Source organism: Heterodontus francisci, chromosome 22 (assembly GCF_036365525.1).
Source record: "Heterodontus francisci isolate sHetFra1 chromosome 22, sHetFra1.hap1, whole genome shotgun sequence".
NCBI lineage: Eukaryota > Metazoa > Chordata > Chondrichthyes > Heterodontiformes > Heterodontidae > Heterodontus > Heterodontus francisci.
In genome coordinates this window covers 63,654,922-63,799,100 of record NC_090392.1, presented here as the reverse complement: position 1 = coordinate 63,799,100, position 144,179 = coordinate 63,654,922, and positions in this window count along the sequence as shown.

Here is a 144,179-nt window from a genome sequence, read left to right as displayed (position 1 = left end):
TGACTTGGATCTGAAGCGAGCTCCAAAAGGGGAAAGGTGAAAGGACAATATCCTAACTCCTTGCCTTGTACAATCCCCATACATTGACTTTTCTAACATAACTTTCATGCTTTTTAGGCAATCAATGAATGCACAATTAAGCCTTATACGTGTCGAAATTTGTGTGATTGTTAATTTGTAAGCAAAAATGAAAACAAATTACAGAGAAATAATAGTCTTATAACTCACAACAATATTTGCTCAGTATGAATAACAGTGATGCTTAATGTCCAAACAGCCTTTTCTTTATCTGCTTAATGTTTGGAAATTTAATTGTTTTGCAATTATTAGCAACATTAACATCCAGAATAAAGACAAACAATTTTCATGTTAAGAGCAAATACAAAAAGTACAGCAAGCATTTGAGAGTTGTGGGTGTTTATACCTGGGAATGATTATCTGCAGTGACTGCTCAGTGGTGAGGTGTCTGATCTATAGACTTAACATGTTAATCCAAAAGGCCTCCTGCACCAATCGCATTCATAGCAACCCATTTAATCCGGTGATGTGCCAAAATCTACATTTCTTTTCCACCAGAAAACATCTATAGAAATAAATTTCCGTCAGTTTTATAAATTATATTCTAATGGCATGTTGCTGTGGCACTCAACAAGCAACCCAGAGATTATGAGTTTGAATCCCAACATAACAAGCTATGAAATTGAACTTGGAAAATTGTAGTAATTCATAACATTGAAAGCTGCCAGGTTGTCATAACACAAATTGGTTCACTAATGTCCTTCTAGGAAGGGAACCTGGTCTGGCCTACCCGTGACTCCGGTCTCAGACAATGTGGTTCTGTCTTAATGGCCTCTGAACATCTAGAGATGCACAATAAATACTATCTTGCTAATGTTGTCCATATCCTTGTGCTATTGCTATTGGTCTGATGAGAGATCACACTTCGCTGAAGAGTTTACTTTCTGACATCTGTTTTTCCTCTGCCCAGTTTGGCACAATGCAGAACTCCAAGACAAGCTTTTCATCAGTAGATTCAATTACTTCCATCTTACCCAACAGGACCTATTCCATTGTCCCAAACTCCTAAAAGTGTCTGTTCCCTTAGAGCTAGTCTTCTTAATCCCAAATGAAACATATAAAGACATTTTCCGCCCTGTAGCTCATGGTCATCCCCAAGTCAAAGGACTTCACAGGAAGCTTAAGGAATGCCTCACAGCTAGACAAAAGTCAGATTTCAGAGCCAAGGGCAATTTGGTGTCAAGTCCTGGCAGCAACTTCATGCACTAAAATGTAAGAAGAACAATTCAAACTCCTACACCAAAGATACCATATGCCACAAAAGTGCCATCCCTCCCTCAATGGCTAATGTTGGAAAGCTGCAGACTAATGGACAGACTGATACACACCTTCTGCTCCTGTTCCTAAATTCAACCATTCAGAACACCACAAAGGCTGAGAGCAACCTTCTCATCCCACCACATTCACTCTTTTGGCTGCCCAAGGACTTAAATGATGCACAAGCAGAACTTTCACTACCAGCAGAGAGAAAATATAGCCTACTGATAAAACATCTGGATTGGATATTTATGGAACATATGTAGGGAAGAATTTGCTGTCCAAATAACAGTGAAGCTAATGCCACTCGCCTTTATTTATGCCTAATGGCACAGCAAATTCAGGTGAAGGGCAGATTTGCAGTTAAGCACATAAATCCAAAAGTTGCTGTCCAAGTTGTGATGCTCCACCATTTGCGTCACAAAAATGTCGTCTGCCTCACCATAGAAATGTATCGAATGGTGTAAAGTTGTTGTATTTTTGTGGAAGATACAAAATTAAATTCACCACAGAAAGTTATGTCTTCTCATTTCAAGTCTAAGTAGCCTTTTAATGACATAATAAATATTAATTGCTGCCAATTAACCTCTCTGGCACAGAAGATAACTATTACAAGCATGGAGTCTCATTCCCTCAGGGATTAATTGTTGATGGAGATTTTAAAAATGTCACATTTTAAATGGAATTTTTAAAAACTTTTCCTTTCTGTCTCCTTTTCCTCTCTCTCTTAATTCAATCTTTCTTTCCCTCTCTTTAATTCTCTTTCTGTACCTGATTTGACATTGATCGCACCCATGCTAATTTAGTCTTCCTTCTTGTGCTCTGTGTCAGACAATCTTTCAATCTGATTGGTTAAGGAGAGACAGAAGGTGAGGTTTTAACTCACTCAAAACCCATCCACTTGTATAGAGTGAAAATCAGGCCCAGAGTTGCTTGTCCTGTTCACTTAGGTTCCAGATGCCCTGTTTCCATCACTGCAGCATTATCAGCTCACACTTTCAGCAACCTGCCATGGGAAAAATCTTTCTTAATAATAGTATACTTCAGTTATTTCTTGATAATTTTTCTTCATTTTTTTCTGCTGGCACTTAGAATCTCTCAAATTTGTGCCAATTGTTCTATTATTTTCACCAATGGGTTTCCCAGTGAGATTCCCATATCTGATATGTTTGGAAGAAGAAGACAAGAATAAACTGAGGAATGCCAGGCAGGTCAGGACACACGAGAGATATCTTCGCCTACATCTGCAAATAGAAGTGATCATTCCTCAGCTGATTAGGTCAGATGGAGGCTGCTCGTCTCCAAGGAACACACTGAGCCGGCCTTATGGTATTATAAGTTTTGAATGCCTGACTCACTGTTATGTTGAATGCTTTCTCAGAAACACCCCTTGTCTGTCACTTCCCTTTAAATGTTGCCAGTTTTCACTCCCAGCACTGATGTGCTCCCTGTACCTATACAAATCTACCTCTGAACTTAAGCTAATAAACTGACCTCGGAAAATTGGGTGGGAATAGCTCACTCTCATCTAGGCAATTGTATTCTGCAGATAACACATTTTAAAAAGGAATCAAATAAGTGTGCCGCATAAACTAGTGTAAAATAAAGAGCTTCTAAATCAATTATAAATGTAATTTTCTTCTGCAATTCAATCTTTCAAATGTATGACTTTTGTAAAGGAGTCTGACATGTGCACCAGGATTTTGCTTCGATCAGAATTTCTATAACTTGCCTGAAATTGGACTGTGGATGAGGCTTATGTAGTGCATTGAGCAAGAACAAATATTAATTAGAGGAAATGATATGCTCAGATCAGGAATTTTGTCGAATGGAAGTGAATTGTAATTAGTTTTGTACATTGCAATTCTGTGAAGGGATATCAGGGATATTACTTCAATCGGTAGTATATTAACCTGCTATCTCAAACATGAGATGAATTGCCAATGAAGTCTTTGAAGGGTTAATAGTAATGTGTTGTCACAACAGAGTTAACCAACCTAATATATGAAACTATCATATTAATATGAACATTTAAAATGTTATGAGAAAATCGAGACATTTAAATCAATTTAGCCACGTTAAATTAAATTCTGCGGAGCTGTCAGCTAGCCATGTTAATTTCAACAGAAATATGCAATGTATGTGGCATATGTCAATATGCCTGATCTTTAACCCCGGTACCAGCGGGTGGTTGGATCGGCAAATGTTAGGAAGTATAAAATTCTCAAAACCTTCTAATCTGAGTTCATTATTTATTACATTTTTAATACAGGACTGGGACATAATATATCACAACATTAATTCAAACTATAATCTGTCAGTAGCTGTTTCCCTCCAGGAATTGTGTCTGAATATTTGGTTCTATTACTTACATGAATAACTAAATACAACACTTCTGAAGTTGAACATGATTATAATATTAGTTTTAAGGTTTGGGTGGATTTAATAGAATGGTAAAACTTTTTTTTGAACTAGGAATTACTCCAGTTCTGTAACTCTGCTCAGTGCACCTTTTCTGTCTTTCATTAATGTCTAATGGTAATGTTTACTGTTGGAATTATTAACAGCTAATTAGCTCCATAATCATTAATCTTGTAAGGTGCAGAATGACTAAAAAGCCCTGGTAACAATTCCATTTCTAAGCTCCAGTATTAAATTATTGGTTGCATTTGGTTCAATTTGAAATTAGGCTTGTGACAACTTGAAAATAATTAAAGATAATGAAAATGTATTGTTGTAACTGGACAATAGAAAGCTGAGGCATAGAAAATAGCAACAGGGATCCAGAGAAATATAATGATACGCAGTTTCAAAGGTCTGCAATGCATTTTTAGAGACAATATTCAGGGTTTGGTACTTATCAAAGAGGTAAGCAGCTGCTGCTGAACCTCACAGAAACTGGTGATGCCAACATTCAATGTTGAGGTCACGATGATGGTACCCATATATGACCCATTTTATGGAGAGTTGGCTTATGAGGAGTTCTTGATACCTGCTCTCCATCCAGGGAAGGCACCAGCCAGCCTGTATCACTTGTCTAATGATCAACAGATGAATATCCTTTCTTGGGAGAAATAAGTTGGGTCTCTTTGGGATTGAGGTGATTTCTAGGTGATACAGTCAATATACTCAGAGGGCTGTAAACCTTTGGAATTGCCTACCCCAGAGGGTTGCGGATGGTTCATCACTGAGTATATTTAAGGCTGAGATAGACAAATCTTTGGTCTCTCAGGAAATCAAGGGATATGGGGAAAGTGGAGTTGAGGCAGAATTTCAGCTATGATTGTACTGAATGGCAGAGCAAGCTCAAAGGGCCCTACGGTCTACTCCTGAATCAGGGAATTGTAGACCAGTTAACGTCACATCAAGAGCAAGGAAAGTGCACTGTATGGGGTACATCAGTTTTCAAACATATTCATCCATAAGAATGGTATATTCTAATAGCACAGAGTCCATAAGAAGTGATCGATCTGTTTTTACTAAGTAATGTATGGATCATACCTCACTAATGATGCACTGCCACTGGGATCGGGACCTGGGAGCCAAGCCGGAGCCGTGGGGAAAGCCCGCGTGGAAACAGCACGGAGCCGCCAAGAGAGCGGGAGCCGCCGCCGGGACCACGCGGCGACTCCTCATTGTGGGGGGGACGATGGTGGGAGCTGGTGAGGTGTTTTGTTGCCTGCACCCGCTCCCCCCACCTCCCTCGCACCCCCTTCCCGGCTCACCCCTCGCACCATCTTCCCCTCGCACCCCCTTCCCCTGCACCCCTCTCCCCTACCCCCTGCTGCCCCCTTCCCGGCTCCCCCTCGCGCCATCTTCCCCTCGTGCCCCCTTCCCCTGAACCCCTCTCCCCTACCCCCTGCTGCCCCCTTCCCAGCTCCCCCCTCGCACCATCTTCCCCTCGCACCCCCTTCCCCTGCACCCCTCTCCCCTACCCCCTCGCACCATCTTCCCCTCGCGCCCCCTTCCCTTGCACCCCTCTCCCCTATCCCCTGCAGCCCCCCTTCCCAGCTCCCCCTCGCACCCCCTTCCCTCCACCCCTTCCCACCGCACCCCTCCTCCTCGCACCCCCTCCCCCCCGCACCCCCTTCCCCCCACCTCCTCCCAGCGGCATCCACCTACCCCTGTGTAGGGGCCCTAACAACCCCACTGCCTTGTGGGCATCTCGGGAGAGACCAAGGCTAAGGGAGTAAACCCTAACAGAAAATCCGAAGGCGGTCATGTGTCACCTTTGGTATGTTTCCGGCAGTTCCTGCAGCCTTACCGGTGCCAAACATTGTGCTCTGCACTCCTTTGGACCCCACCAGGAAGGCCGAGAGGGGGGTTTTGACGCTTGGGCAACTCACAACCTCCATACATCCGCGCAGGCATGTGCCATGGAGAGGTCACTCCATAGTCGCCTCACAGCGACCAAATCAACATGGAAGGCAGCAGTTACGGGTTCCAAGTCCAGCTCAATTGGCGTAGCGATTGGGCGCCACGGGTTGCCTTTGTCGGTGGGAGAGGTAATCGCATCTCACTGGACAGCTACCACACGCCTCAAACCGGGCAGCCCCCCCTTCAGTAAGGTTCTGTCCCACCACAGACCACCTGCTTCAATGGGTGCTTGGAGCTCAGGGTCATTGCCCGACAAGTGGACTGCAACACCGCACCAAACGGCACGACTAAAAAAGGAAAGAAGATACCAGCCCTTCGTTTTGCAAGCTTAAACGTCAGAACTATGTGTCCTGGCCTGTCGGAAGACCTTACACAAATTAACGATTCTCGGAAGACCGCCATAATTAACAACGAGCTCAATAGACTCAATATAGACATTGCAGCACTTCAGGAGACATGCCTCCCTGTGAGCGGATCTCTAAGAGAGCAAGACTACGCCTTCTTCTGGCAGGGTAGGGATCCTGAAGAACCAAGACAACATGGAGTGGGCTTCGCCATCAGAAACTCTTTGCTCAGCATGATAGAGCCACCCTCAAATGGCTCGGAACGCATACTGTCCATCCGACTGTTCACCGCCTCTGGTCTAGTACACCTACTCAGCATCTATGCTCCAACACTCTGCTCCCCACCTGAAGCTAAAGACCAGTTCTACGAGGAACTCCATAAGATCATTAGTAGCATCCCCAATACTGAACACCTGTTCCTGCTGGGGGACTTTAACGCCAGGGTTGGGGCCGACCATGACTCATGGCCCTCCTGCCTTGGGCGCTATGGCACTGGTAGGATGAATGAGAATGGTCAGAGACTGCTTGAGTTATGTACCTATCATAATCTCTGCATCACCAACTCATTCTTTCACACTAAATCCTGTCACCAGGTTTCTTGGAGGCACCCAAGATCACGCCGTTGGCACCAGCTGGACCTCATCGTCACAAAGCGAGCCTCTCTAAACAGCATTCAAATCACACGCAGCTTCCGCAGTGCGGACTGCGACACCGACCACTCCCTGGTGTGCAGCAAGGTTAGCCTCAAACCAAAGAAACTGCATCACTCCAAGCAGAAGGGCCACCCGCGCATCAACACCAGCAGAATTTCTCATCCACAGCTGTTATGTAAGTTTCTAAATTCACTTGAAAATGCCCTTCAAAACACTCCCACAGGGGATCCAGAGACCAAGTGGGCCCACATCAGAGATGCCACCTACGACGACTCAGCAATGACCATCTATGGCAAACGTGTGAAGCGGAATGCAGACTGGTTTCAATCTCACATTGAAGAGCTGGAACCTGTCATAGCCGCTAAGCGCATCGCACTGCTGAACTACAAGAAAGCCCCCAGTGAGTTAACATCCGTGGCACTTAAAGCAGCCAGAAGCACTGCACAAAGAACAGCCAGGCGCTGCGCAAATAACTACTGGCAACACCTATGCAGTCATATTCAGCTTGCCTCAGACATCGGAAATATCAGAGGAATGTATGATGGCATTAAGAGGGTTTTGGGCCAACCATCATGAGGATTGCCCCCCTCAAATCTAAATCAGGGGACACAATCACTGACTAACGCAAGCAAATGGACCACTGGGTGGAGCACTACTTAGAACTGTACTCCAGGGAAAATGTTGTCACTGAGACCACCCTCAATGCAGCCCAGTCTCTGCCAGTCATGGATGAGCTGGACGTACAGCCAACAAAATAGGAACTCAGTGATGCCATTGATTCTCTAGCCAGCGGAAAAGCCACTGGGAAGGACGGCATTACCCCTGAAATCATCAAGAGTGCCAAGCCTGCTATACTTTCAGTACTGTACGAACTGCTTTGCCTGTGCTGGGACGAGGGAGCAGTACCACAGGACATGCGTGATGCCGATATCATCACCCTCTATAAGAACAAGGGTGACTGCGGTGACTGCAACAACTACTGTGGAATCTCCCTGCTCAGCATAGTGGGGAAAGTCTTCGCTTGAGTCGCTTTAAACAGGCTCCAGAAGCTGGCTGAGCGTGTCTACCCTGAGGCACAGTGTGGCTTTCGAGCAGAGAGATCCACCATTGACATGCTGTTCTCCCTTCGACAGCTACAAGAGAAATGCCGTGAACAACAGATGCCCCTCTACGTTGCTTTCATTGATCTCACCAAAGCCTTTGACCTCGTCAGCAGATGTGGTCTCTTCAGACTACTAGAAAAGATTGGATGCCCACCAAAGCTGCTAAGTATCATCACCTCATTCCATGACAATATGAAAGGCACAATTCAGCATAGCGGCACCCCATCAGACCCCTTTCCTATCCTGAGTGGCGTGAAACAGGGCTGTGTTCTCGCACCTACACTGTTTGGGATCTTCTTCTCCCTGCTGCTCTCACATGCGTTCAAGTCTTCAGAAGAAGACTTCCTCCACACAAGATCAGGTGTCAGGTTTTCAACCTTGCCCGTCTAAGAGCGAAGACCAAAGTACGGTAAGTCCTCATCAGGGAACTCCTCTTTGCTGCTGATGCTGCATTAACATCTCACACTGAAGAGTGTCTGCAGAGACTCATGGACAGGTTTGCGGCTGCCTGCACCACATTTGGCCTCAAAACCATCAGCCTCAAGAAAACGATCATCATGGGACAGGACGTCACAAATGCTCCATCCATAAATATCAGCGACCACACTCTGGAAGTGGTTCAAGAGTTCACCTACCGAGGCTCAACTATCACCAGTATCCTGTCTCTCGATGCAGAAATCAATAAGCGCATGGGAAAGGCTTCCACTGCCATGTCCAGACTGGCCAAGAGAGTGTGGGAAAATGGCGCACTGACACAGAATACAAAAGCCCAAGTGTATCCAGCCTGTGTACCTTGCTCTACGGCAGCGAGGCCTGGACAACGTACGTCAGCCAAGAGCGACGTCTCAATTCATTCCATCTTTGCTGCCTCCGGAGAATCCTTGGCATCAGGTGCCAGGACCGCATCTCCAACACTGAAGTCCTCGAGGCGGCCAGCATTCCCAGCATATACACCCTACTAAGCCAGCGGCGCCTGAGATGGCTTGGCCATGTGAGCCGCATGGAAGATGGCAGGATCCCCAAGGACACATTGTACAGCGAGCTCGTCACTGGTATCAGACCCACCGGCCTTCCTTGTCTCTGCTTTAAAGACGTCTGCAAATGCGACATGAAGTCCTGTGACATTGATCACAAGTCGTGGGAGTCAGTTGCCAGCGATCGCTAGAACATGCGGCCAACCATAAAGGCGGGACTAAAGTGTGGTGAGTCGAAGAGACTTAGCAGTTGGCAGGAAAAAAGTCAGAAGCGCAAGGAGAGAGCCAACTGCGTAACAGCCCTGTCAACCAATTTTATCTGCAGCACCTGTGGAAGAGTCTGTCTCTCTGGAATTGGCCTTTATAGCCACTCCAGGCGCTGCTTCACAAACCACTGACCACCTCCAGGCGCTTACCCATTGTCTCTCGAGTCAAGGAGGCCAAAGAAAGAAAGAGAAAGAAAGAATACCTCACCAATCTACCAGAATTATTTGAGATATTAACTATATGAATGGGAAAAGATATTTATGGTAATTTCTTCATAAGTATGTTTGAAACCGATAAAGAAGATTAAAATTTGTCACAAATTAGAAAACTAGATTGAAAACTGGTTTAACCACAGAAAGCAGATGATAATAAATGAAAATATTCTTTTTTGCATATCTGATTGGTTCAATAAGGCAGCCCTTGTGCCTCTTAGTCAGAAGGTGATCGTTTAAATCTGCACTCCAGAAGTTCAGCACACACACAATTTAGCTGACACACAAGTAGAGCATTGAGAAAGTACAATATTGTCACAGGTATTGTCTTCTAGATGAGGTGGTAATAAATGACACTCGATCTGCCTTTTCAGTTGGAAGTAAAAGATCTTTGGCATTTTTTTCTAGAGGAAGGAGGACCCCAGTTGCCCCTGTTAACATTTATTCCTCAGTCAACACCACCAAAAGCTAATCATTTACCTCATTTGGTGTTTGTGGGACCTTGCTATGTATAAAACTGCTCCTACGTGATATAATAATATGATATAATAATGAGTACACGTCAAAATAATTCCTAGCTGTAAAGTGTTTAGGGGCATCCTGAAGATGTGAAAGGATCTATATGAATACAAGAGCTTTCTTTGGAGTGACTAGTGGAATTCTGAAGCCTTTTAGATGTCTCATCGACAGGTTTGCGTCTGCCTGCAATGAATTTGGCCTAACCATCAGCCTCAAGAAAACGAACATCATGGGGCAGGATGTCAGAAATGCTCCATCCATCAATATTGGCGACCACGCTCTGGAAGTGGTTCAAGAGTTCACCTACCTAGGCTCAACTATCACCAGTAACCTGTCTCTAGATGCAGAAATCAACAAGCGCATGGGTAAGGCTTCCACTGCTATGTCCAGACTGGCCAAGAGAGTGTGGGAAAATGGCGCACTGACACGGAACACAAAAGTCCTAGTGTATCAGGCCTGTGTCCTCAGTACCTTGCTCTACGGCAGCGAGGCCTGGACAACGTATGCCAGCCAAGAGCGACGTCTCAATTCATTCCATCTTCGCTGCCTTCGGAGAATACTTGGCATCAGGTGGCAGGACTATATCTCCAACACAGAAGTCCTTGAAGCGGCCAACACCCCCAGCTTATACACACTACTGAGTCAGCGGCGCTTGAGATGGCTTGGCCATGTGAGCCGCATGGAAGATGGCAGGATCCCCAAAGACACATTGTACAGCGAGCTCGCCACTGGTATCAGACCCACCGGCCGTCCATGTCTCCGTTATAAAGACGTCTGCAAACGCGACATGAAATCGTGTGACATTGATCACAAGTCGTGGGAGTCAGTTGCCAGCATTCGCCAGAGCTGGCGGGCAGCCATAAAGACAGGGCTAAATTGTGGCGAGTCGAAGAGACTTAGTAGTTGGCAGGAAAAAAGACAGAGGCGCAAGGGGAGAGCCAACTGTGCAACAGCCCCAACAAACAAATTTCTCTGCAGCACCTGTGGAAGAGCCTGTCACTCCAGAATTGGCCTTTATAGCCACTCCAGGCGCTGCTTCACAAACCACTGACCACCTCCAGGCGCGTATTCATTGTCTCTCGAGATAAGGAGGCCCAAAAGAAAGATGTTGATACCATGCAATGGATGGTATTTATTGTGATATAAAATGTGTTTATAACATCAAACGGTGCAACTGAATGAGCAATCTAACCAGTAGATGTGCTCTACTTAGAGGGCTTGTGCTCCACTCCACTGGCCTGTATTTCCTGGCACCAGGACTCGATTCTAATGGTGGAGCTAGGTTTTCCAGAGTCAGGATAAAAGGAGAAAGAAAGAGAAAGCAGTGTCTAGTGCCAGTAACTTGCATTGTGGATGAGGAATGGGAGTCAAGTATTTTGATCCATTATCTGAACATTTCTCCAAAGGCTAAAATACAGAGTGCAGGGCACTCAAGCTTACCTGGTCAAAAGCTTTTTTCTACATCCAAGATTGGTGTTTAAATCCTATTACAATGCTGAAGAGTTGTCTGGGGTTATTGTCCTTGAATGAACCTGATTTGGTCATATCAAGGCGGCCTGAAAACACTTTGAAGCCAGGATTTTGGTCGCATTTTGCTACCCAAAGAGGACATTGGCATTGAGATTATTGCCCTTTTTGAGTGACCCTTGAACTAGCTTCTGAAAAGGCAAAACCTAGATCAACCCCTGCGGGGAATTGATGCTGTCTCAGCCCAAGTACAAGGGCCTCATTGATGGCATTGACTCAGAGAGCTCCTTTTATGCAGCTTCCAACTGCGTTTTTACTGGGGTGGTCATTCGCCCAAATAGGGCCATTCTCCTTTGGTGAATCTCCTACTTGAGGACTTCAAACCCATCAGCATCAAAGGAACAGTTTTGCTCAATTTATCTTTGGTGCCATTCCGAACTGCTAGTCAGCTTTTCTACCAGCACTACAACCTCCCTTTACTGGCCATTTGCAGCCTGCATTTGGATCCCCCAACCCCAGTCAAATTTGCTATAGGCCATGCTCCCTGGGCATTGTGGGATGTGTCAGGATTCTATTCAAATTAAGATGAGGAAGTAGATTTAAAACATTTTGTCAGGCCAGCTTGCTGCCTATTTATCATCTAAGAATTAGTGACTTTGATATTCAATATTCAAAATATAAGTGACTGAGGAGGAATAGGTTCGGCAGGCATATCCTATCTGATATGAGAGGTGTTAAGAGGGGCTTACAACCTCAATCTGTAATTTTTGCTGTCTTGCAGGTGATATAAAGGTCACAGCATTTATTAACTCCCATGTTACAGACACCTTCCAGGCACTTTCTAAGGGTTGAAAATAGATCAGTCAGTGTATACAATTGGTCAAAGTTGCCATGCTTTAGAAGGCGCATTGTTACATAGAGTGAGTCATCAAAGTGTTGAATGCTGTTAATTGCAAATATGTTGAGATAAATCCACAAATTGTTGGCATAGTCAAAATTCCAAAGCTTTAATTACATGAAAATTCAAATGGTGTGATTCTCATGGCTGGCTACATTACTCTGATGGAAAATCGGTGGACACTTCATTTGCCTGATGTATCTAATTTTTGCTGATTTTCCATCAAATTATATTAGCACGGCTAACAACTTCCTCAATCCTTCTTGTCCTGAACGTTTGATAGTCTAGGGCTGGGATTTTGTGTGGCCCCCTGAAGAGGGGTTGGAGGTGGAGGGCACAGAGTATCATGATGGGTGGGGTGGGGGGGGGGTGGTGGTGGTGGAGGGCCTCCCTGTCGCCAAGTGATCTTCCTGGGGGTGGGATAGGCTGATGAAGTCCTTCCTGCCTAGAGGCCAATTGAGGCCCTTAAGTGGCCTATTAACCGCTGCTGCCACTGGGATCTTACCTGCAGTCTTGGGGTGAGGGTCCCTCCTTTGTGAGCAATTTGTGGCCCATGGAGGACCCCCACCGGGAACCACTTTACCCCCCCCCCAGGACCCCCCATCCCCTGGACTGCATGAACATCCCCCAGCCACTGGGGCCTTCCAGACTGGCCCTGACAACTGTGCCTCATTTACATGAAGTCCGGGGTTCCAGTGCTGGGCTTGGGTCTAAGACATCTGCAGTACCAGCAGTGGCCACCGCTCCTGGTGGTGTTGATGATACTGCTGAGTTGCCGGCCCTCTGATTGGCCAACAGATCATGGAAGTGAGATCCTCATCTTTAAAGGGACAGGAGGCCCGGATCGTGAAACTTAGAAGTTAAAAGACCAGAGGATCGCTCCTTTGGATGAGGGGGGTGGGTGGAGGGGGTATGTGGAAAAGCTGAGGCGGGGCTCTGCCCACCTTTTTGACCCAATGCCAGGAGCCCCAGCTCCAGCACAGAATCAAGCCCTATGTTTCTGAATGAGTAACAATGGACAAAGTCTCAGACTGGGTCTTCCTTATTGAATCATTATAAGCATAGATGGAAGGAAGTGTCCAGATATATTCATATTTGTAAAAAAAGATGGATGTCTTGACAGTTTTGGGTGTTGGTCCATTTGTTATTGAAAAGATGTGCAAATGTTGTGCTGTATGCAGTATGTACGTAATGTTGCCATTAAATTTACCATTACAGTAGAAATTCTCGGGGAGCTAATGCATGCTTTGACTATAGTCAGTTGTAAAGGGACTGCCACAGGCAGGATAGTAGAAGACTATGGCCCCGTTATTGGCAGGGAATGTGGGGGGCCCGGTAACGAGAGATGAATCCAGCAAGATTAGGGATGTGGCGGCCCTGTCGGTCTTAACAGCAGGGCCTCATTTAAATTTAAAAATGCCAAATCTGCACCAAAACTGGCCAGATTGATTGCATGGCCAGTGAATGGGAACAGGAATTTATTGCAAAAGGCCACACAAAAATGGTCCCCAGTAGTTACTGGGGCTGGGTGGATAGCCCAATTCAAAGGAGACTCAAGGATTCCACCAGGTGGGTACAGGTAAAAATTGAGGCCTATATTTCCAATAATGCAAAGGGTTCATAACAGTGAGTCCTGGGTCCATGTGGCACAAATACTCTTGAATAAAGATATTGAAAATCAATGAATGTGTAATGGACAACCACAATACATACAGGTGTCATTAGAATCCTTAGGTTGACACTTTCATAAATTACTAAAGCAAGATTTTGAAACCCATTCAATAATCTTTAGAGGGTTTTGAGAATAATTCACAATCAGCAACCCTATCAAAAACTGAAATCATGTGCATTACTAAGAAGAATATTATATTTATTTCAGAATACACAAGGCGAATAATTTTTAACAATTGTGCACCGAAACTGGCTGTCAATTATCTCCCTGTAGATGCAATCCTTCACAGTTTATTACCCTCGGCTCCAATACCTCACATTCACTTTCAGTGGCTTTGCAGATGAAGAGATCAGCGTTGAAAACCTGAAGAGAGTTTGTTGGCCTGTCCTCTGGTATTTGATCCAAATTCAAAACTTAAAGTAGTAGAGCCATTCTCTCTTGCCTGATGTCTGGTTTGCTATAAAAAAAAGACTTGCATTTATATAACACCTTTCATAACTTTGGGATGTCCCAAAGTGCTTTACAGCCAATGAAGTACTTTTGAAGTGCAGTTGCTGTTGTAATGTAAGAAACGATACTGCCAATTTGCACACAGCAAGCTCCCACTAACTACAATATGATAATGATCAAATAATCTGTGTTTTTGTGATGTTTATTGAGGGTTGAGGGGTAAACATTGGCCAGGACATCGAAAAGACATCCCTTGCTCTTCTTCAAAAAATGCCATAGGATCTTTTACATCCACACGAGGGGGCAGACATCTCATATGAAAGATGATAATGAAAGGGTTGGCTGGGAAGTCAACATTCTCAGGAACTAATTCCAAAGTACCCTGTCCATTTCTTATTAACCATCAAGGTGAATCCAGTCTGTTTGGAGTCTATATTTTAACATGTTAGGTTGGACTGTCTCTTGAATTTCACTCTTGTCAGTCCTACACCACTCCATGCAATTTAGCTATACCATTCTACACAGCGACTTAGAAACTTGCTAATAAAGTCTACACAGCACACCTTGCATAACCCTACGTTGTTCCGAAATATCTGCACTCAAACTCCTGCAGCTTCAAAATGTTCTTTGTAGATGCAGAAGCCATTAACTAATCAATTTTTCTTTGCTTCAGGCTTCTACATATGTTTTCCTGTGGATGTTCCTGAGCCTGACTTCTCCTCCTGCTGTGACTTGCTGCGCAAAAAAAATCCTCCACCTTATGATGCGTTTGCAAGTGGCAGAGAATTCTGAGCTTGTTACGCAACAGTAGCCGCAGTGTTCTTATCAATTTGGGTGGCTGCTGTTTCTGCTGTTTGAGTGAGTTCAGAAGGTCTTAGCATATCTCTATGGGTGGAAGAGGCAATGATAACCAAAGCAATGTGGACTGAGAAAAAGCTACATTTCAAAAGAACTCTGAAAAAGAATATGATGATTATAGCATTAATTTAGGATTGTGAAATGAGACTTTTTTTAGAGACTATGAGGGGTGAAGATTTTTCGTAGTTACTTTCACTTTATTGCCACTGAGCTGACAGCATCTTATGTTTAGCATCCTTGGATTTCATACTGAAGCTGTTAGATATTTAAACCACCAATTATTGGAGAGCAGCATTTAACCATAGTTAAGCAACTGAACAATATGCAAATGATGCTGTGACCCATATAATATGAACACTAATTATATTGATTAAGAAGAAATAAAGAATTTGTTTATATAGCACCTTACCTGTCTTCTGGCAATTTGAAAGCACTTTAAACCCAACAAATTGTTTCTTGAAGTGCAGTCAGTTTGTGCAAGTGGCAGAGAATTCAAGGAATTAAGGTCTCACAAACAGTTGAGGACTACTTAATCAGTTTTGGTTAAGTAATAGGTTTTGGGCAGAATAGCAGGAGATTTCCCTGCACTTTTAAAAAGGAATATTTTGCATCCGCTTAAACAGGCAGAAATGGTCTTAGTTTAACTTGTGTCTGAAATCCATCATTGCTGTCAATGCAACATTCCCTCAGTACTGCACTGAAGTGTTGGGCTAGATTATATGCTGTGTGTGACACTGCAACCAATAATCTTCTGATTCAGAAGCAAGGATGCTACTACTGCACTGGGATGACATGTACTAAAGTTAGACAGCGAATCGAATTAAAGAAAGCTAATTCGCACATTTCTGGAACACTCTTGCGTGCTAAATGTTTGCTGTATAAGCTCCGCCTGAAGTTGAAAAATGTTTGATCACACATTTGCATACACATGTAAAGCTGCTCTGCTCCCAGAATTATTGAAATTTATTATTGCCAACTATGATACAATCACAGAAATATTCTACAATTTCTGAAGAATGTAGGTTTTCATATTATTGAATTTGGTTAAGATACAGCAACAATTTGAATGATATAACTTGCACTTTTTGTCTTTTCAATATTTTACTTACGAGAAGCTCAACATTTTCTTTGAAGTGTTCTGACAAAATTGCAGCGTCTTAATTCTCTGAACGGTCATTCTCTTACTGTATCAGAGTGGAAGTTTGGTTATTTTATGCCAGATGAAGTCCCAAGGTTGAAGGAATTGTACTGAGTTCCAAAAATGCTATACTAATGCTGAGTTCTTTCACATTTTGTACAGAGAAGTTTTCTATTTGTAATGGTCAATAGCTCATTCCTGGCTCATAACTAGGCCTGAAAGATGTTGCATAATGAAAACAGCTGTGTATTAGTATCTCAACTTCTTCCATTGCAGGTAATTACAATTGCTCAACTGACACATGAAGACTCCATGTGGACACTCAGTGGACTATCAATGGATACTGGCATACCATTTGTGGAAGTTTAGGATTGAAATAAAATGCACAGCTTTGGCTATTCTTGTGTTTTTGGTTTAACAATTAGTCACTTTTATGAACAGATTTAGTTATGGACTTATGGAGGATTGAAAACCCACATAAACCTGTGACATCATGGTCACATCTCACCAGTGTCCTAAGAGGTATAATTTGACAGAGTAGCCCATCCTTATTAAATCGACTAACTCATGTGGCTTTGAACTGTTCATGCAATGTCTAAACCTACTTCAATTGTCTTGAAATACTATATTATTATTTTCAACCAAGTTTCCCTTTTCTATATGCGAGTCCCGCCCACCTCCCTAAATAACCTCCTTTAACCTACAGAGTAGGTAGTTACAGAAGGGTGAATTTTACCAGGTGGGTGTTGTAGTGTCTTGAAATTGCAATTGCAGTGTGTACTTTAGAGGCTGCAGTAGAAAGCACACATGAGCAAAGAGAAAGTAAAACTAAGACAGAATAAGAGAAGCTTTTATGTTCAGCTACTGCAGTCTTTGTCTCTTTGTCTTTGCCTCATAGTTTATACAAAACTCGGCTAAACCCTTCTCAAGTTCCGAGGACATCATAGGTGTGCAGCCTTCACAAAGATGACTGGTCTGCAGAAGACTGAACAGTCTGTGAAACAATGGGGGATTCCTAGAACAGTGATAAATCTCTGAATGTGTGAGTGGTCTCCAGGAATCCAAATAGTTTCCGCGATGCTTGGAAAATCTCATTGGCCCGGATTTTGCAGGGAGCTTGATGGTGAATTATTACCCCTTTGAATCTGACTGTGACTTCAGGATTTAACACAAGCGCAGATTAATGCGGAAACCCTGAAGTTGCCAACTGTCACTCACTCCAACAGAGTCAGCAATCACTAAACATAATTGATTTGGTGAGAATTCCCCCTTTTCCACAAAAAGTTTCATATTGTTCAATCAGGTGTAACTGGGGTTTTAACGGCGATGAGATTAATAACTATTGCTGAACAACAGATTGGCTCTGAAAAAATAATTTTATATCTGTGGAGTGTTGTTAAATCTCTCCGTTATGACTAATTTCTATATTTTTAAAGTAATTTTTGAAAAAAGGTTTTTTAAGAATATTTTAGCTCCTACTTTCACCTTTTATGCATGTCCCAATCGTTTTCAATATGTAAAATTTTCAAAAAATGATTGGATTTTAGTCCTTTTCATTTCCTGGTTAGCTGTCTGTGAGAATTCTTTCATGTAATTGGCTGTTTGGAAAGCTTGATGACATCACTGAAGCTCAATGCTGGGAATCCCCATTAAACAATGCTGCAATCAGTTGCACAGTGAAAGAGTTCTTGGCACAGAGGTCGCTAGATCGCTCAGTGAGGCTTTCTTCAAGAGCAGCTGCAAGTGCCCTTACTTCACTGCTGACCACACACTCCAGGACCATGTCATCAAAAGCAACCTTCAGAAGGGCAAAAAATAATTACCTTCCAGTGGAGAATCTGGGGTTTGTTCTCCTTAGAGCAGAGAAGGCTTAGAGGAGATTTGATAGAGGTGTTTAAAATCATGAAGGATTCAGCTGGAGTAAATAAAGGGGAATTGTTTCCAATAGCTGATAACCAGAGGGCATGGATTTAAAGCAATTGGCAAAAGATTCAGAGGCAACATGAGAAAAAACCTTTCTAAGCAACAAATGGTTAGGATCTGGAATGCACTGCCTATTAGGATGGCAGATACAGATTCCATCATAGCCTTCAAAAGGAAATTGAATAAGTCATTTAAGGAGAAAGAAATTGCAGGAATATGGAGCAAGCGTGGAGAAGTGGGACTAATTGGATTGCTCTTCGAAAGAGCAGGCACAGACTCAGTGGACCAAATGGGACATAGGTTAGCTTAGGTTAATCGGGTTAACCCCGAATAATTTTTTTCATCTGGTCACATAGTCATTATGTTTTAATTTGGAGAAATTCAGAGCTTGTGATGACTTTAGGAAACATAGCACTAAAATAAAATATTTCAGACAGGATGGGGGAATTTTTTGTGGACGTTGGGGATCTCGGCCACCGGTCACGAGGGGGGAGCGGGTGGGTGAAGCAAACGCAGGAAGGTGGCTCTTCAGAAATTCAGATGAAAAACAACTTCCTGCTCTTTACAGCTACAGTTTGATAATACCAAGACATGGAATATGGTGTTATTAGCCATAGGACTTATATAATGGGTGTAAAATTCGGATCCATTGCACCACTGGAGTCGGTGCTACAGAAGTTGATCGTGCTCCTGGATGACGCATTGCGGCGCCAGCCACTTCCAGCATGACCCTCGTGGTCCACCATCTTGAGATGGGTGCTCACACAGGTGTCCCCAGCGTACATTGGAAACTTCTGAACTCTTCCTATGATGACATCACACAGCCCTACCAGCTGGTGGGATGGCCAAAAGCAAAATTTGGACCACACTGGTCCATTGTTTGAATTTGCCCATCATTCACCAGAGACAAGTTCTCAGCTGCATTAGTGTTACTTAAAGGGCCAGGCACCCAACTTGCAGGCAAGGTGATTTTGAAGAAAGTCTACTATTGCAAAGTGTTTGAAAGTGCTCTGGAGTATTATTGGAGGTGTTGTGGTGACTTCCTGGATTTGGCAGAGAGTGTGACTACATTTTCACATGGATGAGCAGAGGAGTAAATGGCCTGTCCACACAAAGGCTGCAAGAGGTATGGGCCCTGCTGTTGCAATGCCTCTGGGTCTACAAAACAACAGGGAGATGGAGTAGAGGCTACAGGGATGGCAAGCTCTGCGCGATGACCTCTGCCAAGTTGGAGCTGGACTCCTCCATGCTCCTTGGCAGTGACAGGAGGCTCTCTGGCAGACCAGACAATGCACCCAGCATCTGAGTGTGCATGCCTATCAGCATTTTCCTGCATGACGCCCCATCAAGGTCTTCATCTGAGTCCCCTGTAGCAGGACGCATCTGCAACCCCACCCTCTAGTGAGCTGGCACACAAACTATTCTTTCCTCCTGTCCACTCATGCCCGGATGACTCACCGTGTTAATCCCAAATCTATTTTAGCCTCCAAGGTACTTGCAGTGCCAATATCTGAGCTAGTGGCTGCGAGTGTCAGATCAAGTGATGGGCGTCTTCATCAGTGCCGTGCTGTTGCTCAGTCTCTTCCTTGTGGGGCTGCAATGATTGGACAGGTGGCAGTTCTTGGGTGTATGAAAGCTGAAAATCAGAAGGAAAAGGTTGGTGTAAGGGAAGGGCAATGAGGTGGAAAGCTAGAAGTCCATGGTAACATCATCTGCAGCTTGCTCATCATGCCAGATAGTGGAATGAGGGTAGGTTGGGGGTTGAGAAGGGACATAAGGCAGGAACATACTGTTATCCTGAATGTTCTCCATGACGCCACATCCCACAGGTTCTGTTGCATATGGCCCCATAATATGGAGAAACATCTCCTCTGTAGGGCCCAGGAGATTCAAGTGTCCATGTGCCTCATCAGCTCCACTCTGCTCTTTTCTATTGTGTGCCACCTTGTTCTGCAAGAGAGAGGGCAGAACAACAGTGATTGTGTAGTGTTATGTTTCGATGATGTGCTTGTCATAACTAAATAGCTGGAGTTATGTAAAGGCAGTAAGCAGTGGGTGTGACGCTGGCAGCATTGATAAGGGTGTGAGGGTGAGGTGCAGTATCTGAATTTTATTCATGAGTCCTGAGTGCCAGGGAGTGCTGCTGGGTGAGTGATGGGGATGTGGTCCATTGATCCGTATGAGAGGCTGGTGGAGTGGTGAGTAGGAGATTTCATGTGAAGATACATTCATTGACCTTGACCACCTGCGTAAGCTCATTAAACTTCTTGTGGCAATGCTGCCAAGTCCTTGGGTTCAGAGGCTGGGAATTCACCTTCCTGGTCACCTTCCCCTTCTCCCTTCTGAGCGTGATCCCAGGAGTGTTCTTGATGCTGCGCAGGTGAAGGGAGAGTGGGCAGGCAGCATTTGGGCATTGAACATGGTTGTCGTTCCCCTCACTTCCGGCATCGCAGGGGCAGGAGCAGGGGGCAAGGCAGAATAGGGCAGTCACCTGTCCAAAAGGAAGGCTGCATCTGGCAATGGGAGGACAATTGTCAGATTTTGGTCCCAGTAGCGATGAGGGACAACACTCTCCGCAGGAAGGGCAGAGCCCTGGGCATCAGGAGGGCACTGGAGAGGAGAGAGGGGCAAGAAGGCAATGTAGGCCGTACCCTCAACACAGGGTCTACTGCCGAAGATGGAACTACCTGGAGATGACCAGGCAGATGGTCTCAGACATCTGTGATCTTGTCACCAAAGACCTTGACTGCACCCTGCATGGCCAGTGGCCATCAAAGTCACTGTAGCCTTGTCCCTCTTTGCTTCTGGCTCCTTCCAAGGACCTTAGTGACATCTCGCAAATGGCAACGCACCATTGCATCTCACCTGCGGCTGAGATGCATGTGATGGTTGTCCTCATCGTGGAGGTGCCCATGGGGGCATCTCCAGAGGCTGCTTCACCTGCATCATTACAGGGGCAGCCTCCATCACTGGGACTTGCTGCACAGATGTTCCCTCAGTCAGAGGGGCCAAGGAAGCTGAGGATGATGAGGGCACCCCCTGAGAAGTGGCACCCTCATCCTCCTCCATGACATCCTCAGCCCTTACTGGGCACTCCAGATGACTGGAGGAGGCCACCAGCTAGGGTGCAGCTGGCATCCACTCCAAACATCTCTGCTCCACCAGCACCACTGACCTGTCCAGGCTACACAGTGTGGGATGCATCCTTTGGACATCAGTGCTCATTTCCTGCATATACTCAAAGTGCTGCCACATATGGCTGTCCACGAGATTGGCCACTGTCTCTATGGAGGAGATCATGTGCTCATAACCCTGAGCCATTGTGGTGGACATGAGCTGGATGGTCTCCTCCAGCCTCTGCTCAAGACTCCTTGAGATCTATCCTTGGTCCCCTCCTATTTCTGATCCATATACTGTCCCTAAGCAACATCATCCAAAAGCACAGTGTCAAGTTCTATAGCTACATGGACGGTACCCAGTTCAACCTCACCACTGCTTCTGATATGTCACCCTGCTTGACAGACAGCAGAAATTTCCTCCAACTAAATATTGGTAAGACCAAATTCATTATCTTTGGACTCCACCATAAACTCCTTTCCTTAGCCATGGATTTCATCTATCTCCCTGGTCACTATTTGAGGCTGAATCAGACCATTGCAACCTTGGCAGAATATTTGAGCTTCCTACCAAATAGCCACTCCATCACCAAGATAGCCTACTTTCACCACAGTAACATCACCTTTTTCTGCCGTCAGCGCTCTAGACAGTGCTCTCCTGGCCAGCCTCCCATTTCCAACCCTCTATTAACCTGGACTCATCCAAAACTTTGCTGCCTGTATTTTAACGTGCACCAAGTCTCATTCATCCATCACCCCTGTACTCGCTGACCTACATGGGCTCCCGAACCAGCAACACCTTGATTTTAAACGTCTCACCCTTGCTGTCAAATCCCTTAATGGCCTCACCCCTCCATATCTCTGTAACCTCCTCCAACCCTACCATCCTCCAGAATCTCTATGCTCCCTTCAATTGTGGCCTCTTTCACATCCCCAATTCTTATCAATCCACCATTGGTGGCTGTGCTTCTAAGCTCTCAAATTCCCTCCCTAAACCTGACTAGCTGCCATTAAACAAAGCTTTCAAAAGCTTGCAAGTTATAGAAGGAAGGAAAGTCTGCGGGAGCCAAGGAAATCCACAAATTCGAGATAAAAAGAAAACTATGGATCTGATAACATGATCAAGGAGCAGGTGCCAGTGAGACAGACATACTGTGGGACTAATTCTCAGTCTGAGAAGGGAATTGTGATCAGGTCCCTGATGATTGTCTTGGCAGGCATGATTGAGTGAACAAATCATCTGCCTTACTGAATGAGATGATGCAAGCTGGTCCAGGTGGCATTACTGAGTCTACCACCCAGTTGGGCATAGTTCTGAAGCAAGGCACCTCTGTTCTGCAGTCTGCCATTGAGCAGCACACGGCATCAGCAGCAGCTGCAGAGGAGACAGTCGCTACAGTGCGAGCATCTGTTAGGGATACAGTTCTTGGCGTGCCTTGAAACACTCTAGGGGCAGCCATCATAGAGGGATTCAGAGACTTCACAGCAGTGTAATGGTCTCTGTTCTCAGCAGTTAGTGGCTGCCATTAAGACTCAGCCTGCAGCAGTAGTTTAATTGCAGAAGCATAGGAACAGGTGGTGGATGTCTCGTTACCTGCCAGTACACACCTCTAGGAAAGTGGGGGAGATATCCCAAAGTATACAGGGCACCATAGCCAGAATAGGGCAGCTTTATTCCTGAATAGACAGGACTGGGTATCCAGCAGAATCACAAGCAAGTCCACAGGTGATCTCTCAGGTAGTCACCACACCTACTCCCTCTACAAGTAGGGCATTATTACATGTTGCACCAGAGGACAGCAAAGCTGCACAATATACACATCCACTCTCACATTCATAAAAACAAATATTAGCCCAAAAGATGCAGTTGTTAGTCATTTATTTAAAACACATCATTTTGTGCATAACACTGGTAGAAAAAAATGCTTAGCCTGTTGCCAAAAACACAAACAAAAAAAAATCTGGTGAAAAGAAAGGCAACTTTAGTTAAAATATGTATGTAGCATTTTGCATTCTATTTGCAAAAAGAGCTGTATACTGGCCTCAAGGGTAACTATTGATGAGCATCTGAGCTCTGTCACTTCAGGCACAGGCTGGTGCTGCTGTGGGCAAGTGTATAACCCTCCTTTCATTTGCAGTACTGCATAACATGCCATGTATTACAATTATTCTGTCAACTTATTCCTGAAGGCACCTAGAGTGGTGCAACCAACCTTGTATTTTGTCTTTCCTCAAACAATTCCAGAACCCTTCAGTCTCTCAAGATGAGTGCATTTTGAACAGTCCCAGAAAATAAGCATCCACTTACATAATTTTTTGCTGCTGTTTGCATAACATTGAATGTTACTGTTGATAAATGCACCTACCGGAATATAAATAGTGATGTGAGTGCAATTGATGATGGCTAGTAATCAGGGAATGCCATATCTTTGAAAAAAATTGCGTCTGCTTTTCCAGCTTATGCTGCATGCCTGATAAACTCGACGCGTGCAAGTGCTTTAGAAAGATGGCATCTGTTATCTTTGATGAAGCAGTGAACTGCGCACTGGCCAATCTGAATGATGTCTCATGCTGCTGTCTGGAAGAACCCATTGGTCTGGAAATTTAGTGCTAAGGTCAGCTACACTGAGAGTCGCGTCTGGAAGTCTCAGCTTGACTGCAGGTCTGGCTCCATGAACTGAATCAGATTAGAGACTGCAGCCGAAACTTTACCTTGTGGCAGAGGCCCGGCCCACTGGCTAAAAAGTCGGGGGAGAACCCGCCTTTGCTGGGCCTGGAAGCCACACAACAATTTTGCATGGCCCATGCCCTTAATTGGCCTCGGTCAGGGCTTCCACCCCTGTGAGGCAGGAAGTCCCGCCTCCAAGAGCTGCTAGCAAATCAGTGGGACAACAGCTCCTCAGTCCCAGCAGCGCCATCGGGAGTGCACTCAGAGTGGGAAGCAAGAGGGACGCCGGACCCGCAAAACGTGAGTGGGGTTTCGGGCCTTGCCGGGGACAAACAGCTGGGTCCTGATGAGGAGGGTGGGAGTAAGATCAAGACGGGGTGAGTTGGGGGGGGCGGGGGAGATGCTCCAGTGCGGGCAGCTTGTTTTGCTGGGAGGCCCTCTGTGGGGCACAGGTTTTACTGGGTGGCCTCTGCAGCTGGCAATGTGCCTGGCCACCGCTGGTAATCAATTGACCGCTTAAGGGCCTCAATTGTCCTGGGGCTGTTTGCCACTTCCCTTGCTGCTGGTAAAATGGCAGCAGGGGCAGGCAGATGATGGGAACGGCACTCCCTGCCTCCCACACAATTTTACACCTCGCCACCTCCTGTCCACACCCGGGGTGGGGTGTGGGGGGGTGGGGTGTCAGGTGGTGGGGGTTGGTTGGTAAAATTCCAGCTGCATTTCTGTCAAGGCACAGTCTCCTTACTGTTCTTCAGATAAGTAGTACATCAGGAATACACTGTATTGCATAATAGAAAGCCTCGAAAATCCACCTCCCACACCCTCAAACCTCCAGGGGCATGATTTATTTCTATTCTTTTTATTCCCAGCAAAGAGACACTTAACACTATGCCTGTAGAGCTGTACACAACAAAAGACTCATCTTTGACCATTTCCATTAACTTTCTACCAAGTTGCTCTGCCCTCAAACTAAACCTCCTCCCTTTGGTGCATTTATAATGAAAAAGACTGAAAGAATGCTTCGCTTTAAGAGCAAAGAACAAAGAACAGTACAGCACAGGAACAGGCCATTCGGCCCTTCAAGCCTGTGCCGATCTTGATGCCTGCCTAAACTAAAATCTTCTACACTTCCGGGGACCGTATCCCTCTATTCCCATCCTATTCATGTATTTGTCAAGATGCCTCTTAAACGTCGCTTTCGTACCTGCTTCCACCACCTCCCCCGGCAGCAACCTCCAGGCAATCACCACCCTCTGTGTTAAGAACTTGCCTTGCACATCCCCTCTAAACTTTGCCCCTCGCACCTTAAACCTATGTCCCCTAGTAACTGACTCTTCCACCCTGGGAAAAAGCTTCTGACTATCCACTCTGTCCATGCCATTCATAACTTTGTAAACCTCTATCATGTCGCCCCTCCACCTCCGTCGTTCCAGTGAAAACAATCCGGGTTTATCCAACCTCTCCTCATAGCTAATGCCCTCCAGACCAGGCAATATCCTGGTAAACCTCTTCTCTACCCTCTCCAAAGCCTCCACATCCTTCTGGTAGTGTGGCGACCAGAATTGCACGCAATACTCTAAGTGTGGCCTAACTAAAGTTCTGTACAGCTGCAGCATGACTTGCCAATTTTTATACTCTGGAGGACTGGAATACAAGGGGGTAAAGTGATGCTACAGCTATAAAAAGCCCTAGTCAGACCACACTAGGAGTACTGCGCGCAATTCTGGGCTCCAAACCTTACGAAGGATATATTGATCTTGGAGGGAGTGCAGGGTAGATTTACTAGAATGATAGCTGGACTCAATGATTACATTACAAGGAGAATTACACACACTAGGGTTGTATTCCCGGAAATTTAGAAGGATTAGGGGTGATTTGATCAAAGCTTTCAAGATATCAAATGGAGCAGATAGGGTTTATGGAGAGAGAAACTATTTCCACTGGTTGGGGAGTCAAGGACTACGGGTTATGGTCTAAAAATTAGGGCCAGACCTTCTCAGAAGTGAAATTAGGAAACATTTCTACACACAAAGGGTTGTAGAAGTTTGGAATTCTCTTCCACAAATGGCAATTGGCACTAGGATGATAGTTAATTTTAGATCTGAAATTGATCAATTTTTGTTAACCAAAGGAATTAACAGATATGAGGCAAAGGCGGGTATACAGAGTTAGGTCACAGATCAGCCATGATCTCATTGAATGGCGAACAGGCACGAGGGATTAAATGGCCTACTCCTGTTCAAATCAACACAATGTGCAAATCAAGAAAATCCTGCATAAATTTACATAATTTCCATGAATTGCTCCTTTGCAAGAATTTAGCAAGATAAAAGTAACAATAATGCTTTAACAGTATCTTAACATGCATTACACCGATTTAATCCTAGGCCTAAAGTTAGCAGCCACCCTATTAACAGCAATAAAATGATGAATGTCCTTTAGGGAAGGAAATCTGCTGTCCTTACCTGGTCTGGCCTACATGTGACTCCAGACCCACAGCAATGTGGTTGACTCTTACATGCCCTCTGAAATGGCCTAGCAAGCCACTCTGTTGTATCTAACCGCTACGAAGTCAATAAAAAAGAATGGAACAGATGGACTACCCGGCGTCGACCTAGGCACCGGAAACGACTACGGCAAACCCAGCCCTGTCGGCCCTGCAACGTTTTCCTCACTAATATCTGGGGGCTTGTGCCAAAGTTGGGAGAGCTGTCCCACAGACTAGTCAAGCAACAGCCTGACATAGTCATACTCGCGGAATTATACCTGACAGACAATGTCCCAGACACTGCCATCACCATCCCCGGGTATGTCCTGTCCTACCGGCAGGACAGACCCAGCACAGGTGGCGGCACAGCGGTATACAGTCAGAAGGCAGTTGCTCTTGGAGTCCTCAAAATCGACTCCGGACCCCATGAAGTCTCATGGCATCAGGTCAAACATGGACAAGGAAACCTCCTGCTGATTACCACCGACTGCCCTCCCTCAGCTGATGAGTCAGTACTCCTCCATGTTGAACACAACTTGGAGGAAGCACTGAGGATGGCAAAGGCACAGAATGTACTCTAGGTGGGGGACTTCAATGTCCATCACCAATAGTGGCTCGGTAGCACCACTACTGACCGAGTTGGCCGAGTCCTAAAGGATATAGCTACTAGACTGGGTATGCGACAGGTGGTGAGGGAACCAACAAGAGGGAAAAGCATACTTGACCTCATCCTCATCAATCAGCCTGCCACAGATGCATCTGTCCATGACAGTATTGGTAGGAGTGACCACCGCACAGTCCTTGTGGAGACGAAGTCCCGCCTTCACATTGAGGATACCCTCCATCGTGTTGTGTGGCACGATCACCGTGCTAAATGGGATAGATTTCGAACAGATTTAGCATTGCAAAACTGGGCATCCATGAGGCGCTGTGGGCCATCAGCAGCAGCAGAATTGTACTCAACCCACAATCTGTGACCTCATGGCCTGGCATATCCCCCACTCTACCATTACCATCAAGCCAGGAGACCAACCCTGGTTCAATGAAGAATGCAGGAAGGCATGCCAGGAGCAGCACCAGGCATACCTCAAAATGAGGTATCAACCTGGTGAAGCTACAACACAGGACTACTTGCGTGCCAAACTGCATAAACAACATGCGATAGACAGAGCTAATCCATCCCATAACCAATGGATCAGATCTAAGCTCTGCAACCTGCCACATCCAGCCGTGAATGGTGGTGGACAATTAAACAACTAACTGGAGGAGGTGGCTCTACAAATATCCCCATCCTCAATGATGGGGGAGCCCAGCACATCAGTGCGAAAGATAAGGCAGAAGCATTTGCAACAATCTTCAGCCAGAAGTGCCGAGTTGATGATCCATCTCGGCCTCCTCCTGAAGTCCCCAACATCACAGATGCCAGACTTCAGCCAATTCGATTCACTCCGCATGATATCAAGAAACGACTGAAGGCACTGGATACTGCAAAGGCTGTGGGCCCTGACAATATTCTGGCAATAATACTGAAGACCAGTGCTCCAGAACTTGCCACGCCCCTAGCCAAGATGTTCCAGTACAGCTACAACACTGGCATCTGCCCTGCAATGTGGAAAATTACCCAGGTATGTCCTGTACACAAAAAGCAGGACAAGTCCAACCCAGCCAATTACCGCCCCATCAGCCTACTCTCAATCATCAGTAAAGTGATGGAAGGTGTCATCAACAGTGCCATCAAGCGACACATGCTTAACAATAACCTGCTCAGTGACGTTCAGTTTCGGTTCCGCCAGGGCCACTCAGCTCCTGACCTCATTACAGCCTTGGTTCAAACATGGACAAAAGAGCTGAACTCAAGAGGTGAGGTGAGAGTGACTGCCCTTGACATCAAGGCAGCATTTGACCAAGTATGGTGTCAAGGAGCCCTCGCAAAACTGAAGTCAATGGGAATCAGGGGGAAAACCCTCCGCTGGCTGTAGTCATACCTAGCACAAAGGAAGATAGTTGTGGTTGTTGGAGGTCAATCATCTGAGCTCCAGGACATCACTGCAGGAGTTCCTCAGGGTAGTGTCACAGGGTTCAGATCTTTGCTTAATGGTTTTTACATTTTTTAGTAATACTCTGGTCTTGTTGAATTGGTTGATTTTTGATGCATAATCTTAAAATATGTTTCCATTAAGGATGTGGCAATCGATGAAACTTACTAGATGCTTTTGATAGCTATACGTTTTCTGCTCTCCCAATGCCTTTAGTTGTCACATCGTATGTAGTAGGTGGCAATTGTACTTATTTTGATGAGATAACTTATCTTCAATGTAAAATGGTTCTGTTGGTTACAATGAAACATTTTTCATCGGGAGAAATTTGGAGACTGATGGACCTTAGTGCCTGTGACCAAATAGGAATCCAATGCGCTGTGGCTAGATACAATATTTATATTTTGAGAGTCACCACAGATACTAATTCCCTTGCACTGACATTAATCCAATCTTACTGTCATCTGAAATCTAATAGCATACAAAATAAAAGAAAATTATGTTTCTCTTGGAACTGGAAACTGCAGTGGGAATAATCAGAAGCAGCATCTTTAAGAAGGAATGAATCGAAGGTCAGGAACAATCTGAAGTTCTGATTTACAGTCTGCTATTTACCTTCAGCAGAAATTGTGTAAACCTATGATTGAGAGCGTGGAACAATGGGATGTGCGATGCTGCTCTAGTGTTTATCAGGAATAAGATGTCATTTGCCCAGACTCTTGTTTGCAAACCTGGCTGCACTTTTTAATTGAACAGCTTCGGTTCACTGCTGTGTGAAATTTTGTATTAAATGGATTCAATTCAATAAGAGCTTTAGAGAAATGAAAAATACACTACGTGTGATTAACAGAGAAGTGCGACATTCAGCAAGGATTTGTAAATAATGAGAATTCAGTGCTACTCTTAATGGTCATTGCACAAAGAGAACTAGGGTTAAAAGGCTACAGGGCAAGCCCATTGTTTATCAGGACTATGTTAAAAAAATAATGGGAATGATGTAAAATGACTGTTTGAAAAGTATTGGCAATATCTTTTTTTTAAACAAGTGTTTATCTACTTATGGAAGAATAAGATGAAAAACCCCCTTCCTGTGGTCTCACTGTATACCCATGAAGTGCATCATGAGACATGAAGATATGGCTTTGCAAGCAATTTTCCTCAACCACCAAATTACATAGCATTACACAGAACAGAAATAGGTTATTTGGTCCAACTGGTCTATGCCAGTGTTTATGCTCCACTTGAGACACTTCAGATCCTACTTCATCCAACCCTATCTGCATATCCTTCTATTCTTCGGTCCCTCATGCACTTATCTAGCTTCCCTTTAAAGGCATCTATGCTATTTGCCTCAATTACTCCATGTGTAGCAAGTTTCACATTCTAACCGCTCTCTTGATAGAATAGTTTCTCCTGAATCCTTTATTGGATTTATTGGTAACTATCTTTTATCTGTGGCCCTTAGTTTTAGATTTCCCCACAAGTAGAAACATCTTCCCTACATCTACTCTATTAAATCCCTTCATAACTTTAATGACCTCTATTCATTCACCCCCTCAGCATTCTTTTTTCTAAAGAAGAGTTCCAGTCTGTTCAATCTTTCAAGATATTTATAACCTCTCTCCTTGTAAAACCTTTTTTTTGTACTAACTCCAGTGCCTTTATGTCCTTTTGCAATATGGAGACCAGAACTGTACATAGCACTCTCAAGTGTGAGTCCCAGCAAGGGAGAACATAAATTAAAGCAGAGCATCCCTTTTAGCGAGGCAGAGTGAGTGAGTGAGTCAGCCTGAGTACACATTAGCTACCTGTCCTCTCGCACAAGGCCTAAGCTGGGGAGAAAAGTAATTATAAGAGGCCTGGAAAACTATGGTAAAATTCTTTGTAATAAAATGGGAATATATTCTTCATAATGAAAACATGCCAACCTGTTCACTCATTTTTAATTGTAGAGGAGCCCAGGCCTGACCTTGCGCTGCTCAATAATTTCTCAAGGTACAAAGTGGGTGATGTTCCACTCTACAGTATTCTCATCCTTCGCCAACAACCAGATGGAGTCCATGCCTAAAATGGCGCTGGCCACGTTTTCTGCCACTTCATGCTGGGAAGAACACTGGCGCGGGCATGCCAACATGTACCATAAGCATCAGAAGAGGTCTCATCATGAGGTTAAGCAGCCATTAATGCTTATTTCACTAACCTGGTCAGTGCACGTTGACTGAATGCCTGGGCTAATTGCTCACAGCTGAACATGCATTCAGCTGTTCCTGCTGTCTTCAGGCCTCCATGGTGGTCACTCACCACCCACCTCCTCCCCTCCACCAGCCAACCACATGAGGACAACACACATTATCACGATCCTGTGTTTATTTTTCTCTCCTCGGGAAATATTGCAGTGCGCCTTTAAGGCTGTAAAAGATCAGCACTTCTTTAAGGCAACAAGCTCCAGAGTCAGTGAGTGAAAGTGCATTCTGGTTGCCAGGCAACAACCATACAGAGAGGGTGAATAGAAATTCAATGTATCCATTTTGACTTTGAAACTGACTGGCAGAGACACACATATGACAAGCTGTTCCAGCACGTGAAGGAAGGAGAGCTCTCTGAGAGACAAATTCAACTGAAGAAAGAGAAGCTGATTTATTATTCTCTCTCAAACTTCTAAAAAGATTCAAGCCAAATTAATTCCTTAAAGAAATAACAAATTATTGATCTGCTATGTCCATCGCTGGAAAAAGAGAAGAGTTTATACTACAACTGCCAAACTGAACTGTTAAACCCCTATCTCTGGAAGGACCCCTTTCTAATCAGACCTCAGAAGACTGCACGTGAACTTGGACTGTGTTGAATTAGAAGACCATTCGTCAGGAAGCGTAATCTGCAAAGACTTTATTGTTTTTTCCATTTTTTCAGGCAGCTAATTAAAAAACAAACTCCTGTTAATTTGAGTATATGTATGTGAATTTGATGAGTTAGTTTTTTTTAAATAAGAAGTTATAAGATCTTTAGTTATTGGTTTATCTTAGTAGTGTTTAAGATTTTAGTTTTTTTTAATAACAATTAATTTGTTGATATCTAAAGATATCTGTTCTGGTTCACCTCATTCGGGGGTTACTAGATTGTTTCAATTCGGCTGCTGCTTTCTTTGATTTGGAAAGCTTAAAGATATATGATGCAACCTGTGGAGTGACGGGACTGAATTGACAGTGCATTGCTCCCACCACAATCAGAATCATATATTTTGACTGGGGACTTTGTTCTGAGTGGTCAGATAATGAGAGCCATGGAGCCACCAGGAACAACGTGAAGACTATTGCATACTCAAGCAATGCTTCCAATGCCTGGACCGTTCAGGGGCAACCCTCACTACACACCGGAGCGAGTCCGGGTTTATGGTGGTCTGCTGCGCCCTTCGTAACACTGCCATCATAAATGCGCAGCCATTGCCATGAAGAATCCAGAGGCTGCCTTGGGAACAGGAGGAAAGGAGGAGCAGGAAGAGGAAAGGAGGCATCCTGAACACTTTTGCTCCAGATGGGCTGTCCAAATGAACCTGCTCAGATTCTGGTTTCCATAAAACTACCTCTCTTTATCACCATGGATTCATCACTCCCCATCGTTACATCCATCTGAGAAGCCCCATCAGAGCATCCACTTTGCCACCATCCTAAAAGCACTCGCAGGAAAACTTTTCATGAACAACTTTGTCCAACAACACATCTAATTATACAAAGAAAAATGAACTAATCACCCTTCTACATTCCCTTAGCTCCTGTCTTACAGGTGCCTCATGCTCCTACGCAGTGTCAGTCCAGTGGCTGCAACATGGCTGATGGAAGACTGCTGACTTTCACTGGGGGACACTGAAGATGACCTTGCAAGATGCCTTCGAGCAGCTCTCTGCCTTGAGTGCCCAGCTTCATACTGCACCACCTCGATATGGGTGGCAACAGTCTGGACTGGCTGGTTGAGAGGCAACAGCAAAGGCGCTGGTAAAGTGGCAGTGGTGGGAGCACCAATGCTGTCATCTTGAGAGAGGGCAACAATTTTGTGCTCCACTGTGCCACTATCACTCCTACTGGGCGGCATTTCCGCAATCAAAGTAATCTTCTGGAGAATGGTTGTGGGACTGCTGCAAGAGTCTGTATGCCCCTTTGAGCACTGAGATGCACAGCCATGGTGGCAGCAGTCTGAGCCTGCATGGCAGCAAGCATGAATCTCATGACCTCAATCTGACCTTCCACTGTAGCACTGAGTTGTTGGGTGTCTGCCGCCTGTGCTGCAGTAGAAACTGAGACAATGGCCACCAGATACTGCATCATGGCTGTGTCTGGTGGTGCTGTCATGAAGTTGGCCACCACGTCCACTATGGAGAGGATGGACTGAAAGCTCTGCTCGATGCCCTCAGCCACCTTAGAACCAGGGTTGGCCATGCATCTTGACTGTGGCAGGAGACTGTCTGGCAGGCTTGCCAAAGCACCCAGCATCTCAGTGTGCATCATCATCAGCATGTTCCTGTAGGCCACCCTATCAAAACCCTTATCTGAGCCTCTTCTGGCAGGACCCATCTGCGACTTTGCCCTCCGGGGAGCTGGCACACAAACTACCGTCTCTCCCTGGCCTGGCTGCAGTCCATTCATGCCCTGTGACTCACCACATGCTGATCACAACTCTATTGTAGCCTCTATGGTATGTGCAATGCCAGTATCTGAGCTGGTGGCTGCAAGTGTGACATCAAGTGATGGTACTTCCTCTTTACTGATGTGGTGTTGCTCTCTCTCTTTCTCTTTACTCCTCCTGGGTGTGCTGTGGTTGGGCATGTAGCAGTTCCTGGGTTTCTGAAAGTATAAAAGCAGAAGGGGAGGGTTGGGGTGAGGGAGGGACAGTGGGGCATAAAACAAGTGGTCCATGGTCACACCAGCTGCAGCTTGCACATCATGCCAGACAACAGGATGAGGGTGAGGTGGGAGTTGAGAAGGGGCATAAGGCAGTAACATAGCATCATTGTGAATGGTCTCAGCGATGCCGGACAATACGGTTTCTGTTGCAGCGGGTCCATGATGGGGAGAGCCATCTCTCCCTTTGGGCTCAGTGAATGAAGGCATGCCTTGTCCTTGCTGGTTCTCTGCTGCTCCCTTCTTTTGTGGATGACCTTGTCCTGCAAGAGAGAGGGAAGAATATCAGTAATTGTGTTGCAGTGTGTTTGGGTGATGTGTCTGCCATCGCTAAATAACTGTGGAGATGGCGAGACATTGGTGTGAGACTGGCAGCGTTGGTAAGCGTATGAGGGCGAGGTGGAGTATGTAAATATTAGGTGTGAGTCCTGAGTGAGTAATGGGGGTGTTGGTGCATTGAACACTGTGAAAGGTTGCTGATGTAGTACACAGGAGATCTCATGTGCTGATGCATTCACTCCTTGACTACTCTTGTGAGGTCCTCGGGGCCAGACACCTTGCATTGACCTCTCTGGGCACATGCTCCTAATTAGAGGGCATTCATTGAGGGCCTCCTGGTCATCAGCAGAAACATGGCCTCTATCCTTCTGTCCCCTACATGACATGAACTGTGGATGAGGGTGAGGTGGGAGTTGCCTGGTGTTCCATGTCCCTTGTTTGCAGTTGCAGTACTGATAGTCAGCAGCAGCCTCCTGTGATCCAGTACAGTTTCCCTTTAAGAGGGACAGACTGTCTTTAAGAGCTGTAGGCTACCTGGAACACCTGCTCGCCTTGCACACTGTTAGGCTCCCTGTTGAGCATGCAGCCAGCCAGCAGTATGGGTCGCGCTCGGTTGCACGCTAAAATAATTCAAATGAGGAGGCGGTATGAAGTGAACAGGTTGCAAATTGCAACCCTAGTTCAGGCAAACGGGCTCCAATCAATTTGTCGCCGAATATTTCATTATAGCTAAAGCAAGTGATTTCTGGAACTAGAAGCTGTGTCTTGCAGTCAGGGAGAAGCTGTCCATTTTCTATGTTTTCCCTGCTTATCTGTGACTTTGTTTTTTAAACATGCAAGGCTATCAGTGTGGAATTATCATCTGAGCATTATATGTGCATTTCTTCACTTTTATTATAATGTTTTGCAACACAGCTGTTTAAGCAAACAGCTCAAACTGGCTTTCTTCACATGACTATCCACACAGCCTGTGGCATTGATTATAAACAATCATTAATAATCATCTTTTGCTCAGTATTGAATATTCCTGCTGTGAAAACACAACAAACATTTTGTTGCAGTCAGTTACTGATGAATTCTTTCATGTTTTAAATTAAATAGAGATATATATTAGATATTACTGATTCATGATCGTCTCCAACAAGCAATATTAGGATTGCATCTCGAGCTTGTTTGGCAGTGGAAACACTGTGACAACAGACCTCTGCTGGTTGGTCTCGTTACACATTGTGTACTAAGTGGAAACCAGATGCGGCATCTTTACTGGAAGCATAAACGCGGGGTTTGGAGGAGGGGGAAGGGAGGGGCTGGTGTTTAAGGAGGTAGCAATGTTCAGCAAGCTCTTCAGACTTAACATTTCCTTCCAATGCAGCTGAAAATAATGTTGTTGCAGCACTAGACTGACAGCTAATGGAGGGGGGGGGGGAGGGGGGCAGTGGATTTCATTGTGCTTTATATAACTGCATTGCCTAATTACTATTTTTGCTTTCTTGCCTTGCTATAATAATTTGCACCATGATTCGGGGACTGTTGATTTGTCTTGTGATGCATTGCATGGGCAATGCAGCTGTTCTATGCTGCATATGATGTTTAATGAAGCAGTGAGAGCTGAACCCTTCCAGTCTGTCTCTCTCTCTCTAATCCAGCTTCAATCTCCTTTTCGATTCCCCAGTGCTAACAATGTGGTAGAGAATCAGAAAGGTTTCGAGGTTCAGCCACACAGCACAATTAACTCTAAAATCATTTTGTTTGCTCAATATGCACAGGTACTTTGTGCAAGTACTGCTGGCTTACTTCTGTTCCAGACAGGTCTGCACATCGATCCTCATTTCCAGCACAACCTATTTTTAGGCCTATGCTGTGAAGTGTGCTCCATAAACACTTTGGGTTCTGCTGGCACGTTACTCTGCTCTCAGACCCACAGCATGATTGTGTTTTATTCCTGCACCGTTCCAAAGTTTATATTCAAATTAAAATATTCAACCTGAATTTTTAAAGAATATTGTGCAAAACTATCTCAAATTTAATGATTATACAACACCATTGCTGTGCTAAAACATGGCTTAGTTTTCTCAGAGCTTCTAGAATTTCTGCAGAGATTGTGATTTATTTATTTAGAGATACAGCACTGAAACAGGCCCTTTGGCCTACCGAGTCTGTGCCTACCATCAACCACCCATTTATACTAATCCTACATTAATCCCATATTCCTACCACGTCCCCACAATTCCCCTACTTATGCTAGGGGCAATTTATAATGGCCGATTTACCTATCAACCTGCAAGTCTTTGACTGTGGAAGGAAACCGGAGCACCCGGGGAAAACCCACACAGTCACAGGGAGAACTTGCAAACTCCGCACAGGCAGTACCCAGAATTGAACCCGGGTCGCTGGAGCTGTGAGGCTGAGGTGCTAACCACTGCGCCACTGTGCTGCCTGTGTGATAATGAACCTCACGGAAATTTAATCAGAAACTCTCATCAATGTTAATAGAAAATCATATACACACATCAAGCACTATCTGCAATTTTACGATCAAGTGCTTAGTTGTCAGTTTTCAGAATCAGTAGGGTATTGTTTCAGTGAGTGTGAGTGCAAGTGTTTTTCACATGTTACAGCATTGCAGGATTGCAGCGTGGAATAACAACGTAAAGGTCAGTCTGGAAGCTTTCATGACTGAGGCAAATCTGGCTGTGCACCTATGAATTCACAGTATGGGAATTGAAAAATGAGAAGGTGTATTGTGTCAAATTTAAAAAGAAAGGCTTTTTTTTCCCAAAAAAAAATCCTTCAAAGATACAGATCAGCTTCTGGAAGACTGGGGAATTACAGCAAGTAAAATTAAGGATGTGAGCGAGTGTATCGCTGTCTTTGAACTTGGCTGCTATTTCAGCCTGTTTGCTGTTGTTTCTATCTGAACTATTAAATGCATCTGTTGAAAAGGATCGTTCTATTATATTTATTACATTTTAAGAAATCAGCATTTTTCATGCACAAGAAGAGTTGACAAATAATGCTGAAATTTGTGGATACACTCTCTCACATACTTAATTTTATTAAAATCCACAAAGAGTCCTTTTCCTTCCCTCTCTACTTCACTTCCAGAAAAAACTCGTCATGTGCCAGACAACCCTAGAGACTGCACTGCTGGAGTACGGTTGAAAGATTTGCCTGCAGCATTGGGTGTTAGAGCTGACACTGGTGTTCCAGCATACACCTACGAGACTTAGGTTATAATTATATCCCTTTCATTATATCAGAGTAACTGGAGGGAGAATAAAAGCATCCATAGATGTTGCATGATGCTGAATAGTTCCTTGCAGCAATACTCTGTAGAATTTCCTCCCTAAATCTCTGTGCCTCTATATATATCTCTCTCTTCCTTTAAGGCATTCCTTAAAGCCTACTTCTGGCTAAGCACCGGTCCTAATATCTCCTTATGTGGGTTGGTATATAATTTTGTTTGATGATGTTCCTTTGAAGTGATTTAGAATGTTTTACTACATTAAAGGCATGGTATAAATACAAGTTATGGCTATTGTTATTGTTGGGTGTCAGAGGTTTCCAAAAAAAGCTAAATGGTGACACCTCTCAACAGTGTGTAGGAGAATGTCAGAATTGATAACTCAGTCAGCTCGCACAGGTTTCAGACGATGATGGTGATGGTGCAAGAACATCAGAAAATGGTGCACTTACAGTCCAAGCTTTTATTTAGTGTTGACATGGAGCTGCTTGAACCAATCAACATAACATCTAAAAGATTTTCAATGTCCTAAGCATGTCTTCTGTCTCATGACATGCACATGTCTGTGTGGGCATTGTGTATGTGGGCTGTGTATGTGGGGTGTGTACATGTGATTAGTATGTGAGGGGAGGAGGAGAAATGTACAATGTGACCATACCTGAACCACATGACCAACATTTCCCTTTACCTGTTCCATGTTCAAACCTCTTTTTATTGGGACATAATATTGTGGAGCATCCTGAACAGTAGATATTAAACACCAGTTAGTCTAAATTACAAGTTATATTGTGTGCACATGAAGAGTGCTGTAGTAAAATATGTAAATGTAGTAAACTACATATGAATTATCTGTCTATAATAGATTATAAAGTTTGCATGCGCTTTCTTTCTGTAAACCTTACTTCCTGTTGTCAAATATTTGTCACACTCTTGAGTCAGCTTTTCTTGTTATAAATTCCGATGACCACATTTACAATGGAAACCGCCCGTTTGTTTCAGTGCTATAGCATTTCTCAATATTACTGTGTTTTGTTATTTAACTATAAATAATAAACTAAATTCAAAGTATATTATGAAAAATAAGTAGAAAATGTATGGCTTTAAAGCGGGGACTGAAATACATCTGTGTGCCTTGGTCTAATAATTCCCCACGCTCTAATAAATCTAATCCTGCTGCAACTGAAGACCACACTTGGTCTTAACTTCTCACGTGTAAAGCCACAGGAGATCAATTGGTAATACACTGTGCCTGGTTGCATTTCCTCTACTTTAACATTTATTTCCTATAACCGTCATGTCTTTTTCTGTCACAGCCACACTTGAGTCTTGCTATTCCCATTGTATTTTTGTTGTTTTTCTATTGATTTTGCTTTCCTCCGATTGAGTTCTGCATGCTTGGTTTCCAAGTTAAGTGGTGCTGTTGCCTACTTACCGTTGCTGCCTCCTAGGTCTCTCTCTGGCCTAAATTTCGATGTGAGAGCCAGCGTCTGGGGAATCAAACCTTCCATCAAAGTCCACTGCTGTCATTATCTGACCATTCTCAGCATTGCCTTGCTTCGCAGTTGCCACTCTCCATTCTCTTACCCACTTGTCTTCTTAACCGTGGAGTTCAGCCTCATCTGCTGCCATCTTACACTCGTTAAGCCTCAGGCTTTGGCATTTCCTGCCCTGCACCCTCTCACATAGATCCCTGTCCCCACACCACGATCTGCTCAGGAGATCTATTTGTTGGTTTTCTTGTGTGGGATACCAGCAGTTGTTTTTTTATGCTTATTTTGCTTTAATCTATTTATTGCATTAAAAAAGGGACATTTTCTGAGCGACCTGTTGAGAAATAGGCTTTGAGGTTATGCTAGTGAATGGGGTGAGGCACAGGACAGGAGGGAAATGGATATTGGTGAAAGCGGAGGGAAGCAGTAGTGTAAATGGGATGGAGGTGACAGGGCTGCCAGGATGATGGGGAGGTTTGACAATATGGGAACAAGAGGGAGAGGAAGGTTCAAAGGGTACATGTAAGGGGAAAGGGGAATGAAGAAGATGGGAGTGAGGGGTTGGGGAAGCAGGGGAATGGGGGTGAGAATCAAATGAAGAGGGTGAGAGGTGTGTTTGAGGAGAACAAGTGATAAGAGAGAAAGATGCTGGGGAGCTTACTGTGAGGTGGTGGTAATAGAAGGGAAAATGGTAAGGGTAAGGGAGGCAATGGGAATGAAGAGATGTTGGAAGGTGCAAGGGGTAGGAAAGTAGAATTTGTGAAAGGGGTAGAAACTGTTGGGTAGGGGGATTGATGGAGTGCCACCCTCTTCACTTTGCTTCCTGCTGTTGTCCCGAGATTTTACAATGCATCACCCATCAAAACCAACTGGATCCCGTCCCCCCCACCATGACCCAAACCCCCGTCCAGCTCTGCTCCTCACTCACTGCCTGGACCTCCTTCTGATGTTAGCACATTTCCTGGCAGGAATTCCGAGCCTAAAGTCTCCTACCATACATTGCATCAAAAAGAGCAGAAAAACACCACATTCAGCACAACAGTAAAGCAATGATTCCAAGGAACAATCACCATCATACTTAATAAATATTGGCTCAGAATTTGCTGCAATGGTGTAAATCAAACCATTGTGCTCCCGACCCTCCAGTGGTGAATTTAAGTCACACTATTTTGGAAAAATAATTAGAATACACCACAGAGAGTGGCGCAGCTAATGGACAGTTAAGAATTCATTTTGCTTGTTGATATCGGCAGGAATTTCAACCTAATTTATTTCTGTATTTGTTGATTTATATCCAGCAGCAAATTACTGAAAGATTGAAACAAGGATAAATATTCAATAAATATTGGCTATGGCTGGGAACTGTGGATTTTAAGATTGCTGACTCCACTCTGGATTGACACCAGAAAACAATTTCAGGTGCAGTGCAGAAAATAGTCACCCCCAAGAGACAATTTCACAGTATTTCAAGGAGTACCCTTTTCTCGATTACAGTATCTAGCAGTCCGAGAACTGTAAACAACATTTGCATTATATTAAACCTTCAAAAATATGCGCCCTCAATCTGATCAAGAAAATTTAGAATTTAGATAGCAACGGTTCACTTGTACACTCAGCCCACTTGGTAGTGGCAATCTCCGTGGCTTTAATGCATTTCCTGGGACTTACACACCTTAAGACAGGGTCTGCAATGTTGATGCACCATTACAATGGATTCCAGGAAATTATGGACCGTTATCAAGTCCACTTGATTTGCAGTTTTCATGGGGAGAAAAATGACACAGCTCTAGTGTTAATAAGTGTCTTCACTTGTCAAAAGTCTCACTTCAACAATCCCAATCAGACTTCTCCTTAGGTCATAAATGTCAGCATCTTGTCAACTTGGTTCACTCCATTGAGAGCAAAAGGTAGCTGAGTACATTGGACACAGCAATAGCTATTGGCTCTGATAACATCCCAGCTGAAGTGCTGAGAAGCTCTGTGTACCAGAGCCAGCTGCTCCCCAAGCCAAGCTCTTCCAGTAAAACTATGACATTGGCATTTGCCCGACAATATGTTAGAATGACCAGGTGTGCCCAATCACAATAAAGCAGCCAATTACCACCCTCCTCCCAATCATCAGCAAAGTGAAGGAAGCAGTCATCAATAGGGCCATCAAGTCGCACCTACGCCTCTCGAGCTTGCTCACTGGCATACACTTCAGTTTTTGCCATAACTGCTCAGCTCCAGATCTCAACACAGCCTTGATCCAGACATGGGAACAAGAGCTGAATGCAAGAGAGATGAGAGCAACTGCCCTCATGATCCAGGTAACATTTGCTTGGATAAGTACCAAGGCGCTCTAGCAACACTGAGAGAAAACCCTCCAGTGGCAGCAGCCAAAGCTAACACAAAGATTACCAGAGATTACCAAAGATTACGGGAGATTACCAAAGATGATCTGTTTCAAGGCATTGTCTAAGTGCATGTTGTTGTTGTCAGGCACTATTCATTGCATCCTCAGGAAAGAGCCTTCAGCCCAGACAACTTCAGCTGCCTAAGCAATGACCTCCCTTCCATCATGAGGAACTTTCCTCTGATGATACCACAGTGTTTAGCTCCATTCACAAGTCTTCTGATCATGAAGCAAATCCAAGACAGCCTACAGCAGATTTGGAGTCAAGTAGCAGGTAAACTTCTCACTACATAGGTGAAAGGTAATGACCATCTCTAACAAGAAAAAAACAGTCCCTCCCTGTCCTTCAATGGTACCACTGTTACTGAGTCTCTTGCTGTGAACATCTTGTGGGGGTGGGGGGGGGGGGGGGGGGGGTGGGGGGGGTTATCTCTAACCCCAAGGTTAAATGGACAAATTACATCAACAGGATTCTTCAGAGTAGAAAGCGCAAAAATAGGCATGCAATGGGAATGTTGTAGCTGCTCCCGAGAAGCCTTGGCTATGCATAGAGAGTGAGAGGCTGGAGGAGGTCTGAAAATCTGCCAGTGATCTGACCGTGTGAAAAGCAGTCAGACGTAAATGCGTGCATCTGCAGATAGAATGGCAAAAATAGACAAACTAAATGCTTTAACATTTATTTTGTACCTGCAGAAATCTAAATTTAAAGATCTCTGTTTAAGGAACTCTTCAGTTCTGCCATGACCCTGACTACTGACACATTGAAATGAGTTGCCCTGAACACACCAAAAAAACCACTGGCCTTTGCTCCAAAATATCCAAATCAGGCCAGTGACAACAGGGCAAGGCAGATTGCGGAAGCTCTATAGAGGCACGAGGAGACTCAAGGGAAGACATTTAAAGGCAGGAGTTCGGCGTCCACCCAAATTTCCTCTCAAATCAAAAAGATTCCTAATATAAAATAAAAACAAGAAATGCTGGAAATACTCAGCAGGTCTGGCAGCATCTGTGGAGAGAGAAACAAAGTTAGCGTTTCAGGTCAGTGACCTTTCATCAAAAGGTTCCTATACCATTCCTGCAAGTGCATGGGCGAGTAAATTCTTTCACCATGGCTACAAGATCAGAGCTGTGGCTTGGTACCCTTTTGATGAGTGGCTTACCTCCTGACATCTCAATGCCTTTGCACCATCTACGAGTTTCAAGTCTGTGATGTGGAATGTGGCAACCTACTCAATTTGCAATAGAAGCTCTTCAAAAAGTGACTAAAAACATTAATTACCCTTAGAAGGCAGAGGAGAGCAGCAGTAAACCTTATGTACTTAAAGAACTGACCTTTCACACCAAGCCATTTTAAAGCATTATCCAAATGCAATCATTTCCTGAAAAAAGTCACTATTAATCATTCAGCTTGTTTTTAAAGTAAGATAGACACTTCTATGAAAAGAGACATGACATCTAAACTACTCTCAAGACATATCTTAAGTTAATTTAATGCAAAATGTAGACATCCTGTGAAAAGGAGACAATTATTTAGCAGGCATGGAGGTGGAGGTCCCATTAAATAATGTGATGATCAACAGGCCTAAATCATTTAATCACTGTATGAGAGACAAGCTGCTCATGCTGCTGAAAGAATTACATGACAGCATGGACTACAGGAAATTATTGCAGTGCAGCGGGAATTTGCAGAGGTCAAAAAAGAGTTCTGACTTTATAAAATGAATGTGAGGCAAAAAAAGAACAGCCGAGATTATAGGATCCATAAGCATGACCATCCCACACAGCTCTTGAGCAAAATATATGCAGTGCACTGAGGGAGGTGATCAGCCATTTCCATGGAAGCACTGCCCTGTGTCCTCAGTACCTTGCTGTATGGCAGCGAGGCCTGGACAACGTATGTCAGCCAAGAGCGACATCTCAATTCATTCCATGTTCGCTGCCTCCGGAGAATACTTGGCATCAGGTGGCAGGACCGTATCTCCAACACCAAAGTCCTCGAGGAGGCCAACATCCCCAGCTTATACACACTACTGAGTCAGCTGCACTTGAGATGGCTTGGCCATGTGAGCCACATGGAAGATGGCAGGATCCCCAAGGACGCATTGTATAGCGAGCTCGCCACTGGTATCAGACCCACCGGCCGTCCATGTCTCCGCTTTAAAGGCGTCTGCAAACGCGACATGAAGTCCTGTGACATTGATCACAAGTCGTGGGAGTCAGTTGCCAGCGTTCGCCAGAGCTGCTCCACACACCACTGACCACCTCCAGGCACTTACCCATTGTCTCTCGAGATAAGGAGGCCAAAGAAGAGAAGAACAACTGCCCAGTAAAGGTTGTGAATGTTATTGAAATGTCTTCTTAAAATGAATGCATTTTTCAGGGCACATTCACGAGGGTTTCTTTTCTTTACCTCAAATTCTGTTTGTTAAATTCAGATTTGCAGATCTACTCTGAGAGTTGTGTTTATCTCCTAGTTTAGGTCACTATTGAGATTAGCTATTACCGTTTTTTTTTATTATAGTCTTTTTAACATTCTTGTTATGTTCTCATAATATGACTGTTTCTTAGAAATGTCTGCAACAGTGCCTGCTGATTCTGGTGAAGGGTGAATGGAGTCTGAAGAAGCTACCTTTACTTGGCCTTGTTCATAAGAGAGCTATTAGCCCTGTTGGCAGTTGTCTAATATCATTCCATGGCAGCTTTGAAGCCTGGAACCTCTAATGTGACATGAGAAGACCAGGTTCTTTGGCTCTTTAGACTGGAAAGCAGGGAGTCATGTATCATAGAGATCTGTAATACTCTAGAAGTGATAAAAGTGCAGTTTAAATTTCATTCTGATGAGTTTCTCGATGCACAATAACAGTTTTATGAAGTGGCTGATACGTTCTGGGTGTTCGGCCCCATTGACTAATGTGATAAGATGTTGTTGTTCATTCCACTAGTTAATAAGCCTAATAATGGCAAGAAAAAGCGAAAAAACACTACAAACTGTTAAATGGTGTGTGATGGTGGAAGCAAATTCCTTAATACAGCAACAATTCCAGCTAACACATATTCATTTGGCAACACAAGATATTGTGGGAACGGTTCCTGGGTTTCAGCAAATAGTTTCTTTATTTTAATCCTGCTTTACAACAGCCAAATGGTATCACTTTGTTATCTTATTGATTCTATCACATCTGTTCCAGTGGAAAACCCTGGCTTTTGCTCAAGGTGTTCCTGTTTCCTCTTCATTGACTTCAGTTAATCATAATGTACTGATTTAACGAGGCTCCCGAATTCGCAGGAATATTGACAGAATCAGGGATAAAATGGCAGATGACATCACCTTGACTATTAATCTGTTTTCCCTTGAATGCATTGGTCAAGCTGTCTATTGTGTATTACGAATGTCAATACAGAGTGTTACTAATTGGATGCTAATTTCAGCAGCTAAAAGAAAAAAATACTTGTCTTTATATATCAGCTTTCGCAACCACAGGATGTTCCGAAGTGCTTTACAGCCAATGAAGTACTTTTGAAATGTGGTCCATGTTGTAATGTGGAAAACACAGCAGCTAATTTTCACACAGCAAGCTCCCACAAACAACAATGCTATAATCACCAGATAATCTGCTTCAGTGTTGCTGATGGAGGGATAAACAAAAGGCTTTAAAAAAATCAGGGGAAAGTTTTTTCTTGAAAAAAACCTCAACACCTACCGTATAAGTGATAAGGTGAGTCCTACTAAAGTGTGTTTTGTTTTAAATTAGTGTAATTTATCAAGAACTTTCGATTGTAGTGGGTAGTGTTTGGAGTAGAACAAGGCCCCTACTGTAATTAGTATTTTTTATAGGGAGTAACTAATAAATCTAAAGGTAAGTCATGGCAGGAGAGCTCGCACCCGTGATATGCTCCTCCTGCACTATTTGGGAAATCAGGGAAGCTTCCAGTGTCCCTGACGACCATGTGTGCAGGAAGTGTATCCATCTGCAGCTTCTGGCGACCCGCATTATGGAGCTGGAGTTGCGAGTGGATTCACCGTGGAGCAACCGTGATGCTGAGGATGTCGTGGATAGCACGTTTAGTGAGGTGGTCATACCATAGGTAATGGCTGCACAGGCAGAAAAGGGATGGGTGACCACCAGGCATGGTAGTAGGCACAGGCAGGTAGTGCAGGAGTCCCCTGTGGCCATCCCCCTCTCAAACAGATATACCACTTTGGATACTGTTGGGGAGATGGCCTCCCAGGGGAAAGCAGCAACAGCCAGGTTTGTGGCACCACGGATGGCTCTTCTGCATAGCAGTGGGGGGTAAAGACTGGGAGAGCCATAGTGATAGGAGATTGGGCAAACCAAATTAGCAATAATGCTGTAGAGGAGGAATTCCTGGAGTCCCTACGTGATGGTTTTTTGGACCAATGTGTTGAGGAACCAACTAGAGAACAGGCCATCCTAGACTGGGTATTGTGTAATGAGAAAGGATGAATTAACAATCTTGTTGTGCAGGGTCCCTTGGGGAAGAGCGATCATTACATGAAAGAATTCTTCAATAAGATGGAGAGTGCAAGAGTTGATTCCGTGTCTAGTGGCCTGAATGTAAATAAATGAAACTATGAAGGTATGAGGCTCGAGTTGGCTATGATAGATTGGGGAATGTTACTTAATGGGTTGACATTGGATAGGCAATGGCTAGCATTTAAAGAGCGCATGGATGAATTACAACAATTGTTCATTCCAGTCTGGTGCAAAAATAAAACAGAAAGGGTGGCTCAACTGTGGCTTACAAAAGAAATTATGGATGATATTAGATCCAAGAAGGAGAAATATAAAATGGCCAGAACAAGCAGCAAACCTGAGGATTGGGAGCAGTTTAGAATTCAGCAAAGGAGGACAAAGGGATTGATTAAGAAGGGGAAAATAGAGTATAAGAGTAAGCTTGCAGAAAACATAAAAACTGACTGTAAAAGCTTCTATAGATATGTGAAGAGAAGAAGATTAGTGAAGACAAATGAGGGTCCCTCACAGTCAGAAATGGGGGAATTTATAATGGGGAACAAAGAAATGGCAGACCAATTAAATACATACTTTGGTTCTGTCTTCACAAAGGAGGACACAAATTACCTCCCAGAAATGTTGGGGAACATAGGGTCTAGTGAGAAGGAGGAACTGTATGAAATTAGTATTAGTAGAGAAATGGTGTTAGGGAAATTGATGGGACTGAAGGCCGATAATTCCCCCGGGCCTGATAATCTACATCCCAGAGTACTTAAAGAAGTCGCCCCAGAAATAGTAGATGCATTGCTGGTCATTTTTCAAAATTCTATAGACTCTGGAACCGTTCCAATGGATTGGAGGGTAGCTAATGTAACCCTACTATTTAAAAAAGGAGGTCGAGGGAATTATAGACTGGTTAGCCTGACATCAGTAGAAAATGCCAGAGTCCATTATAAAAGATGTATTAGTAGAGCACTTGGAAAACAATGACAGGATCAGACAATGTCAACATGGATTTACGAAAGGAAAATCATGCTTGACAAATCTACTGGAATTTTTTGAGGATGTAACTAGCGGAATAGATAAGGGAGAACCAGTGGATGTGGTGTATTTGGACTTTTAGAAGGCTTTCAATAAGGTCCCACATAAGAGATTAGCATGCAAAATTAAAGCACATGGGATTGAGGGTAAGGTACTGACATGGATAGAGAACTGGCTGGCAGACAGGAAATAAAGAGTAGGAATAAAGGGGTCTTTTTCCGAGTGGCAGGCAGTGACGAGTGGGGTACCGCAGGGATCAGTGCTAGGACATCAGCTATTCACTTTATATATTAATGATATAGATGAGGGAATTAAATGTAATATATCCATGTTTGCAGATGACACAAAGCTGGGTGGGAGGGTGAGCTGTGAGGAGGATGCAGAAAAGCTCCTGTGTGATTTGGACAGGTTGAGTGAGTGGGCAAATACATGCAGATGCAGTATAATGTGGATAAATGTGAGGTTATCCACTTTGGTGGCAAAAACAGAAAGGCAGATTATTATCTGAATGGCGATAAATTGGGAAAGGGGGAGGTGTAGAGAGACTTGGGTATCCTTGTGCACCAGTCGCTGAAAGCAAGCATGCAGGTGCAGCAGGCAGTTAAGAAGGCAAATGGTATGTTGGCCTTCATAGCGAGAGAATTCGAGTACAGGAGCAAGGATGTCTTGCTGCAATTATACAGGGCCTTGGTGAGACCACATCTGGAGTATTGTGTGCAGTTTTGGTCTCCTTATCTGAGGAAGTGTGTTCTTGCTATGGAGGAAGTGCAGTGAAGGTTCACCAGACTGATTCCTGGGATGGCAGGATTGACGTATAAAGAGAGATTGGGTCGATTAGGCTTGTATTCGCTTGAGTTCAGAAGAATGAGAGGGGAACTCATTGCAATCTATAAAGTTCTAACAGGACTGGACAGACTAGATGCAGGAAGAATGTTCCTGATGGCAGGAGAGTCCAGGACCAGGGGTCACAGTCTAAGGATAAGGGATAAGCCATTTAGGACTGCGATGAGGAGGGATTTCTTTACCCAGAGAGTGGAATTCTCTACCACGGAAAGCAGTTGAGGCCAAATCATTAAATATATTTAAAAAAGAGTTAGATAGAGTTCTTAGGGCTAAAGGGATCAAGGGATACGGGGAGAAAGCGGGAACAGGTTAGTGAGTTTGGATGATCAGCCATGATCGTATTGAATGGCGGTGCGGGCTCAAAGGGCCAATTGGCCTACTCGTGCTCCTAGTTTTCTGTTTCTATGTTTCTATAAATATTGGCCAGGACAGCAGGGATCACTCCCCTGCTCCTCTTCAAAATAGTTCTGAGGAATCTTTATGATCCACCTGACAGAGCAGACAAGGCCTTGGTTTTAACATCACATCTGAAAGACAGCACCTGATGACACTGCTGCATTTCATCAGCAGTGCACTGGAGTGTCAGCCTAGAATTTTTTTGCTCAAGTCACTGGAGTGGGAAACCACAACCTTCTAACTCAGAGGCAACAGTGCTACCAACTGAGTTACGGCTGACTGCTGCATCATCTACAAGGGTCATCTGCACATTTTCAGGGGAACTATTCCTTTTCAGAAGACCATCTTTTGAATCTCTGTGCTAGATCCAACAGTAGCTAAAATAAACAATTGCAGCTTGCACAGTGCAAGATAATACCATTTTTGGAGACAGGAGTCAAACAGCGAAAAAAAAAATCACCTACCATTACTGTATAAACTGTGTATTAATTGTGTGGTAATCCTATCATCAAGCAAACTATAAGTCAAACAAGTAGTAAACGTCTGCACAACATTCCACATTTTAGCTGACTGGATCACATACACCAGCTGGGACTATTTATTAGAACAATATACAAGGATTATGTATAAGCTATACAGGTTTGTAGACTTAAGCTTAAGATGACTGATATACAGTTAAGTATGTGAATATGAAACACCACATTAATCGTGGAGTTTGTTTAAAGACTCACACTTTGCAAATACTGAATCAATGATATATCATTAACAAGATTTGTAGAAATAATGGAATCATAGAGCTATTGGATATTTAGGTATGAACCAGGCAATATGTGACATAGACCAGGATCTTACCTTAGGCGGATGAGAGCCGTCCACCAACTGAAAGGTCGGTAGCAAACCCGCTTCTGCCTGGCCTGGGGATCTGACCCATATTTTGCGGGTCCCCGGGCTTTAATTGGTCTCAGGTGGAACTACCACCCACTTGAGGTAGGAAGTCCTGCCTAATAGAGCTGCCGGCCAATCAGCGGGCCGGGAGCTCTTAGTCCCAGCAGCGCCACCAGGAGTGGTGGCGACTGCTGGGACTGCAGCCCAACTACCCGAAGCAGATGTCAGGGAGCCCGGAACAACAGATAAGTTACATCAGTTAACTCACACCATTGAATTTAATAGCTCCTTCAAACCACAGCGTTCCTGATCAAAAATATCAGAAAGCAGGAAAAAGTTAAAGACAGCAGATAACCTATTCTCATTCCAGACCTTTCTTATGGTCTGGAATTCTTCATCACTGGAGAACTACCGATGCCTAACATAAGCAACGTCAGGATAAGCCATCATGTTAGGAAAAGAAGGGGCAAATGCTGGAAATAAAAATAAAACCTGTGGTCAAACCCACTCATTGGGCTGGATTTTCTTCTCCCGCTGCCACCATGCCGCCACGATCTTCCTCGCGGCAGTCCATGCTAATGACCCAGTCGGGCTGACCCCCACCCCCCCCCCCATTATGTAGAGGGGGGTGGGCTCTCCAACGATGGCAAAGGTGCAGCTGCCTGTGCGCAGGCGTTGGCGCCATTTTTAAAGGGCAGCGGCTAATTTACATTTTTAAAGTTAAAACCCCCCCACTGTTCCGATAAAAAATCTATCATCTCTTTCCCATGCACCCCCCCCAATAACAATAGAATTAAGTATTTGCCGTCTCCCCCCACAAAACATTTACCTTTCAAACATGACCTTCCCCGCATCAAACTGAACAAAGTGCAAAGTGACCTGAGACCAGGCTACCTCTTCCCATCATCCCCTACACTAATGATGAAAATTTGACCCCGTTCCGCCCCTCCCCCCACTAAAGATCTTAAGTTCCTCCCTTCCCCACCACTGTGAAGCCTGCTTTCCCCAGATAGGAAAATGAAGGCACGTGAATGCCGGCTGCTGTTCAGAAGATCGCAGCCCGACGGTAAGATTGGAGACAAGTTTTTAAAACGTATTCATGTCATTAATTTAAATGTCCCATCGGCCCGCGGCAGGTGGGGCCGCCACGGAGCCTCGTCACCGCTGGGAAGAACGGGCCCAGCCCTCCCGGAGTCGTGCTCCGTGGCGGGTCGCTGCCGGAACAATCTTCCGGCACCCCCCACCCCGCGCCACGGAGCCCGAAGACGGGACCCTGTAAAATCCCAGCCATTGCTTACCTTGATAAAGGGAGCAATTACTTAATGGTTGATTGGCAGACAGACAACATTATCTAAACTACAATCTGGTATTATGGATAAGGAAGCAGGATATGACCAGTTCCAATTCGCTGTTCAATATCTAATGGTGTATGCGTATGTACTTTGAAAAGAAAGAATTCTGTATTATTGTATTGTGAGTATCCAGTAGCATAGTGGCTATAGTTAATGAAATTTTAAAGCTAGCTTCCATAGTAGAACCCCCTAGAGATTTTTTACATCGAGATATTTGCTGGCAATAAAGCCTAAGAGCTGTTCATGATCATTTCTAAAGGTTATAATTTCATGAATGATGGGGCTGTGTCTAACTTAGAATCCTGTCTGAGTTTATTTTGTCTCATTCTTTAATCTCCTAATAAGAGACAATTTTGTCCACATACCCATGCTGCATGTTCACATTGAAACAATCAGCAATGTGGCAGTCAGCAGCTCAACTTTCATTACACTATTATCTCCAGCACAAACATAATACCTATTAAAACTCAGAGTCTGCAGGTTTACTACATTAGTTGGCACAGCCAAGTGTTGTGTGACTATCTTTTCCAGGGATTTCATACCCCGGATGATGGTTAGCACCTGACTTTGAAAGCTTGCAAATCTAACATTAGTATGAAGCAGAATCCTTTTCACAGTGCTAAAGCTGCTCTGCAGTATAAATGCACAGAAAACTGAAATATATCTCAGGTGTTGATAACACTTTCTCCTCATTCCCACTTGGCAGAATCTTGGATTTTGCCAGAAATCAGATCGTTTGTTTTCAAAACACCATGATTTCTATCCACTGTTTATTTAGACAAAATGTTTGCAACACAGTATGTAAAACCATCAATTTAGCTAATTATAGAGGAAATATTCACCCATCTTTAGAATGGCCCAATTTTTTGTTATAACTACAGATATCAGGTATACAGTTAAAGGCTTAATGTTGAAGCTAAGTTTAAAAATTTGCAAAATGCAAAGGATCCTTTTAGATTTATTGTTATGTTATCAATATCGTATATTCATTCACTATCAGGGGATTCATCAGTTTTTAACATATTCTGAAGACAGCCTCCCTATGCCCAGCAAATTGACTTTAAGATCCTCATCCCTATCTCAAGATCCTTCTACAGCCTGTCCCCACTTTACCTCAGGAATTTATTCCAGTTGTACATACCTGCATGAACCTGCCTCTCCTCTAACACACAGCCTATGCCTCATTCCTGCTCAGCTTCTCCATTGATGAGGCTTTCTTCAGGTGCTGAAATTACTTTCCCCCACCTGTCAACTCCCTCCTGAACTTCAAAAACCTCTAATGTCCCTTTCCTTTAACCATATTTTGCTCCCCAACCTTCAGCCACCCCATATCACTCTTTTCCTTATGTCTCAGCCAGTTTGTATTATGTATTCACATTGCTTCACACTGGGTACTTTCAGAATTAACTGATATTTTCTGATTTGTCTCCTAAATCTCTCATTAATGTAAAAACTCAGCTACATATACATGAGCTAAAATTACAATTTTCCCCATTTATCAATCAGATTTAATTTAGTCGAAAAGGGAATTGGCATTCGCGATTTCTTAGAACTGGAGCAATTGTAAACAATTTGATCCACACTGTTGTACTTTCTGAATGCAGCTCACTTCCATGTTCCTCCACTTTCAGCTTTTAGCAGCAGGCAATAAGTCTTCCTTTAACTGACTGAGAAGCATATTATTGGTGAACAAAGAGCAACAAACCAATTGGAACAGAATAGACTTTCAATCTGCATAATTACTTTATACCATTATGCAGTCCTGGATCCAAGTCAGGGTCACTACTGTATTAGTTAACCAGTATAAACAATTTAATGGCTCCCTAAGGCCATTTCTTAGTTGCCTTCACATCTATATTGACTTCCACACATGTGTATACTTTCTGGCACTGTCAGTGGATAGCAATCAGGAGTGGGGAGGGGGCGGGCCTTGTTTATTATTTACCTCCTGATGCCTTAGGGACCATGTGACCAATTGTGGTAGTTTTGGCACTGCCCTGACTGAGATCTGTGAACTCAGCACAAACGAAGGCTGAAACATTTGACCTTCCTGATCGATATGTTTAAGTGTCACACTGGGCCACATTAGGCAGAAGAGACAATACCATGTTTACCCAAATCTGCTGACTTGAGTAGTTCTGTTGAAAGTAGGAAAATAGCTGGTCCTAATCAGAACAAATTGCAGTGTCGTTCCAAATAGTCCTGTCTATCAAATGGTACCAATTCCTCTTGGAGACCATCGACCTTCTCAAGCCACGACTTTCCCCCATCTTCCTTCTGTTCAGCAGTGCAAATAATTTAGCAAATTCTCTTCCAGTTGCAAAGCCACCTGACATAAGCACAAACATGCAAAGGTGGTTTGGTTTTGGAGAGAGAAGTTGTATTCCTGTCATCATTTGCAGGTTTTTGAATAGAGACAAAAATAATGTCTGTTATTAGTTCTGAGTGAGTAGATTTTTGTTGTCAATACATCTTTTATGTACCAAAAAGGAGGTGGATGTGTGTCGGCTGGGGCTGAAATGTAACTGAGTCATTGTAAGATCTGGAATGAAAGCCAGAGCAAATTAAGATAATAAAATCTGATTTAACTAGTGATTATTTTTTTAAAGTTGAAATTCGCAAGTGATACCAGTCAACAACAAAAATTTGCATTTATATAACACCTTGAATGTCGGAAAATATCCCAAGGGGCTTCATGGGAGCATAATCGGACAAAATCTAACACCAAATCAAAGAAGGAGGCATTAAGGTAAATGGCCAAAAGCTTGTTCAAGAGGTAGTTCTTGAAGGAGGAGAGAGGTGGAGAGGTTCAAGGAGGGAATTCCAGAGCTTGGGGCCTAGACAACCAAAAGCACGGCTGCCAATGGTGCAGTGGAGGAAGCTGGGAATGTATAAGAGGACACAGAGTTTACAGAGGATTGGAAGGTTGGAAGAAGTTAAAGAGATATGAGGCCCTGGAGGGATTTGAATACAAGGGTGAGAAGTTAAATCTGAGGAGATCGTATATTGAATATGGATCAATGGGTACAGCAGTGACGGGTAAACAGGACTTGGAGCAAGTTAGGATGTGGACAACAAAGTTTTGCATGTGCTCAAGTTTATGAACAGTGGATGATGGGAGGCAAGCCAGCAAAGCATTGGAATACTCAAGACTAGAAGTAACAAGACATGGATGAGGGTTCCAGCAGCAGATGAGCGATTGTAAGGAAGATTTTTGTTCTGTGCACATGTATAACAAGATTTTAAACCCCTTCATGAAGAATAGTTTTAAGATTTCATTACCATATAACATACAGGAGAAATCACCCCCCACCCCCCCAATATGATCACGGATTTAGGTGATGCCTATTTTTGTTTTGATCAGCTGAGTTTTCAATTAATGGAAAAGTCAAGAGTAATTTTATGAATGTGCTCAACCAACATGGTTCATGAGCACACAGCCTGCAATTTTCTGATATGCACAGCTAGTAGTCCTGGCTCCCCACTGGTTGGCCATTCATATAATTAACCTTTATACGCATACTATACACTCCTCTCATCCCCAGGTACACACCACACCTACTTCAGCCAGAATAGTTAGGCACAGGTTAATAAGAATTAATATCTTTAGAGATTCCCAAGTGTATTCAGAGCTTAACCAATTGCAAAATTTTACCCGTCTCCAGCAAAGAGTTACTGTTAAACCTCCTTCTGTTTATGCAGCTAAGACCACCTGTTGCGGAATTAACTGAACCTATTCTAGTTGCTGATAGAGGGTTTTCCCCTATCATTCATGTTAATGAGCTGGATTGGCTGATTATCATCACCAGCACCCCAGACCACTGGCCAGCCACAGAGGATTAACCCAGTCCCAATCCCCCATCAGCAAGTCTATCATTTTGGAACTGACCTGAACTCAAACAGCATTTGCTCACCCTTCCCAAAAGTGGATAGTTATCTTTGGGTCATTCGACAACTGACAAGCATGGGTTTGCACCATTGTTCGTAGGACAGCAGCAACCAGAACCCATCCTAAGTGTCATGGTGAGCAGTACAGTAGACCATAAAATGTGCAGCCATAATGAGGCAATTTATATGAGCAATCTGAAAAAGCAGGGATTGAGACTGAGCCACAAAGTTTTGTCCTTCATCACTCTCCTTTTTGTGATTCTGTACGCTCTGACAATCTCATTGTGGTCTATCAAGACAAAGATTGAACTGAGATTGCTTCGAGAACAGGGGAAAGATTGCAGATTGTACACAAGTAACACTCAGACCTCAAACCCACTTGTGATGTTGTCAGTTAACAGTGAACTACACATGAAACAATGGTTCTAATATTCCAACTCAATGAAATAGACTAGATTTGCAAATGAGATATGTTGCTCGTCAAGTTAATTTGCAACATATTGTGCGTCCTTGTTGTGGCAATCAGTTATTATTGATTCACTCATAGGAACTGTTGTGTCTCCAATTCCTTTGATACTTACACAACAGTGTTTCAATTATAAAGTGTGTTTACAGCCCTCCTTTCTATTTCACCACATTAATATTGAAATGCAAGGATATTGACTGGAAGATGCCACCAAACAATTGTTCGATCCCAACATGCTGACATATACGAAGTTACTAGTAACCATTGACAAGTTGCTGCTAATCATTTTTTCACACTAGTGATAGTGATTTATTGGTCAGTGTTATTCGTTCCTTTATAATGACAACTCAATGTGACAGATAAGCTAACGCAGGATGCCACAGTATATGCACAGAATCTTCCGAAAAATGTATATGTTTAAAATGAGTGACAAGTTGCAATGAAGAGAGTGTGGAAGATGTACAGGGGATAAGAGCTTGGCAGTGCCAAACACTAAAAACAAATTGCCCATGATTCTTTTATCCATGAATAGATAAATAGAGCCCAAACTTGTGACAATACTCCAGGTCTACCAAACTCTAATACTGAAGAAGAACATCTACCCTGTAATGCCTCTGGTTTACTGATCGGCTTGTATATATTTGTCTGGCAGGAAATGTGAATGGCATCAGAACATCTATAACGCAGTACATCAATCTTGATATGTGGTGCAGATAGAGGATGGAGTGATTGGAATGCTGGACAAGACCACAAACCTCACGATTATACACTTTGTTATTTCAAGCCTATCCTTCTAAATAATACTCCTTTCTTGGTCCTAATCTCAGCACCATTCTAGTCAGTAGCAGGATGAAGGCTCCAGAAGATGAATCTTAGGTAAGAAAAGCTATTTAGTTGCCTCTGATGCACTTATAATCAGATTTATAAGCAGAGAAGTTAAGCTGATCCTTTATAAGATGCTAGTTAGGGCCCAACTGGAGTATTGCATCCAGTTCTGGTCACTACACTTTAGGAAGAACATGAGGGCCCTTGAGAGGGTGCAACAGAGATTTATCAAAATGGTTCCAGGGATGGGGGATTTTAGTTACAAGGTTAGGTTGGAAAAGTTGGGTTCATTCTCCTTAGAGTAAAGGAGATTCAGGGAAGATTAGATAAAGGTATACAAGATTATGACAGGCTTAGATAAGTTAGACAAGGAAAAACTGTTCCCATTAACTGATGGTATAAGGACTAAGGGACAGAGATTGAACGTTTTGGACAAAAAATGCAGGGGAAATAGGAGAAAGAATCTTTTTTTGCAGTGGGTGGAAGTGGAGTCAATCAATGACTTCAAAAGGAAATTGGATGGCCAGTTGAAGGAAATATATTGCAGGGCTACAGGGATCGAGCGGGGAAGTGGGACTGACTGGATAGCTCCATGGAGAGTGGACATGGACTTGATGGGCCAAATAGCCTCCTTCTGTGCCGTGAATGACTCAATGATTCTATGATATGACCATTACCCCAAAAGGGTGGAATCCTGGCTTAAAATTAGCTCAGGAACTTAGCAATTGCATCGCTCTATGGGCTGCATTTTGTTCTGCCCCTGGACATGGGCACAAAGGCCAGGGAGGGGGGGGTGGAGTGGAAAACAAAATGGCAGGGGGCGCCATTCCCGGTGTTGCCCGCACCCACTGCCATTTTGTTCGGGCTGGGAAAGCCAAGGATAGCCTCCCTGCCCCAAGCCAAATGAGGCCCTTAAGTGGCCAATTAATGGCTACTTAAGGGCCGCTTCCCACCCCCACCTCAATTTTGTTGAAGGCAGAAAGGTCCACCACCATGTGGAGGTGCCACCATAAAAAGCCTGGTACCCTCCTAGTGGGGTCAGGGGATCCCTCCTTTGGGGGCAATCCAGGGCCCCCTCAGAGCCACCACCCCGGTGGTGATCACCACCCTCCCTGGGAAGACAGCCTCCACCTTCACCAAAAACCTCTCCCGCCCCGTCGCCGGGGCCTGCCTGAATGAGCCCAGTGACCCAAACCCCACATACATGTTCTGGGATCTCCTCCAGTGTTTGATACTGCAGGGCCTCCTCCAATATTGGCAGTGGCCACTGCTCTTGTGGCATTGACAGTACTGCAGAGCTGCTGGCCCTCTGATTGGCCTGCAGCTTTGGAGGCAGGAGCTTGTCCCTTAAAGGGACGATGTCCCTGACGGTGAACAGTTAATTGGCTGCTCACCATTTGATAGCAACGGGAGTCCGATGGAGGGCTGAGGGGGAGGGGGGGTGTTCTCAAACCACCTTCTGACCTGCCACCGAGACCCCAATCGTTAGAATAAATTCTGGCCCTATATGTGCACGCCTGTGGATTTGGATACAGAGATGCATGTGAATATACACACAGATGTGTTTATACAAGCATACGAATTAGCAGCAGGAGTAGGCCATTTAGCCTCTTGAGCTAGACCACCATTCAACAAGATCATGGCTGATCTGATTGTAACGTCAACTCCACATTCTCGTTGACTCCCGATAACCTTTCACCCCTTACTTATCAAGAAACTATCTACCTTTGCCTTAAAAATATTCAAAGACTCTGCCTCCACCGCCTTTTGAGGAAGAGAGTTCCAAAGACTCACGATCCTCTGAGAGAAAAAAAATCTCCTCATCTCTTTCTTAAATGGGCGACCCCTTATTTTTAAACATTGATCCCCGGTTCTAGATTCTTCCACAAGAGGAAACATCCTTTCCACATCCACCCTGTCAAGCCCCCTCAGGATCTTATATATTTCAATCAAGTCGCCTCTTACTCTTCTAAACTCCAGTGCATATAAATCTAGCTGGTCGAACCTTTCTTCAAAAGACAGCCCACCCATTCCGGGTATTAGTCTAGTAAACCTTCTCTGAACTGCTTCCAACATATTTATATCCTTCCTTAAATAAGGAGACCAATACTGTGCACATTACTCCAGATGTGGACTCACCAATACCCTGTAAAATTGAAGCATAACCTCCCTAATTTTGTATTCAATTCCCCTCATAATAAATGATAACATTCTATTAGTTTTCCTAATTACTTGCTGTACCTGCTTACTAACCTTCTGGATTTCATTCACTGGGACACCCAGATCCCTCTGCATCTCAGAGCTCTGAAATCCCTCACCATTTAGAAAATGTGCTTCTTTTTTATTCTTCCTGACAAAGTGGACAATTTCACATTTTCCCACATTATACTCCATCTGACAGATCTTTGACCACTCATTTAAACTATCTATATCCCTTTGTAGCCCCCTTATGTCCTCTTTACAGCCTACTTTCCCACCTATCTTTGCATCATCAGCAAATTTAGCAACAATACCTTCAGTCCCTTCATCCAAGTCATTTCTATAAATTGTAAAAAGTTGAGGCTCCAGAACTGATCCCTGTAGCACACCACTCGTTACATCTTGCCAACCAGAAAGTAGCTCATTATGCTTAATCGCTATTTTCTGTTAGCTAGCCAATCTTCTATCCATGCCAATATGTTACCCCCTACACCATGAGCTTTTCTTTTCTGCAATAACCTTTGATGTGGCACTTTATCAAATGCTTTCTGGAAATCTAAGTCCAGTACATTCACCAGTTCCCCTTTATCCACAGCACATGTTACTTCTTCAACGATCTCCAATAAATTGGTTAAACATGATTTTCCTTTCATAAAACCATGTTGACTCTGCCTGATTACCTTGACTGTTTCTAAGCTCCCTGCTATAATGTCTTTAAAAATAGCTTCTAACATTTTCCCTTAGACAGATGTTAAGCCAACTGGCCTGTAGTTTCCTGCTTTCTGTCTCCCTCCCTTTTTGAATAAAGGAGTTACATTCACTATTTTCCAATCGAATGGAAACTTCCCCAAATCTGGGGAATTTTGGAAAATTAAAACCAACGCATCAACTATTTCACTAGCCACTCATTTTACGACCCTAGGATGAAGTCCATCAGGACCCAGGGACTTGTCAGCTCGCAGCTCCAACAATTTGCTCCCTAGTGATTGTAATTTTCTTGAGTTCCCCTTCCCTTCTGTGGGGGTGCCTACAGATGGAGGATGTGGCTATATCCACAGATTGGAGTGTGGATGTATGCTCTGGGAGTGCAAGTGTACACACAGATTTGTGTGATATATACGCAGATGTGGTTGTGAGTGTTCACACTGAAGCATGTGCATCAATTCTTCAGATATGAAAACCTGATATTTACTGAGGCATAACTTCAGAGTGGAGGAGGGGTATTGGAGGAGTTATGATCAGGAAACTCAAAAGTTATGGATTTCCTGAAGCACTGTTGTGTTTTAACTCTAGGATGTGTTTAAATTTGTTTCTCCAGGTTTCCCTGAGAGAGAGGCTGGCTACAGTCAGGCAGGGAAGTCGCACAGCAGGCAGTGTTATGAAAGTGCTTCCTTTTTTTGTTATATATTTTTTGATGATTCGTATTTAAATTGTGGAAATGGACTCATTTTTGGAAGGTTGATGATTTCATAGATGCTAGACTTTGTTTTTGTTGAAAAGACTCCATGGACATGTTTTGTACAAAGGTCATTGAGAGTTTTGTCTGAAAACAACATTTTACTGGAAATCACATGCTTACAGCTCCATAAAAAACTTCATGACCCGGAGAAGATATTTACAGAGAAGTGACATGTCACGATTTATGAGGGTCAGGACGTTCTGACTTACTGTTTGGTTTCACTTCTGAGATATTGTTTTGGTTTAATAGGGGTGTGGACTGTGTTTGAAAGCAGTTGGAGATAGGACTACCAGACAGCAACCACCACTAGCTCATCCTTTTCAATGTCTTTCAGAAGCCCTGAGAATCAAGAGTAAGAAATAAAGAAACTGAAGCAGCATTTTTCCTGCTGGATTAATCCCCGATGCTGAAAAGAACTGCTCCAGAAAAGACCCCAGCGATCCGTCGCTGTATACTCGGACACCAGGCCAAAAGGCACAAATGACATCCTTCCATATCTTCTCTTTTTTTCTTCAATAATTAGCAAGTATTTGGACAAAATATTTTTTGTCTTTTTTGTATCAGAATTCTGCCGAGAGAATTTCTTTTGTGTGTGTGAGCTTGTGTATGGGGGATTTAAAAAGGGAACTTTCATATTTCAATCTGTGTGTTTATGCTTTGCTTCATTATTGGACAAGTCTTTTTTTTATAATAAACTGATAATTTTGTTGTTTATTAAAGAAACCTGGTTGATGTATTTTGTTCTGAGATAAAGAGTAGAATATATGATTGACCGTATCGGTAACTGGTTAAACATTTAAATACATGTTGTGATCTGTGAAAAAGTGGAACTAGAGAAGACAGTGCACTCCTCACACCTTGGTCGTAATAGTAGTTCTTACGGAGGCGGGGACAGAGATCGCAGGGTTAGGGGAGCAGAATGAATGTTGCAGGGAGTGAAGAGATTGTGGAAGGCGGCGGAAAAATCGCTGGGGCAATGGAAAGATCATGGCAGGTGGGAGAAGAGAGATTGTGGTCAGGGAAGAGGAGAGATCGTGCTGGTGTGGGAGAGGGGAGATCATGGGGGTGGTACAGAGGAGTGATTATGGGGGGAAGGCGATCATCAGGGGTAGAGGAGAGATCATGGGTGTGGGGAAAAGGTGAGGGTGAGGAGAGAAGGGATTGTTGGCGGAGACAGAAGAGATCGTGAGGCGATCGGAGTTAGATATATCGCGGGTGGTTTACTGTGTAGCTTATTGGGCCTGGAGGAAACACTCCTGCTCTTCCTGATCTGTAAACAGTACAACAAAGGCGCTTATCTGATGGATGCAGTCCTTCTTGCTTCCTTTTACTTTCAGGGGGGTTTCTAGAGCCCCTGGGAATGGGCCCAGCTCCTGAGAGCAGATTGGTCGCCTGCCCCTCAACATTCCCTAGAAAAACAGGAAGTGGACGGGTTTGAGGTGAGATGGATTCAGAATATTTTAATTTTCTACCCATCACAAACCCACTCATTTTGGAGGGTTAAAATTACCCCACAGGTGTTTAGAAATGCAATACCTGGCTCCATGTCATGTTCTACTATTCCAAAAAAAAACAATGAACAAGTTCACTAATGATGTAAAGTTGGTTTCTAGCAAACTGCAAACAAGGGTTCCTCAGGTTTACTTCAATGATTAATTTAACCAAATGCAATAAATACCCCTTTATAACTGGCTAAAAAAAAACAAGCACATCTTACTGATTGTGGTGTTACTATATTATATTTCAAACCAATAGAGGAAACCAAAAACGCAGTAGTTCCTATGGGTTATTAATTTCTGAATTGCACCTAAGATGTGAACAGATGATTGAAGAGTTATGTACATCTAATGTTCCAAGGGTCTGTCGAATGAAATTGGAATTTATTTCTTGGGAGATGGAAATCACTTATTCCCAAGCAAAAAATGGCTCCATTAATTGTCAGCAAATTCCCAAAACAGTTTCTTGTGGAAATGCAAATGTATTGCTTCCTGATGCACTGGGCCAGAGACAAGATCTCAGTGAGAAGAGATTTCCTTATGAATTGCTAAATTCATTACCATGTTGAATTTTCTGATTTAGCAAACAATAGTATTGTTTTCAGAATTCATAATTTTTCCATTATACCTAATCTAATTTCTTTTAATAAATTGACAATTAGGACTGGATTTACAAACTTAATTTTTTCAGTTATTTTCACAGCTAATTGAGCTGCGTATTTTTATTGCTTATTCCTTTTGGCTGTTTGTAAGACACAGAAACAATCATTGTCGCTTATTGTTACAGGCGGTTATTTCAATAATAAATCTAATCCACATTGACACCTGTTTTCTCCGATAGTTTTCTCCCATTTCCTCCTCACTCTTTCCTGGGATATGATTCCTTGCACACTTGGCCTGCAGTATCTCTCTGAAAGAAACTAGACAGGTTCTCATCAGCAAATGGGATTTGAGGTTATTAGGAATGCATCAAGGGAATACTGCGGATGGGGGGTAGGGCGTGTGGCATTGGTGGTGGGGGGGGGGGGCGGGGGTGGTAGATGGACCGAAATTTCTCTCCTGCCTGAAGCTATTAATAAATGTCCATTCTTTGTGTGTAGGCATAGACAGTACATGATCAGTAAGCTGTTTAACTATTGAAAATATTACAGCTGAGACTGGTTCTGTTTTCGTTCACCTTCCACACAGATTCAATTTCAACAAAAGTCAATGGATAGCAACCAGAAGTAGACCACTACCTGCCACCTCGATGATTGCCCCCTTCTTAACCCACAGGCAGTGAGTTCAAATGGAGCACCTCTACCATGATGAATAAATGGAATGGGCTATTAAAGAAGGTGTTGAGAAGCTGATTATATCAACAAATTCACATGAGCGTTATAGAAATCCTGGTCAGAAATTTGATAGTGGGATATAAAAGGCATTGTGGGATATCATATGTTCCAGACACTGGGACCAACAGTATGGACTACAATGGTCTATACTGGCTGAGCCATTGAAGAAGCTAAATCCCCTTATTCTTAACTAATGATTTAACTTAAATAAAGTCTGGACATCAGGAAACACAGGAAGAGTAGACATTTCAGCTAAGAAAGATTTCTATCACGCTAGAAGAATTAAAAAAAATATCAGTATGGATCTGTGAAACATTCTCTGATGCCCTTGATATTGACAGCAACTGGAGAAAATGTGTGTCATCAAGGTGACAACTGCAATGCAGAGGTATCTTTCATGCTATTGAATAGTTCAATAGTAGGCTGGAGATGGTGGATAAGGGATTGCTCAAGTAGATTGGAAATAGTAAAGTAGTCTGCTCTACACCGTTTAAAGCCGAATGATCACAAAGATCAGTTATGACAGGAAAATCTGAAAGTTTATTGGCTTCACCAATGCCATTGATGGTTCTGATCCTGTGACCTGTTTGCCCAAATGGTCATCAGTTGTCCTTGATTTTAAAAGGCCTACTGCAATGTAATTGAAACTGAAAGAGTGGTTCCGATCAGCATTGCCTTGTATTTTCCAACAGCTCTACATCACTGATGCCACTAGAATGAAGAAGTCTATTTGGTCATGAGCATCCCTTTACCCAGGCGACAGTTGGAAGTTGAAAAGTTTTGAGGAGCTGAGGAATCTTCTATATTTTATTCCTTGCATGCCCGGTACATAACCCTGTGTAACTGTGAGTTCCAGGTGAATTAGGATGCCATATTACATTAGCAAGACTTTATCATGACAATAACAAATAACACTAGTTATTATCATAAAACTAAACTTTTTAAAGTTACAATAACATAATCCCTGCATTTGCACTAGCATCTTAAATAGGAGTTATACCGTGTTCTGTGCAAACTTAAACTGAAATGAGAAGACTCCTGAAGGGGATCTCAGACTTAGAACTTCAGAGAGCTCAATAGTCTTCTGAATTATGCTGCCACCTTTGTTTTGATCTACACCCGAAGCTACTTTTGATGTGAGCAACGGAATTCAACTATGTCCAAAAAAGTGCCCTTATTGCCAATGCAAAAATTGTGTGCCTGTTGGTAAAATTACTGACCGCTGAATATCTGTTCTATTTGACTATATAAATGAATGATGATTAACACAGATAAAATAGTTTGTAAATCTATTATTCAACTTGCTCTTAAGTGGTGCATCTCATACATCAATAAATATATGAATAAGTAAGCTGATAACTAATTTACAGATTACTGTAGATTTAAATGGAACTCGGAAAATGTACTTATAGGTCAGTTCCAGGGAACTAAGCAATTAGACTGAGGTCATTGGAAAAATTGAAATATTTCATGTCATAGTTGGTGAAGCAAAAAAGGATGATGGCAGTATCTTAAAGTGGTTTTATACTAGCCTTTAATATTGAAGATTATATTTTCTCTATACACATGAGTATTCCATTTTCTTTCATATAGGTCCTAGAGGATCTATCCACAGACCAAAACAGAGTAAAGTTTATCTTAATGGAGCATTTGATCATCCTTACAATGACTGAATCGAAGAACCAAAATGTTCTGATATAACGAGTGAACAGAAATACATTGATATATAATCAGTAGCTATTCAAATCCCAAGGAAATCCAGGCAAACAAACTGACATTCAGGCATAACCTGGGCATGATCACAAATACAGCATCTGCCTATTACATGTGCTGCATTTAAGATGCTACATGCTTCCTACCATTGCCAGCTGTATACAACTAGAGAAGTTTTTTGTTTAAGTGGAAAAATCTGCAGGCAATATAAATCAAATAGATAATATTCTTTGCTGTTGGTTGGCACTAATATGTCAGTTTTTCTTGGGCAGAGAACATAAGGATAGAGATTGAGAAGTTGAAATATCGCAGGTGCAGCAAGAGTTCCAGGCAAGGTAAGGACTGGAGATTTCCTTTCCTCAAGGGCATTATTGAGCAAAATGGGTTTTTACAACAAGCAGGTAGCTTCTTTTTATATATTACTGATACTAGCTTTTTAATTCCAGACGTATTTATTTAATTGAATTTGAATTCCACAGCTGCTGTGCAATGTCATCAGATCATTAGTCCAAGCTTTTGAATTACTTGTCCAGTCATATAAGCACTATGCTTTAGTGCTCTTGTAGCAGCACATGTGTGAATAATTTATTTCACCAAAGCAGAGAGGTTGCTACTGTAATCAGCTGTAATTGGACTATTTCACCCAATGTTCTCTTGATTTCCCACATGGCTGCTCATCAACTTCCTCCAGCTAGAATGTTGGTTTAGTGCAGGCTACAGACTTGGAAACAACCACCCCCAGCAGAACCAAATACAACAACAACAAAAACTTATATTTATATAGCACCTTTAACACAATAAAATGTCCCAAGGCACTTTAGAGGAGCATTATGAAACAAAATGTGACTCCGAGCCACATTAGGAGATATTCGGTCAGATGACAGAAAGCTTGGTCAAAGAGGTAGATTTTAAGGAGCACCTGAAAAGAGGAAAGTGAGATAGACAGGCGCAGAGGTGTGTGGAGGGAATTCCAGAGCTTAGAGCCTAGGCAACTGAAGGCATAGCCACCAATGGTGGAGCAATTAAAATCAGGGTTGCTCAAGAGGCTAGAATTATATGAGTGCAGATATCTCAGAGGATTGTGGGACTGGAGGAGATTACAGAGATAGGGAAGGGCGAGACCATAGAGGGATTTGAAAATTAGGTTGAGAACTTTAAAATCAAGGCATTGCTTGAGCAGGAGCCAATGTAGGTCAGTGAGCACTGAGTTGCTAGCTGATTGGGACTTGGTGTGAGTTAGGACACAGGCAGCAGAGCTTTGGATGACCTCAAGTTTACAGAGGGTAGAATGTGGGAGCCAGCCAAAAGTGCATCAGAATAGCAAGTCTAGAGGTAAAAAAAAGCATGAATGAGGGTTGCAACAGCAGATGAGCTGAGGCAGGGGTGAAGTCAGGTGAAGTTACAGAGATGGAAATAGGCAGTCTTAGTGATGGCAAAAATATGTGGTCGGAAGTTCATCTCGGGGTCAAATGTGACACCAAGATTGCAAACAGACTGGTTTAGTGTCAGACTGTTGCCAGGGAGAGAGATGGAATCAGTAGCTAGGGAACAGAGTTTGGAGTGGGGACAGAAAACCAATGGCTTTAGTGTTCTCAATATTTAATTGGAGGAAATTTCTGCTGATCCAGTATTGGATGTGGGATAAACAGTGTGATAATTTAGCAACAGTGGAGGAGTCAAGAGATGTGGTGGTGAGGTAAAACTGAGTGTTATTGGCGTACACGTGAAAACTAACGCTGTGCTTTTGGATGATGTCATTGAGGGGCAGCATGTAGATGAGAAATAGGAGGGGCACCAAGGATAGATCCTTGGGGGACAACAGAATTAACAGTGTGGGAGCAGGAAGAGAAGCCATTGCAAGTGATGCTCTTGCTATGATTAGACAGATAAGAATAGAACCAGCCGAGAGCACTCCCACTCAGCTGGACGACAGTGAAGATGCTTTGGAGGAAGTGTGGTCCACCATGTCAAAAGGTGCAGACAGGTCAAGAAGAACGAGGAGGGAAAGTTTAACTTGGTCACAGTCACATAGGATGTCATTTATGACTTTCATAACAGATGCTTTGATACTGTGGCAGGAATGGAAACCTGATTAGTGGCATTCAAGCATGAAGTTCCGAGAAAGATGGACACGAATTTAGGTGGCAACAGCATTTTCAAAGACTTTGGAGAGGAAAGGGAGATTGGAGATGGGACAGCAATTTGCAAGGACGGTGGGGTCAAGGGTTGTTTTTTTGAGGAGAGGGGTGATGATGGCAGATTTTAAGGAGCGAGGAACAATATTGGCTAACATGGGAACCAGGAGGGGAAGTTGGATGGTCAGCGGTTTGGTAGGAATAGGATCAAGAGAGAAGGAGGTGGGTGTCATGGACAAGATGAGCTCAGAGAGGGCATGAGGGGAGATAGGAGAGAAACTAGAGAAAGCTGCAAGTTTAGTGCTAGGGCAGGAGGGAGCTTTAGAGGAAGCTTGGCCCGGTGAGCTAGTGGAAGGGAGAGATACGGCAGAGGCAGCTGATCAGATGATCTCAATCTTAGTGATAAAGTCCATGAGCTTCTTGCACTTATTGTTGTAGGCGAGGGTGGAAGGGACAGGGGAAAGGGGTATAACTGCTGATTTGCAGTTGAGAAAAGAAGCCAGCAGTTACCTTTGCATTCCACGATGATCTTGGAATAGTATTAACAGATGAGAGCAGGACCCGATAGTGCTTTTTTTTGTCCAGCCAGTTCTGGTGATGGATGGCTAAACCAGTTGTCTGCCATATCCTTTCAAGTCTGCATTCCCTGGACTTAAAGGAACAGAGATGAGGGCTGTACTGGGGGAAGAACAAGAGTGAGAGAGAGTAATGGTTTTATTGTGGACTAGTGTTATGAGTAATGGTTTTATTGTGGACTAGTGTTATGAATGCTGGACTTTGTAGTGTGGTCACATTTTTTAAAAAGTGTGATGCAGTGTAAATTGGACATTTGGAGGAGACTTGTGACCTCATTCCAATTCTGCCCAGAGACAAACCAGGGATCTTGGTTACCAAGAGAACAAAGAACACAGATCAAAGACCCTTTTGAAAGCAGGGTGCAAGGTTGTAACACTTAAAGGACAATGGGTTTTGCACTCACAGACTCACCGATTGTAAACAGGGAGCACAGGGGCTCTATAATGCAAATTTGAGTTGCCATTTTTAATACCTGGAAACAAAGAAAGGCCCAGGTAAGTTTGCTATGGTCAGACTTATGGGATTAGAGAATTGTAAAAGGCAAACGATTATTGACTTTGGATTTGACTAAACTAGGGGAGGCGGTGGCGTACTGGTATTGTCACTGGACTAGTAACCCAGAGACCCAGGTATTGCTCTGGGGACATGGGTTCGAATCCCACCACAGTAGAAGGTGGAATTTGAATTCAATAAATAAATCTGGAATTTAAAGCTAGTCTAATGATGGCCATGAAACCATTGTCGATTGTTGTTAAAAAAAACCCATCTGGTTCACTAATGTCCTTTAGAGAAGAAAATCTGCTGTCCTTACCTAGTCTGGCCTACATGTGACTCCAGATCCACAGCAATGTGGTTGACTCTTACAGGCCCTCGAAATGGCCTAGCAAGCCACTCAGTTCAAGGGCAATTAGGGATGGGCAATAAATGCTGGCTTGGCCTGTGATGCCCACATCCCATGAATGAATAAAAAAAAACTAAATTCAACAGGCTTTCCTAGGTCTGGAGACAGACTGAAATGAAGAAACAAGGACCAGCAGCTTCTGCACAGCCTGAAGAGAGAGAGAGAGAGGGACCAGTGGCCGTTTCTAAGCAAACAGCTGCTCTCAGATCACCAATACAGCAAATGATTACAGTTCGAAGGCATGAGGTTTACAGAGGAGAAAGAACCAACAATGTCACCAGAGATTGCCTTATTAATGGAAATTCAGTTGAATGTGCCCAGAAAAAGTGAGCGACGAGGACCTCTTAACTTTGAGAAGGGTTGGGAGATCCAATCCTTTGCAACTGGGAGGAGCTCAGGACTTTTAACTACAAAAATAGTGTTTCGATGAGAACACTGTATAACGTATAAATGTGGTGTGGGGTTTTCGAGTGTGTTAATAAGTCAATGGGATAAGTCAAAGGCATTTGCCTTTCTCTGGAATTTAGTGTATTAACTACCTACAAAGTACTGTTTAGCTAATGGTGATTTTTAGTTTAGCTGTTATAATAAAAATCTTAAAACGTGAAATCTTGTTGTGCAATTTTTTAATCAGTCTGGGGAGTTCATGTCTCTTGTTTTAAAGTTAACAGTCTCAACTGAAGTCGTAACACTAGGGCATCAAAGGTAGAGGTGAGAGTGCGGGTGAGCAAATCAGTAGCTGCAGAAATATTGTGATGAATGGAGGGCCAAAGTTGGGATTTTGAAAGTGCAGTTGTAAGTGCAGATGGCAAGATCAATGGGGTGGCCATGAATATGGGTTTGGGAGGTTACATGGAGGGAGAGATTAAGGGAGGATAAAAGGGCAGTGAACTTCGATGAGAAAGAGCATGATGAGTTGAGATGAAGGTTGAAATAATTGAGGATTAAAGTTGTTTGGTGCAGAGGCTGAGAGAGGAAGGCAGTAAAGATATCTTGATGAGAAAATTTTTATCATACTTGGTAGGGTGGTGGAGAACAATGATTTTGAATGATAAGTGTGGAGGTGGAACAAGGTTAAACATTGTTGGCCAGGGGCTGCAAGAAATACAGAATCAGTTACAAGCTGCTGGGATTGTTTGACCTGTAGTAACCTGGAGCTCGGACACTGACCTGTGCTGGTAAAAACCAGTTTGAACTAATTACTTTATGAGACAAGACAAAGAATCGATCACAGGAAAACATCCTGGGCCAATTAGGAGAAGATGTGAATGAGGTGAGCAAGCTTAAACCAACCGGAAAGACACAGCTCAGATTTGGAGAGATAAGAGGGAGCATAAGAATAGAGCTTTTTGGGCATAGAGCCAGCGAAAACTCCGGAGATAAACCATCGTGGAAGTGGAAGACCCTGCATGAGCAATGCGGTGACAACGTAGAAGAGAGAGAGAACGGAACGCCTGGCCAGCGTTAACTCTCCCTTTTTCGGGTATTATCCTTAGTTTTCTGTGACTAGGTCAGGGAAAGTTCAGAGGAACCTAGTGGGTGTGCTTATGAATTCCAGCTAGTTTTGTTATTAACTGTATAACTCAGTTGGAGTTGCATGCTTTAGTCTAACTCAGTGTATAAGCCTTATTCTTACATTGTACAACAACATGAATAAAGTAAATTGATAGTTAAAGAAAGGACTGAGTTTCCTCCTCTTTGTACTAAGCCATTAACTGTAGCTGTGGATTAAGCTGGAGGGTGGCTCTCCTGTAACCTGATATCCCAAACACCCAGCCTGAGCCTGAATTAAGAGGACCTAGTCCCATGTGACGGCCAGGATCAAGTGGGTATAGGGAATAAAGGGGACAAGGGGGAGTTGCCTCCGCGCCACGGTTTACAACATGCTCAAAGGAGCAGAAAGTGCCAGGGGAGTAAGGGGTCAGGCCAAGGTGTGATCTGGTGATAAGCATCACACCGCCTCTGCAATGGTGTGCACATCAATGAAGAATTAGTTGGCCAAGAATTGTTATGCTTTCGTTATGATTTCTTTAGAATGAGAAAAAAAATTTGTAAATCTTTTCACTGCAACTCATTTAGGCATTTATTGAGCAAATCAATCTAAAAAAAATTAACAGAAAACGTTATACAAGCAATTAGATGGCTGAAATCTGGTTCCATTAATCTAGCAGTGGTTTAATTATATTTATTGCACTGATTGACAAGATAATAGGGGAATATTTTTTACTGGCATCTGGACATTATTACATGATAAAACCAAACAATTTACTGGTAAGTGACACTGTGTAACCTATACATGTGTCAGTGGCAGTCCCTATACTATTATATGGGTGTACTGTGCATCTGCTGTAACAGAAGTGCTGATGATTGACAGCAGCACAAGCTGTGTTGGTGATGGATGAAGAGGTGTTGCGTTTACATATCTCAAGAATAAAAATTATGCATACATTCTGTATGAACAATTTATGCCTGGCTGTATAACTTGCACAAAGCCCATATAACACATGGCACACATACCTTATGCATTATGTGTGTACCACTTACTGAAGAGACAAACTTTAAGATCTTGAGATACAAAACTTTTAAGTTCTAAACTGGATATATTTACGGATTGATTTCCCAAAGACACAATAAAATAGCTCATTAAGTAGATGTTCGAGACAAATGAGAAGCTGTGCGGTCAACAGTGGGACTAAGAAGCCAATTAGAGGCCTATTGTTATAGTAACAATGTTTCTGTTGAGTTGTGTGATTTCTACTCCTTCCTCTGCCTGTCCAATTATTACCATGGTAATACATAGTGAAGGAGCAGCTATAAGGAAAAAAACTTTTTGGAAAGATTGCCCTCATGGAAAATGAGTCACAATTTCCACAACAGCATTCTGGGAAGCAACTGGAATCAGTTGTAGGAATTTTAAAAGGGTTTTCGATTTGTTCCATAGACGTTGAACTGAGCTCTTTATCCAATTCCCAACCTCTCTCCGTGCCTTATCATTCTCCTGTTGCTCTCTCATACTCTTTCTGTGGCTCTGTTGTTGGCTTAAGGCCTATCATTTCAGACTAGGTTGTCTAAAATTTCATAACATCTAACTTTAACAGAAAATGCCTGCCACGAACTAAGACTGCTCTGAGAGCCTCCTGAAACAAAAGAAAAGAAAGTCTTGCATTTACATAGCGCCTTTCATGACCACTAGACATCTCAAAGCACTTTGCAGCCAATGGAGTACTTTTGAAGTGTAGAAAACGCAGCAGCCAATCTGCACACAGCAAGCTCCCACAAATAGCAATGTGGCAATGACCAGATAGCCTGTTTTGGTAATGTTGATTGAGGAATAAATATTGGCCTGGATACCAGCGATGACTCCCCCGTTCTTCTTTTAAATAGTGCCATGGGATCTATTGTGTCCTTCTGAGAGGGCAGGCAGGGGCTCAGTTTAACATCTCATCCAAAAGAGAGCACAGCCCTGCCTCAGTACTGCACTGGAGGGTCAGCCTTGATTTTTGCACTCACGTATATGGCTTGAACACAGAACCTCCTGTTTCAGGGTTAAGAGGGATACCAACTGAGCTAGAGTTGACACACAAGCAGGCTTAATTATATATACTATCAAGAATTCTTTCAGCATGGAGTTCATCAGCACAACATGTGACCAATCCGCTTCCCATATGTCTCAGTTTAGTTTCCTCCAGCTGTACCTAGCTCTCCATTCGAGGATAGTGTTAATGGGCCACCAGAAACTGCATCATGTAAGTTGTTTCCATTTTCCACAGAATTCAGTGGTCCATCTGGTTCATCATTCCACCCTCTCCAAATAAAACCCTACCAACTGCATCCTTAGCTCTATTCCTCATATTCCATCAACTGTTAAAAACTGTAGGTGGGAATTCATATCATTTGGCTGCATTTGATTCCGGCAACAGAGGTCTTGGCAACGGGCTGCAAAGTGGGTGGACAACCCACCTCAGCCTTCCGTTAGACACCCGTTACTATTTCACAGCAGGCAGGCAATTAATTTCCTGCCGTCGGGGACTCCGTCCCTTAAAGGGGCGAGCTCCCACCTCCAGAGCTGTCAGCCAATCAGAAGGAGACCCTGCAGTACCAAAGTTAGAGGAGTGACGAAAATACCAGGAGAGGTAAGTGGGGTCGGGGTCTCCGGAGCCATTCAGGCATGCCCAGCAATGGGGTTGGGGGAGCGATGATGAATCTTCCCCAGGGAGGGCAGCGATCGCTCCCGGGGTAGCCACCGGGGGCCTTGGATTGCCCACAAAGGAGGCACCCCCCACCAAACCCAGCTAGGAGGCCACTTGGCTTTACCTGGCGGTATCTTCCCACGGCAACGGCTTCACTGCCTTCAATAAAATTGAGACGGAGTGAGGAAGAGGTCCTTGAGTAGTCATTAATTAGCCACTTAAGGGATTCAGTTGGCCTCGGATGGGAAGGCCGTCCTTGGCTTTCTCATCCCAAGCAAAATAGCAGGAGGCCCAGGCAATGTTGGTAACAGCACCCTCTGCCATTCCTATCCTACAAGCAGGCTATTTGGCCCCTCTAGCCCGCTCTGCCATTCAACTAGACCCTGGCTGATCTTCTAAATGCTATTTTCCTGCACTATCCCCATATCCCTTGATATCTTTAATATCTGGAAATCTATCAATCTCTGTTTGGGCATACTCAATGACTGAGCCTCGACAGCCCTCTGGGGTAGAGAATTCCATAGATTCACCACCCTCTGAGTGATGAAATTCTTTCTTATCTCAGTCCTAAATGGCCTGCCTCTTATTCTGAGACTGGGTCCCCTGGTTCTAGAGCCCCAGCCAGGGAAACTATCCTTCATGTATCAACCTTGTTGAGCAAGTTTTAGGATCTGGAATACACTGCCTGAGATTGTGGTGGAGGCAGATTCATTTGTGGCTTTCAAAAGGGAATTGGATAATTATCTGGGGGAAAATTTGCAAGACTGTGGGGAAAAGGCTGGGGAGTGGGACTAGCTGAGTTGCTCTTGCAGAAAAAGCACAGACACAATGGGCCAAATGGCTTCCTTCTGTGCTGTAACCATTCTATGATTCTATTTATGCAAGTACAGCCACAAGGCGTACACATACAAATGAAATATGACAGGAGGTATATCTGAGGGAATACTTGCTGAGAATCAACAATATAACTGAGAAGAGAATACCCACTACTCAATCTAATGGCATTGATCAGTCTACTAAAATACACTGGGACTCAGCGTGGACAAGGCTTTGGTTTGACAAGAATTTGAACTTAGAACCTCTCAACTGGAAAGTGAGCACTGTTACTGATATATTAATGCGATTGTGAAATAGATATGGATACTGAGGCTATTTGCCACATCCTAGCTCATCCATTCAAAATGATCCTGCAATCCCCAGCAGCAGTGTCCAACTGTTTCTTAAGTGAATACAGAGTTTGCTCCCAGTACTCAATCTGGAAGTACATTCCATGTATTGGCCATTCTTTGTGTGAAGAACTTCAGGATATCAGTTCCAAATTTGCCTTTTGCTAGTTTCAACCTGTCTCCCCTCGCCCATTTGCGACACCATCACAGAGCAATTTGGAATAAGACTCCAGATTTACCTCTGCTACCCCATTTCCTATCTTTTGCATCTCTATATCATAGAGAAATGTTTCTTTGGGTCATCTGGTGCATACCAGTGAGACACGGGACCACATTTAAGGTTTTAATGAATGTTCCCCATTAATCTGCAAATTTCTCAAAATGCCTATAGTAACAAATTTTGACATCGGCAGAGGTTTATCCACCACTGAAAGAGCAGCAATGAGAATAGGTCATTTGGAATCTCCTAACCTACATATAATTCAAGCCAAGGAGAATAAGAAAGAAAACTGCAGACAGGAGCAGATTTGTTCGGCTTTCATAGGCCTGATTGCCAAGGGTTGCAAGCCACATATGTCCTGCTTCGCCAAAGTTAGTATACAGAAGAGTCTACAAGCTCCCTTCTCAGTATCTCCCTTTCAAGACTAAAATTATTTGTTTCTCCAGTCTTTTCACATGACTCAAACATCTGAAATTAAACGCTCGTCTTGTAGCTATTTTCTGCACATGCTGTAGAACATAAATATCATCCTTGTGTTTTAGTGGCTCAGACTGAATGCTGTGCTTCAGTGTGGTCTGACAAGGCCACAGTACTGTTTAAGCAAAGATTCCTCTGTTCAGACCATGTAATTCAGTATTCTATTTGCTTTGTTCATTGCTGCTGTAATGATTGGACTCATTAAGCAGCAAATTCAATGAAATCCCAGGATTGTTTTTGTCTCCACCCACAGCTATTTCACCATTCATGGAGTATGTGTGTTGCCTGTTTTCCCTTTTTACATACAATGGGGCCAATTTTCATCCTGTCTGCCAAGACGGAACATAGCAATATTGCAATAAAGGTAGCATGACACATACTGCCCTATTCCTGCCAACTTCCGGGTCTCCGCCATTGTATTGGTGGCCTTGAAACTGACAGCCCAGGTATCCACCGGAAACAGGCAGCCTGTTGAAATTGAGGTCCTACAATGTCAATTACATCCCGATGTGATCTTGAAGTGTCAATGGGTGAATGTGAAATGTGCACCTTGTTGTATTGCTGAACCAGCCTGCAGGCCACTCAGAAAAAATGAAAAACAATGCTCACAAATGATTTTAATTCTCCTTCCGGACTCAAAAAAGACATCAACATAATCAGAACAAAAGATCTCAGCATTTTGAATTCAATAGCATTGATCTGTATAGGGATTCTGAACAACAAAATTGTGTTTTAAAACACTTCAGTTTGGTGAATAGAAAATGATTGCTTCTCATACCCCTTGCTGCTCGCATTTCAGACTGTATGTCATTACGAGATAACTCTGCACACCAGGAAATCAGAACATTGTGTTTTTTTTACATTCAGTACACAACAGGCACTCTGCATCTCTGCTGGGACTAATTATAGCAGCAACTTCAGTTTATGGACAACTGAATGAGTGGGTACTGCTGGTGGGAACTTCAGCCATTGCCATCGCTGGAGCGGAAAATCACGGGCATGGCTGTTTGAAACTCTCTGTCATTTCTGCCAGCGGGTAATGTTCCCTGGTGCCCATACCTGTCCAGAAAAATACACTTAATGTTTCAGATGATTTGTATTCCAAAGAAAAATTCGAACATTTAAATAACAGTGTTGCGTAATAATTTTTAATGTTCGTTATTCAGTGGTGGTTTTTGCAGAAGTAAATTATAAGATTATACAACTTTAATGAACCAGTTCAGGATTTTTCTTTATATAACTTCACTGACTGCCCAGGGCTTTAATCTTTGCTGTTATTTGCAGATGTTACTTTGTTCTGCCGTATATCTTTACTCTGCTCAGATATCATTAACCAGTCTCTCTCCTTGCTTCGAACACTGCAAGAGTATGATATGGTTACATGAAAGGCCCTTTTATTTTATTGATTGGGTCCCCAGCTGGAAATGCACAAACAACCTCTGTTTGCAATTTCCTTCCACCACCCCCCCCCCCCCCCCCACCCCCACCCCCACCCCCCACCCCCTTTACGTTGTGATAATCCATCCTGTGGCCCGATGTAGGTCGGTTCAGGATCGATTTATGGCAACGTGACCCAATATTATGATGCTCTTGCATGTCTTTTTTTTAATGGCACAGAAGGAGGCTATTCAGCCCATCGAACCCATGCCGGCTTAACACGGGGCTATCCAGTCATTCCCACTCCCCTGCTAGAACCTCATAGCCCTGCAAGCCTATTTCATTCAAGTGGTCATCCGACTTCCTCTTGAAGTCATTGATTGTCTCTACTACTGTCACCTTCGTGGGCAGCGAGTTCAAGGTCATTATCACCCACTGCGTACAGAAGTTCTTCCTCATATTCTCCCTGCAACTCTTGCCCAAAATCTTTTGTCTGTGTCCCCTAGTCCTTGTACCATTAGTTAATGGGAAATAATTTTCCCTGTCTAACTTATCTAAGCCTGTCATAAGCTTGTACAATTCTATTAAATCTCCCCTCAGTCTTCTTTGTTCTAAGGAGAACAATCCCAGCTTTTCCAACCTAACCTTGTAACTAAAATCCTCCATCCCGGGAACCATTCTGGTAAATCTCCTCCGTACCCTCGCATCCTTCCTGAAGTGTGGTGACCAGAACTGGACACTATGCTCCAGTTGGGATCTAACCAGAGCTTTATAAAGGTTCAGCATAACTTCCCTGCTTTTGTACTCAATGCCTCTATTTATGAAGCCCAAGATCCCATATGCTTTACAAATCACTCTCTCAATATGTCTCACCCCCGTCAAAGATCGATGCACTTGTACCCCCAGGTTCCTCTGTTCTTGCACACTTTTTAGAACTGTGCCATTAAGTCTATATTGCCTCTCCCAATTCCTTCTGCCAAAATGCATCATCTCACACTTGTCAGTATTAAATTCCATCTGCTACCTGTCTGCCCATTCTGCTAGCCTATCTATGTCAGGTCATGATGGACACAGGATGGATGGGCCTGGAGCTGATGTGGAGTCAGTTCTGTCCATCCACAGGCCAAAAAGTAATTGTTTCATGTAATGATACAAACTCGCAGAAGCACTGAACTGTCTCTGCATGATTAACAGTTACCTAATCGGACGATTGTTCATGAGACTCTATTAAGTCTGGCTCTGTAAAGTCAAGAGAACATTTGAAGTTGCCTTCTTAATATTTGAAGGTTCTGCTGATGATGAGAGAACTGTTCATTTGCCATCAACCGTGCCCACACTTAGTATAAGTGCCTTCAAACTTGTATTGCGTGGAGGTACTTACTTTCCTGCTGAGACAATGGGGCCAATTTTAACTTTCAAGTTACATCTGTTCTAATGAGCTTTATACTGCTTTAACACCTGCCTACGTTTCAAATGCAAATAGCACTCAACTCACTGGTATAAGTAAATTTGCATAATCATTCCTAACTCCAAGTGCAAAGTCTAAATGGTGTAGAGATGACACTAGTGGTAAGAGATGAAATTGTGTGTCAATGAAATGTAAGTAATTGTTGACAATTAAAGGGGCATATCCCAATAGGGGATAAAAATTCAGAAAGCTTTTCGAGACCATTAAAAGACATTTCAACCCATCAGCTGGCTGAACGTTTAGTTCCACATGTGTGCTGACAACACTCAATTTACCTCAATACCATCTCTCTCAACTGCTCCACTATCTCTAATTTGTCATGGTACTTGATCAAAGTTTTGTCCTGGATGAGAAAAAATTTCGTCCAACTAAATGTTAGAAAGACCGAAACCATTGTCTTCAGTGCCCGTCACAAACTTTGTTCCCTAGCAACCAACTCCATCCCTCTGCCTGGGCACTGTTGAGGCCGAACCAGACCAATTGTAACCATGGCCTCCTATTTGACCCTGAGATGATCTTCCGATCAGATACCCATTAAATCACCAAGACTGCCCACTTCGGCCTCCATAACATTGCGCATCTCCACTCCTGTCTCAGCTTATTTGTTGCTGAAGCCCTCATCCCTGCCTTTGTTCCCTCTAACCTCAACTATTGCAATGCTCTCCTGGCTGGGCTCCTATCTTCCACCCTCCATAAACTTGAGCTCATCCAAAATTTTACTATCAGTATCCTAGCTCACACCAAGTCCCCTTCACCCATCAACCCTGTGCTCACTGACTTATGCTGGCTCCAGTCCGGCAACACCTCAATTTTAAAATTCTAATCCTTGTTTTTGAATCACTACATGGCCTTGCCCCTCCTTATTTCTGTGACCTCCTCCAGCCCTACAAGTCTCCAAGATATCTGTGATCCCCCAATTCTGCCCTTGCGCATCTCCAATTTTAATCTTTCTAGCTTTCTCAGCCCCAAAGCTCTGGAATTTGCTCCCTAAACCTCACCACATTTCCACCATTCTCTCCTCCTTTAAGATGGTGCTTAAAACCTACCTCTTTGACCAAGCTTTTGGTCACCTGTCATAATATCTCCCTACACAGCTTGGTATCAAATTTTGCTTGACAACGCTCCTGTGAAATACCTTGGGAGGTTTTAATAGATTAAAGGCACTAGATAAATACAATTTGCAGTTGTTGTTGTTGAAGGGGCAGTCATTAAGATGTTTCTGACCAAAATCAAGAGAAAGGAAGTCCGAGGAGCAGACATGAGTCAGCAGATAAAGAATGGACCAGCTCAGCACTTGATCTCCTGTTGGATGACTGTTGATGTTGAGGTGGTTCTGCATGGGCCCTCATATAGATTCAGGTTGCATCATACCTACAAGAAAATGCAAGCACATTTCAGGCCCACAATTGCAAGCACTTTGTTGCACATTAGCTGCAGGCAGGCTGCTGTCGAATAATTATGGTCCTAACACAAAGCCAATTATAAGTTAGTAATGGCAAAATTGCTTCAAAAGTACTGTTAGATTATTTGACGGTCATATATTTAAAAGAAATAGAATGTATTAATTCTATTTTCTACTTTCTACAGGTTAGATCTATGATCTTTTCTGTTGCCAGGTAACAAAATATATTTGTCTGTTTAATATAGGGTTGTGCATTCGCATTCTGTTGGTTGCAGGTATTAGCTGTAAGAGATTCTCAGTGATTTGAAACCTCGGAGTCGTAATCTCTCACTCATTCCTAATTGGCAATTGATCATATAATTGAGATTGGTGTCTAAATTTGATCACGAGATAAAAAGAAAGTAGATTGAGAAAACTGAAGAGCAGAAAATCAAATGAGGGAGTGAACTCTGAAAAACAATTAATACAATATTGCAGTAGAGAAGAAATGAGGCAGATCCAGTAATATAGCAATTATATAAAACAACCTGCAGAGTAAAGATAGATTTTCAATTCTGAATACATTTTTAATGTGTGATAATTATCATTAGTCAGTGCCCCCAACCCTGTAATGTTAGAATCTATCTGTTACTAATGTGAGCTGCGAGCCTGTCTTTTATGTCTATCCGCTTCTATCAAATTTATCATTAAAATATCTTCAGAAAGCTATGAGGCAATGTTTTGCCTAATCAAATGACTAAGGCAATTGTATCCTTGTTTACTTGTCATCACTTTCCTATTGAACAGAACATGTAATAAAGTAGTTATTCTACATACCAATAGCCATGCTATTGCCCTTTAAACTCTCTCTTGTTTTGAGAGATTCTATATTGAAGAGAATTATCACAAATTATTTTTGTAACTGGTGCTGCCCCTTTTCCACATCTATGTCTCAGGCTACTCAATACATTCCTCAGGTCCCAAAAGTTGGACTACTAAACTTGTACTTTGATCCCTCAGGTGCAATGAGAGTGGAGGTTTGAAAATGTATCTCCAGTTACATCTGGTTCCTCCCAGACTGAGGTGGGGGGGGGGGGGGGGTGTGGTGGTGGGAGGAATGATGGGGATGGCAGGGTTACTTCCCAAAGAAACAGTGCAATTTGATGAAAAATAAGTTAATTTGGCAACCATTTCACTTGACTGCATTTCTAGACAATACAGTAATTCCTCGCTTAACATGTTTTCACACAATGCATTTTTGCTCTAACATGGTTTTTCTATTAGGGAGCACTTTTCGCACAATGGAGAATGTACCCATTATAAAGCAGTTTCTGAGCGTTCGGTCGATGATGAACTAGGTACAGTATTTGCTGCGCGGCTGAGCAGTCTGGGAATTGTGGGTCTACGTGCAGAAGGATACAGTGTGCGGCGTATCCTCATCTCATCTCAGTTCTTTGTCCCACCATTTTTACTGTGTGTGCAGAATTGTACAGATCTTGCCAAACATTATCGTAATTTATTCTTCTCTGTGCCACCTATTGAAATCATGAATGCAAAGCAATCAATGAGTGATGATAGTGTTTCTTTAAGCAAGAAGCAAAGGAAATCTATTTCGTTGGAGGTTAAATTGGAAGTAATAGAGAGATATAAGAAAGGTGAACACGCTGTCAACATAGGACGTGAATCAACATTAAGGACAATAATATTAAAGCAATTTGCGAAAGTATGACCCCCTCTTAAGTGCTATTGTTACAACCAGGTGAGAAAGGGGTCTAGGGGTCCCTCTCAGCCTTCACCTGGTCTTACCGTAACAGGACTTAATTTTAAACACACTGTGTTTATAGCTCCCCCTTGGTGAATCCTTGCTCACCATTTTCCAATTATAAGGCAAAGAAACCAGCACAAACAGGTTTTCTTAGGTTTAAAGAAGAAAGGTTGAAATTTATTAAACTTTAACTCTAATTCAGTTGATGCCTATGGATACACGATACACACATGCAAATAGAGACAGAAAAGAATAGAAGAAAAGAATAAAGTGGAAAAGTTTGAGGCAATATCTGAAGAGTTTTTGTTACGGTTCTTCGAGCTCCCTGTCGAGTCCTTGATTGTAGTTAGATCTCGCTTTTCGTTGGAGCCCAGTATTCTTCTTAAACCTTGTTCACTGTAGGAGACTTTTCTCTCTTGGGGTTCATGTGTCTTCAGTGGATTCAGAGGCTTGTGAGAAAGAGATGGGAGCAGACAGGAGAGACCTTCTCAGTCCAGGAGCAAACAGTCTTTCTCAGTTCAAACTGTTTGTACAATTCAGGAAAACAGGTTTCCAAGCAGGCTAGTCATATGACCAGCTGGTCTGACCCTGTCTGTTTTTGGATTTGGCTATCCCAGCAGTCATCCTGAAATTTGAGCTCCCTGACCTTCAATGTCTTGTGATCAAAGTCCATTGTGGGTTAAATTGGATAAAGGAAGTAACCTCTCTTGTCCCTATTGGTATGCAAATGTCCTCCATTCAAATCTTGCAGCCCTTGTAACAGGCCTTCTCTTCTTCCCAGCAACAATTTGAAATTTTATGTCCATATGGTGAAATTAATTTGCCTCATTCTTGGCAGGTGGAGGCCTAGCATAACACTATGAAAATAGGGTGTATTTGATCAAACAAAATGGAAACTATGGAAAGATTGTTAAGTATCTGGATTGAACACCAAGATCAACAAAATGTTCTCCTAAGCTTGTTCATTATACAAGGGACAGCTAAAACCTTGTACAAAGAGTTGAAAAAAGAATCTGGTGCATCTGAAAGAAAACCTTTTGTTGCAAGTCATGGATGGTTCGAACGCTTAAAGAGACACAATAATTTGCATAATGTTAAACCGACTGGTGAAGCTGCAGCTGCTAAAAACGAAGCAGCCGAAAATTTCCCCAAACTCTTGGGAAAAAAGCATTGAAGAAGGCAGCTATACCGCTAAGCAGGTGACGAGCGTTGATGAGACTGGTCTTTACAGGAAATGTATGCCATCAAGAACATACTTCTCCAAAGAAGAAAAAACTGCATCCGGATTAAAACCTGCTGAAGATCATTGCACTCTCTTGCTTGGTGGAAATGCTAACGGTGACCATAAGTTAAAACCATTAATGGGTTATCATTCTGAAACACCAAGAGCTTTGAGAGGCTATTCAAAGGAACATGTTCCTGTTATCTGGCAATCAAACACTAAAGGCTGGATAATGGGGGGTATTTTCCTAGAATGGTTTACTGTTTACCTCCACCAAGAATTACAAGAATATTGTGCAAGAGAAAATCTATCCTTCAAGATTCTCTTGATTCTTGACAATGCTCCTGGTCATCCTCCAAACATTGTTGATCTTTTGGAGAACATTAAAGTTCTTTTCCTACCACCCAACATGACTTCATTGATCCAACCCATGGATCAAGGTGTGATAGCCGCATTCAAGGCATATTATTTACTCCAAGTCTTCGCCAAATTAACTAAGGAATCAGACATTGAACAGAAACGCACAACTAAGGAGTTTTGGCGTGCCTTCAATATCATTGCCAAGTCATGGGCTAAAATATAATCTGCCTGCATGAATGGGGCTTGGCAAAAATTGTGGCCTGAATGCGTTCATGACTTTAGTGGCTTCCAGATGGTCGAGGACATGACCGACATGAGACGTCAGATCATCAGCTTAGCAAAAGAGTTTGGTTTTGAGGAGGTGGAGGAGGCGGACGTGGAGGAGTTGCTTGCATCACACAAGGAGGAGTAGTCGAATGAAGAGTTGATGCAACTGGATGAGCAATGAGAGGAGGAACGGGAGGTTGCTGATATTGCACCTGCTGCTCGCATATTGACTACCAAGAGATTGTCAAAAGCTTTCCATTATTTTCAGCAAGCACTGACAATTTTTGATGAAGGTGATGCAGATAGAGAATGCAGCTCTAAGGTAGCTAGACTAACGAATGATGCCATGTGCTGTTATTGTGAGCCTCATAAAGAAAAAAATGAGACTAGGAGCACAACTTCCACTTGACAATTTATAAAAGGCATCCTCAAATGACAATCCTAATGTTCTTAGGACTTCAACCTGCCAAGCAGAAGATGCGCAGCCCCAAATCTATCATCATCTTCAGTCAATGATCCTAATGACCCTACGTCTCTGGGACCCTTCATCCAAACTAAGAATTAAATCCTTTCACCAGAACTTATAGCCTACAACCTGTAGAAGTACGAAGATGTCTTGAGAGACACAATAGTAATCTGTGCCTGGGAGGGTGACAGTTAACTTGAAGTCAGCATGTATTAACATTTTTGAAATATTATTCCTATAACTTTAACGTTTACATTCTGTGTAGGCTGTTATGCACTTATTAACGGTCTGACTGTTGATGACCCAATTCTTCCATGAGTAATTTATCCATCCTCTCAAGCATCATTAGTTGCTGCGTTTGTGCTGTGTAGATTCTATGGCAACGGTTGCTTCACCGGTCAATCATGGAAGATAACGAAAGCTCACAGGATCTTGGTGCATACTTTAGAATGCAGATTTTCGGTTGAATTTCGTACCAAAGTGGTCAGGTGTATTTTGTGATTCATACCTTTATTTCAATGAAGGATGTGTTGTGCACTATTGTTAGTCATACCGACTCAACTGTTTTTATCCTTTTCATCCATCTGTGCAGCATTCCATGTGCTAATGTATTTTGTGCCTTTGTAAACCAGCCATTTCAGTTTAAGATTAAATTCAGATCACAAATAAGGTTTTCGAGATGTCAGTTTGAGCAGTGGAATTAAAGGTGCAGCAAAATGTAAGTGGTTATTTCACATCACTTTTGTCAGTTGCACATGAATGGGTGGTCACTGGTGATTGCAGAAATAGAGACATCCAATGGATTGTGTTATGACCAGGTGAGGAAGGGGTCTGGGGATTCCCTCTCAGCCTTTGCCTTGTTTGACCGTAACAGGGTTTTAATTTTTAAAACACCATATTTTTAGCTCCCCCTCAGTGAATCCTTGTTCACTGCTCTCCAATTGTAAGGCAAAGAAATCAACCAGACAGGTTTTCTTACATTTAAACAAGAAAGGTGTATGCTTATTAACCTTAAAACTCTAATTCGGTTAAAAGTATTACGAATACATGAGGCGACCATGCTAGCATGCATGCACGATAAACACACACGCAGTTGGAGGCAAAAAAGGAGCAAGAATAAAGGGGAAATGTTGCTGAGTGTCAACACCGTCACATCTGACAATATGTTTATTTGTAAATCTTTGGGTGCTGTCACAAAGAAACCTTCCTATTAGAAAGAGTGGCCGAAATTATTCCCTCGGCATACGGGAGCCATCCACTGACTGAAAGGTCGGTGACGAAACCACCTCCATCTGACCTGGGGGTCAGGACCGCATTTTGCGGACCACAGGCCTTTAATTGGTCTGAGGCGGGACTTCCACCTCAGCGGGCTGGCAGCTCTTAGTCCCAGCAGCGCCACCGGGATCGGTGGCCACTGCTGGGACTGCAACCCAGCCTTTGGAAAGATGGTGTCGGGGAGCCCTGGAACGAAGGTAAGTTTTTGGTGCCTCGCCGGGGGCGATCGGTTGGGCCCCAGCGAGGAAAGGGTGATCGATTGGGGGGATGGGTGTTGGGAGTGGTTGGGGCAGCAGGGACGGCCCTCCATCAGGCCTGATCATGAGGGATACCCCCAGCCCGTCAAAAAGCCACCTGCTTTTGTCAGGCAGTTTCTCTCAGGCTTGGGCTGCCTGACCAGTCATGGGTAAAATCCCCATGGTGGCGGGTGGAGGCCCTTAAGTGGCTGTTAAGTGGCCATTTAAGGGCCTTGATTGGCCTGTGGTGGGCGGGCAGTTTTCCACCGGCACCACCATGCATAAAGTGGCAGCAGAGGTGGGAGCAGGTCGGGAAGGGCACCCCGAGCCTCCCACTCCATTTTACACCACCCAGCCCCCCTCCCCCGCCCCCTGCCACTTGCCCGCTCTTTGGGGGTCGTAAAATTCTGGCCAGTGTGACTCTTCCAAACTGTTCTGAGGTCTTCAGGTTATTTTGATAGATAAATAACTACCTTGCTCTCTTCATCCACCAGAATGCAACATGGTCATTTGTAGTTTTTCATTTCCCTCCCTCAGCCATTTTCACACCCCTTTGTTCTTTTATGCCTTAAAAGTGCCTGAGATGCTCTCCATACATCAGCTACCAGTTTCCACCTCTTTCCAGCTTCTCTATCCATTGTTGCAGATTTACCTTTCTCATATTTAGATGTTAAATATGGACAGAGCACAAAGAAAAATCAAATGGAGAATTGCATACCTGTAATGAAACGCCTGTCCATTAAGTTAAATGGATTTAAAGTCGGGAGGCTCTGTAATGGGTGTGCAATCTTCCTTGTCCGATTTTCCTCTGTGAGCTCTGTCTGGATGACTCTTTAATGGTCAATCATAAAAGAGGCAACTTACCATTACATATCTTTCTCCAGCCTCATTTTCTGTTAAAAGTTTCAATTATCTTCCAGTCTCCAGTTCTAATGAGGGGTCTGCATAAGTAACATTGACTTTTCTTTATTATTCACAGCTGCTGATGGATCTGCTGTGTATTTCCAGTATTTCCGCTTTTACCAACAGATTTATACAGTTGCCGTAAATCCAATAAAAACAATTGAGAGCTTTTCATTTCTTCAGATGAATCATGCAAATGAAAAATAGCCTACAGTATCTTACTCAGTCTCGTGCTTTTATTTCATAATAAGAAGTCCTGGAAATATTCCCAGTCTTTAACAAATGAAAGCATGAATGGTTGCAATAAAAGCAACCAGAAGTTGCACACCAGGGTCTATTGACATGTAGGATAATGAAAGCACAGTAGAAATTAAGCCGATGGTATAGGTCGTGGCAAATGGAATTTATTATGCATAAATACAAATTAATGCACATTGGCGCAGATTAATTGGCATGCTTGTACCTAATACATGAATGTCAAGTGAAAGGGGGAAGAAAAAAATTATTTGCATGTGAAGGAAAATATCCAGTCAATGTGAACGTTTCATCAGCACGGCTAATCGAGTATTCATATAGATTTTGAGGTCATATGATCAGCTGAAAGAGGTTATTTTAACCCTGTGTAATTTCATTGAGGCACATTTGGAATATTCGGTTAAATTTTCCACTTGCATCCTCCTGGCACAAAGGAATTCATACACAAATGGCCTGTGGATTTGCGTCCATTAGCTTTGCTGGATAGAGAAGCATAGGCTACACAATCAAAGTTTGCATCCCTGGCAAGAAAGACTTAATGCCATAAGCATATAAATGGAAAATATACCTTATTTCATACAGTGTGGATATGTTCTCTTCAGTAGGACATTGATACACTTGCAGAGGGCAGAGAAAAACAGAGGTGACTTAGATTCATTAGAAAAAGAGAGTTAAAAGTATAAATGATCCAAGTATACAAAATATTGAAAGGCATTGCTAATGTAATCAGTTTAACACAAATGATGAAGTCAAGAAGCCATCAATACAACATGTAAAGGTTTCCACAGAATTCTATGTGTCATGGACCTTTGGCAAAACAAATTCCTGTTATGCTGACAAAGTCCTTCATGAATGAGCTTGATGAGAGTCTGTTGGTCAACATATCCGAGACATATAAGATGAGTACATATTCTGAATAATAGCATGACTGCAAACCTATTGGTGCCATGGAAGTATTATCTGGAATGCAAGCAATCAGGGCTGAGTAATATAAATTGGAATATTAGGTTAATGTTCTGAATAATTAAACAATCACCATTGCATATTGGCATTGAAATTCACAGGATTCTGGTTCTTGAAAGTTTTATCTGTAGGTCGGTCTCCACTCTCAGGAAATTAAATAAAGGTTGCATGATGATACAAGTTCTATAAGGTCTGTTGGGAAGATTGGGGTTGATAGCTTCAATATCCTCATCTCATTCCATAGTCTCTTCTATCACCAACTATCAAAGAAGTATTTATGATGCAAATCTATCCGAAAGAATGCATCTCACCCAATGCAGCACTCATTGCAGCGAGTGTCACCCGAGGTCATGTGGTCAAGTCTCTGGGCTTGACTGTCAATCTTCTGACTCAGGTAAAAGTTCTACCACTGAGCTGTGATTGACATCATTACTGGGTGTAATGCTGGCCCCCATCACCCGGGTCAGTTTTCAAGGACATTGGGTGGAATCTTACCACTTTAGTCCCTGGCGCAATGGCGGGACCATTTTCAGGTATGGAACCTGACTCCTTAATGTGCAGGCTTTGTGGTTGCTCTTTCCCAGAGCAAACCAATTAAGAGCCCACCTCCTGGCTCCCCGACCAATTAGGAAGGGATGACACACCCATTCTGTCAAAGTATTTCTAATTAAAGGGAGCATAGCATGTTTCAGAAAAGCTCAGCAGGACTTGGATTTTTCAGGCTGCAGCACCCATAGGAATGGAGAGGGGACCTGGGAAGGCTGCCCCCAGGATGCTCACTCTTAACTGGAGGTCTTGCTGAGGGAGCTGAGGGGCTGCAGTGAGGTGAGCTCTCCCAAGGATGGGAGGAAGAGGATAGCCTCTCCAAAATGGTTAGAAGTGGCTGAGGAAGTCAATAGCAGGAGTGTATCCCCTCTAACCTGGAGACCATGCACCAAGAGGATCTGTGACCTCAGGAGGGCATGACAGGTTAGTGGCTTAACACGTTCAGGTGCCAAACCCCACACTCTGAATTGCCCAGCATTCTCCTGCACCCCACTCCTGAGATCAACACACCTTGCGCTCCACCCGTTCCCCTCTCTACAGGCACATCATATCCTCATCTCAGCAGCCAACACTTGCACTCACCTTCAGCCTAATCACCTCTTGCACCCATGCCTCACATCAACATCCACAAATGGTGTTCTTCCCTCCTCTGCACACAGCCATTACCAGCACTCACACCTCTCTACTTTCCTTACAAAAGAGAGTACATAACTTGAAAAGAGGCAGAGACACGGGGTGGGGGGTGGGGAGGGGGCTGTGTGTGCCTCCAGTAACAAGTAACTTGTCAGCTACTGGCAGTGCATGCCCACCTGGTCCACTGGGAAGGAGGTCTTGTGCAAGGAGGTCTTGTTTAAGGAGGCTGCAGATTTTAGCAGCAACCCACCGTCAGACTCTGAGCCTCCTGAGGCTCTGGTACTCAGAGAGGTTGAGAATACTGATCCTCTACCTCAAGGCCCTGTTTTGGGTGTCTCGCCTTCTTCCAGCTTATTCTTTTATGGGATGTGGGCATCATTGACTAGGCCAGCATTTATTGCCCATCTCTAATTGCCCTTGAGAAGGTGGTGGTGAGCTGCCTTCTTGAACTGCTGCAGTCCTTGAGGTGTAGGTATACCCACAGTGCTGTTATGAAAATGACCTCTTAAGTGGCTTCTCAACAACTTTTAAATTACTTACCCACCAGACCCATGGGGATCTCCTTCAATCCTGCCCCAGTGTAAGACTATCATGGATTGATTTGCTTACAAATAATCCTTTTACTCATTTAATCAGTATTTGTCTTATTGCTTATACCAATATGATGACCAATATGATTTTAGAAATGCAGCTGATTAAGAAACTTTTTAAATATAAACCATATGTCTGGACAAAATCTACAGTCCAGATACATTGGTGATTTTTTTTTAGAGAAGTGCTGATTATCCATGATTGTTTTAAACTTCTGAACTGCATAAACAATTGCTATTGCTTATGACAAACCGTTAAGTTGAGCTGATAGCTGTTACTGAGTAACTGTTGGACTAGACAGCTAAAACCAAAAGGCACAAAAGGGGCAGAAAAACAGGATGTCCCAGCAAGATGTGTCCTTGTATCCTAGGGATTAGAGAAGTATGAAAAGTGTATGTGCAGGGAGGCACAGCAGAGCAGGAAAAAGAATGGAATTATCAGGTCAGGTGGTAAAGAAACAAGGATATAAGGAAGGGTGAATTTCTAACATAAGATGCGGAGATAGAAATCACGGAATGAGTTCCATAGCCTGAGCAAATGCTGGCTGAAGCCTAATGCTTGCTATTGCAATACACCGAGAATAAAGAGATGTGAACGAGGGAGAACAATGCGCTCTCTGCCCAGTGTTCTTAAGGGTAAAACCTGATCTGTTTGGTACTGTAAATCACTGCTTAAACTGCTGTGTGACAATAAAAGAAAATTGCGACAACCTTTGGTTGTCAGGTCTGAATCCCTTGCACAAAATTAATTCTACACCTGCAATGGCATGGGAACATTCCCCCCAATTGTTCTGACTCTATAACTTATGTTGGTTGTCATTAGGTATTACAATTCTTTATTGTTGGTCCATAAATGACCCACCTCCACCACATGCCGATACAGAATACAATCCAGTGTATATACCTGGAAGCCATTATAAGCTAAATTGGTTCAAACATACAGGGAGTAACATTTTGGGAAAATGATGAGTGTCTGTCTGCATGCATGTCAGAATTACTAGCTCTCATTGACAGTTCAATGCATAATCAGATTGGGTGCAAATTTTGAAGAAAGCGACGCATTGACACTGAGGTAACCTGTTTACATTTTTATAGGATTTGCGTTAATTCCTTTCAGTCATTCGAATATAATGATTTTGCTTATTGCAGTTGTTCAAAAGCACCTGTGGAATGAGCTCATCTGGAGGTGGTAATCAGTGACTTAAAACGGAGATGAGGGTAGGAATACATGGAGCAAAGACAATGAGCAGAGAGAGACTGCTGGAAGTACTGTTTATGAAAGACAGCAATAACCAAATCAACCGACGCTAAGACGGACCACTGATGTATTTATTTGCCCAGCTGTGACAAACCAAAAATAAACCTCCAATTAAGGGCAGAGTATTGGCCTTACAAAAGAAATACTGTAAAGTCAGAGAAAGGGAGTATCTAAGTTGCCTGTTTCATTCCACTGCATTTGTAGATGCTGCGACACATCAGGGAGGGGAAAGTTACCTGGACTCTTTGTACCAGGAGGCAGTCACACCACTTAGAATAGGGTCTTCTGATTTGGTCAGTGGTCAGGAGCAGTGGGGGCTGCAGGGTGGATGAGCTAACTGACCAGGAAGCCAGTCAAGTGGGGGGAGTAAAGAGGAATGTAGTGGTGGTAGGGGACAGTATAGTGAGGGGAATTAACACTGTTCTCTGCAGCAAAGAGCGACAGTCCAGAAGGCTGTGTTGCCTGCCAGGGTTCGGGACATCTGCTCAGAGCTGGAGAGGAACTTACAGTGGGAGGGGCAGGATCCAGTCATTGTGGTTTATGTAGGTACCAATGACATAGGCAGGACAAGGAAGGATGTTGGGCATAGTCAGTATGAGGAGCTAGGCAACAAATTAAGAAGCAGAACCTCAAGGTAATCTTCTTCTCTTCTTTGGCCTCCTTGTCTCGAGAGACAATGGGTGAGCGCATAGAGGTGGTCAGTGGTTTGTGATGCAGCACCTGGAGTGGCTATAAAGGCCAATTCTAGAGTGGCAGACTCTTCCACAAGCGCTGGAGATAAAATTGTTTGCCGGGGCTGTTACACAATTGGCTCTTTCCTTGCGCTTCTGTCTTTTTTCCTGCCAACTGCTAAGTCTCTTCGACTCGCCACTCGTTAGCCCCACTTTTATAGCTGTCCGCCAGCTCTGGTGATCACAGGAAACTGACTCCCACGACTTGTGGTCAATGTCACAGGACTTCGTGTCGCGTTTGCAGATGTCTTTAAAGCGGAGGCATGGACGACCGGTGGGTCTGACACCAGTGACGAGCTCGCTGTACAATGCGTCCTTGGGGATCCTGCCATCTTCCATGCGGCTGACAGGGCCAAGCCATCTCAAGTGCCGTTGGCTCAGTAGGGTGTATATGCTGGGGATGTTGGCCGCCTCGAGGACTTCTGCATTGGAGATACCATCCTGCCATCTGATGCCAAGGATTCTCCGGAGGCAGCAAAGATGGAATGAGTTGAGACGTCGCTCTTGGCTGACATACCTTGGTCCAGGCCTCGCTGCCGTAGAGCAAGGTACCGAGGACACAGGCTTGATACACTTGGACTATTGTGTTCCGTTTCAGTGTGCCATTTTTCCCACACCCTCTTGGCCAGTCTGGACATAGCAGCCATCGCCTTTCCCATGCGCTTGTTGATATCTGCATCGAGAAACAGGTTATTGGTGATAGTTGAGCCCAGGTAGGTGAACTCTTGAACCACTTCCAGAGCGTGGTCGCCGATATTGATGGATGGAGCATTTCTGACGTCCTGTCCCATGATGTTTATTTTCTTGAGGCTGATGGTTAGGCCAAATTCATTGCAGGCAGACGCAATCCTGTCGATGAGTCTCTGCAGACACTCTTCTGTGTGGGATGTTAATGCAGCATCATCAGCAAAGAGGAGTTCCCTGATGAGGACCTTCTGTACTTTGGTCTTCGCTCTAAGACGGGCAAGGTTGAACAACCTGCCATCTGATCTTGTGTGGAGGAAAATTCCTTTTTCTGAAGACTTGAACACATGTGAGAGCAGCAGTGAGAAGAAGATCCCAAACAATGTAGGTGTGAGAACACAGCCCTGTTTCATGCCACTCAGGATAGCAAAGGGGTCTGATGAGGCGCCACTATGCTAAATTGTGCCTTTCATATTGTCATGGAATGAGGTGATGATACTTAGTAGCTTTGGTGGACATCCGATCTTTGCTAGTAGTCTGAAGAGACCACGTCTGCTGATGAGGTCAAAGGCTTTGGTGAGATCAATGAAAGCAATGCAGAGGGGCATCTGTTGTTCACGGCATTTCCTCTGTAGCTGGCGAAGGGAGAACAGCATGTCAATGGTGGGTTTCTCTGCTCGAAAACCGCACTGTGCCTCAGTGTAGACACACTCAGCCAGCTTCTGAAGTCTGTTTAAAACGACTCAAGCGAAGACTTTCCCCACTATCCTGAACAAGGAGATTCCATGATAGTTGTTGCAGTCACCGCGGTCACCCTTATTCTTATAGAGAGTGATGATATTGGCATCGTGCATGTCCTGTGGTACTGCTCCCTCATCCCAGCACAGGCAAAGCAGTTCATGGAGTGCTGAGAGTGTAGCAGGCTTGGCACCCTTGATTATTACAGTGGTAATGCCGTCCTTTCCAGGGGCTTTTCCACTGGCTAGAGAATCAATGGCATCACTGAGTTCCGATTTTGTTGGCTGTTTGTCCAGCTCATCCATGACTGGCAGAGACTGGGCTGCATTGAGGCAACAAGTTAAGAAGCAGAACCTCAAGGTAATAATCTTTGGATTATTACCTGAGCCATGTGCAAATTGGCATAGGGCAAATAAGATTAGAGAAATTAATGGGTGGCTCAAAGACTGATGTGGTAGAAGTGGGTTCCGGTTCGTGGGACACTGGCATCAGTACTGGGGAAAGTGGGGGCTGTACCGTTGCGACAGTCTACACCTGAACTATGCTGGGGTTGGTGTTCTAGCAAGCCACATAACTAGGGAAGTAGAGAGGATTTTAACCTGAATAGTGGGGGCAAGGGATCAAATTTGAGAAGATGTGGTAAATCAAAGAGTAAAGACAAGGCAAGAGAGAAAGGTATTAATATGGGAAATGATAAACAGACCGTGACAGGATAGAGAGTACAAATCTAAGAGTAAATCAGCAGTCAAGGCTGGACATTACAAAAATAATAAAAGGACAAAATTAAAGGCTCTGTATCTGAATGAACATAGCATTCAAAACAAAACAGATGAACTGATAGTGCAAATAGAAATAAACAAGTATGGTCTGATAGCCATCACAGAGAAATGGCTGTAGAATGACATAAATTGGGACCTGAATATTGAAGGGTACATGAAATTTAGGAAGGACAGGAAGCTAGGAAAAGGTGGAGGGGTGGCTCTGTTAATTAATGATGGTAGTAGCACATTAGAGAGGGATGACTTAAGTTCAGGAAACCAGGATGCAGAAGTGGTTTGGGTAGAGATGAGAAATGATAGCGGCAAGAAGTCACTCATGGGAGAGGTGTACAGGCCCCCTAACAGTAAACACATAGTAGGACAGAGTGTAAAGGAAGAAATAATGGGAGCTTGTCAGAAAGGTAAGAGAATAATCATGAGGGATTATAATCTATACATGGACTGGAAAAATCAGATGGGCAAAGGTAACCTAGATGAGGAAGTTCATAGAAAGTTTTTGGGATAGTTTCTTAGAACAGCATGTTCTGGAGACAACCAGAGAGCAGGCTATACAAGACCTGGTATTGCGCAACGAGATAGGATTAATTAATGACCTCATAGTGAAGCCGTCCCTAGGTAGCAGCGATCATAATATTTTTGAATTTTACATTCAGTTTGAGGGAGAGAAGAATGGGTCTAAGATGAGTATTTAAAACTTTAATAAGGGCAATTATGAGGGCATGAAAGCAGAGTTAGCAAAAGTGAACTGGCAAATTAGGTTAAGGGATAGGTCAATAGAGATACGGTGGCAGACATTTGAGGGGATATTTCAGAATACACAGAATAAATACATTCCAACGAGAAAGAAAAATTCCAAGGGGAGGACCCACTATCTGTGGTTAAAGGTAGTATCAAACTTAAAGAAAAGGCATATAATTGCACAAAGTTTGGTGGCAGGTCAGACAATTGAACAGAATATAAAGAACAGCAAAGAATGACTAAAAGATTGGTAAGGAGGGAAAAATTAGAGTACGAGAGAAAACTAGTTAGAAATATAAAAACAGTTGGTAAGAGTTTCTATAGATATTTAAAAAAGAAAAGATTAACAGAGTGAGCGTTGGTCCTATAGAAAGTGAGTCTGGGGAATTAATAAGGGAAAATAAGGAGATGGCAGATGAATTGAACAGGTATTTTGCACCATTCTTCACTATGGAGGATACAAGTAAAATCCCAGAAATAGCTGTAAATTAGAAAATGGAAGGGAAGTAGGAACTCAAGAAAATTACAATCACCAGGGAAGTGCTACTGAACAAATTGTTGGAGTTGCAGGCTGACAAGTCCCTGGGTCCTGATGGACTTCATCCAAATGTCTTAAAAGAAGTGGCTCGTTTTTGTTTTATTCATTCATGGGATGTGGGCGTCACTAGCCAGGCCAGCATTTACTGCCTATCCCTAATTGCCCTTGAGAAGGTGGTGGTGAGCTGCCTTCTTGAACCGCTACAGTCCATGTGGGGTAGGTACGCCCACAGTGCTGTATGGAAGGGAGTTCCAGGATTTTGACCCAGCGATGGCGATATAGTTGCAGATGCTAGTGAGATAGTTGATGCGTTGTTTTAATTTTCCAAAATTCCCTAGATTTGGGGAAGGTTCCATTAGATTGGAAAACAGTGAATGTAACTCCTTTATTTCAAGAGGGAGGGAGACAGAAAGCAGGAAACTACAGGCCAGTTAGCTTAACATCTGTCTCAGGGAAAATGTTAGAAGCTATTATTAAAGACATTATAGCAGGGCACTTACAAAAATTCAAGGTAATCAGGCAGAGTCAACATGGTTTTGTGAAAGGGAAATCATGTTTAACCAATTCATTGGAATTCTTTGAAGAAGTAACATGTGCTGTGGATAAAGAAGAACCGGTGGATGTACTGGACTTAGATTTCCAGAAGGTATTTGATTAGGTGCCACATCAAAGGTTATTGTGGAAAAGAAAAGCTCATGGTGTAGGGGATAACATATTGGCATGGGTAGAAGATTGGCGAGCTAACAGGAAACAGAGAGTAGGCATAAATGGGTCATTTTTGAGTTAGCAAGATGTAATGAGTGGTGCGCCTCAAGGGTCAGTGCTGGGGCGTCAATCTTTTACAATTTATATAAATGACTTGGATGAAGGGACCAAAGGTATTGTTGCTAAATTTGCTGATGACACAAAGATAGATAAATAAGTTGTGAAGAGGACATAAGTGGGTTACAAAGGGATGTAGACGGGTTAAGTGAGTGGGCAAAGATCTGGCAAATGGAGTATCATGTGGGAAAATGTGAAATTGTCCATTTTGGCAGGAAGAGAAAAAAAGAAGCATATTATCTAAATGGTGAGAGATTGCAGAGCTCTGAGATGCAGAGGGATCTGGGTGTCCTACTGCATGAATCGCAAAGGTTAGTATGCAGGTTCAGAAAGTAATTAGGCAAGCTAATAGAATGTTATCATTTATTGTGAGGGGAGTTGAATACAAAAGTAGGGAGGTTATGCTTCAGTTATACAGGGCTTTGGTAAGACTACATCTGGAATACGATGTACAATACTGGTCTCTTTAGTTAAGGAAGGATGTAAATTTGTTGGAAGCAGTTCAGAGAAGGTTTACTAGATGAATATATGGGCTGGTTGTCTTATGAGGAAAGGTTGAACAGGCTAGGCTTGTATCCACTGGAGTTTGGAAGAGTAAGAGGCAACTTGATTAAAACATAAGATCCTGAGGGGTCTTGACAGGGTGGATGTGGAAAGGATGTTTCTCCTTGTGGGAGAATCTAGAGCGAGGGCTCACTATTTAAAAATAAGGGGTCACCCATTTAAGACAGAGATGAGGAGAAATTTTTCTTCTCAGAGGGTCTTGAGTCTTTGGAACTCTCTTCCTCATAAGGCAATAGAAGCAGAGTCTTTAAATATTTGTAAGGCAGAGGTAGATAGATTCTTGATAAGCAAGGGGGCGAATGGTTATCGGGGTTAGGCAGGAAACTGGAGTCAATGTTACAATCAGATCAGCCATGATCTTATTAGTCATAGAGTCATAGAGTTAAACAGCACAGAAGCAGACCCTTCGGCCCATCGTGTCTGTGCTGGCCATCAAGCACCTAACTATTCTAATCCCATTTTCCAGCACTTGGCCCATAGCCTTGTATGCTGTGGCATTTCAAATGCTCGGCTAAATACTTCTTAAATGTTGTGAGGGTTCTTGCCTCTACCACCCCTTCTGGCATTGCGTTCCAGATACCAACCACCCTCTGGGTGAAAAAAGTTTTCCTCAAATCCTCTCTAAATTTCCTGCCCCTTACCTTAAATCTATGCCCCTGGTTATTGACCCCACCGCTAAGGGAAAAAGTTTCTTCCTATCTAATCTGTCAATGCCCCTCATAATTTTGTATACCTCAATCATGTCCCCCCCCCCCCCCCTCAGCCTTCTCTACTCTAAGGAAAACAACGCTAGCCTTTTCAGTCTCTCTTCATAGCTGAAATGCTCCAGCCCAGGCAACATCCTGGTGAATCTCCTCTGCACCCTCTCCAGTGCAATCACATCTTTTTGAATGGTGGAGCAGGCTTGAGAGGCTGAGTGGCCTACTCCTGCTCCTAATTTGTATGTTCATATGCCCATGATGTATGCTCGAAATCCTCCGATTTGAGAGGCATTGACACCATTTTGCGATGCCGTTGTGCTCTGGTGTATGATCTGCGTGATCAAAAAATCATGAGCAATGCACATATGACATGACAGGTGACCTCACTTTTTGCAAATGAAAACAGAGGAAATAGTTACCACAAAATCACAAATTAGTACAAATTTGATATATAATTGGGACAATAAAATATATAGTCAAAGCAAACATAAATGCCACTGAAAAGAAATGAATCTACTTTGCGCAGGTAAATGATTATTTTATCTTTTCAAATTCTATACGCTAAACGGAAATATGCATGCCAGTTACCAACCATATATATTTTTTATTTGAGCAGGGTCAGTCAATATTCAAAAGGTTAAAGTGAGCTGGTTTGGAATTCTGTATTACTTTCTGTTCTGCCAATTCTCTATCCTTTACTCTTGAAGGTGTGTTATGTTGTTGGGATAGAGTATCCTTAGTGTTGGATGCCCTGCCGTACCTGCTCTGAGTAACCATTCTTCATTTATGAGCTTTGACAACAAGTGTTGTATGATTATTTGAAAGATTATAGCCCATTGGGAGTTTGTTTCCCCATAAAGTTCACACAAGTGCATTTCCACATCAGGACCCTTGGAACCCTGGCTGATTTTTCTGTCTCCCAAAATCAGGACACTGTAGCCAACGATGTTGGGTCAACTACTGCCCCTCCTGAGATTAATCAGCTGAGATAAGACTTGCGATCGGCTTTCAGTGTCATCAACAACATATGATTGTATGTTTGATGGGGTAACAGATTGATAAACAAGGTGAGGGTGGAAGAGAATGGGTAACACATTGGGCTGAATTTTATAAGCCCGCCGCCAAAAAGAAAAAATGGTGGCCCGCCCGCCCGCACGGGCCGCACACCAGAGAGCCATAGAAACATAGAAAATAGGAGCAGGAGTAGACCATTCGGCCCTTCAAGCCTGCTCCGCCATTCATAATGATCATGGCTGATCATCCAACTCAGTAGCCTGTTCCCGCTTTCGCCCCATACCCTTTGATTCCTTTAGACCCAAGAGCTATATCTAACTCCTTCTTGAAAACATACAATGTTTTGGCCTCAACTGCTTTCTGTGGTAGCAAATTCCACAGGCTCACCACTCTCTGGGTGAAGACATTTTTCCTCATCTCAGTCCTGAATGGTTTACCCCGTGTCCTTAGACTATGAACCCTGGTTCTGGACTCCCCCACCATCGAGAACATCCTTCCTGCATCTACCCTGTTTCTACCACGATTTCAAGTGCAGCGGCTCATTTAAATATCCAGGATGGCCACCCACCCCCCACCCCCGATCACGTGGAGGGGGCGGGATGTCCATCCCCGGAAATAGTGTCAACTGCCTGTGCGCATGCGCTAATTCCATTTTTAAAGGGCTGTTAGTCCTACCAGCATATTTAAATATTTAAAGAAAGATGTAATGAAATTAAATAAATGCATCTCTTTTGCACCTCTCCCACCCCCCCCGCCAATAACAATTAAATTAATTATTTGCCCTTCCCCCTCAAAAACATTATCCTTGACCATTTGACCATCCCCCCTCCCCCAAAATTGCACAAACTTTAAACTACAACCCTCCCACCATCCCCTACACCCATGATGTTAATTTGACTCTGTTTCCGCACCCCCCCACCCCCACTGCACTGAGAAACTTACATCCTCCCCCCTCCCCACCAGTGTTGTGTTGCGTTTCCCCGGACGGGTATCCAAAGGCGCAGGAGTGCTGACCATCGGGCGGAAGATCACAGTGGGACATTGGGAGGTGACGTAAGTTTATTTAAATTAATTATTTTCATTGATTTCAATATTCCAATTATGGTCCCGTCGCCCAGCGGTAGGGAGGCTGTTACGGTGCCTCGCAGTTGCCGGGAGGATCGGGCCAGGCCCTGCCAGTGTCGAGGTCCATGGTGGGCCTCATGTGGGGCCGTCTTCAGGCACCCCACCTTGCCACGGATCCTGACGTCAAGAGCTCCTCAAAATCCAGTCCATTGTGTCTACAAATTTGCACTTGGCACATTTTTTCGTGATTCTGGAAGTGAGCTCAGGAAGATCCTGTCTGAAACAAATAGGAATAGTATTAAATACTCAAATGATGTAGGAGTGGTGTTATAACAGCTCCTTTTAAACAGGTACACCACCAGATCATGATGAACCCATATGCAATGGTAATCTATGGTTTCTAGGGCTACCATCTACAGGTTGAAGTTATTTTAAAGGGAGCACCAACAATATTAAATGAACAGTTTTAAAGCGATTTGTACACAATTTTTCTTCATCCTTTTTCTGCTGCCACTTGGGTTGTCTGATAATTTATTGCTGCTTGTTTTTCTTCTTACTGTTCTATTAGTGCTACTAATGGATTTTCCATAGAAATGTCCATGTATATGGGTCTCTTCTCATGAGAAGAGAAACACCAATGCACAACGTTGCATTTATGTGGCAATGGCCATGGGGTTCTGTCTTCAAAGGCTTCAGGTTAGCATCGCGTCAGTTGCAGGGCTGTGTCAGAATCAGGCAGACACATTCAGTGTCAATAACAGTAAGCTCTGTCCTCCAACCTACCTCCACCTCCAGTTATGTTATAATGCTAACCTATGGAGAATGGTGCTATAAGGTGGCACCCTCCTTGAGACCATTTCATGCAGCACCACCTGTAATTCAGCAGCCATCAAACAGGAGATCATGCACTGGGCTGCTCGGTTGCCTCCCTGCCAACTCATTCCTACATGTTGGGAAGCCTTTCCCTTTGCTTTCTATTTCTTTTCCATTCAATTTTGCTTATCACCTTTTAGCACTCTGTCCATTGTGACGGAAACCACACCCGCCAAATGGAATATAATAATTTCGTCACACGGAACATTATTTAAATGCTTACTGGACATTGAACATAACTTGTTTTAAAAGACCACAGAACGGTGGCTGAAAACATGGCTGCACATTTGCATTCTGAAAGACAGTTGCATGGAGAGACAATGGGAGTACTCCCTGATGCAATTAGCTAGATGGGTTTTGTCAATAGTGATGATAAAAAGACATTGAGAGTCATTGACTATGTAAGAGCCAGCATTCCACCCACCCCCTACTAAGAGTCTCTGGTAAGCGTGGAGAAATCCACAAACCTCACAGGAGAGGCTGTTTCGAACAGGGAGCTAGTCACATGCTAACCTGGCCAACCTGGGGATTTTTGAATTGTGCCTGACACAGAATGAAAGAGACTGCAATTGAACTTCAAGAAGAGAGCACTCCCTCTCTCTATCTCTCTCTCTCATGCAAAGTTCCAGGGACCCACAGAAGTAATTTAAGCCTCAAGACAGAAGACCAGCGAATCAAGTTTGAAAGTGTGCACTGGGCCCCGAGAACTGCAAGACTTAACTTCAATCAAAGACTTTATATCCAACCCTAAACCAGTAACTGAACTCCATCAATTACTTCAAACCTTTCCCCTTTAATTCTTTCTCCTCCTCTGTCTCTATTTGTATGTGTGTTTATCGCGTATGCAGGCTAGCATGGTCGTGCCACATATTTTTAGTTGTTTTAATTGAATTATAGTTTTAAGCTTAATAAACTTACACCTTTCTTGTTTAAGTCTGAGAAAATCTGTCTGGTTGATTTCTTTGCAATTACAATTAGAGAGCAGTGAGCAAGGACTCACTGAGGGGAAAATAAAAACACTATGTTTTAAAAGTTAAACCCGGTTATGGCCAAACCAGGAAATGGCTGAGAGGGGAGCCCTAGGCCCCTTCCTCACCTGGACGTAACACCATCAATCTTGTCAAAGGCTGTAATGGAATGAGAATCCTTTTAGCCTTTGCAAAATGTCTGAACTATTTATATCCCCCTATGTTCTATTCCCACAAATACACACACTGTACTAATTCAGATCTGCAATTGGAGTTGTGAATAATTATGCAATTAGCTGATTCACAAAGATGGAGTGCTATTGACATGTTACCATTCTGGTGAGTTCAGCAACAGTTCTTGACCATCCAGAACTGATTTACTCCAGCATATTAAAATAGGCCCCAAAACTAAATTTGAGACCTTTGGTCCAAATGGATTACTACTACATTAGACAGTATTTTGACCCAATAAACCATTGGAAAAGCTGCACGGTTAACATGTTCCTGTCCTCAAGACCACGATAGTATCCCAGCTCCCCATCATTAACAACATTACTAAAAAAATGCTTGGTGCAGGCATACTTTTTTTTATTTAATGCATGTTGCTTGCAGAGCCAGCATTTAATGCCTATCCCTAATTGCCCTGAGTAGCTTTCAGAGGGCAGTTAAGAGTCAACTACATTGCTGTTGAGTCATGAGTTCCATATAGGCCAGATAGGATAAGGACAAGAGATTTTCTTCGCTAAAGGAAATTAGTGAACGAGATGGGTTTTTACAACAATCCAGTAGTTTCAGGGTCACGATTACTGATACTAGTGTTTTATTCCAGATTTATTTAATGGACTGAACTTAAATTCCACAGTTGTTTTGGTGGGATTTGAACTCATATCTCTGGAATATTAGTCCAGGCCTCTGGATTACTAGCCCCATAACATAATCACAGTGCTACTGTTCCCATAGGGTTAATACTGACAATATCTTCTTTGGCCTCCTTGTCTCGGGAGACAGTGGGTAAGCACCTGGAGGCGGTCAGTGGTTTGTGGAGCAGCGCCTGGAGTGGCTATAAAGGCCAATACTAGAGTGACAGACTCTTCCACAGGTGCTGCAGATAAAATTGTTTGTCGGGGCTGTTACACAGTTGGCTCTCCTCTTGCGCTTCTGTCTTTTTTCCTGCCAACTGCTAAGTCTCTTCGACTCACCACACTTTAGCCCCGCCTTTATGGCTGCCCACCAGCTCTGGCGATCGCTGGCAACTGACTCCCATGACTTGTGATCAATGTTACAGGACTTCGTGTCGCGTTTGCAGACGTCTTTAAAGCGGAGACATGGACGGCCGGTAGGTCTGATACCAGTGGCGAGCTCGCTGCACAATGTGTCCTTGAGGATCCTGCCATCTTCCATGTGGCTCACATGGCCAAGCCATCTCAAGTGTCGCTGACTCAGTAGTGTGTATAAGCTGGGGATGTTGGCCGCCTCGAGGACTTCTGTGTTGGAGATACGGTCCTGCCACCTGATGCCAAGGATTCTCCGGAGGCAGCGAAGATGGAATGAATTGAGATGTCGCTCTTGGCTGACATACGTTGTCCAGGCCTCGCTGCTGTAGAGCAAGGTACTGAGGACACAGGTTTGATACACTCGGACTTTTGTGTTCCATGTCAGAGTGCCATTTTCCCACACTCTCTTGGCCAGTCTGGACATAGCAGTGGAAGCAGTGGAAGCCTGACAATATATTAAATACCAAACCATTATTGTGCAGTTTTTTTTAGCCATGAAGAACACTGTTAATGTCAGTGCCTGCAAACGGTTAATTTATTCCTTATCATCTTTTATGAATAAAAGTGCAGTACTGCTTCTAATGTCAGTCTACATTACTGCAGCCCATCACGAAGAAGAACAAATTGTGCACTGGCTCTCCAATTCCCGTTTAGTTGTCATGCTGCATTACTGTTATTTTCTGTGGCAAAGAAGGTTTGCTCAGCCACTCCCTCCCTGCGCAAAACGGCATCCAGTTTGTGTGCTTAAGTGCTTTCTTTTGTCAGATTGGAAGACCCGTGTGCAGACACATTCTCTTGAGATTCCAATAATGGAGATTGATTCAGGCCTGCATCAATTGTTACATGTGTGTTTGAGTTTGCAGACTGATTTTTGTTAAAATGATAACATTTCAATACGCGATAAGAATGTCACCAAATGTTGAAAAAAACATCCACTTGCATTGGATAAATCAGTTTATATTTGATTTGATTTATTTTATGCTATTTTTTAGATACAATCATTTATTTCTTGATGTATGGATTTTGCTTGTTGCTATTTGTAGAAAAGAAAGACGATCATTACATTATGGCACATACGCACCTAGTTGGGGAATAGATCTTTCTGCCGATGACACTTTAAAGCACAGATGAAAGTGAGAAATATTTAGAGAAAAGGCAGTGAGTGGAAGACTGAAGGAGAGAGCAACAGCAGCAGGGCTTATGAAAATAGTTCAAATGGAAAAGGCTCATTTAGGCCTTGGTCTACTTGTTTATTTAAAAGCAGACGTCCAGTCTACTGAAACATACTATTAATCAGAAAAACTAGCTTTTGTAGACACTTGACCTCACGATTGCAGATAGGGAAGCTTCATACAAGCTAGGAGGATGGACAAGCCTGAAAAGTGTCTGTGTTGATCCCAATACAAAAAAGATTCTCCATCAGCTCACTAGAGATACAGCTCTGAGATTAGCTCTGAACTGTGCAATTTTCAGACAGGCACCAAGGACTACTAGAAGATAATCAAAGCCATGTTGTACATTGAATCCGACCACACTATTCCTTTACTTGAGATGGACAGATTCAGATATAACGTGTTTGTGGACAAGGTGAGAACCTTGAACAAGAGATTTGCTGAAAACTGCAATCCATTGTCAAGTAACTCTGTAATCCGAAGGTTTGTTGACCAGGTTCCCTGTTATTTCACAGCCCACATTTACCAACATTATCCCATATTAATAGAGAGCAAGTGTTACGGCCAGATCTCAAGGGGTGTGTGTGGTTCCCACTGTTTACCCCCCAAATGACTGCAGCAAGTTTTTTTGTTACTAGGGTTTTAACCCCTTGTGTTTTATTTGTCAAATAAACAGACAGTGGGTTTTCTTGTAGGTTTAAAACAGATTAATTATTTCTTGAGCAATATTCATTTCCAAAATGGGTGCACCTGCACCCACACATGCATTCACTAGCACACAAACACACACATACAAGAATAGATAGAGAGGAAAAGGGTAAGTGGTTTGAAGTGAGGTAGGTGTCACAGTAAACCTGTTGAATCTGCTCAGAGGACAATTTCTCTTTTAAAGTTGCAGGCCTGGGTTGTTTGTAGATTTTTCTGCTGGTTGAGACTTCAGTCTAGAGGTGGTGATCACTTTCAGTTCGTTGCTGCAACAAGTTGAAATGCAGACGTCACAGCAGGTCTCCTTCTTTGGCATTTGCTGGAGTTCTCACAGCTCTCGGCTGGTCAGGCTTTGTGATGTTTGTTCTGATCGTCTCCTCTCTCTCCAAAGAGCTACTTTTTAAGGTCAAAATCTCTCACGTGTTGCCTCTGTTAGGAGACACAGAGCCCCCTCCCTGTGGTGACCAACAATGGACCAGTTTGTGGCTACTTCACACCTTGTTTGTTTCAGAAGAACCCAAGCAATTCAAAAATGTCTCTTGATGGGTTCAGGACGGGTGTAATTGACACCTCTTAGCTAGGAATCTATCCTTTTGTCCGTAACAGACAGTAAGGCAGTTTGAATATACAGGGCCAAGTTGTTTGACGTTCAGTGGCCACTTTGCAGCACATTGTCCACTTTTTTAGAGGAAAAGTCAATTTTTATAACGCTTCAGTTTGGGTTCTGTATTTTCATCGCTGCACTTCACATGAGCGTGACACAAGAAATGTTGTAAATATTTTAGAACGCAATAGACTTACAGATCACTGTCAATTGTACCCAAGCAATTGGAAGTCACAGTGAAGAAGAAATCTTCCCATTTACAATAATCTGATTTCCAGTCACAGAGTTTAAGAGAAAAGTTGTCAATTTGTGATGTCTCAAGTGCCATATGTAGAATAATTCTTTCAATCATCAACATGAAGTGACAGCAATAGCCCTTTAATGTTTGCAGAGCATTTGATAAAAGTGTATTATCCTAGTGTTAATTCAAAACAAATCTTTAAGCTGTCGATTGGGTATATGGTATTGTCACAAAGCACGTAAATATCCGGTCATGAAAATGAAAATCCTCTTATCATACTAACTACACGTGGAATTATATCTGAGCCCACTCTATTTTTTATGCTCATCCACATCTAGTGGGAGTCCATCAGCCTGATATCCTTAATGTTGACAATGCCAACCTCTGCAGTATGTTTTAATTCCCCTTTAAGAGCAAGCAGGGAACTGAATCACTGGAGATTGGCAGAGTTGAACAGGAACCTGACAAATGGCATGTTATTTTCAGTCCTGAGAACAGTCAGGATGCAATTGATCTTTGAGGCAGCACAAAAAGATTGATAGTGAATTGACAACCCATTTTACACCCACCTGATTTTCCAATCAATTGGTTTTGAGTGGGAAACGGGCTACCAATTCATATCGCCTGTTTCGAGCCAAGGCCCCCAGTAAGTTAGTAGCTCTGTCAGTAAAGCTTGGCTTTGGCATTAGGGGTACCAGGCTCTAAGTTACAAGTATCCTCTGATTTGAAATCACATCTAATCGAAACTGGAGCAATCCGATGGTAAAGATGCATTAAAAAACTAGTAAAATAGTACCACCCTTAATCATTCATGTCGCATTTAGTGAAACTCCTGTTTTATAGAACTATATTTGTCCAATGGTAGAATATTACAGCTGTCTGATATCTGAAGCCCACAGCTATTAAGTTTGAAACTATTCACATTAAAGAATACACCCTCTATAATATTGCAATAATGTAGCTGGGCCCAAGAAAATTAAGACTTTAACCACATCAGTTGCTACAGCTTAAGTAAGATATCCAAGCCTACAACAGTATTGATCCAGTAATTCTGCACACAATCCACTGACAATGCTTCACACAGTGATTTTGCCAATCAACACAAATTGTGTTATCATCTTGAACTTTGACTTTTGCAAGCAGAAATTTAATTATAAAGGTCGTATTAACATTCCACTGGAAAGTTTTAATAATTAAATACCCCTGCCAAGTGATTAAAATGTCAAAACGGTTTACTGCCTTATGGGACCTGATCCCTTCCACATGTATTTCTAACACTATAGGGCCGATTTTAATTTGGGGTGGAAATTGGGGTGTAGCAGGCCAGAGAGCAGTCTGCAGCAAGGTAAGGATATGGGTTCGTGGGGGTGGAGACACTAAAATCCACGATCTGGGGAGGGGGGAGTCTTGGACAGGGAGGCCCAGTGTGTCTTTGTGTGGGTGCAAGAGCACTGCAGCTCCCCTTGGCCCACAGAGAACCTTTGAAAATTTAAAAAAGAAAAGCACTTACCTGGGCCCCCTATGACCAGGATTCTTTCTGTTGCCAGCTTTTGCTGACACGACAGGAGTCCATGGGCCAGAGTTAAAATGGTGTGAGTATCCCAATGACATCATCAGGATGTGATTCTGCCAATTAAGTTGGTCCTTGCTCCTCTGGAGCAGGTGGCCTTCCTGTGCCTGAATTCAAGCAAGCAAAAATGGCAGAGGAATGGGAACAGGGCGTAAACGCCCCTCGCTATCTTAACCCTCCTCCCTCACCTTTCCCGCCCTGGAGGGGGATTAAAATTGTCCTTATGTTTTTTTTTTAAATTGTATATTAAACAAATGCATTCATTGAACAAAAATATTCATTTATTGGTTGAAGTGCATTTGACTGTGATTTGCATTGTCGAGAGGCAGTCAGACAGCTGGAAGATAAAATAAGTTTTAAATGAAGATGTAATTTTCCTGCCTATTTCTCACAATTCAGGTCAGTCTTTATGGGCCAAGATATTACTACAGTTCCTTATGTTATTTACCGTAACTTGCAATTTCCTGAAAATGTTGTTAGTAACTACAGCACAAAAGCAGCGCTGCACGTTTTTCCAAGGAACTTTGCCCATAACTCATTTATGTCGGTTTTACATTGGGTTCCACTGCTGCTAAGATATATCTGTTGATACCATCTCTCGCGAATTTCCTGCATTTACACCAGTACTGTCCTGGTGTATATCTAGGCCCAAACGTTTATCTGCAGCATGGCTCAGCATCACCTGAGCTCAGCGTGACTGAGATTTCTGGAGTTTTATGGTGATTTTCTTTGCAAACTTTAAAAAAAAATCTTCTTGAGCTCTGCACTTAATCAAAACCCAGTCAGTCTCTGTATTCCCGTGTGCTTTGAAGAACAAGGTGGGTGGAATCCTGTTCTAATGGAATAAAAAGAGGTGCAGCAGAGGCAAGAGGCGCTGAGAGTAAGTCATCATGGCAAAAGACAATAGCCCACTCGTTACAATCGCTCCTGGTGGGGCGGCACTTGGGATTGTTTAATGCTGTTTTTTTACGTTCTAGAATAGATAAATGAACTCTGTGAGAAATTTCAATGCAAGTTCTCATTGGCAAAATCAGTCGAAATTGTGATGTAAATTTCTGTGTCAGTGCAATGAGGGAAATTCTGGGCCATCCTTTACTGCGTAGATATTCAAAGTTGATTGAATGTATGTTCATTTATGTACAAATGCACCAAAGAAAATTATTAAACCTTAAGTGGCTGCAAATAGTTAATTCAGTCTGTGCCATTTATCATGAATGAAAATGCATTGCAACTTATAATGTCAGCCCATGTCACTGCAGCCAGCCATTAAAATGACAAGACTGTACTCTGACTCTACAATTTACAGTCTGTTGTCATGGTGCATTACAATTACTTTTTAGCTCCTGCGGAAATGATCTATGCTGACTCTCCCCCTGCACAAAATCCTGTCCAGTCCATGTTCTCAGGTGCCACCTGTTGGCAGATCAGCTCAAAACTGCAAGGAGGCTCTTGAGGCATCATTCAGAGCCATCTGCTGTGTGGAAAATCATTTCAATGGTTTTATATGAATACTGAAAACAAACAAAAAGCATTGGTGCCATTTATGGTCCTGTAACTTGTTTATTCTGCATTAAAACTAATCTTACCCAGTAGATGAAGAATTGTAAAACTACTGCTATAGTTGAAATGATTTTTATTAGCAAAAAAGATAGCACCTCGTTGTGTCTGACTGAGAATCCACCAGTTCATTTTTTCTCATGTTCCAGCTTGGAGCTAGATCTGATTTTCTTTCTCAGCAAAGACCCAGAAATACTTTCCTCTCATTTAATGGCACATATTCACTGGATTTTCTATGTAATTTCTAAATGACAGTTGCAAAGGATTGCAACAATGACAGAGTGTACAGAATTATTCTTTAGTTGAGATTTATGAATATGTTGCAAAAACCTAAGCTATTTTGAAAATAAATATGGGCAAAATACTTGTTGTTAGGATTAATGAATCCTCAGTGGAATTTCAAGATCTCAGATTTTTGAAACTCAGTGATATCTGAGAATGCAATTTTGTAAGCAGCACTGAAGGACAAACTTTACACACCAACAAAACTGATCCTTTTACAGTCCTCAAGGAGTTCATCAACCAGTTGCGTGACATAAATGCTGGAAAGATTTTCTTTAATTCGCTCATGTGATGTGGGCATCGCCAGCAAGGCCACCATTTATTGCCCAAACCCACTGCCCTTGAGAAGGTGGTGATGTGCCAACTTTTTGAACTGCTGCAGTCCATGTGATATAGTTATACCCACAGTGCTGTTAGGGAGGGAGTTCCAGGATTTTGACCAAATGACGATGAAGGAACGGCGATATAGTTCCAAGTCAGGATGGTGTATGACTTGGAGGGGAACTTGCAGGTGGTGCTATTCCAGCGTGCCTGCTGCCCTTGTTCTCCTAGGTGACAGAGGTCGCAAGTTTGTCAGGTACTGTTGAAGAAACCTTGGTGAGTTGCTGAAGTGTATCTTGTAGCTGTTACACCCTGCAGCCATTCTGCACTGGTGGTGGAGGGAGTGAATGTTTAATGTTGTGGATATGGTGCAAATAAAGGCTGTTTTGTCTTGGATGGTGTCGAGCTTCATGAGTATTGTTGGAGCTGTACTCGTCCAAGTAAGTGGAGAGTATGCCATCACACTTTTGACTTGTGCCTTGTAGATGGTGGAAAGCCTTTCAGAGTTAGGAGGTGAGCCATTTGCTGAAGAATTCCCTGCTTCTGACTTGCTCTTGTAGTCACAGTGTTTATGTTTATCTGTGATGCTGGGAGAGGCCAAGGTGGATCATCCACTTGGCAATTCTGGCTGAAGATGTCTGCAAATGCTTCAGCCTTGTGCTTTGCACTCATGTGCTGGGCTTCACCATACTTGAGGATGGGGATGCTCGTGGACCGTACACCACCATGGATATGGACTGCAGAGCCTTGATCTGATCAATTGATTGTGGGATCACTTAGTTCTATCTAAAGCATGCTGCTTTTGTTGTTTAACATGCATGTAGTCCTGTGTTGTAGCCTCACCAGGTTGGCACCTCATTTCTAGGTATGCCTGGTGGTGCTCCTGGAATACTTTTCTACAATGTTCTTTGAACCATGGTTGATTTCCTGGCTTGATGGTAATGGTACAGTGAGAGATATCCCAGGTTATAGTCCTGTGTTGTAGATTCACCTGGTTGGGACCTCTTGGTGCTGCTCTTGGTATACTTTTCTACAGTCCTCATTGTATCAGGGTTAGTCTCCTGGCTTGATGGTAATGGTAGATTGAGGGATATGCCAAACCATGAGGTGGCAGATTGGGGTGGAATATAATTCTGCTACAACTGATGGCCCACAGTGCCTCATAGATGTCAAGTTTTGAGCTGTTAGAACTGTTTTGAATCTATCCCATTCAATATGGTGGTAGTGCCACACAACAGGATGGAGGTTGTTCTCAGTGTGAAGAGGGGACTTCTTCCCCCAAGGACTGTACGGTGGTCCCTTCTACCAATGCTGTCATGGAAAGATGCGTATGTGACAGGTAGATGGTGTCAAGTCGGTATTTCCTGATGTTGGTTCTCTCACCACCTGCCACAGTGCCAGTCTGGAAGCTATGTTTATTTTTATTTATTTATTTTTATTTAGAGATACAGCACTGAAACAGGCCCTTCAGCCCACCGATTCTGTGCCGACCATCAACCACCCATTTATACAAATGCTACATTAATCCCATATTCCTACCCCATCCCCACTTTTCCTCAATTCCCCTACCACCTACCTATACTAGGGGCAATTTACAATGGCCAATTTATCTATCAACCTGCAAGTCTTTGGCTGCGGGAGGAAACCGGAGCACCCGGTGAAAGCCCATGCGGTCACAGGGAGAACTTGCAAACTCCGCACAGGCAGTACTCAGAATTGAACCCGGGTCGGTGGAGCTGTAACGCTGCGGTGCTAACCACTGTGCCACTGTGCCGCCCAGGAACTGGCCAGCTTGGATAGATGTTAAAATCCCCCACCCAGTGTACATTCTGTGCCCTTGCTATCTTCAGTGCTTCTTACAAGTGGTGTTCAAATTGGAGGAGCATTGATTCATCAGCTGAGGGAGGGTGACTGGTGGTAATCAGCAGGACGTTTCCTTGCCCATGTTTGACCTGATGCCATGAGACTTCCTGGGGTCTGCAGTCAATATTGAGAATTCCCAGGGCCATTTCCTCCCAACCGTATACCACAGTGGGACAGGACATGCCCAGGGATGGTGATGGAGGAGTTTATTAATCCAACTGTGCAGAAATGAATGGGGTGAAACGGGCCTTTGGCAGATGCAGAAAATGAGTGATAGCAAATGGGTCACCCACCTTACAACCACCTAGTTTTCCTTTCCACTGACATCAATGGTAATCGATTTGCTACTGCCTGTTTTACATTACCATCGCAGTCCAGTTTCACCCTCAGTGAAAGTGGAGAAAATCTCATGCTTGTGATGAACTGCTGCAAGTCTGCCTCGGTTTTACAATAAAGCGTCCCAACTACATTTCTGTATGAAAAGGACATCCTCCCCAAAAGAAAAGGCAAGGAAAAGAGTACTTTAATGATAAGGTAAATGCTATGTCAATGATGAGAAGTATATGAAAGAAAAAAAATGGATGGGGTATTGAGAGATAGATAGAAAACATATTTTTCAAATAGCACTTACATTACACCTTTCACATTCTCTCCCACCCCAAAGCACTCAACCTACGATTTGCTTTTGAAGTGGTATTCTGTTATGTATGCAAATACTCTCATTTGCACACAATTAACATGCAAATAACAAATAAACGGCCAGTTGGCCTGTTATGATGGTGTTGATTATTTTCGCATTTTTTCATCACTTTTTTTCTTCACAGCAAAGATCTGGGATTGAGTAATGCTTGACTGCTGCATTTTAAAACAAAGTGAATTCACACAGGTTATTTTTGCAAGTCACAGCCTGCAGGCATTGAAGTTATTTATTAAAGACAAATGAGCCAAGCTGTGGAATGATGCAAGTCACGGTCTACTTCGTAGTGAGACAATGAGAATTCATTGTCTTATCCCAGGCCCTTTAAGCTAGGATGACCCCTATTCATTTTGGGAACCGCTAGACATGTTTTCTTTAAAGCTGCACCTGACGGGAGAGAAGAGAGGATGGTGTTATTGATGGATCTACTGGTGAATCACTAAATGGGGAAGAAGTCAAAGGGACTGTCCTCTCACTGACTAGGAGCACAGAGAGAAAAGGACAAGGCTGGTCAATCAGCCAGCTAGATCTCCTTGGCCTAGTGAGTCCTGAGCCGATAAGGATCGGAAAGTTTACAGCGAAAAACTTAAATGGGCCACTAATAGGGAATAATGTGTCAGATTTTTATTATTTGCCTTGTTCGTGAGTAGGGTACAAGGGCAGCAAATGCATGGGAACACCACCACCTGCAAGTTCCTCTCCAAGTCACACACCATCCTGACTTGGAACTATATCACCATTGCTTCACGGTTGCTGGGTCAAAATCCTGGAACTCCCTTCCTAACAGCACTGTGGGTGTACCTACCCCCCACGGACTGCAGCAGTTCAAGAAGGCAGCTCATCACCACCACCTTCTCAAGGGCAATTAGGGATGGGCAATAAATGCTGGCCTGGCCAGCAACGCCCACATCCCATGAATGATTAAAAAAAATTAGTTGCAGCAAAGTGACATCTGTTACTCTCTGTGAGTTCACTTGCTGCCAGTAAAATAAAGCAGCTTAATCGTTTGTACCCAGCCTTGTCTCACTACGTTTTACAGCCCTCATTCAGAAAGACTGGAGGAGCATATGTGAGGGCACATGCGAAAGATACGATATTCGGCTCAAATCACAAAGTACAACTGTCACACCTCAAGGTTTTGCATAATTAGGTACTGATAGTACAGGAGGAATCTGGACTCAGTCTACTTACAGGAGTAATGAGCATAAGTGTAGCCAGGAGAACTTCTAAGGCAGACCCAAAGTCAGTAACAGTTAAAAAAAATTATTGCATAATTTCTGTTAATAAAAATTGTATATCTCCATTCCTGACAGAGTATCACCAGGAGCCCACACTAAAGAATTGGACAAAGAGGACAGTGAGTCAGATTTGCTGTGTTCCCAATTTCCCATTGAACTCCATGGCCCATTCTCCAATCCATGATCCCTTCAAACGAGATGTCTTGGTGGGATTGGAGCCTTGCAATTTTGGCTGTGTTATTGCCATTAACTTTCTAAAGTCTACAGAAAATGGCCTCCTTTGCTGGTTGATGTGGATAATTGCACCATCGAGCCTGGAACTGCACAATAAAGAACAAAGAACAGTACAGCACAGGAATAGGCCATTCGGCCCTCCAAGCCTGCACCGACCTTGGTGCCTGTCTAAACTAAAACCTTCTGCACTTCCGGGGACCGTATCCCTCTATTCCCATCCTATTCATGTAATGGTCAAGATACCTCTTAAACGTCGCTATCGTACCTGCTTCCACCACCTCCCCCGGCAGCAAGTTCCAGGCACTCACCACCCTCTGTGTAAAGAACTTGCCTCGCACATCCCCTCTAAACTTTGCCCCTCGCACCTTAAACCTATGTCCCCTAGTAACTGACTCTTCCACCCTGGGAAAAAGTTTCTGACTATCCACAGAATACAGAACAAGGTGGCTCCAGATTTGATCACGTGGAGAATTAACTGGTGGGTTTATGTCTGACAAAATAGACAAAGTAATGTCATATGTGTATGTCAAACTTACACACAGTTACTTCTTCACCTCTCTACCTCTTTCCCTCTCTCTCTTCCTTTAAGATGCTCCTCAAAACCTACCTTTTTGGCCAAGCCTTTGGTCACCTGTCCTAGTGGGGGGAGTTTTCCCGGCCTCTTGGAGTCGAGTTCGGAAGTGAGGTAGTTGGGAAAGTAGCAGGAAACCCCTTCGGGCTGGCTCCCCTATGTGTTCCTGTTTCTGGGCGAGTTTCCCAAAAGCAGGCTGCCACTGGTATTGGAAACCCACTCACCAAAGGTGGGCAGGCAATCAAGACAGTTAAGGGTTCAATTAGAGGCTGTTTCCAGAGCAGGAGGCAAGTTTGCCAGCGTGGAACGGGCCCCCCACTGTGGCCAAACTTTGGTACAGTGGGAAGTTGGAGGGCAATCATAGGCAGTACTCACCTCTGCCTTCCATCCCTTCAGACCCTCCAATTGGGCTTCCTGCATCAATGCCCCATCCATAATGAATGTGGAGGTGGCCAATTAGTAGGCCGCCTCCTGTAAACTTGCACCGGCGGGAGCATTACTGAGAAGCCGGTGTTGAGGACCTATAAATGGTCCCGATGTCAGGTTCCCGACGTCCACAGAAAAATTCAGCCCTCATGTAGCTCAGGGTCAAATTTTATGTGATAATGCTCCTGTGAAGTGCTTTGGGATATAAATACATGCTGTTGTTGTAAACATATTGGCCTGGAGTTTCCGCTTGGTTATGCTAGTTTAAAAAACATCCTGCTTGAAGCAACCCCCCGCCATAAAACTGCCTATGCTGCCAGGGAGATTTAATCATAATTGGCAGTTTTTGCTAATTGTGCCCATTCACAGGCCTGCTCACAGGCTTTAAATATTATGTTGAATCTTACAGGTGCAAGAATACTACGAGGAACTTTGTAAAGGCTTTTGAATATAAAATTTTAGCTAATTTGCGAGGAAGCTGACTACTGTATCCCAGTATAGCTAGGAAATGGTTTTGTATACTTTTAAAAGTCATTTTCAGTAATGTAAAATGGGTGATGGATTGACATTGTGATTAAAAATGCTTATTTTTGTGATAAATCTATTTTCAGCTGTATTAATCAAATTCGATCTATGTCACCACTCTTAAATACATCAAGGAATATACTTTAAAGCAATTTTTTTTTTAACTGCCCATTTGTACGGCTTCATGGCAGATTTTGTGTTTGTCGATATGCAAATGAATTTGAACAGACACGTGAAAAAAAAAATGACCTCTCAAGATAGGAGCAATCTGCTCCCATTTTGTCAACTGTGCCCAAAATGGACACTCTACCTCAATGTTTGAACTAGATATCATGTAATAATACAGATTGCAATATCTGGATTTAAACTAACTGGAATTCTCAGAAGACACTGCCTATTTAGAAAGATAACTCAGAATTCCATATAAGGCAAGAAATAAATTTGAACAGTGAATAGTTATTAGAAAATGTGTTAACGCATAGCAGACATTTTGCAGTTACTACCCTGGAATTATAAAAGTTACATTTCAGGCCATTTTTATTAGGGTACAACAAGTATTACACAAAACATATATGAATGTCAGCAATGAATGGATGCTGCATCATTGGTGATTAACATTAGTGTAGCCACATGAAGCACTGATGGGATTTAATCATACACAGTGTCTGAGTATTAATTCCACAGCAATAATAATTATCTTGTTAATATTTCGCTATATCTTTCAGGCCTCATTCACCTGAGCCCAAAGCCACCATAAAATGTCACTGGGAAGGTAGCGTGTTGATAACACTCATGTAGCCTCCGATTTCTAAATATAGACAAGAAAGTGATTGGGTTCTGCACGAATCTGAGTCCAAATTTTTACCCCATTAGACGACTGGGCAATCAATATCAAAAGAATGCACCGTCTCAAATTTACTTATCTAACTTGTCATTGTCCCATTTAGAAAGTGCAATTAAACAGCAACTCCCTCAACACAACAGAATTTTCAGAAAAAACTCAGAACAAAATGACATAGCATAACAGGAATGAACCTTAAATCTGCTGCAGTTATTCAAAATAAAACTCTGCGCCTACATGCTCATAAATATAGTTCGATCATATTTTTACTGAACGGGAATCCTTTATTACCTCCTAAACATGATGTTCCATGTTGAAATATTGTTGCTTACAAAGTGTGTGTTAGTGCCAAATTCAAGATATTAATAAAGACAAATTGTCTTGATTGGTAAGAACTGCACTATGGTTCCTAACTGTGTTTGGTTACAATGGTTGATGCCATAACAAAAATTACATTTTATTCAGCTTCCCCTATTAATTATAGGGCTAGTGATGTATATCTCCTGTCATTGGTGAGAGATAATTTGATGTTTAGAGTGCAGGAATTACCCTAATGGGCTTTTCATAAATTTCAAGGTGTTATACTACCATTGTTGTTTTAGCTTGGCTCAACACTGTTGCTTCTGAGTTAGTAGGTTCTACATTGCAATCTTGAGTACACAATCAAGGTTGAGAATTCATTGCAGTAGGGTGTAATGCATTATTATTGGTGCAGCCTTTCTGATGAGGCATTAAACAAAGAACTTGGTGGTTCTGGTGAATGCAAATGATCCACAGCACTATTCAGGCGAGAGCAGGGAATGGCCAATATCCGTCCCTCAAACAACAGGTTAACTGATCCAACTAATACAAGACTCTGTTTCTCGCTCCAAGATGCTGCCTGACCTGCTGAGTATTTCCAACATTTTCTGTTATTGTTTCAGGTTAATTGATCCATTCATTTCATCACTGTTCGAGGAATCTTGCTGGTTGCAGCAAATTAGTCATTGCATTTGTCTAGCTAATAATAGTGATGATATTCCACTTTGAAGTAATTAATTGGGCTCGAAACATTTTGGAATGTTCTGACAATGTGTGAAAGTACTGTATAAATAAAAGCTGTTACATTTTGATTTCTGAGTCTTAAGACAACAGGAGAACAAAGTAACTGTGATGAATTACAAATGGCATTTGTTTTGTTTTCAATTCTTTTTAATCATAATTTTTCCTTATGGCGCAGGAGAGGAAATGAACATAGTTTTGTGAATTATGTGGTTGCTCCTCTAATATACTCAAACTTCAAACAGCTGGATGGAGAGGTCCTGGAATTGCATTTATATAAAAATCCAAGAATTATATTCAACTGCCCTCAGAAGTACTTTTGGGATACCGTACTGCTTAAGGTATCATTCTGTTCAATTCACTAACTGTAGCAGCTAGGCATCCAAACTACAAGGGCACAGTTCATAGGTTAGGCCTCAATCTTTTTTTAAATTTATTTTGTGGGATGTGGGCATCGCTGGCTAGGCCAGCATTAATTGCCCATCTCTAATTGCCCTTGAACCGAGTGGCCTGCTAGACCATTTCAGAGGGCATTTTAAGAGTCAACCACATTGTTGTGGGTCTGGAGTCACATGTAGGCCAGACCAGGTAAGGATGGCAGATTTCCTTACCTAAAAGACATTAGTGAACCAGATGGGTTTTTATGACAATCAACAATGGTTTCATGGTCACCATTAGACTAGCTTTTTAAAAATTGCCAGATTAATTGAATTCAAATTTCACCATCTGCCGTGGTGGGATTTGAATCCGTGGCCCCAGTGCATTAGCCTGGCTCTCTGGGTTACTAGTCTAGTGACATTACCACTACACCACCACCTCCCCTACCTGAGGTAGTGATTTTTGCAGCATGTAGAGCCTCTGTGATTGACAGCTCAGTGGACAGAGATTTCATCTCACAGAATTATATTGGCAGCCCACAGATCATCTAGGGTTAATGTCTGAATATATGGCCAACAGCCAAGATACTGTCTGTATTTTAAAAGTCTGGGGCCTGCTAATCCTAGGTGCTTTGGCTAGAGAGAATTTTCAGCTCTATGTTTAGAGAAAAATTAAATTGCTTCTTGATTGTTTTAAATATCGAAGAGTCGAGGGAAATATAAGCCTCACTGTTACATTGTGTGCTGTTTGGTCATCTAGGTTATGTAAACAAAGCCACTTATTGCTTTGGCCCCTCCGTCTTGGTTTAGTAAGAGTGTTTATCCAGCCTACTGTTCACATAGAAAGGAGCATTCCATTTGTTTTAATTCTTTCACAGGATGTGGGCATCGCTAGCTAAGCCAGCATTTATTGCCCATTCTAATTGCCCTTGAGAAGGTGGTGGTGAGCTGCCTTCTTGAACCGCTGCAGTCCATGTGGTGTAGGTACACCCACAGTGCTGTTAGCAAGGGAGTTCCAGGATTCTGACCCAACGATAGTGGAGGAACGGCGATATAAATCCAAGTCAGGATGACGTGTGGCTTGGAGGGGATCTTGCAGGTGGTGGTGTTCCCATACATCTGCTGCCCTTGTTCTAAGTGGTTGAGGTTGCGGGTTTGGAAGATGCTGTCGAAGGACCCTTGATGAGTTGCTGCAGTGTATCTTGTAGATGGTACACACTGCAGTCACTGTGCCTTGGTGCTGGAAGGAGTGAATGTTGAAGGTGATAAATGGGGTGCCAATCAAGTGGCCTGCTTTTCCCTGGATGGTGTCGATCTTCTTGAGTGTTGTTGGAGCTGCACCCATCCAGGCAAGTGGGGAATATTCCATCACACTTCTGACTTGTGCCTTGTAGATGATGGACAGGCTTTGGGGAGTCAGGACGTAAGTTACTTGTCGTAGAATTCCCAGCCTCTGACCTGCTCTTGTAGTCACAGTACTTATACGGGGTTCTGGGTCCTGCTATCGTTCACTTAAATATTGGACAACACTCTGGATCACAAGGGACATAAAGCTCACTTACTACAGTGACTAGTGACGCTGAACCTGATAGAATATTAGGCACAGAAACACAAAAACAATGACAATGATAGAGCTTCAGTTATCTCTTTAATGCAGCAGTGCACAACCCAAAATGGCTAATTCCTGAAAAATGTAGTAGGACAAGAGGTATGGAAAGTATAGAGAGTAAAAATCTAACCTACCAATCCATTATACATTAACTTCATCTGTAAAACCAGAAATTAATTCAATCTCACCTATATTCAAAATAAAAGTAGCCAAAAGGTGCAAAACAAAATCAGTGGGCAGGACATCACTATGTAAAAGTGATTAATCTTTCTTTTTTCTTTTCCTCTGGGCAAGTTATACAAATCAGATTTAATTATCATTTATCAACATGTAACATGCTTTCAGACCTGAGACTGCTATTGCATGTGAACTGTAGTGTTGCTATGGCAACTCTGGAGGCTCATGACCCTGCAGTTCTCTGTTGTGGTTCAATGGGTGTCTGCTGCCCTCCATCAACACTTGTGATGTACAAATCTCACAGTGAATCTAATCTGCAGTTGCGTTACATTTGATGGGCTAGAAACTTGTGCCATCGTCAACTTTACTCAGCTTTGCTTTGGGCCACTGGGAATGTAAACATTAAGATGCAGGGAAAATGGCAAATGAGAAACAGCCTGATCTTTGCTTGGAAGCAGAGCTTGTAAACAAAGCCAAATGTTTAAAGATTGCGCCAGCACATGTCGACCTCTACTGCTTGAATAGCTAATTACTTCAGCTTTGAATCGGAGGTTAAAGGGATCCTTAACGTAAGCTGAATGTACAAGCCCTGAACAAGCCAACGAAGACTTACTTGCTTTATGTACTTGTACTAGTACTGGTTAACCTTCAAGTAGTGAAATCAGTGCGATGGCCCCTCCAAAATTTGTTGGGGCCCGGGAACGTAACCGCAGGCCCCAGCCGCCAGTGCTTCAGTGGGGGTCCAAAAGGTCGAAGCCCTCCCCACCCCCAACAAAGGAATAATTCCGCAGTCACCTACAATATTCTGCTACCTTGCTGAACTGCCCAATCTTCAGGTTGTGCATAGACAGTTGGAGCCAGTAGGCTATTATCCAAAGAGGGCATCACAGGTAAACTGGATCCTGTACTCACCCTGGGCTTGGGAAACCCAGCAGCTAAATGGAGACAGGGAGCTGCCAGCTCCAACATGTAAATGCACTTTGGAGCATTTCCCTGTAGGTCTGGAGGAGAAGGAATGCTCACTTTAGGCTCTCAAGCAAACCTTTGGCGTCCCTTCTTCTGATTTACAGCCTCTACTCACTGCCATGATCGGCCAATCCATCTCCACTAGCCTGCGATCTCAGGCTTTCCCCAACGAACAGCTGATTCCACGCACCCCCACCCCCCGCCCGCACACCAAGCTCCCAATCATTCTCTCCCTCACTATTGCTGGGATCTGACTCTCCTCCACCCCCAACCAATCCCTGATCTTTTCTAAATGCCAGGGACCATCCCCAATTGTGCCTGACTGTGGCCTCTGGCCACTGGCTTTGGGCCAAGCTGTCAATCTGACGGCTGACAGGCTGGAAATGGTCAAAGAAAACGATACTGAGGTTCTGCCATTAAATTCAACAGAACCTCCCGTCCCCAGGATTTACCCACATCAGCCTCTCCATCCAACCACGATCCTGTGTTCCCTCCCTGCCTTCCTGTGGGTATCGGGGCCAATGTTTCAAGGGCATTCCAAAACAAAGCTCAGCAAATAGTAAATTTACGGCTCTGCTGACAGGACTGCTTTGGTGAGTATCTCCCATCCTTCACATGACATAAAAAGGAGACCCTGCAGGGCTTTGGGGACAACTCCAACAGCAGTGTAGGTAATGTGCCACTTCATTTAGGTGCTGGACCTGTGGAGGTTCCGAGTATCCTTCCAGTGATAATTACTCACAAGGTTATAGCTTGAGTGCTTAAAGTATTTAATGAATTAGTAATAAAGTTAAACTCTATATTTTCATTTTACAATACACTTAACTTGCCTAATTAAAGGTTTGTTCAATTATCAAATCATTCTTTTATCACTTCTGCCTTCAATCCCTTTCTTTGAATGTTGGAAACCAAATCCTAGTTCAGAAAGCAGCATTAAAACAAGTGCCGTGACATGCCTCTGTGTGCAACAATTTCAGCTTCTGAATCATTCTGTCACGAGGTACTCATATATCCTCTGGTCTTTTAATATATGGTTGCAGAATGTGATTTGGCTTATGCTGTTTCATTTATTTAAATATTTTGAAGGAACATAATTTAAGTTTATATAATTTTATTAAAATTCTCTTAAATCCAGTGTAGTACATAATGCGATCATAGTTAAATAAAAATTAAATCACATCTTGCACAATCGGCTTCAAATGTCTTGTGGCTTTCTTCACAGTGAATACTAATCATTCTCTCAATTGTATTCTTTACAACCATTTCATTGACAGAAAATATATGAGTTATACAGCAGAATGAGAATTATTGATATTCTCTTCAATTATAGCTTATCGAACATGTTCAGTCACACCCCACATTGTGAAAAATATCTGTCCTGCTTAGCTTAAGGTGGGCCTACTCCAACTAATTGGTTTCATTAAGCAAATGTGTACTAATCTATTGTGGTTGGGTTTAAATAAACGTGGAAAGTGTCAACTACACATTAGTCATTCACAGGATGTGGGTGTTACTGACTAGGTCAGCATTTATTGCCTATCCCTCTTTGCCTGGGAGAAGGTGGTAGTGATCTGCCTCTTGAATACAACTGAGTGGCTTGATCAGCCATTTCAGAGGGCAGTTAAGAGTCAACCACATTGTTGTAGGTCTGGAGTCACATATAGGCCAAATCAGGTAAGGACCGCAGATTTCTTTCCCCAAAGGACATAATGAACCAGATGCATTTTTACACTAAACCAATAGTTTCATGGTCACTATTACTGATACTGGCATTTTATTCCAGATTTTTTAATGAATTGAATTTAAATTCCCCACCTGCCATGTTGGGATTTGAACTCATGTTTCCAGATCATTAGTAGAAGATTCTGGATTACTACTACTGGATTATTACTATTACTATTACAATTGTCACGATTACTATTATTGGATTACTAGTCCAATAACATAACCATATTGCTCTCACATTGCTAAGAGGGGCATTATTGTGGGTGATAACGTCACTGAGTTCAGTAAGCATGTGTTAATATTTGCACACAAAATGAGTTGGCTGCGTACCCAGATTTTCCACTTTGTTGGCAGTTTAAGAGCTATCTATTTGTTTAGTCTACTGGCCTTTTCTGACCAACCGGGTGGATTGGGCCTCCTGTTTCCACAGACTCACCAGACGCCATCAATCTGGAGGAGGAGCTGATATCCCGAATCAGATGTGGACTATATTATTCAATGGGCTGTTTTCCAACAGCCAAAATATGCTCGGTCACATTGGACCAAGTTATAATATTCCAAACGTTTTGGAGCATGCTAAACAAAATTGTGAAAAATATGACAGAAGAAAAAAAGATTTTGTCTGAATGGAGCTCATTTCCAACCAGGTTTTCTCCAGTTCTGTTTCCCTGAAAAAATCTAAACGGCTGCAGACTATCATGGCTACTTAAAGCTTAGTTGGCTATCAGTCAATAATGTTCATGGGTATTCCTTTCGGATCAACAGATTTCTTGAACTAAAGGGATTTGTTAACATTCAAGCTGAGATATTATTTCTTTGTACACTGATTCGGTGAAGCTGGGTAAACAAAATGAAGACCAAAGCTAAACAGAACTTGCTACACAGTTGGAGGTTGATTTTTCTCTTGGGAATGGATGGCAAAGGCCTAAAAATGAGGTTGGTAGCTTTACCTCCCCATTCACCCTGCGATTGACCTGCCCCCACTTCGAAAGGGGTTTAACACTTGCGGTGGTAAGAGCCTTTCTGAATAAAGGTGACAGTTTAGTATGCAAATCAGGGTCCTATGAGGTAAATGCCATTTGAGGAAAGAACAGGTCAGAATGTGTTCCGTGCACCCTCCAATCGATTCCACAGCTCATACAGCTGAAGTGGCGCAGCAGAGCTACGTTTGAGATTATTTTTGTGAGTTCAGGCGGAGCAGGGGTGCTCCACTAGGCCCCACAAAACACATGTGGACCACTGCTGTCCTGGGGCCACTGCACTACGATTGCAACCAAGCACTCTCCTCCCCCTACACCAGAAGTGCCTGGTGGCCAGCCGTAATCCGGCAAGCTGCACCAGATGCTCAATTAGTATTCCGCAGCAGGCTGGTTTCAAGCACCAGAGGCTTGGGCCTCAAAGTCGTGGCAGCTTCTTCATGCATGGGAGGGGTGGGCAATCAGCCAGCCACACAGAAGTTAATACTAGCCCCTCATTGAAATAATTGAGAAGTAATAACACGAGGGTTCAAGTGAAGCTTTCTAAAAAACTAAGGGATAAGAATTCTGGTTCGAATAAATGATGCACCAGCAGGGGGTCTTGAAGCCAACAAAGAAGAAAATGGAGATGAAAATGTTCTGAGCGCGTTTTGACCTTAAGTAACAAAGCAACCTAAGAGAGATGAATTATTTTCGCATTCCAAATTCCTTCTGTTCATATCAGGTCAATATTTTTTTAGGAGAGGTTTTGAATAAAAATATGATTCATCGCACAAAAACATTGCCGGCCATGCCATGGCATTTCAGATTCGATGGCAGCGATCCATTTTAAAACTAGTCATAGAGTCGTACAGCATAGAAACAGGCCCTTCGACCCACCCTATTTTCATTTATCTGTTGATGGTAGGGTGGAAATGAAAGACTTGTTCTGCATATGTTTTAAGACTGTTTGACTTCAATGGCCATCATGGCTCAGATGCTGTAGAATAAAAGAGGGACCAGACATGAGGTGGGTATAGGAGGACTAGCAACCACCTAATTGGATACAGGCTGACCCAGATGGGACTTCTCAGATCATTCTTATTTTAACAAAATGATGAGCTTCCATATTGAGCCTGGTGCTGAGAGTTTGGCAGAAGGGTCAGGTAAATGACTAGTCAGCAGTTTCCTGAGATGAGGAGAAACTTTAAAGGGTACAGCCATATAAAAGTGGCTGCATTTTGGGTTGAAAATTGTGTTAGCCCTCAAAATGCTGAAACTATTCTTAGTGCATATATGAGGCTTTTCAAATTTTAAAAAAAAGTGGGTAACAAAATCCAATGATTGCCATAATAAATGCAGAAGCAAGAAACAGGATCTGTGAGTTACTAATGGAGCAATGCAGCATTTAAAGTCCTTCAGCCTCCACATCCTTCATAATTTCAACTTTCACCTCAATTCCCCTTGCCCCGTCACCTCTAGCTTTACCACCTTCTGTCTTTACTCAATCTCACCTTCAAATAACTCTCTAGCCGAGATCCTTGAGCAGATCCTTGACCTCATCATCTCTGAAATGATTCACAAGAATGGTTCCTGGGATGAGGAATTTCAGTTATGAAGATAGATTGGAGAAGTTAGGACTGTTTTCCTTGGAGAAGAGAAGGCTGAGAGGTGATTTGATAGAGGTATTCAAAATCATGAGGGGTCTGGACAGAATAGAGAGAGAGAAACTGTTCCCACTCGTGAAAGGATCGAGAACAAAAGGGCACAGATTTAAAGTATTTGGTAAGAGAAGCAAAAGTGACATAAGGAAAAACGTTTTCATGCAGCGAGTGGGCTGCCTGAGAATGTGGTGGGGGCAGGTTCAATTGAAGCATTCAAAAGGGAATTAGACAGTTATATGAAAAGGAAGAATGTGAAGGGTTATGGGGAGAAGTCAGGGGAATGGAACTGAGGGAGTTTCTCTTTCAGAGAGCCGGTGCAGACACGATGGGCTGAATGGCCTCCTTCTGCACTGTAACAATTCTGTGATTCTGTGATGGCTACTCTGCAATGAAGGTTTCCATGACTTGACACAGCAATCTCTGAATACTTCAGTGTCTCCCTTACCTTCCCTCCATCATAAGGTCAGAAGTAGGGATGTTCGCTGAGTTTGCACTATGTTTGCATAGTGTTCAGTACTATTCACAGTGTCTCCCTTACCTTCCCTCCATCATAAGGTCAGAAGTAGGGATGTTCGCTGAATTTGCACTATGTTTGCATAGTGTTCAGTACTATTCACAACTCCTCAGATACTGAAGCAGTCCATGTCCACATGCAGCAAGCCTGGACAACATTCAGGCTTGGGCTGATAAGTAACATTCACACCATACTAGTGGCAGGCAATGATCATCTCCAACAATTCAGAATCTAACCATCTTGCCTTGACATTCAACAGCATTACCATTGATGAATCCCCCACTATTAACATCCTGGGGGTTACCATTGACCAGAAACTTAACGGGTCCAGCCACATAAATACTATGGTTACAAAAGCAGGCCTGAGACTAGGAATTTTGCAGCGAGTAACTCACCTCCTGACTCCCCAAAACCTGTCCACCGTCTACAAGGCACAAGTTAGAAGTGTGATGGAATACTCTTCACTTGCGTGGATGAGTGCAGCTCCAACAACACTCAAGAAGATCGAAACCAGCCAGGACAAAGCAGCTCGCATGACTGGCACCCCACCTACCACCTTAAACATTCATTTGCTTCACCACAGTGACAGCAGTGTGTACCATCTACAAGATGCAGTGCAGCAACTCGCCAAGCCTCCTTTGACAGCACCTTCCAAACCTGTGAACTCTACCACCTAGAAGGACAAGGGCAGCAGATGAACGAGATCATCGCTACCGGCAAGTTCCCCTCCAAGCCACACACCACCCTAACTTGGAACTATATCACCATTCCTTCACTATCGCTGGGTCAAAAGCCTGGAACTCCCTTCCTAACAGCCCTGTGGGTGTACCTAAACCAAATGGACTGCAGCGGCTCATGAATGTGGCTCACCACCACCTTCTCAAGGGCAATTAGGGATGGGCAATAAACGCTGGCCTTCCCAGAACACTCACATTTCATGAAAGAATAAGAAAATCATTTCTCCTTCTGTCCTACAATTCCATTCTTGTCACCATCCATCCACAGGAAGAACTCGGCCATGGCTAGCTCTAATGTATCCTGCAAATGACCAATTCAATCTTCTCATCAGAACAACTCTGTCATTATCTACTAGTTTAATTACTACCTTGCCTCTGCCTATGGTGCCCTTGGTCCCCAGAAAATCAATGACTGTGGTCCTGCCCTTATTGCCTCCCCTGGTACAGCATCCATCTTTGCTCCCTCAGGCACAAACTGAAATAAATCTGATGTGCAATGGGTCTAGTGATCAATCACCAGATCTGGCTTGACCACATCAAACTCGAATGCACTTTGCTGTCCTGTGCCAAAATTCCCTATTGCTTCGGGATCATTTTGGAGGACAAGAAGAAACCCTGCTTCTTTGTTTCGCAATCAACTAACTGGCCTCTTTATAAACCTGAAGGAGCTCCCTCCCACCTCCCATAAACCACTAAATAAATATCACTGTAATTTCTTATTCTTACCTCTTCCCTGTTGAGTATAGACTTCGAGTACAAGCTTTAACTAAAACATCATCTAGACTCATGAATCTTTTGCAATCTCCCTTATATCACAGTGCTAATTTCCATTGTAAAGTCGAGTGATTTTTTTTTTGGCTGCAGCACAGGGTACTGCACTGAGCTAGTTTATTAGACCTCCACTGGATAATTCAATGTAAAGTTATATTAATTCTGTGGGAGTTTAACATAAGACTAATAAACATAATTATATGTGATGTAATTTCAAAGAATTGGTGCATTGCAAATTCTAGAAAATTTGCTATTTCCCACTGTCAATTTCATTTTCCATTCCATTTGGTAGATGAACTGCAACTGATTTTACCAAATTCAAAGTAACAGGGAACAAATGAGTTTAAAATCAGAATTACTTGGGGTTTATAGGCATTTAATGATAAATCTTTCAATTTTTGAGAACACTGGATAGTTAATCTGAAACACTCATTCCCTGTATTATCTACTTACAGGCTTGTAAGAGCAAACACCCTATCTATCATGCAAATCAAATTCTAAGTAGATCCCTGAAAATGCATGCAATATGATAATACTAAAGACTTCTAAAATAAGGTACTTGGAGAATCTCAGGCTAGAATTCCAATTACTTAAGCCAGTGCAATTTCCTCTCACACTGTGCCTCACACTGGGTTTAAAAACTCTTTCTGAATTGAATTTCTACCACTATAAAGTTTATGAAAGTGCTGTTCCCAGATGCCAAGATGGCGCAGATGGGGCGGGCTGAGCATTAGATTGGTCAGATGTAGATTTGCACCTTATGGCAATTGTATGTTGCAATGTGGTTTCACTCTGCTGGCCTGCTGGGGCCACTCCCAACATTTATGTTTGCACCTGGCTGTGTTCTCCAGATGTGCCCAGAAGTAGAGCTGGTGAAGCAGCGCCACCTGTGCAGGCCAACAGAAAACAGGGGTTTCTACTACCCAAGAAGCAATTTGCATTTCTAACTGCTACGAAAAACTGAATGTTTGCAGTTGACCTTCATACTTAAATGCAAAAAAATCTTGCATTTATATAGCACCTTTCACGACTGCAGGATTCTCTGAAGTGCTTTATAGCAGTGAAGAGTAGTAATGGAAAGAGCATGGCAGCCAATTTGCACACAGCAGGCTCCCACAAACAGCAATGCGATGGTGACCAGATAATCTGTTTCAGTAGTTTAGGTTGAGGGATAAATATTGGCCAGGATACCAGGAAGAACGCCCCTGCTCTACTCCAGATATTGTCATGAGATCTTTTTAAATTCATTCATGGGATGTAGGCGTCGCTGGCCAGGCCAGCATTTATTGCCCATCCCTAATTGTCCTTGAGAAGGTGGTGGTGAGCTGCCTTCTTGAACTGCTGCAGTCCATTTGGGGTAGGGACACCCACAGTGCTGTTAGGAAGGGAGTTCCAGGATTTTGACCCAGCGACAGTGAAGGAACGGCGATATAGTTCCAAGTCAAGATGGTGTTTGGCTTGGAGGGGAACTTGCAGGTGGTGGTGTTCCCATGCATTTGCTGCCCTTGTCCTTCTAGGAAATCCACTTAAGATGGAAGACTGGGGCTTGGTTTAATATCTTATCTGAATGACAGAATCTTTGACAAGTGCAGAACTCCCTTCGTACTGCGCAGGAGTAACAGCCTAGATTTTGTTTTTACGTGGCTGAAGTGGGTCTTGAACCAGCAATTTTTGGACTCAGTGGCAACAATGCTACCACAGAGCTATATTGCACCTTATGAGTCCCCACATGATGTATTTTCCAATGTCTGTCATAATGGTAGGCACCAAGCAGATGCTCTCCAAGAGGAAAAAATGGACCACTGTGTGAACTGGTGTGTTCTGCTGACCAATCACCCAGTTCGCTACTTTGGGGGAAAATCCAACCCAATGAGTATTATTATTTGAGATACAGATTTTCATGTTAATTGTAGAAGACAGTTAAGGAATCAGATTGAACAAGTATAATTTTTATATCTGTTGGGACAGAATCCTTAATTATGGCAACTGACATAACATTTTTATGCCTTGTGATACATTGCTTCAGTAAATTTGCTGTATTAAAGTAATGGGAAGATTACTGTCACTCAGGCTGCAGCAGAACTATAATAAACATCAAAAACCGTGCTACAGATCCTAGACTACCTGAGAGCAATGCCACAGGAGAGTGGAAAGTTATTAATTTAGTCACTCCAGGCAAAACAGCTCAGAGGTGACTGGCTGAAATGCATCTTCAATAAAGCAATAACGGCCTTGTTTGCTAAATTGACTCTGTGATGAACTTGTATGTGTTTATTGATGGCCTGTTATGATGCTTCTCGTACTCAAGGAGGATAAGCCCTTCTCCACTTAATTGCAATCTCTGCTCATGACTGCCAGTTTTGAAGGTCATTGAAGATCAAGTACTTGTAGTAAGTACAGTTTAACTGCTTATTATCCTAACACTTGTGTTGCAATGCTGCTTATTATCACAACCTATCAAACCTTCATACTTGTTTTGTTTATTTCTATATACTTCAGGCAATTCCATCACATTTGGAGCTCACTATTATATTTAATATCTGGGTTATAGCAACTGAGCAAAGCTGAAGTTAAAGCCCAAAAATAGTTAAGTATGAAGCCCTTAAACAATTCCATGTCAGACCCTCAAGGATCCTCAGTCAGGCCTGGAATTTAATCAGGATTCCAGAGGTGAAAGGACATTTCATTAACTAGACAATCCCTACTCCTTTATTGGAATTGGAATTGGCTAGCTGCCAAAATCTTACTCGTTTGCTTAAAAATTGTGAAGATTTGAGCAAGAAAAGGCTATTTGTCCCAACAAACTCATCCAAATTTAATTTATGATTATTATATTATGGATTACCCCCTCAGCAAAAGCAACTTGCACTTATATTACACTTTCATCACAGTAAAACATCCCAAGGCACTTCAGAACCAGCCTTAGGCCTGACCTGTAAGGTGTACAGGATTATGGAATCATCCCTTAAAAGCTTAAAGGAACTCCAAGACTAATGGGGAAGAAACAAAAGCAGTGTAAAATTCTTGGGAATAATTTTCATCTCATTTATCAATTGGGATCAGTAGTAATTTGCTATGCATTCCGATTATTGAGATCTTTTAGTCTTTAGCATGATTCTCCTGATTTAGTCAGAATGTCCCAATTTTGTGAATGAGCTTGAATCCCATTCTAACCGTGGAGCCACAGTCCTGAATTTTTAAATGTTCTCCCAGTCTAGAATGGTTATCTCAAAGACTTCTTTATGGAGATGCGGAAGTAGGGAAGTAAGTAAGTCTAAGATATATTTTTGCACTTTTCAATCGCTGGATTAACACCTTATTGAGAAATGTGGGGGGGTGGGGGGAGAGGGGAGTGAAAAACTTAAGCACACACCGGAACAAAACTTTTTAAACTCTATTTGGATGGATGTAAATATTAATAATACATTAACTGGATTAGAAATTGTGCTCCAGTACTAACTGCGACACTAGCCAAGTTATTCCAGATCAGCTACTGCACCGGCACCTACCGACAAAGTGGAAAATTACCCAGTTAAGTTCTTTCCAAAAAGCAGGACAAATCCAATCTGGCCAATTACAAGTCTACTCACAATCGTCAGAGAAGTAATGGAAGGTGTTGTCAACAGAGTTATCGAGCTTCACTTACTCACCAATAACCTACATACCGATGCTCAATTTGAGGAACACTTGACTCCAAACCTCAATACAAACTTGGTTCAAACATGGACAAAAGAGCTGAATTCCAGAAGCAAGGCGAGAGTGACAGCCTTTGACATCAAGGCAGAATTTGTCCAAGCGTGGCATCACGGTGCCTGGTAAAATTGAAGTCAATGAGAATTGGGGGGGAACTTTTCACTGGCTGGAGTCATATCTAGCACAAAGATGGTTGTGGTTGTTGGAGGTCTATCATCTCAGCCCCAGGGCATCGCTGCAGGAGTTCCTCAAGTTAGTGTCCTAGGCCCAACCATCTTCAGTTCCTTCATCAGTGACCATCCCTCCATCATTCGGTCCATAGTGGAGATAATGAAGCAGTCCATGCCTGCATGCAGGCTTGAGCTGATAAGTGGCAAATTACATTCACGCCACACAAGTGCCACCTTCCTTTGGCATGCAATGACATTACTATCACTATTACCTCCTTCTCAAGGACAATTATGGATGGGCAATAAATGCTGGCATTGCCAACGATGCCCACATTCCTTGAATGAATGAAAAAAATATAAATAACTGCTAAAGAAAATTAAAATATCAGCTTATTTAGATAATCATGGTGTTATGTATAGTAAAATGAAATGTTTCTGATTTTTATGACCTGTGTCTCTTATTTTCAAATTTGCAGCTTGAGATAAATAGCTCAAAGACTCAAACCTGTACATGATTTTCCTTCACTTACAATTAATGGTAGCGTACGTAAGGGTTGATATGAATGATGTTGACCTAGAAAATTAGGTCATTGAATGAAATTTTGCCATAATTCTAGGCAGTAGAATTTTTTCTACATTTAGAAATGTTATGTTCATGGTATTCTTAACATTAACAACACTTAATGCTCTCATTTATGCTACATCTTGGTACGTTTCACTGGTCACACAAATTGCTATGTGCACCACATATATTTCCTGGCCTTCTGTTTGATGTTGCATCACTTTTCATAAGCTGAAAGGTCTAGGCAACTATTGTGAGGCACACAGCTACAGCTGCTGAATGTTAAAACAGCAAGACAGAACTTAAATTGCAGACTGGGAGAAAAGTTTTGATCCAGAATACATATTTTTTGACAAAGGCAGTGAGATGATGTATAAATATCACAGCAGTTATGGCTGACTGGCTAAAACAAACACTGAGCTCTAGGGTATTAAACCTTTTTTAAACAGAGTCCCAAACACAGTTGGAGACAGCCCTAAGACAGCCAACATATGTAAACTCTTACTTGATATGTTGAGTCTCCTGGATACAAAGAGGGTGGGCCTGATTTTCAATGACCTCTGGCCATTTTTCACTACCTATCTTGGATACTTGCATACTTTGATATAAAACCTCTCTTTAAACACTCTGAGGAGTAGGTTTAAGGACAAAAAGTAAACCAAAAATGACAACGTCTCGACTTATATAAGGTTACAATGAACCGTTGTACAAATGTACCAGAGACTGATCAGTTGCTTAAAAAAGTAGACTTTGCCTAATTTCTCTGGTCTTGTGCTAAATCATAAAATCTTTCAACAAAATGGTGCAACAGGATATTCCATTGACTTGGAAACTGGGCAGTTGCATGGAAAATTAGGCAGTTAAAATAGGCAACATAATTAGTCGGTTCAAATGTTGTAGGCTCTTCAGTCCATTTAATCTCAATCTTTCATAATACTTGCACCACAGTCTCCAATTACTGCTTCTATCTGCTTCTGAAACGACCATTCAGCTTTCAGCCACTTTTCTGGGCAGCCATTCCAGCTGTTCATTGCCTTTGGGGTGAGGAAATATTTTTGAATATCTGTCCTACATATTCCCTTTACAACTCTGAACTTTAGCTCTCTTCTCTGCCGCCCAATTCATCTAAAAGTATTGCTCTGGGTTTACTTACTCTATTCTGTGAAGTATCTAATTGATGTAAGTTCCCCTTCGAGACATCCATCTTCAAGGCTGAAGAGTCCTGCCTCATAGCTATTTCCTTTTGACACTGGGATCTCTGCTACAATGCTGCTGGGGCCTAGACAGGCAGAATTATTCAAAGATGATAGAGAATTTTCAATACAAGACCATAATCAGTCACTGAGGGGTTCAGTTGAAACAGTGGTGCTTCACTTTGTTGTATGTTGCATGACTTGAAATCTGCGAGGAACAACTCTAAATGCCTGGTCAGTGAAGAGACATCACTGAAGTTTGGGAGCACATGATGGAATCACCTGGTAATGCTGTTGTGGCCTCAGATACCGATTTGCTTAATTGTCACCTTATTTAAGGCTTAATTAAATTCTAAGGCTGAAATTTTACGTGGGCAGATGCCCCGCCCACTGGCTTAAAATTCAGGGGCGAGCCCACCTCCGCCAGGCCTGGGAGCCATGCAGAGATTTTGCGTGGCCCAGGCCCTTAATTGGCCTCAGATGGGACCGCCGTCCCTCTGGGGCAGGAGGTCCCGCCTCCAGGAGCTGCCGGCCAATCAGCTGGCTGGCAGCTCCACAGTCTTACCCTTGCCACCGGGAGTAGTGGCCATTGCTGCGACTGCACCCAGCTTCAGGAGGATTATGGACGCTAGCGCCAATAATAGTAAGTGGGGTTTCTGGCCTTGCCGGGGACAATCGGCTGGGCCCCGGCGAGGGGGATGATGGTCGATTAGCGGGGGAGAGAGGTTGCGGGGGGGAGGTACACCAGCAGGGGCGGCAGGAGCTGGTGTGGGGACCTCTGTGGGGCACAGGGTGCCCGATCACGAGACCACCCCCCCTCAGGCCCGAAACGAGGCCACCTGGTATTACTAGGCAGCCTCCACAGCTGACGAAGTGCAACGTCTGTCACTGGCAATATACCAGTGGCGGCAGGAGAGGCCCTTAAGTGGCAATCTATTGGCCACTTAAGGGCCTCAATTGGCCTGGGAAAAGTGGGCCATTTGTCACCTCCCTCACTGTAGCCTGGGTGGGAAGGTGACTGGAACGACAACCCCCACCCGCCTCCCACACAATTTTACACGCCCCTGCCTCCAACTCGCTCCAGCGAGTGGCATAAAATTCCAGCCTAAGATTCATGACTTCATGTCCAGCATCTTGTGACATTCCAAGTGCAGGTTATATTTTGAAATTATGGGTCACTTTGCAAGAACTATAAGGAGAACTTTAACTCACTCCATTGGGCAGAACAGAAGCTCTACAGCTCGTTTCCCATCCTGCAAATATTTTAACGTCACTGTTTTCTTGGGAGGGGGAGATGCCTGCCTGACTCAGTTGGGGAGCTCATAGATCTATGAGGATTGAGGTGTACTCAATGTTATTTTAAAATACCTACTGAGCCACAAACACCCCTCTCACCAGTGGATGTTACCAAACACCCAGAAGAAGCTCTGTAATGGTAAGTGCCAAAATTATCATTGGGCAATTGCCATCCTGGATTCCCCCTTCTGTTTCCATTTAAGGTTGCTAATTCATGGCGTAAGGACCCCGTTTACGAGGTGATTTATGGTCCTGACATGGAACTGGACCTTCCCTCTAAGCCATGCAGCCGTGCAACAAATGAAAAGTTCCTACTCAGGCCACACACATGGCAGCATTTTTAAGTTGGCACATATACATGCCCGCACAAAAGAAGCTTTAAAGGGCTCATGCACTTCAACGAATTGGCCGTGCACGACAAAAAAAAAATTAGAGGGTACGTTGCCTCGGAAACCCAGAAAGAGAACAACAAAAAGCTGTGGAATCTCATATTGTGACAGGTTGTGAGTTTTTCCTATAGATTTTTAAAACTTTTTACTCTCTCTTGGCAGTATGCCAGCCATTCCCTTGTTTGTGTCGATAGGCAATAATTTTCATAATGCAAAGCTGTTTCGGCATGCAAAATATGCAAATTAGATATATTTATTTCAGATATTACTTTTGAGAATACAGTATTTGAGTAAGAATTATTGTACATGGTGAAACATCTACCCTGCTATTAATTCCTCAAGGACCATTACAACAATTTCCAGACACAATTGGGTTATAATGTCTACTTTTTCTGCTTGCTCATTTTTCAAAAAAAAATCTTACTTTTCTTTTCTGTCTCATTTTTCTCTCTCTGTTAATCCACTCTATCTCTCTCTCTTTTGCCCTGATTTAATTCCGCCATGCGCTGTGAGCAGATTGTGAGGGAGTTCGCTGGAAACCCGGAAGTAAATTCAGCATGTCTGTCAGCGGCACTTTAACTCAGCCAACTCATTATAATTTTACTTCCGGGTTTCCCATCCAATCAGCAGTAGCGAGCTTGATGTGGACCCACATGACCCCATCTCAACTCCAGTATTTGAAGGGACAATACAAACATGCAATTTGAAGAAGTTTGGAGTTGGGAACCAAAGAGAAACAAGCGCCAGTATAGAATCCAGATGGACAAGGGCTCTACCTTATTCTGTGATGCCTCCCTGCTGGGAACTGAGAGGAGATACTTGGCCCTACCAACAGGAGGAAGAAGCCTGCAGTGGAGACCAGGAAGGCATGGTTAGAGGTTGTAAAGGAGGTCAGAAGTATGAGCATAATGCCACTCCTCTAGATTCAGTGCACAAAGCGCTTTAATGCCTCAGCAAGGCAGGAAAAGTAAGTACAGTGCCACATTCACCTACATCCTGCTGTGTGCATCACCCCACCCTCATGCTCTGTCTTGTTAAACCTACTCTATCACATCACTCCTCGTACCCATTTACCTTGCAGGTGTGCCCATCCTTCCCTTTCGATGCAGGTCCAATCAAGGCAGGTGGTGAGGGAACCAACAAGAGGGAAAAACATACTTGACCTCGTCCTCAACAATCTACCTGTTGCAGATGCATTTGTCCATGACAGTATTTGTAGGAGTGACCACCGCACTGTACTCGTGGAGACAAAGTCCCGTCTTCACATTGAGGGTACCCACCATCATGCTGTGTGGCACTACTACCGTGCTAAATGGGATAGATTTCGAACAGATCTAGCAATGCACAGCTGGTCATCCATGAGGCACTGTGGGCCATCAGCAGCAGAAGTGTATTCAATCACAAACTATAACCTCATGTTCTGGCATATCCCATACTCTACAAGTACTATCAGGCCGGGGGCCACCCTGATTCAATGAAGAGTGTAGGAGGGCATGCCAGGAGCAGCACCAGGCATACCAAAAAATGATGTGTCAGCCTGGTGAAGCTACAACCCAGGACTACTTGCATGCCAAAGAGCAGAAGCAGCATGCCAGAGGCAAGGCTAAGAGATCCCACAACCAATGGATCAGATCTAAGCTTTGCAGTCCTGTCACATTCATTCGTGAAAGGTGCTGGACACTTAAACCACTCATAGGAGAAGGAGGCTCCACAAATATTCCCATCCTCAACAATGGGGGAGCCCAGCACATCAGTGCAAAAGATAAGGCTGAAGCATTTTCATCCATCTTCAGCCAGAAGTGCCGTGGATGATCCACCTTGGCCTTCTCCTGAAGAACCCAGCATCACAGATGCCAGTCTTCAGCCAATCCAATTCACTCCACGTGATATCAAGAAACGGCTCAAGGCCGTGGATGCTGCAAAGGCTATGGGCCCTAATAATATTCTGGCAATAGTACTGAAGACTTGTGCTCCAGAACTAGCCACGCCTCTAGCCAAGCTGTTCTAATACAGCTACAACACTGCATCTACTCGGCAGTGTGGAAAATTGCCCAGGTATGTCCTGTACACAAAAAGCAGGACAAATCCAACCCAACCAATTACTGCCCTGTCAGTCTACTCCTAATCATCAGCAAAGTGATGGACGGTGTCGTCGACAATGCTATCAAGCAGCATTTGCTTCACAATAACCTGCTCAGTGACACTCAGTTTGGGTTCTGCCAGGGCCACTCAGCTCCTAACCTCATCACAGCCTTTGTCCTAACTTGGACAAAAGAGCTGAATTCAAGAGGTGAGAGTGACTGCCCTTGATATCAAGGCAGCATTTGACCGAGTATAGCATCAAGGAGCCCCAGCAAAACTGGAGTCAATGGGAATCGGGGGAAAACTCTCTGTTGTTCAGAGTCCTACCTAGCACACAGGAAGATGGTTGTGGTTGTGGTTGTTGGAAGTCAATCATCTCAGTCCCAGGACATCACAGCAGGAGTGCTTTGGGATAGTATCCTAGGCCCAACCATCTTCAGCTGCTTCATCAGTGACCTTCCCTCCATCATATGGTCAGAGTGGCGATGTTTGCTGAAAATTGCATAATGTTCAGTACCATTCGTGACTCCTCAGATAGTGAAGCAGCCCATGTTCATATGCAGCAGGATCTGGATAACATCCAGGCTTGGGCTGAAAAGTGGCAAGTATCATTCAGGCCACACAAGTGCCAGGCAATGATCATCTCAAACACAAAATCTAACTATCTCCCCTTGACATTCAACAGCATTACCATTGTTAAATCCTCCACTGTTAACATCCTGGGGGTCACCATTGACCAAAAACTGAACTGGACTCACCACATAATTGCTGTGGCTATAAGAGCAGGTCAGAGGCTAGTAATGCTGCAGCGAGTAACTCACCTCCTGACTCCCCAAAGCCTGTCCACCATCTACAAGGCACAAGTCAGGAGTGTGATGGAATACTCTCCACTTGGCCGGATGGGTGCAGCTCCAACAACACTCAAGAAGCTCGACACCATCCAGGACAAAGCAGCCCGCTTGATTGACACCCCATTCATTACCTTCAACATTCATTCCATCCACCACCGACACACAGTGGCAGCAGTGTGTACTATCTACAAGGTGCACTGCAGCAACTCACCAAGACTCCTTCAACAGCACCTTCTAAACTCGTGACCTCTACCACCTAGAAGGACAAGGGCAGCATATGCATGGGGAACACACTACCTGCAAGTTCCCCTCCAAGCCACACATCATCCTGACTTGGAACTATATTGCCGTTCCTTCACTGTCGCTGGGTCAAAATCCTGGAGCTCCCTTCCTAACAGCACTGTGGGCGTACCTACACGCCAAGGACTGCAGTGGTTCAAGAAGGCAGCTCACCACCACCTTCTCGAGGGCAATTAGGGATGGGCAATAAATGGTGGCCTAGCCAGCGATGCCCGCATCCCATGAACAAGTTAATAGAGGTCCCCATCTATCTGTACACCACTCCTCCTTGTCCTTATGCAATATCATGCTGCTCCCTCATAGTCACTCTCACTAAATACATTCCATCCATCAGATGAACACATGTCATTACACTCACGCGTCTCTTCTTTCTCTCCTTGCAGGAGAACACAGAACACCAGGCAGAGGGAGATAATCAGAAGAGGACAAACACAGAGAAGGAGGCACTGGAGATGAGTGGGATTTTAGATACCCTTGGCTGTTGAAGATGGGGAGCTCCCAGATACCTAGTGATGCAATTAAAGAAAAGCCAGCCAACATATTATATGATACTCATTCATGTTGATTTGATTTCAACAGTGATTGAAATATGATCATCTTCACAATGATAACTTTGCAACGTATTCTTTCCTTGTCAGGACTAATTCATGTCTTTTATTTCCTAAAGGGCCTTCAAGTGTGCAGCAGTAGTCATCGGAGGTTGCTGATAACGATTCCTCAGAGGAACTCACAGGAATCATTCAGACCATGCATCAGAGTAGATACTCTCACTTCGGTGGGAACAATAGGCAGATATTTGGGTTTTCACCCGATGATTCACACTTCATAGGTGTGCAAGAGCAGATAGTGGATACAGGACCGACAGTGCAGGATGGCGCAACCCTCTCCAAGCTTGAGCCAGCTGGACACAGATGCTGTTCTCTGGGAGCCATTGATGAAGGGGAGAATCATTGAGCAGCAGCAGACAATGTGCAATGCAGTGACACGCCTTCAAAGTAGACTCACCACATGTGCAGAGAGACCTCAAGCATGAGGGAGGTGATGTCACAGGACTTTGAGATGATATCTTTTTCCATGGAGAGAGTGGCCAGCAGTATGGACCATCATACGCTTTAATCAAATGAATCAATGCATGTCTTCAATACCACAGTTTGGACTGTCAACGCCAACATGTCTGCCATCTTAAATAGATTGATGGAAGCCCTAGCTTTGGTCTTAAAGGACTGCACTGGTCTGCAGCAAAGTGCTCTCCAGCTCTATGATAGCAGTGAAGAGCGACTGGGACATTAGAGGGAATTATAACGATCGGGGTCATGCAAGTGCGGTCTCCAATCAAAATGCTTTGGCTTCTCACTCACAGCCCACCTCTCAGTTGGTAACCCACATGCAACCTCATGTCCCGATGACTGAATCTGCCCCTGCACAGGTGCAGGTGGAGCAGTCTTTGCCAGGGATCTCACAGGTTTCAAATCCCAGAGGATGTTGACCAAGAGCATCTCAGCAGTCCGAGCAGGATTTGGAGCAGGCTGACTCGAGCTCTGCTGAAGCCACGCAGGTTGCACAATGCAGGAGTAACAGTAAAAAGAGGAGTAAGACTTTAGAGTTGCTCAAGGGTATGCGCCTGAATGTCTGAAAAAATGTTTTGATAAGTTTTCATTATTTATTTAGCTCACATAAATATCATTCTTTCGCACCACTTTACTGTCTTGTCCGTTCTTGGACATTTGGTGGCAAGTGACCTTCTAAGTTGTTTGACAATGAATGTAAGGAAATGAATTGATGGGAGCCAATGGGGGATGTTGGAGGGGCAGTTGGTTGGTTACAGGATCTCTTTGTGTCAGCCGCTTTGGATGGGGGAGGAGGAAGCATGGCTGTTGCATTTTCTGGTGATGTAAGTGCAACCTAAGAGAACCTTACATTAATAAGGGTATCCCTGGTAGCAATGTGAACCTCCTCCCTCTCCAAATCATCCAAGGAGAATCTGAGTTCTTCGCCTTGTTCATTTTGCGGGTTTGAGCCTCATGGTTGTGCAGTGATATGCAGAGCACAGCAAACCATGACCATTCTGGACACCCTGGCTGGTGTTTACTAAAGGGCACCTCCAGATCTGTCCATGCACCTGAAGTGCATCTTCAGCACGCCAATGGCTTGTTCAATCACACATCTGGTGCTGATATGGTATTTAAAATAGCGTTGCTGGTCTTCATTGGACAGGTTTCTGACTAGTGTCATGAGGCAAGCTTGTAGTGTGTATCTCTTGTCTCCCAGCAGCTACCCCTTAAGTTTGCCTCCAGGTCTGAAGAGATCATGGAGCGTGGCCTGCCACAGGGTGAAAGCTTCATGGCAGCTGCCTGGGAATCTTGCACAAACCTGCACAAAGATCCTTTTGTGGTTGCACATCAGCTGCAGATTGATGGAGTGGAAACCCTTGTGGTTAACGAACACTCCTAGTTGTTCTGGGGGTACCCAGATTGCCACATGTCTGCAGTCAATAGTGCCCTGCACCTGTGGAAAGCCAGACAAAGCCACAAAGCTGAGTGCCCACTCTTTCTGACTGCATTATTCGTTGGCAAAGTTGACATATTGCCACCCCTGGAAAACAACCCATCCATCACCTGGCTTAAGAGGATTCTTCGGGACGGGATTTACTCCCATTTGGAAACAAATGGACTTATTAGTGAGAGGCAGCATGGTTTTGTGAAGGGGAGGTCGTGTCTCACTAATTTGATTGAGTTTTTTGAGGAAGTGACAAAGATGATTGATGAAGGAAGGGCAGTCGATGTTATCTATATGGACTTCAGTAAAGCCTTTGACAAGGTCCCTCATGGCAGACTGATACAAAAGGTGAAGTCACATGAGATCAGAGGGGAGCTGGCAAGATGGATACAGAACTGGCTCGGTCATAGAAGTCAGAGGGTAGCGGTGGAAGGGTGCTTTCTGATTGGAGGGATGTGACTAGTGGTGTTCCGCAGGGATCAGTGCTGGGACCTTTGCTCTTTGTAGTATATATAAATGATTTGGAGGAAAATGTAGCTGGTCTGATTAGTAAGTTTGCAGATGACACAAAGGTTGGTGGAGTTGCGAACAGTGATGAGGATTGTCAGAGGATACAGCAGGATATAGATAGGTTGGAGACTTGGGCGGAGAAATGGCAGTTGTAGTTTAATTCGGACAAATGTGAGGTAATGCTTTTTGGAAGGTCTAATGCAGATGGGAAGTATACAGTCAATGGCAGAACCCTTTGGAGTATTGACAGGCAGAGAGATCTGGGCGTAGGTCCACAGGTCACTGAAAGTGGCAACACAGGTGGATAAGGTAGTCAAGAAGGCATACGGCATGCTTGCCTTCATCGGTCGGGGCATAGAGTATAAAAATAGACAAGTCATGCTGCAGCTGTACAGAACTTTAGTTAGGCCACACTTAGAATATTGTGTGCAATTCTGGTCGCCACACTACCAGAAGAACGTGGAGGCTTTGGAGAGGGTAGAGAAGAGGTTTACCAGGATGTTGCCTGGTCTGGAGGGCATTAGCTATGAGGAGAGGTTGGATAAACACGGATTGTTTTCACTGGAATGACGGAGGTGGAGGGGCGACATAATAGAAGTTTACAAAGTTATAAGCGGCATGGACAGAGTGGATAGTCAGAAGCTTTTTCCCAGGGTGGAAGAGTCAGTTACTATGGGACATAGGTTTAAGGTGAGAGGGGCAAAGTTTAGAGGGGATGTGCGAGGCAAGTTCTTTACACAGAGGGTGGTGAGTGCCTGGAACTTGTTGCCGGGGGAGGTGGTGGAAGCAGGTACCATAGAGACGTTTAAGAGGCATCTTGACAAATACATGATTAGGATGGGAATAGAGGGACACAGACCCTGGAAGTGCAGAAGGTTTTAGTTTAGGCAGGCATCAAGATCGGCGCAGGCTTGGAGGGCCGAATGGCCTGTTCCTGTGCTGTACTGTTCTTTGTTCTTTGTTGTTCTTTATGCATTTGTGCATGGCCAACTGGGTGGTTCTACATATGTCTGTGGCAGAGGCAAAAAAGAGATGGTGACCTTAAGCACCACTGGTAATGCATAGCCACCAGGTCTAGCATGCAGCTAGCCTTCTTCTAATAGGCTGCAGATGTCTGCCACCACCTGGCGTGATGTCCTGAACCACTAATGTCAGACATGTCAAGGAAACTGATCCTCTGCCTGTAGACCTTATTTCATGGGTAGTACCTGCAGTGAACTACACCTCTCTGCTGGTCCCCTCTCTTCTGTACAGAACAGGCTGCTGCTGGTGGTGCTGTTGCTGGTCATCTGAAATCCATTCTAAGGCAGCCATAAGCAGCACCAATCCTGATATGATAGATCAACCCATCAAGGTGTGCAAGTAACCTCTCAGCAAAAGTACAGTGAACAAACCCTTTCCCACCAGCAGGTAAGAACACAACTGTGAATATTGCGTATTTAGTGGCATCTTTGCCTGTGGCTGCTTCAGCTCCTTCAATTGCTCCTGTGTGCACTTGCCTTGATTTCACGTTACAGGAAGCCCGGGAAACCTGTAGACCCAATGGTAAAGTGAAAATGGTGTCAATATCGCTCTAATTGAGCGACTCACGTATGGGAATTGACAACCTGCCTCTCCAGAGGGAGTGGTGCACACTGTCTAATACACTGGAATCAAATGTGGAAGTCAACAGCTGGAGCTGGCTTGCTGTTGCATTCTCAATTTCGCCTGTTTTACTTCCCACCAGCACCCAAACCCACACACTCTTGTATATTAAATTCAGCCCTTTATTTTACTTTCTATATTTAATTTGACTCTAACTCACCTTATTTCCTTCCCTGTCCTAGGCCCCATTATTTTATCCATAAATTTCATTGGCTAAGGACTTAGACTATCGGCAGGACCCTCATGAGGTCCCAAATGTGACATGTCACTGCACTGTTAACAATTTGCATTTCCACCAGTTTGCACCACAAATATCGTGTGATCTGAGGGATGAGGAAATAAATTCATGTCACTTACTGTGAGATGCGTCATTCCAGCAATTTATGCACCACGGTCATTACCCATCAATAATTATGAAACAGAAATAATTTTCGTAAATAATGCAACAACATCTGTGAATTTATTATATAGAATTTAACACACATCACTGCAATTAAATACATTCAGCTGAGGATATAGGTTTACTTGCAATGAAACAATTCTCTCGAATATGGTGATTGGAAAAATTCCACTGTCCTCATACATTCAATTTCTCTCTTTATAAACAAGCAAATTGCACTGATTTAATTTAACCAAATCATTGTTTGAAATAAAAATGATTATTTAAAAAATCAAATAAATGGAAATAAGCAATTTTATGAATAGAATTTCCCACATCGAAATTTTTCCAACTGTTTTCTCCTCTTCTCAATGGTATTTTACAGCAAAGAAAGCAGTCATTTTGCTTTTCGTGCCTGTGCTGGTTCACTGAATTATTTCTTTTGTTCCACTGCCTCACTCCATCCTTTTAAATGTTCCTTTTCAAATATTTATCCACTTCACTTTGAAAAGCCATTATGGTTTCTGCTTTCTATAAATCTATCAAACCTCCTGCAGAGCACCTTATCCTGGTCGGAATTGAGGCCTCAAGGGTGGCGTCTGCCTGTTCAAACAGAAAAGTCACCTTGACAGGTTGTAAGTTGAAGGACCACTCGCCCAGTGATAGGCATATACACGACCTGGGATGCAGTTCCATAGGTTCCAGCCACCTTTGGTATCTCCCTAAATAGCCATCTTGTTTGAATGTCTGCAGGTTATTCAAATATGATGGAGAGCATCACCACTGAGCCTGATGCTGTCCACAATGGAGATCCATGTACATACACTTTCCACAAGCAGCCAGTGAATAGGCAGCAGGAATAGAACCAATGGATTTGATTTTATTCCCCTTTGCCAACTCAGGAACCAGAAAACCAATTGCAGTAGGTTCACCTCTGCCCTTGCTGAGATGAGTTCAATCAGAATAAACAATGTTTACTTTAAAGATGCCTTTCATATTCATACACATAGAAACAAGTTACTTGAAGAATTCTGAAAACTAAAGTCTGCTTTTTTGATTGAGAATAGTCAGTTGTCTAGTTACCCTTTTAAATACATTGCATTTATAGGGATACATTCCATATAAAATAAAGCACATCTTTTGACATATCTAAACAGATTCAGCATCAAAAAAATTAAATCGTTCCAATACTTATTCAACAATGTAATTGCTTTTAAATTTATGTATGATGTGAAAAGCAATTTTAGGTTGAAAATAATTACGACCGATGCATTTTATGGCACAACAGGCTCCTTTTCAGAGAAATGTAATTAAATTATTTTGAACAAATCTGGCATAGCTGGGGTATATTTGATTTGGTCTGTGAAGGTTAACGAATGCCCTCCTTAAAGTAGCACTCTCACTGTTAATGCTCCTTTTAAAATGTGAATTGTTCAACAAATTAGGATGGGTTTTTATATATTTTGCTTTCTGTCCATTTCTGGTTTTAAATTGCCATCTAGTTGCCTCTGAATAAAACTTTGGAAATCGCACTTGGATGATACCTACTGCTCATTAATTACTGCTAAGTTCACTTTTCACATACGTGTTTACCATTTCACTATAAATGATGAACAGAAAAAAACTAACACCTCAGAGACATAATAAGATGACGGCTGAGGGAAATAAAAAATATAGCGTGCTGACACATTTGGAGCTGAGACACATTGCTCAGGCAAAATGGAGGGACCTTAATTTGTATTTGTTGATGGACTAGAGTTCCTGATGCTGACACTGGGCCTTTGAACTGGAAAGCGTTCTTCTTCTAGCACAAATATCCCTCACAAAATTCACATACAATAAACGTTAATGTAAGCACTGAATTGTGATTATGTCATCACAAGAACTGAATTACCTCTTGTAGAACAATCTTATCCAATGGAAATTGCTGACTAACCACAGGTGTTGCTATGCCGACATTGTTTTAGCAACATGCACTAATTTTATTACTTCACATGTGTATAATTACTGAATAAGCAACGACCACCATTCACTGACTAAGGAAGTAAAGCACTCAACAATCAAGAAACACTTGCACACTTTGCGTTTCTCCGAGTTACTTTAACAAAAAATACACAAAGTTTTAAGTAAATGCGCATGCAGCGTGAAAAGATAAATATGGAGATCACATGCTCACTGGCTGGATCCATGACTCATGTTAATGAATCAGAAATACAATTCGCCACATCTGGATTCCCCATTAGCCACATGTGGCTAGTTGCTAATGTATTGGACAATACTGATGCAGAAATACAAGTCTGGATTTTTCAATCTTCATTAGTTTTAGGGCAGTTTTGACTACCAACAGGAAGATTTGAATTTGTTCCCATATATTAATGTCTCATTATATATTCATAAAGATAAACATTAAGTCTGACAACTGACATTTGGCTGTCTTATCCTTTTCCCTCAGAAGGTGGTAGTTACTGCAGCTGGCATATTTCGACTATACTTTATCATGCACGCCAACTGTTTCCCGCCCGCATTTGTGTGGAGGCCGGAAAAACAGTTCAATTACTGGAATTGCCCCATAATCCACCCTTCCCAAGGTGGAATATGAAGTGACTCAGCAACCAGCTGTGTTCCCAGCTCCTACACAAAGACATGGGTGGAAAAGCTGAATATTTGCAGAAGCATTGTTTTTGATGCCTATTGTTCTTCCTCTTTGCGCCCTGCATTTCAGGACACCATTGCAGGCATTGTGTTTTGTTCATCCTTTTGCATTCAGTTTAAGGGAGAAAACATGCAATTTTTGATGCTGGGTAGCTGTCCAGACAAGGCCTCTGGAGAAAGAACAATCATCATTAGCAGGTTAAGCTCTGGCTCTCTGAAGTCTTATCTTTTCTGTTTTAATAGAAGTAATATCCAAGCTATTGGCAAACTCGTGCTTCATTTCTAGTTATTAAGCTGATTTATTCTCAAGATATCAATCTACATTTAATTATCATAGCTTAACTTGTTTTTTGCAGGTATTACAAGATCATTAACTTCCCTTTCATATTTTCCATTAATTTGATACCTTTTTGTGACCGCATTCCTTTCAACTCATGGGCTCATTTTAAGGTCCGTGAGGTAGATAGTTCCAGTGTCCGTATGCTCTAAAACTTGATTTTGTTTTGTAAATGACCTAGAATTGTAGAAATCATGGTATTTCCTGTCTAAGTATTGCCTGCCCACTGAAAAGTAAACCCAAGTTGGTTAAGAACCTGTAATTTTAAAGATGTATGTTAATCCAGCTCCTTACTACTGTTAACCTCAGTAACGCCCCCAGTAATATGATATTTTTTCCCCTTCCCTGTTATAGTTTACTTTTTTCTTCCTTTCTCTCCAAAAGGCATTTCTTTCTTGTTGAGGTATGTTTCCACAGGTGCCAGTTGTTCCCTAGTACCTTGCCTGTGTGGTGATGATTAATCTATACACCGTAACAGTCAGTTCTGTTGGCACTAATCAAACAGAAGCGGCTTCAGTGAATCGGACACATCTGCAGGATGGCAGACTGTCGCATACCCAAGGGACCTCTGCATGGTGAGGTAACCGAGGCCAGCCAACCAGTGGGGCGCCCAAAGTTCCACTTTAAGGATGCTTGCAAGCGTGACATGAAGTCCCTAAATGTCGACTGTCACACTTGGGAGTCACTAGCTGGTGAAAGAGGGAAATGGCGACACATCCTGTGGACTGGTGTGCATGACCACAATGATAGGTTGCTACAGCAACGTGACAACAGGCACCCAACGTCAAAAGCAACAACACACAGCATCACTTGGCAGCTTCACGTGCACCACTTGTGGCAGAACCTGCCTCACAAGGATTGGCCTTCACAGCCATTAGCAACGGTGCACCCAGGGAAGACACCTCACCTAAGTGGATTGTTTGCTGCATGTCCATCATCTTTTGTAGATGGAAGGATGCCAAAAATCAGTTCTGGTATGTTAATTGAGGAGTGGTTAGCACAGGTGAGCTCAGTCCTGTCTTTATTTGACACCCAGCCACAAACTTTTTTTAAGAAAAAGTCATTGGATTGTGAGAACTCTGAATGATTTTTCCCTTGATAACCCAGAATTACTGGGGTCAATTTTTATGTCCCTAATGCTGTTCATCAGCCCATTTGGCATAACACAGTGATAAAAGCTGGGATTTTCCTACTCAGTGTGGCTGAACTAATCACTGTGCATTTCCAATTAGCCATCAGGCAAGTTAGTTGTTTTATTTGTTTTAAGATCGAGTGAATAGCTCGCTAAATTAGATGCAAATGTAAATTGTGCATCAATATTATTAGCACTGCTTTTGGCCGGAAAACGTAATATGCAAAAGAACCTGTGGTGATATTCCTCTGCTTAATAGTGGAGTAGACGAGGGGCTGAGTGGTCTACTCCTCCTTTTTCTTATGCTCTTAACCCAAAAGTAACATTCCTTCCACCATCATAATTAGCTTAACACAGACTGAGAATTAAATGACCTGTATGATTCAGCTCCTTACTGGATGCATTTGGTAAGCTATTGCGAGGGTAGCATTCAACTTCTGAGATCATTTTTTCAAGAAAGATAAATATAGTGAAGATAAAATTAATAAAAAAAATATTAACAATTATAATTAAGTGCGAGTACTCATCGAAGTTTGGTTTTGAGGAACGAACAAAGCTTTATAATGAATCATTAATATTGTGAAAGGCTGCCTGCTATGTGGTCAATTGTGGTTCCATTCTGCAATACATCACTACAAGCTGAAGAAATTACATTGCAACCACTTTACTTAAAAGCCTTGGGGTAGGGCTATTAAATTTACTAGATACAATAATAAAATTGTTGAGAAAGACTACCCACGGAAAATACTCTGTACAGTTTTGAATAGCCATCTACAATGCAGTACATTAAGTAGTCTCAACATGACCAGTCTATCCAGAATTGCAGCATTCTGTCTGAAAATAAAATCACACAACTGCACACTGAATGTGAATGTTTTTTTTTATACATATATATTCAATCTTGCAATGTAAACATCACCGGCAAGGCTCGCATTTATTACTCATCCCTAGTTTCCATGTCAATGTAGTGTTGGGCCTTATTCTTGAACCATTGCTGCCCATGATATTCTTTGTAGCAGCTTCATTTAATGGAGTGACTTTCTAGGCAACTTCAGAGGTCACTTAAGAGGCAACCACAATGGAGTAGGGCTGGACTCACATGTAGATTAGACTGGGTAAGGGTAGCAGCTTTCCTTCCCTAAAGGAGGTTAGTGAACCAGTTGGGTTTTTTAACGACAATCCAACAGCCTCATGGTCACTTTTACTGATATCGGCTATATATTTCCAGATTTTTCAAACTGAATTCAAATATGTGCAAACATTGCCCCTGTTGCAGCTGAACAAAATGATTGACAGCCATTCACTGGTTCATTCCTCCAGGCAATGCCTTGACCAATTAGAGTCAAGCTGCCTGGTTTAAATTTCAAACAAAGCTTGGCAGTTAACTGCCAGTCACCGTAAATTGGTGCATTCTCCATGGCAACACCTCTACCAATCAGATTTCACTTGCCAACCAATCAGCATGCTCTTCTCATGCAGTATAAGTTGTTGTTTTCCCTTACATTGGCTATTCTTGCGGATTGTCCTGATGAGTGCAAGACGAAAAGCTTCGACAACGTGTCTCCATTTTCAGCAATACTCAAGCTCTGTACTATTAAATGACTATTTAAATTCAAATTCTCCAAACTTTTTCTTATAATTTGTTTTTGATTATTCTCTGCTGTCATCTTTTTTGCATACAGTGACAAGAATGGGAATTGTAAGTTACGAAGGGAGATTTATTGAACTGATCTTGGAGCAGAGTCGGGGAGGCAGAGAGGTGCAGTGGTTAGCACCGCAGCCTCACAACTCCAGGGACCCGGGTTCGATTCAGGGTACTG